Raw genomic sequence first — 141,670 nt, 5'->3', positions numbered from 1 at the left:
GGTACGAAAGCTATGTACTATACAATTTGGAATGATGACTCTGGTGGATTACAAAAATGATCAAGGATTTTCTCAAGAAAATATCTAGCTAACAATTAATGTTATGACTTATGAGTGTAATTCACTCATTAATATCATTTATCTGTAAATAAATTATGGATATGATTTGAATTTTGTTGATATTTTTAGGGATATAGAGTATATATAGAAATAGAAAATAGAGATGTATGAAGATCTACCATCTTTTCGTTTTATTTTGATTAATATGTGTTATTAATATTATAATAAGGAATTCAATTTGTTGATACACAATTTGTAATTGGAAATTTAATAATACAAAAAATCACATACCCGTAAAAATAATTAGAATGAAGAATAAACAGATATACACATATAAGATATGTGAAGTGGCTGGTCCCGCCAGTTGATGATAAAAGCAGAGAGAGTGAGAAATGGTGTGAGCTTGTGAAATGTTGATAATGGAATCGAAGAAGGTGCATGCACTAATTGGCGTGATTGTTAGCATTTGTGTTATTGAGAGTGAGGCCACCATTCTCGATGTTTCTTTTCTCAATCGGAGCACTTTCCCCAATGCCTTCATCTTTGGGACTGCTTCCTCCGCATACCAGGCACTTCAATCTTCTTCTTCTTCTTAATTTTATTGCTCTCTGAATTGTAGTAATAATTAAGCTACGTGATTTTCATTATTTGCAGTATGAAGGTGCAGCTAGGGAAGGTGGTAGAGGACCCTCTATATGGGATACTTTCACCCATAAATACCCAGGTTTCCGCTCTTTCTCTCACCGTCAAATAGGTTTTCCCGAGATATGGATACAGAAACACAAAATTGTGTTTGGTAGATGATTCATGGACAGAAATATTGTGTCGAAAAACATTGAATTAGTATATTTTCTTTTTATTCAGAAAGAATAGAGAGATATTAACATGAGATACAATTTATTTTTTATTTCTTTATTATTCTTGTTAATTTTTCATAATTATATATTTTTATTATTATATTTTTGTTTTTCAAATTTTTTGAATGAAAAAAATGAGAATAAATTAGACTTTTATAATTTGTTTTAGTTTATTACCAAACAAAATACAAGTATACTAATTTTTGTGTCTTGTTCTTAGTATCTTATCTTGTCCTATTCTCGTAATCAAATGCAACCCTACATACCTCTTCAATTGTTGCATGATTACTGAATTTTGTGCCTTCTTGCTAGAATATCAATTTAACTATTAAAATCTTTTGATACTATGATTCTACAAAATTTTAATTAGTTCATACGATTTTACGATTTAAATCTTGTTAAAATATTTAATTTACTTGTCTGATTTCACGGGAAATCTCGATTTTCTCAATATCTGTCTTGGTATATTAATTTTTAAAGATGTATCAAAAAGTGACGGTGATGATGGAGTAGCTATTAAGCTAATTACATGGGGTTTTCGGGCTTATTTATCAATGGAATGGCTTGCAGGAAAAATTAAAGATAGAAGTAATGGAGATGTGGCTGATGATTCCTATCATCGGTATAAGGTGTGAGGTTTGAAACTTTGAACTGTAATGTAATGCCACATATATAGGTAGTTTTTTTAATATAAGTGAAAGAGTATGAGTAGAAATGTGTTGAATACTTGAATCATGATAGAATGGTCTACATGTGTGTTTTAGGAAGATATTGAACTCATGAAGTATATGAATTTGGATGCTTATAGATTCTCCATTTCTTGGTCAAGAATACTCCCAAGTAAGTCTTATTAATTTTCTTCATGTTAACTGCCACCCAGATAACAGTAGTAGTAAATGATAATCAGCCGTTTTCAATTTCTTGTTGTGAACTGTTTGCAGAAGGAAAGCTTAGTGGAGGCGTAAACCACAAAGGAATTGAATACTATAACAACCTCATCAACGAGCTATTGGCTAATGGTCATAGTTCAACATTTTTCTATCCCATTATTATATTCATGAAGCTGTTAATCATAAATAATCCTTAAGAATAATGCAGGTCTGCAACCATTTGTGACTATTTTTCATTGGGACGTTCCTCAGGCCTTGGAAGACGAGTATGGTGGTTTTCTAAGCCCGCACATTGCGTAAGTGACCCTAATTTTCCATCCAGAGCAGTTTATCTATCATTATATTGAGGGAGAGCTTCTAGCAAAATATATGATAATTTGTTCATATGAGGATGCAGAGATGATTTTAAGGACTATGCTGAAGTCTGTTTCAAGGAATTTGGTGACAGAGTGAAACACTGGATCACTTTGAACGAACCCAAGAGTGTGAGCAAGAATGGCTATGCAAATGGTAGGTATGCACCAGGGCGATGTTCTGATTGGCTAAAACTGAATTGCACGGGAGGTGATTCGGGGACTGAGCCATATTTGGCTGCACACCACCAACTTCTTGCTCATGCTGCTGCTGCCAAGCTGTACAAGACTAAGTATCAGGTTCTCTATGTTTTTTTTGAAAAACTTTCTCATTCATAAAATGATTTCTTATGTTATAAACTTTATGAACTAGCCAGATGGTTTAGAGTTCAAAGCTTCTCAGTTTCATTTTGGTGGAGAACCACTCTTTAATCTTTATGTGTACTTTAGAATGATGTTATTATTAAATGTCTAAGGTAGTTGAAAATGTATGTTCAGGCATCTCAAAAGGTTTTAATAGGGATTACCTTAGATTCTGACTGGTTTGTGCCAGTTTCTAAAGCAAAATCAGATCGTGATGCGGCAAGATGAGCCCTGGACTTTATGTTATAAACTTTATGAACTAGCCAGATGGTTTAGAGTTCAAAGATTCTTCTCAGTTTCATTCTGGTGGAGAACCACTTTTTAATCTTTATGTGTACTTTAGAATGCTGTTATTATTAAATGTCTAAGGTAGCTGAAAATGTATGTTCAGGCATCTCAAAAGGGTTTAATAGGGATTACCTTAGATTCTGACTGGTTTGTGCCAGTTTCTAAAGCAAAATCAGATCGTGATGCTGCAAGACGAGCCCTGGACTTTATGTTTGGATGGTAAGGTTATATGTATTTAAACTGTTCAAAGCTTAAAGAGGAAGAAGCATTAACAACTGAGATAAACAAATAACTTATTGAAACTATTTGGTTTAGGTTTATGGAGCCACTCACTAAAGGTGAGTATCCAAAAAGCATGCAATCTATGGTAGGAGATCGGCTGCCAAAGTTCTCTGAAGAAGAATCCCAGCAACTTAGGGGATCGTTCGATTTTCTGGGTCTAAATTATTACTCATCCTTGTATGCCGCCTATGCGCCTCACGTGCGCAGTGCCAAACCAGCTCTACAAACTGATGCTCTTGTTAATACTTCAAGTAAACAAAGCCTTATCACATATTATGACATCTTAATTATCGAATAGCTTATGTGTTTTGCCCCTGCTTGCTTCATTATTAATATAAATGGCCAACAACATTGAAAGAAAACTAAATGCATGTATTCACATTGTTCTTCTTTTTTTTTCTTTTGAAAAAACAAATAATGACAGATCAACACAATGGCAATCCCCTTGGTCCAGTGGTATGTTATGTAATGTAGTTTAGCACTTTAGCATTCCTTTTTGTCTATGCATAATATTACATTATTGATTCCATTAATCTAACAATATATCCGAAACCGACTACAATGATGATTATGTTCAACAACCATTTCTCTTTTAATGATTAATTATATCTATGCAGGCTGCTTCAGACTGGTTATGCATTTATCCAAGAGGATTTCGTGAACTATTGCTCTTCATCAAGAAGCAGTACAGCAACCCTGTGATTTACATTACTGAAAATGGTAAGGCTAAGACATCATTTTTTTCTTTCTTCCCTTTTTCTCTCAGACACCCTGCTATTTGATTTCTAATTTACAGGTTGATTTTGCAAATGAAATTCTAACAAGATCAAATTTTAGGCTATGATGAGTTCAATGATCCAACGCTATCACTTGAAGAAGCACTTATAGATACTTATAGGATTGATTACTTCTATCGTCATCTTTATTATCTTCATACTGCAATCCGGTAAGCAATAATGCATTATCAAAAGAGCTTCTCTATTTGTTTATTTATTTATTTCATATTATATGTATTTTACGAGGTTGGTTTCTTCTTTTCGTTTTCCCCAATCAAGGGATGGTGTGAATGTAAAGGGATATTTTGCATGGTCATTGTTGGATAACATGGAATGGGACTCTGGCTATACTGTGAGATTTGGACTCATCTTTGTGGATTTTAAACATGGCTTGAAAAGATACCCAAAACTCTCGGCTCGTTGGTTCAAGAATTTCCTCAAAAAGCATTAGCTAGACATATATATGTGACACAAGCAAAGATCAATGTATGTGTCTTCTGTTTACAATTTTAATCAACTATGACATGAGGTGCACCCTGTCTTGTTTCTTATCAGACTTTTTTGGAAGTGTGTTATGCTATGGTGTATATATAGTATTTTTCTATGAAGAGAGAAAATTGTCTTTTTTGCAACCATTTTCTGAGTCTATTGTTCATTCCATGTCAAAACATTAGCTTACTTGAAATAAAATTTTGGAGGGCCAGATAGAAGATAATTGTTAAGATACTTTTGATATAGACCCCATTTAAGATAACCTCGTCTAACTTTATCTCTCTGATTTGGGTGATATTGCCAAATTTAAAGCCGTTTTCCAGTGTTTCATTCTAGAGAAAATTTGGGTGATACTCTTTGAACTTTTGAAGGTTGTATCTCACTTTCTTCGTGATTCATTAAAGTAGAAGAACTATCTACAGGTGTTGATATTATAAAAATTATATATTCTACTTCTTGAATATTAGCCTTCCTCTTAAAAATACATCAATTCTTTGATTTTTCATAATTATTTTATATAAAAATTTAAATATATATCCTGTAAAATATGTAAAAAAAAATTAGAAGGATAAATATTAAAATTTATAATATTTATTGAATTTTTTTATCAATTTATACAAATACAATAATATCAATATTTATTGAATATTTTAATATTTTTATCATATAAAAAATTAAATTAAATAAACAGTAAAATATAAAATAATATTAAATTATATAAATAAAAATACCTCATTTTTATATTTGAACTCAAAAGGTAGAGGAAATGTTGCTTATTAAATAGAGAGATATTTGAGCTAACTAAACTATTTTTTATTTTCTAAAAAAATATTACTAATTATTTTAACAAAAATTTGGGGAGCCATGACCCCTTATCTTAACTAAGCTCCGCCACTGCTTGATTACTTCTTTGTGTATTCTCCGGCAGAGATCAGAAGATGAATTCGTCAAATTTATGTCCAGGCCGGTATAGACACTAACTAGAAGTTTTATATATTTTATTTATTTTTAAGACAGCCATATAGAAAGAAACAATAACATGCACTCTAGAAGCAGATAAATACTATTGCATGGATTGTATATGATGACTCCTTCTTTCATATGATGTTATTTAAATTAAATGCTGAATTTGTCTTAGCTTGTTGGAGGAAAATGTGCACCACGTTCTAACAGTATAGATCAATTGCACTGATTCGAATTCAAATTCTTAATAGTTCGAGCGTCAATTCTTGGCCGGCTCAATTTGTTGCACAAATATCAAAATATATATAATGGATTTTAGTAGTTGTATTTGTTGCATTATTTTAAGTTTCCATCATAAAATAACTTTTCCATTTTGAACATGAAAGAAGCTGAAGATTCTTATAAAGTATTCAGACTAATAATATAGGTGAAGCCCACCAAATTTGAAGCATGTAACATTTCACTCTCTTCCTCCTATTACTGGACCAACCTAGTAATAAGCATATTCAATTGTGTTTTAGTCTTATATTAGATTGATTCCTTATACTTAAATTGCTTAATATAATACGCATCAACATTTAAATTATCATATTCAAATGAGTAATCGTGTATGTGTATATTTGTTACTTAAAATGATATGTTGATCTGTTGTTTTTCAATTTCTAAATGCTAGCTGGTTAGCTTGTCCCTTCACAAAAAATACTTCCATATACACGTGTTTCGAAATGGTAAAGTAATGAAAATTTTAATTTAGTTAAACAAGAAAAGGCATGCTACCTAAATTATTTTTTTATTAGATTAATGTTGATGGTAATTATTAATTGAGTTATATTACATGTATATTAAAATTAACCATCAAAATCAGCCATCAGTATAAAATACATGTTAAAATATAAATACACATTAAAATAAATTAAATTACGCATATATTTATACACAAATATATTAGTGGTTTATTTTAATGTACAAATAGCATTATTCTTATTAATTATAGCAGGAATATATAATGAGTACATAAAGTAAATCATCAAATATTTTTTTTAATTTTTTATTTTTATTCATTTAAAAATTTTTAAAAGGAGAAGAACTCATTTTTTTCTCTCTCAACTTTCACTCTTAACACATGTTAAAATATGAACTTGGCTAGAAAGACAAGTTAAATCCTTCCTTTTTTAACCAATTTTTATAAAAAGTCATATCCTCATTTTAATAGTCATTTATTTAGTAATTGCCATTCTAACACTTCTTGAAAGATTCTATCCACAAAGCTGATGGCTGGCAAATATTGCCATATCATCATTTAGCATTTAGTTATTGTGATTCTTTTTTGATAACTGTCACATGTATAGAACCAATTTTGGAATTGATTACAGTATAAAAGAGATCTTAGAAGCACACATTCCTCTACGAATAAATTGGGAGCGTGAACATAAAGGATCTTTATGATACAATCAATAATTCACTTCATTTTCAATTAGGTCTTGTTCTAACATCTTTAGAAGTTATTATCGCAGAATTCATTATGACAGGAGTTTTTGCTCATGTAATTATATTTTTTATTAGACATTACAATTTAGAATAAAACGAGGATAATGTATTGGCAAGAATGTTACACCATAAAAAAGCTATAATATGAAAGGAGTACATAAAGTTAACCATAAAATATTTTTAGTTTTTTGTTTTTATTCATTTAAAAATTTTATCCCTCTCTCAACCCTTCACTCTTGAGATAAATGTCAGAATATGAACTTAGCTAGATCTTTCTGTATTATAAGAAGGCAGGTTAAATCCTTTCTTTTGAACCAATTCTTATAAAAAGTTTTTATATGAGTGTGTCTTACCTTACTTTGCCGATTCTATTCTTTTCAGAAAACCATATACTAATGAGCTGAGAACTTGAAAGCTTTTAGCCAGAGAAGACGGAGCACAAGACCCAGAGACAATAGAAAATTCAGGCTAATTATAGTAGGAGTACATCAGGAGTACATAAGGTTAATTACCAAACATTTTTTTAGTTGTCTGTCTTTATTCATTTAAAAATTTTTAAAATAATAACTTATTTTTCTTTCTCTCAACTTTCACTTTTGAGATAAATGTTGAAATATGAGTCTCGCCAGATATTTTTATATTATAAAAAGGCAGGCTAAATTCTTCTTTTGAATCAATTCTTATAAAAAGTTTTTATATAAGTATGTCATATCCTACTCTACCGATTCCAGTCTCTCCACAGAAGACAACGGAGAGAGAGGGCTAGAGAAGGTGGAGTAAGAGACGAAAAAGGAAGGACTATAGACAATAGACACGATAATGTAGAAGCAACTCAGAGTAATTATAGTTGGAGTACATTGGGAGTACATAAGGTTAATTACCAAATATTTTTTAGTTGTCTGTTTTCATTCATTTAAAGATTTTTAAAATAAGAAAAACTCATTCTTCTCTCTCTCAACTTTCACTATTGAGACAAATGAGTCTCGCCAAATCTTTCTGTACTATAAGAAGACAGGCTAAATTCTTTCTTTTGAACCAATTATTGTAAAAGGTTCTTGTATAAGTGTGTCATATCCTACTCTAACGATTTCATTCTCTCCTCTCCGCAGAAGACCACAGAGAGGGCTAAAGAGGGCGGAGTATTAGAAGAAAAAGGAAAGACCACAGCTAATAGACACGATAATGCGGACTCAACTTAGATTAAGTATAGTGAGAGTACATTAAGAGTACATAAGGTTAATCACCAAACAATTTTTTAGTTTTTCTGTTTTTTCATTTAAAAATGTTCAAAATGAGAAGAACTCATTTTTCTCCCTCGCTCAACTTTGACTCTTGAGACAAATGTCGGAATATGAGTCTTGCCAGATCTTTAAAATAAGAATTTATTTTTCTTTCTCTCAACTTTCACTTTTGAGAAAACTGTTGGAATATGAGTCTTGCCAGATCTTTCTATATTATAAGAATGTTGGATAAATTCTTCTTTTTGAACCAATTCTTGTAAAAGGTTCTTATATGAGTGAGTCAGATTCTATTATTTCCAAAAAATTCTATACTAATGAGCTGAGAATACACCTCCACATAAAATCACGAAGAGAAAAAATGAGAAAAGTAGAGTACGAGACGGCAAAAGAGAGAGTAGAGACAACAGAGACGATAATGCAAGGCCAACTTAGGCTAATTATAATAAGAGTATATTAGTAGTACATAAGGTTAACTATCAAACATTTTTTTAGTTTTCTGTTTTTATTCATTTTAAAAATTTTAAAATGAGAAGAACTCATTTTTTTCCTCTCTCAATTTTCACTCTTGAGGCAAATATTGGAATATAAGTCACGCCAGATCTTTCTGTAATATAAGTGTGTCATATTCTACTCTACCGATTTCATTCTTTCTTGATATATTAACTAATGAGTTGAGAAGTTGAAACCCCCACTCCACAAAAAGACCACGGAGAAAGATTAAGTTAGAGAAGGTGGAGTACGAGATGACAAAGAAGGAACCAGAGACAATAGAAACGGTAATACAAAGACAATTCAAGCTAATTATAGTAGGAATATATCAGAGTATATAAAGTTAATCACCAAACATTTTTTTATTTTTCTGTTTTTACCTATTTAAAAATATTTAAAATGAGAAGAATTTATTTTTCTACATATCTCAACTTTTACTCTCGAAACAAATGTCAGAACGAGTCTAACTAGATTTTTAAGATTCCATATCTTATTCTATCAATTCTATTCTTTTCTGATATATTAATGAGTTGAGAACTTGAAGCCTAAAATCACGGGAAGATAGGAGAGAGAGAGAGCTATAGAATGAATACTTGAACATAGTGCAATAAAATTCATGAATTTTGTAATTTTCTATTCCCGATCTTACTTATACATTACTGTGCATTTTCAAGAAACTAATCTATGATTAATTTTTACTAACTGTAGAAGATATTTTATTTTGACCTAGGATCTAATATACTGCAAATCAATCCTAAATAAATATGCTGTCAAAAAGAATATAGGAAGTCTCCAATATACAACTACTCAAGAAAGTAGAATTACATTTAGCCTTCATTTCTACCATTAAACACCAACGTAGAAAATCCTATACTAATGAGTTGAGAATAAATTTCCATATAAGACCATGGGGAGAAAGAGAGCAGAAAAGTAGAGTACAAGACAACAAAAAAGAGAACAGAGACGTGATGCAAAAGCAACTCACGCTAATTATAACAGGAGTACATCAGGAGTACATAAGGTTAATCACCAAACATTCTTTTAGTTTTTTATTTTTATTCATTTAAAAATTTTTAAAATGAGAAAAACTTATTTTTCTCCCTCTCTCAACTTTCACTCAAGACAAATGTTGAAATATAAACCTTGTCAAATCTTTTGTATTATAAAAAGGCATACTAAATTCTTTTTTTTAAACCAATTCTTGTAAAAAATTCTTATATAAATGTGTCATAACCTACTCTACTGATTTCATTATTATTTCTAGAAAATCCTATACTAATGAGTTGAGAATCTGAAACCTCAACGTAAAATTATAGATAGAGAGCCAGAGATAACAGAGAGAGACGACAATATAAAAACAACTCAGGCTAATTAATTATAGTTGGAGTACATAAAGTTAATCACCAAATATTTCATTTAAAAGTTTTTAAAATAAGAAAAATTCATTTTTTTTCTTGCTCAACTTTTTAAGTTAACTAGTTATATTTTTTAATAAATTTTATTGGTTTGCCGTTTTAAAATAGATGAAAAAATAAACATACGAAAGTGGACTACTATATTATTGGTGGAAAATATTTATCTAATCTAATTTATTTTAAAATAGTTCGTTTCAAAGAGCAATTTGTTAATTTTTTTTACTAAAATTCTGCTACAGTTTTCTTTTTTTTTATTAATGTTTGTAAGCTAAAATGATTAGATTTATACAATTTTAGTTTGCAAAAGAGTATTATTTAAATTATTTTTTTATTAGTTTAATGTTAATAGTAGCTAATTATAGTAAAATTATATAAGAAGTAGATAAGATTAATCACTAAATATTGATTTAATAAAAAAATAATTTAAATAACAAGAGAGAGAGTAGAGTTTAATAAAACACGACAAAGCCTAAATAAATTCAAAATTTAAAACAGCATTTGCAAGTTGCAAGAGATCATGATATTCTCTCTCACATGAGATTACTTTTCCTACCTTAGTATTGTCTTTTTCCTTATCATATTTATTTATTTAGCTTCCACAAACACACACACCACATCGACATTGTATTGTAAAATGAGTATGGGTATGGCAATTTCATTCCATGGCAATAGAGGTTTTGTTCTCCTCCTTGGTGTTTTGGCTCTTCTTGTTAGCAACTCATGCTCCGACGACCTTGCGTCGTTAAACCGGAGTAGTTTTCCGGCAGGTTTCATCTTTGGGACTGCCTCCGCTTCTTACCAGGTACTCAACAATCAACAATCAACATATATACATGCCTTATTATTAAGAAAATAATTAATTAAATGCCTTGTAGTATGAAGGTGCTGCAAATGAAGGTGGCAAGGGACCAAGTACATGGGACACATTAACTCATAAACACCCAGGTAACATTCAAACTTTAGGTCATGGTTTTTATTTGTATTTATTTATTTTTTTGGAGTCACGTTGTGGTAGCAGGTGTGAAAGTAACGTTTTTATTATGAATTATCTTTTAATTTTTTAATTTGGACTAACGTCACTAATATTTGAATCGCTCACCAAACAATAAAAATGATAAAATTATGTTTTTTTTTTTTACTTCTTATTTTATTTTTTTGCTCTTCACAAAATTCTGAAAAGAAAAAATAAAAAGTATAAATATAAATCGAATACACCATGAGTAATTTCAAACTATATCAAGAGTTTTTTTTTTGTGACTAAACTATATCAAGAGTTATGACTAGATAAATTTAATAATATAAAAATTTAAAACACAACCTAATTCAAACAAAATTAAATCAGATATACTAAGTCACCAAAAAAAATCAGATATACTAAAAATATACAGTAGATCTAGTAGAATGGACATGTTACATGTGATTCTGAACCATATGTTATAACTTATACGACCACTTTATTATTTAATATATATTTTGAATTGGACACTCTACCCAAGATTTGTTTTTGCTCTTAATTGATTTGATAATGGATGAATGCTATATTTAGGTGCAGTTTGAATAAATAGTTTAATTAAATTTTTTTAAAAAATAATTTAAATAATTAATTTTTATATTAAAAATATAAATTATTTTGTATTTAATTTTTTTTATTTTAAAAGTGTTTATTTTTAAAAAAAATGTGATAAATTTTTTATTATGAGAGAAGTTATTTTTTTTAACTTATCTATAAGTACACGTAAATAATTTTTTAGAAAGCTATAATTTAGTTTTAAAAATTGTACCCAAACATTAATACTACTACTTTTCATAAGTCAAAAATTTAAAAAAATAACTTTTAAAATTTTTCAAACGACCCTTAATATAAGCAACTACAGAGTCTTAATTTATTCTCTTCATTATTCTTTTAATATTGATACGAGTAAAAAAATTAAATATATATATTATATTTTAAAAAATATTAAAATGATATATAGAAATTTAAAATATTTTTATTTAAAAGTTAAAAAAATAATTAAGAGTAAGACTGTTAATTATTTTTCATTTACCATTGAAAGATGTGATTAACCTATATTTATTACATATAACAGAGATAAGAGAGATTTAGTCGTATCCAATTTTTTTAATAATATATTTTTTATATATGTTAAAATATTTTAAACAATTTTTATTTTAATTAATATACATTCAATGAAAAGAAGAATAAATTAATCAATATATTAGTATGTATTACTCCCCTAATGATTAATAACTGGAATAACAGTGATGTTATTTATATTTATATTTGTATGTATTTCTATTTATATATATGATATATAATTGGTGTAATTGCATACAGAAAAAATACAAGACAGAAGTAATGGAGATGTAGCTGTTGATCAGTATCATCGTTATAAGGTACAAATTCAAATATGTAGATATATATATCTTATGATCCATATATTATAAATCATTTAATATTATTATTAGGAAGATGTTGGGATCATGAAGTATATGAATACGGATGCTTACAGATTCTCCATTTCTTGGTCCAGAATATTACCGAGTAAGTAGATATACTCTATTATATTATATTTATTAATCATATCATAATCTTTAATTAATTATGGGTTTCATCTAATTGAATATCTCATAATCTCTCTTCATCATCAATATATTATTATGCAGAAGGAAAAATTAGTTCAGGTATAAATCAAGAAGGAATCAAATATTACAACAACCTTATCAACGAGCTTCTGACTAATGGTACGATCTTAATTATACTCATTATATTCATATGATCATATAAATTAATTAAATTCCCCTTTTTCATTCATATATTATTATTGTGTTTTTAATTTTTTATATTATTGACAAGCAGGCCTACAACCATTTGTGACCCTATTTCATTGGGATCTTCCCCAAGCCTTACAAGATGAGTACAGTGGCTTCTACAGCCCCAATATAATGTAAGTCATGTCACATACAAATCCAAGAATTTCAACACATAGCTCCTGCTTGAAACAATTATGAATCAAATAATGCATAGTAGCTAGGTAGATAACTAATTAAGGGTAATTAATTGAGAATGGAGAATTATTAAATAATTATTATTTATTAAAATTGTCAAACAGTATGTATTACATAGTCAGTAAATATTATTTTTTTGTTAGTATTTAGTGAATAATAATTTATACTCATATTTATAAAAATTTTACACACAAAAAATATATAATTTAATTTGTATTTATATTTATCAGAATTTATATGCACATATAAATTAATATATTTTGCACTCACATTTTTCAGAGTTTATGTAGTAAAATTTATTTAGATAATTAATTATAATTAAAAATAACAAATCATCAGTTATCACCTTAGTAATAAAAAAGTGGTATTTGGATAATAAATTTTAAAACAGAGTAAAAAAAATCAGTTCTCACTTATTATATTTACTTGAAGATAAATTTAGCTGAAAAGTCATGTTAGAATGTAGTTGAATCACATATATATATTGAGTTTTATGTACATACTTTGCAGAAAGGACTTTCAAGATTATTCAGAGTTATGCTTTAAAGAATTTGGAGACAGAGTGAAACATTGGATTACACTGAACGAACCATGGAGTTATTGTTATGGTTTGGATAAGCCTTATCTCGCCGCACACTACCAACTCCTTGCTCATGCCGCTGCAGTCCAAATTTATAAAGCTAAATATCAGGTTTATTTCATTTATTTCCACTAATAATTCAAAATCATAGCTTTATTTCTTCTTAACATTATTATTGTGAGTGCCTTGTAATCAGGTTTCTCAGAAAGGCTTAATAGGCATCACGTTAAATTCTAATTGGTTCTTGCCATACACAAACAACAATTTGGATATCCTTGCTGCTCAACGAGCTCTTGATTTCATGTTTGGATGGTAATAAACTAACAATGCCTCTTCTATTATTATATGTTGTAAACTATTAATAACTACTTTTATTCCTTTATGCATGAATTTAATTTTATTTTAAAAAATACATAAAAAGATATTAGAAAAAAATTTAAATATCTAAAATTAAAAACAAACAAAAACATCTAAAACTTAAATAAAAAACATCTGAAAGTGAAAAAAGTAAAATAAATTTGAATTTTAAGATTTAAAATTTAGGATGGGTAGAGTGAGGAAGCAAGATGGTGACTGACAAAGGTGGATGACCAACCGATGACAGTTGGCAATGGTGGCAGGTGGCTGGTGGTGAGAGTTGAAGTCGTAGCATTGAGGGAAAAAAAAAGAAAATAAAGTGGAAGGGCAGAAATTATTTTTGTTATAGGAAAGAAGTTGGTGTTTTGGGAAGATATTGGAGGGTGGGGTGATTTACCGGGCGGTGTAGCTTTCGGTCAACACGCAGGGGGCGTGGTGTCTCTGCTCCTCAGCAGCGTGTCAGCACTTCAGCAGCACGCCGGAGGCGTGGTGGCGCGGCGCGCATGCAAGGATTTGGCACCACGCAAGGGCGTGGTGGAGCTGGCGTCGCGGAGTCCTGATGTGCCTGCACCACGGGGGGCGTGTTGCAGCTACTGCCATGCATGGGACAGGTCTTACCTCGGTAAACAGCAAGTGTGGCCTAAGTTGCTCTATATAAAAAGTCTCCCCCAACTGCAATGTATACAAAGTGTGTTAGTGAGAGGGGAGAAAAGCATTAGTGCATTACACCAGAAACAGAGGGGAAGGGGGATTGCGATTCAACTAAGAGGGGAAGGGTGTTGTTGCTCCACAAGGAGAAAGGGTGGAAAAATAGGCAGAAAAAATATTATTTTGTATTTATTTTAAAAAATGGTTCGTAATTATAATGCTCTGGAGAAACATATTATAAATTATTTAGTATCAAACTGTATTAGACCACCAAAAATTACAACCAGATTTCGGTACAGAATTTTGCTCACTCTCATTAACGTACCGTTCTCCATGTTTTGACAGAGACCGTTCTGAAGTTCCATAAACGTCATGGTGCATGGAACCACAAACGAAAACGGATTCTGGCACACAAACCTCACTCCCTCATGAGTATTACGTATTATCTCACCGTCACGATACACTACCAAGTTTGCAGTACCCTCCATTACACCAGAAACACACTCAAAGAACACCCACACACTTCTTCAAAATGAAAATAGACTCGAGCACTCCCTTATATAGAAAGTAGCATTCACCACGCCCCCCACGTTTTGATTGTCTCAGGCCAATCACATATTGCCACGTGTCAAGATGCCACTGCGTGCTGACTCAGCACGCCCCCACGTGATGCCTCCGTGTACCACTCAAACTCTGCCACGTCATCATCACGCCCTCACGTGCTACGTCAGCATACCCCACGTAATGCCCCCGTGTACCACTCAAGCTGCGCCACGTCATCTAGCTCCCCCACTTGTAGCAGTCAACACGCGTCCCCTGCGTGTTGACCATGCACCCCAGACGTCCACCATTGGGTAAAACACAATGTTCTCCCTTTTCTGGCCAAATCACCACTTTCCTTCTGATATTGAAATTCTTGAGCCGTGAAAGGGAGTGAAGGATTAATTTTAAAAAATCTAAGTGAGTAGACTTAGAGTTTGTTTGGACGCTATTAATATAAATTGATAAAAAAAAATTAATAAAAAATTTTTATTTTTTATTTTTTTTAGCATGTTTAGTAAATTTTTGGTAGTGAAAGTAAAAATATTAAAAAAATAAAAAATATTTTGAGAAATTATAATTTATATTTTTTTAGAAAAAAATATGTTTCGTGTAATAAATAAATAAAAAGTATTTTTATATAGTTATATTCAAATAATAAGTAAAAAAAATTACATAAATTATCCAAATATAAAATTATTTTTATTTTTTTTTATAAAATCTTTTAAAAAAATAATAACTTAAAAAATATCTTTTATTAGAAACTCACTAAAATAAACCCTTATTTGACAATGGTCTAATAATTAGTTCTAAATTCTTTATGGACTTACTAATGTCCTTGAAAACATTAACCTCTTGTATTATATATAACTTCTTGTTACTAATCTAAGGTTCAACATATTTATATATACGTACATATTATATGCTATACCATGTTTCACTAGATTAGTGATTAATTTCATAATAACTTCTATTTTTTTTAAAATTGGAAAATAATATTATATATATACAGGTTTATGGAACCAATAACAAGAGGAAAGTATCCAAAATCCATGCAGCAATATGTGGGAAGCCGGTTACCAAGTTTCAGCAAAGAGCAATCTAAGGAACTTATAGGTTCATTTGATTTTATTGGACTCAATTATTACAGTTCTAATTATGCTGCTCATTTACTCCATGAAAACAATGACACTACCAAACCAAACTATTTCACGGATTCACATGTCAATACGACAAGTAAGTACCTTCACTTTAAATAAAATGTTTCATTTTCAAGTAAATAATTTGGTATATTAAAAAATAAATATTATTGAAACCGAAAATAATGTACCTTTTTTTTTATGCAGCTGAGCGAAATGGGATACCCATTGGGCCAAGGGTATGCATATATATGCACGATCAATTCTCCTTTATTATTATTTCTTATTTTTGTTATTATTGTTATATATATATTTTATATATGAATAATTAATAAATCGAAAATGTACACAGGCTGCTTCAACTTGGCTATATGTATATCCAAAGGGAATTCGAGAGATATTGTTGTACACAAAGAAAACATATAACAACCCTTTGATTTACATCACAGAAAATGGTATCGATGAGTTCAATGATCCAACACTACCACTTGAAGAGGCCCTCATGGATACTTTTAGAATTGACTACTATTATCGCCACCTTTATTATGTTTCAACCGCAATCAAGTAAGTTACCTTTAGTTATTTATCAATTTTAAAGTTATATCTTGATTATTTTTTGGTTTAATTATTCTATTAATTTTTAATTATAATTATATTAAATTTTTAATTAAATTTTTATATTTTTTAATTAGATCACTATATTGTTTTTAATTTTATAATTAGATTATTTTTATGTAAAAAATATTAAAATTAACAGAATAGCAAATTAAAGACGTAATTAAAAACTTAATTAAATCTTTGACTGTATAAATTTTGAGAAAAATATTTTATTAATTTTAATAATTTTAATAATAAAATAATTTAATTAAAAGATTAAAAATAATGCTTAATTAAAAAATATATAAAAATTTAATTAAAAATATAAAGACCAACAGAATAATTAAACCTTATTTCTTATTTGATCTAATGTAATTTATTGGCTTTTATTGTTGTAGGGATGGTGCGAATATAAAAGGGTATTTTGCATGGTCACTATTGGACAACTTTGAATGGGGCAATGGTTACACCGTGCGTTTTGGAATTAACTTTGTTGATTATAAAGATAATTTGAAAAGGCACCAAAAGCTTTCTGCTCATTGGTTTAGGAATTTTCTTAAAAAATATTAGACTCTTAATTATTTCTTGATGTAATAATGGTCATTTTATTCCAAATAATGTAAACGTGACCATTTGTATGAATGAATGAACAATTCTAATATTAAGTAATCTTAAATTTGAAATGATATTTTGCATTTATCTTTGTTGAAAACTTTATTTTAAAACATCTATCATATATATAATTAAATCCATAGAAAATTAGAAATAATCCTCTCACTGGTTCAAGAAGACAATAACTTATTTTTATTATTAAATTACCTATTACACTATTTGTACAAGATAAGGCTTCAATAAGTATTGCTGATGAAAGGATATGTTCTTATTATTTTATGCAATCATTTGTTACCTTTTTCATTATGATCTTCCTGAAACCTTAGAAGATGAATGTAAAGGGATATTTTTAAACATGGCTTGAAAAGATACCCAAAATTCTCGGGTCGTTTGGGTAAAAAATTTCCTCAAAAAACATTAGTTAGACATTACATGTGACATAAGCAAAGTTCAATGCATGTGTTTTATGTTTAATTTACAACTTCACTCAACTATGGCATGAGGTGCACATGCACCTTGTGTTGTATAATTTAATTAGTTACTTGACTACTTCTTTATATATATTTATTTATTAATACTGCCATATAGAAAGATATAAATAACATGCACTCTAGTTAAGATCAGATAAATACTATTGCATGGATTGTATGTGCTGACTCGTTCTTTCATATCATGTTATTTAAACTATTAAGAGACTCACTCAGATTAAAATATTTAAAATATTTTTTTTAGATATTTTTTAGTAATTAAAATTTAATACATATAATTAATTAAATTATGTTATTTTTATTAAAATTAAGCTAAATAAATTAATTTAACTAAAAAATAGTGAATCAAATTTTAAATTGGTCTAAATTAATACTTTTTATAAAAAATAACTACAATACCCTTATTATAAAAAATAATTAAAATATTTTTATTATATATATTAATTTTAAAAATTCTAAATTCTATTCTCTTATTTTTCTTCCATTATAGGGTTAGAATTTAGAGTTTTTAAAATTAATATATATATAATAAGAGTATTTTAGTTATTTTTTATAATAGGGATATTGTAGTTATTTTTTATAAAAAAATATTAATTTAGATTAGTTCAAAATTTAATTTATTAGTTTTTTAGTTAAATTGATTTGTCTGGTCTAATTTTAATAAAATAACACAGTTTAATCAATTATATATATTGAATTTAATTATTAAAAAATATCTTAAAAATAAAGACGTTTTTAACATCTTTATCTAAATGGCTCTCTTAAATTAAATGCTATAAATTTGTCTTCTTGTGCACCACGTTTATCATAGATATCAAATTATCAATTGCACCAATTTGAATTCAAATAATATATAATATAACATTTGCCACTTGGAGTGTCAATATATATAATTGATTAAAAAATATAATTAATATATTTGATTAAATTTCTTAAGGCTTCCATATACACGTGTTTTTAATTTAGCTTTTTTGAAATGCTAATTAAAGTAGTGAAAATTATTTGAATAAATTAAACAAGATAAACGAGAGTGTAGGTAGAGTTTAACAAAAACACGACAAGGCTAGCTACCTATAAATTCAAACTTAAAGAAGCAATGAAGCATTAAAGCAATCAACCTCCAATTATTGTAATATGAGTATGGGTATGGCAATTGCATTCCTTGCTGTTTTGGCTTTTCTTGTTAGCAACTCATGGTCCGCACCAACCGAACCCGGTTCGCCAACTCTTTCCAATGACGTTACGTTGCTAAACCGGAGTAGTTTTCCAGCAGGTTTCATCTTTGGGACTGCCTCCTCTGCTTACCAGGTATAATTTCATAAATATATACCTTATTATTATTATTAAGAAAATAATTACATGTGTTTATTTATTTATTGATGGTGTAGTATGAAGGTGCTGCTAATGAAGGTGGCAGGGGACCAAGTATATGGGACACCTTAACTCATCAACACCCAGGTAACATTCAAACAATAATTTAGCTATTTTTCTTTCTTTTATTTATTTATTTATTATTACTTCATTTACATATTATGAAGTATGGATACTTCGCTGAGTTACCGCATCTGTGTGTCGGATATATTTTGGACACGACACGACACTTATCCAACACGCGTGTCTGTTGTGTCTAACTTTATCTTAATAAAAAATAAAAAAAAATTTTTGGACACGTTTGAACACACTTAAATACCATCATATATCAGCATATCCAGTCTTATTCTTAATATATATTTTTGAAATAAATTTAGATATAGTATATATTATTATTCATTAAAATAAAAAAATATTTTAAATACTTGATATAATTAAAATAAAATATTAAAAATAATTTAAAAATTAATTTATATTTTAATATCAATAAAATATCAAAATATTATTACGATTTATTTAAAAAAATTTTATATTTTATATGTAACATATTTCTGTATCTTATAAAATTTTAAAATTTACGTGTTAGCGTGTCTCGTATCGTATCATATCAGTGTCTGTGTATCATAGTTTACATGTAAATTATTGGACTTCTATTGGTCATCTTGTGGTATATATATGTTATGTCTATACTCTATATATATTAAAACGTTTTTTTATTAATATAAATTCGAATAAATGAAGAATTGAATAAATAGTCACAAAAAAAAATGAAGAATAGATTAATAAATATATTAGTATCTATTACTCCACTAGTAATTAATAACTAAGAAGTACATATATAGTTATATTTTTAACATTTATTTATATGTATTCTATTTTTATGGTATGTAATTGTTGTAATGACATACAGAAAAAGTACAAGACAGAAGCAATGGAGATGTAGCTGTTGATCAGTATCATCGTTATAAGGTACAATACCTAAATGTGCATATTAATAAGTATTTTTTTGAAAGGGATACGATCCATATATATATTATGAATCATTTAATATTATTAGGAAGATGTTGCGATCATGAAGTATATGAATACGGATGCCTACAGATTCTCTATTTCTTGGTCCAGAATATTGCCTAGTAAGTAGACACTATTATATTATATTTACTAATCAACATCCTTAATTAATTACGGGTTTCATCTAATAATTGAATATCTCTTATCTTCATCAATATTATATGCAGAAGGAAAAATTAGTTCGGGCATAAATCAAGAAGGAATAAAATATTACAACAACCTTATCAATGAGCTTCTCGCTAATGGTACGGTCTTAATTATTATATGAAGGAAAAATATGGAGAGCTCATATTATTATTGTCAATAATAATTAATTATTATATTTTAAATATATATATATATATATATATATATATATATATATAAAAGACATATTTAAAAAATATATTGATAAAGATATTTTTATTAGACACAGTTATAAAAAATATTTTTATTAGATACATTTATAAAGATATTTCTATTAAATACAATAACAAATAAAAATTAGTAAAAATTGGCAAAAATACAGTTAATAATGTAATGAAATTGTTATTATATTCATGGTTAGAGATAAAAATGAGTTAAACTGAATTAAACCATGTTAAAATCAAGTTCGATTCACGAAAATTAAATTCAACTCATATTTCAGTTCATCAACAATTAAAATTTATTTATAAAGCTCTAGTTTGTGCCAAAAGTTTACCATCATTTTCAATAACAAACTTCTCTAATTAATTAATTTAAAAATTAAATACGATTTTAGTTTCTATACTTCGAAAATCGAATTCGTACTTAAAAATTAAATTCTCTTTTTTCATTCATATATTAATTTATTTTGATATTATTGACAAGCAGGTCTAGAACCATTTGTGACCCTTTTCCATTTTGATCTTCCCCAAGCCCTACAAGATGAGTACAGTGGCTTCTACAGCCCTAATATTATGTAAGTAGTGATGTCACTACAAGAATTTCTGCACATAACTGTAATTTAAGTTACTACACTTGAAAGTTGAAACAATTATATATATTGATTTATGTACATACTTTTTTACAGAAAGGATTTTGAAGATTATTCGGAATTATGCTTTAAAGAATTTGGAGATAGAGTGAAATATTGGATTACACTAAACGAACCATGGACTTATAGTGTTGGTGTAGATAAGCCTTATCTCGCCACACACTATCAACTTCTTGCTCATGCCGCTGCAGTCCAAATTTATAAAGCTAAATATCAGGTTTATTTCATTTATTTCCACTAATAATTCAAAATCATAGCTTTATTTAATTTCTTCTTAACATTATTATTGTGAGTGCCTTGTAATCAGGTTTCTCAGAAAGGCTTGATAGGCATCACGTTAAATTGTGGTTGGTTCTTGCCATACTCAAACAGCACTTTGGATATCCATGCTGCTCAAAGAGCTCTTGATTTCGCGCTTGGATGGTAAAATTTGCCATACTCCTCTTCTTTTAATATCATGAAACTTTTTTTTTTAAGACTTAAAATTTGTTTTTAAAATTTAAACTGATAATAAAAGACACATGAATGAATGGTTATAATCTTAAAATTTAATTATTACGTTAGTTTTTGTAATTTTATTAAATTTTTAATTAAATTTTTATATTTTTTTCTTTTCAATTGAGTTTTTATACTATTTTTAATTTTATAATTAGATTATTTTCGTATAAAAAATATTAAAATTAATATAATATTTCTCTCAAAATACATATCGAAGTAGGTTTTTAATTATAAATATCTTCAATTTACAAAAATATATTTAATTAATTCTAATATTTTTATACTAGGAAAGACCTAATTATAAAATTAAAGTAATATAAGAATCCAATTAAAAAAAATATATGGACCTAATTATAAATTTGATAAAATTATAAGGACTAACAAAATAATTAAACCTAATTTTAATATGTTCTTTTAAGCAAAGGTCTATTTTTGGATTTACTTAAATTTTTGTATATATATACTTTCTCTCTTTATAATTTGTCTTATGTTAAATTTTTTTTCTTTTTGAGTCTAATTAACAATGATCGAACTCTAAACATTTTAATCATAAAAGTTCTAATATCATATCATAAAATAATTTTTCTCAAAAATTTAAACTGATAATAAAAAGAGACACATGAATAGTTATATGTTTAATATTTAATTTTATTCTTAAAAAAATGGGTAAAAAACTTTAGAAAAAGTTGAAGGAATTACCATTAATTTAAAAATAACCAATAATTATAAATAAAAGAATGAATAAATTAAAAAGATAATTTCAAAATAAATAAATAAACATATTTGACAATACAATACAATCAAATGATTAGTTATTGACTAAAATTGACTACTGATATTCATCTAAGGTTCAACATATATATACACTAGATTAGGGTAGTAGTTTCATAATAAGAACAATTTTTCAAATTGAAAAGAAATATTATATATATACACACATACATCAGGTTTATGGAACCAATAACAAGAGGAAAGTATCCAAGATCCATGGAGAAGTATGTGGGGAGCCGGCTACCAAATTTCACCGAAGAGCAATCTAAGGAACTCATAGGTTCATTTGATTTTATTGGACTCAATTATTACACTTCTAATTATGCTGCTCATTTACTCCATCCAAACAATGACACCGATCCTACCTATTGGACGGATCAACATGTCAATTTAACAAGTAAGTACACTTTAACATAAAATGTTTCATTTTTTTTTAATCTCTTGCCATATAAAAAATGTTTAATTATTATGTTAGATCCTATAATTTTATTGAATTTTTAATTAAGTCTAAATACCTTTTTTTTATATCGAGTTTCTATATTATATAAGATTTTATAATTAAGTCTCTACGATGATAAAAATGCTGGAATTAACGGAATATTTTATTAAACAAAATAAATATATCGTCTAACACTTAATTGAATATTCTGTATAGTTTAATAGAATATTTTATTAATTTCAACGTTTTTATTACAGTAGGAACTTACTTACAAAATTTAATTTGGTATAGGGACCTAATATTAAAAAAAATATATATATAGAGATCTAATTGAAAATTCGATAAAATTATAGGAATAACGGAATAATTAAACCTATTAAAAATATTATTGAAACAAAAAATGAACCTTTTTTTTATGCAGCTGAGCGAAATGGGATACCCATTGGGCCAATGGTATGTTTTTACGATTCTCCTTCATTATTATTTGTGTGTTAATTTGTTTACTATATTATTATGTATTTATTTTATGAATAATAATTAATAAATTCAAAATCTACACAGGCTGCTTCATCTTGGCTATATGTCTATCCAAAGGGAATTCAAGAAATATTGTTGTACATAACGAAAACATATAACAACCCTTTAATTTACATCACAGAAAATGGTATTGATGAGTTCAATGATCCAACACTATCACTTGAAGAGGCCCTTATCGATACTTTTAGAATTGATTACCACTATCGCCACCTTTATTATGTTTCAACCGCAATCAAGTAAGTTGCACCTTCTATTTAGTTATTTATTAATTTCATAGTTATATTTTGGTATCTCTTGTTCGATTTATAACCTTTTTAGGTTGATCGAGTAATTAGTTTGTTTATTTTAACTTTTTGAGTTAGAAGATATCGTGAACAAAAAAATTGTTTTATTCTATTTGTTTAATTATTGACTTTTATTATTGTAGGGATGGTGCGAATGTTAAAGGGTATTTTGCATGGTCATTGTTGGACAACTTTGAATGGTTCAATGGCTACACCGTGCGTTTTGGAATTAACTTTGTTGACTATAAAGATAATTTGAAAAGGCACCAAAAACTTTCTGCTGATTGGTTTAAGGATTTTCTTAAAAAAAATTAGACTTATTTCTCGATGTAATAATAATGGTAATCATACTCCAAATAATGTAATAAACATGGCCATTTGTATGAATGACCAATTCCGAGATTAATAATCTTAAATTTGAAATTATATTTTGTATTTATCGCTGTTGAAAACTTTTGAAACACCTAGTACCATATGAATTTGTAGTGTTTCGAAGGTGAGATTATTATGATTATTTTTTGTAAGGAGGTCACTTAGATAAAGACGCTTAAAATATTTTTTTTAAAGATGTTTTTATATTGTGTTTTAATTGGTTTCTGTATAATTTATTCGGTATTCCTCATCACATATTATTAAATTTCTCAAAAGATTTTCTTTCCAAAAACAATAAAAAGCATTTAATTTGGACTATAATAAAAAAGGTAATAGATTAACTATTAGATTTTTTTAAACGATTATTTACATAAAAAAATATATCACATTCATCAATATATATATATAACAAAGATAAAATCACGGTCATATACTACTCTAAAGTCTAATCAATGCATTACCTCATTACTAATCTTAGAAATCAAAGGCACCTCATGAGTTCTTCTTCTTGTTAACCTTCTTCTTAGACTTACTAGAATCTTGGCTTTTACCCGCTTCATGTCCATGGATCATACCATGCAGCTCGAAACCAATGAGGTAGCAAAGATAAGTATCAATGGTGATGAACATTGTCTTCTCATCCGTATACACATTATAATAACAGCACGAACTTTCTTCATCGTACCAGTCTAGCTTCTCTTCCGGCCTCACCACGTCAAAGTGCTTTCCCAGCACTATCTTCGCCAACTTGTCAAGATTGTACCGCCACAGATCCACCTTCTCCCCTACCTCCTTCATCCCTTCCACCGCCATCGCTCTAAGGTCCAACGCCTTCTTCAGCTCAATCCCGTGGTGCTTCTCCAGCTTTGCCTTCACCTTTTCGATCTCCATTCTCACCGCGATAACCCTAGGGTTGGCGAAGAAGTCGCAGAGGGGCCTAGGGTTTTGCTTCGCTTTGTAAGAGTCGGCTTGTTCGAGAAGAGGGTAGAGGAGGCAGTGAGAGCCAATGCAGAGGGAGATGAAGTCATAGCCGTGGTCCTTGACGCCGCGCTTGGTGTACTTGGTAAATTGGTGCTCGGCGGTTATGCCCACGATGACCGGGGTGTTTTTGGGAGTGGACTTGAGAAGGTTGGTGAGCCACTTGGAGAGCGTTTGGGAAGAGGTGATGTTAATGCAGATGATGCGCTGGTCGTCGGCATAAACGGTGTAAGGATAATGGTGGGAAGTGAGGTCGTAAGTCTCGACTTCAGTGATCATGCTGGGTTCAATGCTAATCTCGAGAACCATTGTTGTTAGTGGTTGTAAGATCAGAAACTTGCAACGGTTGTCGGATCGTCTTCTTGGAGTGGCCGGGGTGGTGGAATCTGCAAAGATATTCCGCAAAATGGATCTAAAAGGTATAAAGTATGAAAAATGGGTGAGTACTTAAGGAGCTTCTGGCTCCCCTTTATATAGCTTATGATAGTTATCTTATCTTATCTGACTTATCCGGCTTTGATAAGTAAAGTATTTAAATTCGAATCATCTTAATTTTTTAATAACACTTTATTAGAAAAAACCATCTTTTCAGAATTTTTTAAAAACTAATTAATATTATATATATTTTGTTACATTACATCTTGTTATAAAAAATTATTTATTTCTAATGCTTATATTAAAAATAAAAATAAAATTTAAATTAGTAAATTTTAATCTATAATATAATAATAATATAGTAATTATTTTATATATTATACGAATAAAAATTAATTATTTTTTTATTTATAAAAATTTTAAAAGCTTGTTATATATATATATATATATATATATTTTGATGAATGTGATATATTTTTTTATGTAAATAATCTTTTAAAAAAATCTAATAGTTAATCTATTACTTTTTTATTATAGTCTAAATTAAATGCTTTTTATTGTTTTTAGAAAAAAATTTTTTGAAAAATTTAATAATATATGATGAGGAATACCGAATAAATTATACAAAAATCAATTAAAATACAATATAAAAAATCTTTAAAAAAATATTTTAAACGTTTTTATTTGAGGGCTTCCTTTTGTAATCATAGAATATAAGTCCCCATGATCAAAACACGAAATTGCGGCCAAGTGGAATTGTCAAAATTAAATGTGTCAAGGTTACATTGTCGGGCTAAATCATTACCTATTTTAACTGGATTTAAAAAAGAAAAAAGATAAGCTCATGAAATAAAATGCTCAACAGATTCAATCAGATATTAATTCATAGTTAGACGGTTCGGATTAATCTAATTAATCTATTTTTTATTGGTTAAATTTTGCCTAAAAGAATTAGATGCTGAAAGGATTGAGAGAAGACTCATAGAAACAAAAGGATATGAAATTGAAAAGTGCATTAAGCTCTGTTACAAGAGTATTGCAGTATGCCATTTATAGCAATAACAACACAGTTGCAGTAACAAGATAACAGCATAACCAATTCTTGTTATTCATTCCACAATTTAACTAACTCACTATTATATACTAATATCTCTATACTCTATTAGCCCCCCTCAAACTTAAAGTCACCATCGAGGAGTTACTTTAAGTTTGTTTTTAAATTTGTCAAAGAATTCTAGAGGTAATGGCTTAGTAAAGATATCAGCCACTTGATCAGTGGCACTGATATGAACAACACTAAGCTGCTTGCGGTTCACTCTTTCTCGCACGAAGTGAAGATCTAACTCAAAATGCTTAGTCCTACTGTGGAGAATCGGATTTTCAGCTAACAAAACTGCACTAATATTGTCACAATATAGTATTGGAGTGGCTGAGATGTTGACTCGAAGTTCCTCAAGCAAGTGAAGCACCCAAATGAGCTCAGAATCACATGCTGCAAGACCCCGATATTCTGCCTCTGTACTACTTCTACTTACGGAAGCTTGCTTTTTACTGGACCAGGAGATCACATTTGAGCCAAGATAAATGCAAAAACCGCAAGTGGATCGTCGATCATCCAAGTCTGACCCCCAATCAGAATCTGAGAAAGCAAATAACCTTAAATCAGTACTAGGATGAAATAGAATCCCCTGATTTGCTGTTCCAGCAAGGTAGCGTAGGATCCTCTTTACACACTTCCAATGTGACATAAGAGGAGCTTGCATATATTGGCTAACCTTGTTCACTGAATAAGCAATATCAGGGCGTGTAATAGTAGCGTATTGCAGGGAACCAACAATAGATCGATATAAAGTTGGGTTATGAAAATAATCAGTGCCTTGTTTTGTTAATTTCATTGTAGTTACCATAGGCGTTGGCACTCCTTTAGAGTCTACCATACCAGCCTTCGATAACACATCCTGAATGTATTTTGTTTGTGATAAATGATAAGAACCAGTATGTGATTTATGAGCTTCAATGCCTAAAAAATAACTAAACTCACCAAGGTCCTTTAAAGAAAAAATCTGATTTAAATCTGTGATAGTACTTTGAATAGCCTGAGAGTCATTTCCAGTTATCAATATATCATCAACATAGACTAATATGTAAAGTTTAAGATTACCTGAGTGTTTCATAAACAGACAATGATCAGACCGTGTCTTAGTGAACCCAAATTTAGCCAAAGTGGCAGCAAGCTTGAGAAACCAAGATCTGGGCGCTTGCTTCAAACCATAGAGTGATTTATGTAATTGACAAACATGTAGATTATTAACTTGGTGAAACCCAGGGGGTTGCTTCATGTAAACAAGCTCAGTTAAGTCACCATTAAGAAATGCATTGTTAAAATCGAGTTGTTTAATTTGCCATTTATAAGATAGAGCAAGGGTTAAAATAATTCGAACTGTAGGAGGCTTGATCACTGGTGCAAAAACCTGATCAAAATCGATACCTTCGATTTGATGATTACCTTTCGCCACAAGACGAGCCTTATATTTCAGAATCTCGCCATTAGGATGCCTTTTGATGGTGAATATCCATCTACAACCAATGACCTTAGCATGAGATGGAGCTGGTACAACAGACCATGTTTTAGTGTTATATAGAGCTTGTAATTCATCCAGCATTGCTTGTTTCCAATGGGTAGAATTCAAGGCTTGAGAAACTGTAGTAGGGGGTTGATTAATCAAGTCAGTGGAAGAAGAGGTTGTAGTGATAACAGAAAAAGAGGTAGGCTTTGATACACCAGATTTTGATCTGGTGATCATAGGATGAGAATTAGTGGTAGGAGTAACATTAGAATTAGCACCAAGTTGTATCTCAATCCCAGAAATAGGAATATTGTCTGTATTGACAGTTGAAAAATTGCTTTGGGAGGAAACATTATGAGCAGGCTGCAGAGATATAGTGGTGTCTGAAACAAATGCTGGTGAAGAATTTGAGGGTAAAGCATTATTAGATGAAGGAACATTTTGAATTTGTATACAACCACCATTAGAAGAAGAAGATAATGTTGGATCATGAGAAATAGAATCTGAGGTATAAGAGGGGGAGGATGTTAAAATTGGAAAAGGAAGGACAGTATGAGGAAATTGAGTTTTAATAAGAGGAGGATTGGTGTTAGAAAAGAGATCAGTATAGGGAAATTTATGTTCATCAAAGAGAACATGACGAGTAATTATCACTTTACCACTCTTGGTAAGACACTTGTATCCCTTATGGTTTGGAGCATAACCTAAGAATACTGATAAATCAGATTTAAAATCAAATTTATGAGAGGTATAAGGCTTCAAACAAGGATAACAGGCACATCCAAACACTTTTAAAAAAGAATAATCAGGGCTATGATTGTGTAAAAGTTCATAAGGAGACAAGTTCTTAGTATTAGAGGAAGGTAATCTATTGATTATGTAAGTGGCTGAGAGGAATGCATCATCCCAATGTAACAAGGGAAGTGATGCAGCAGCCAACATGGCTAAACCAATTTCAGTAATATGCCTATGTTTTCTCTCAGCTCTTCCATTCTGTTGGTGGGTATAAGGGCATGAAAAACGATGTATAATGCCTTGAGAAGCTAGATATTGAGTGAAAGATGTAGAAAGGTATTCTCGGCCATGATCAGTTTGTAGTGCTTTGATTTTGAGACCAGTATGTCTTTCTATATTTGCTTGAAATTGTAAAAAGGCTTGAAAAGCTTGAGACTTTGAATTTAGAAGAAAAACAGATGTGTATCTGGTATATGCATCAATGAAAGAAATATAATAATTGAAACCATTAAAGGAAGTAATAGGAGAGGGTCCCCAAATATCAGAATAAATCATATCTAATGGAGCATGAAAATTATAAGAATCAGTAGAGAAAGGTAATAGATGCATCTTAGCTTTGCAACAAGAGGCACACAAACCAGAATTCATTGAATTGATATTAATAGGAACATGACATTTATTCATTACAGCTATAGTAGTTTTAGAAGCACAATGACCAAGCCTTTGATGCCATAGATTATAAGAATCTGATTGAGCAAGAAAAGTACTTGGAGCACTCGTAACAGACGAAGAAGAAGAAGTATCATTAGGCCTAGATTGAACTACTGCAACATTCTCAAATTCATAAATTCCATGATTAGATCTCCCTTTGAGAAGAACGTTCTTGGAGGCCTGAGATTTAACAAAGCATTCATTAGGATGAAATTCAAATAACAAGCATTGTCACAAGCAAATTTGTGAACACTGATGAGATTTCTTGCAATGTCAGGAGAATGAATTAAGTGATCAAGAATGAAACATTGTTTAGTCTCAAGATTAATTAAATAAGAGTGGCCAATAGAGGAAATTGCACTACCTGAGCCATTACCTACGAGAATCTGATCAGAACCTTGATAAGCTGAGGGCTGAAGAAGATTATTCGGATCAGGGGAGATGTGATGGCTCGCACCAGTGTCTGGGAGCCATGTAGAGTCGGATAGAACTGAAGGTGTGGCTAGGTAAGCTTGAGGTTGATGATAAGTCGATGGAGGTGGCAGAGGAGATTGTGGAGCTGAGGATGATTGAGAAGGTGAGGAGGAAGCCTGGTATGCTTGATTGAACCGATGAAAACAATTCAGGGCAGTGTGTCCCATGCGACCACACACCTGGCATTGGAGTCGAAAATTGGAATTGAAGGTGCGACCTCCACGTGCTCCACGAAAACCTCTTCCTCTTCGGCCTCCATTGTTAAAAGTAGCAGGAGATCTTCTTGGTGGATAAGAGGCTTGAGTGTAGTGAGCTTGAAATTGAGAGAGATCAGACTTTCTGAATCTTGTGAGCATGTCTTCATGACCCAGTAAAAGAGCTTCAGCTTCCATGAGTGTTAAAGAGTCCGATTTGGTCATGACACTAGAGAGATACAAGGCATAATCTTCGGTCAAACCATCAGTAATTGCTGAAATATGATCTTCAACAGAGAGAACAAATCCATTTGCAGCTAAAGCATCAACGATTGTGCGAATTTTCTTCAAATACTCGGTAGCCGAAAGACCGTGCTTTTGAACCAGTTTGAGTTGTGCTTTCAACTGTTGAATCTTGATCTTGGAGATCTTGGCAAAATATTCTTGAATATTATTCCAGACTTGATAAGCGTAGGTACAGTCCAACATGCGATTCTTGAAGGAAGAATCAATGGAGGTGAGTAACCATGTAAACAAATAGTGATCTTTGGTGATCCAATCCTTGAATGCTTCAGATTCAGTACCAGCAAGGCGCGCAGCATCATTCGCATATTGAGGAGGAATCTAATCTTGGCTGAGATGAGAGCCCAACCTGTTAGCATGAATAACATGTAAGGCTAATTGATTCCACGTTTTGAATGTATCTTCAGTAAGTTCTTTAAGAACAGGTGCAGAAAAAATGTTGGTGGGAGGATTTGATTGGGTGGGAATGATAGAAGTCATGGATTCACAACCTGGCTCTATGATACCATGAAAGGATTGAGAGAAGACTCATAGAAACAAAAGGATATGAAATTGAAAAGTGCATTAAACTCTGTTACAAGAGTATTGCAGTATGCCATTTATAGCAATAACAACACAGTTGCAGTAACAAGATAACAGCATAACCAATTCTTGTTATTCATTCCACAATTTAACTAACTCACTATTATATACTAATATCTCTATACTCTATTAGATGCATTAAAAATATCCAAAAACACTTGGGCTCACCAAACACAGATCCATATATTCTTTTATACGATTTGCTAACGTACAATTTTAAAAATTATAATTTGATGTTTAATTTATGTCTAACTTTTTTTGAGTAAATTTTAAATATTTAAAAATTATTTATTTTTATATTTTTAAAATTAAATATTAATTTTTAACTTTTTTAATAAATTAGATAATATTTTTAAACACCATAATAATTACCTTTAAACTAATATTATTACTGTAAAGTTTAAAAAAAAAAGTAGTTAGACATTAGCTAGCTTACCAAAGCATGTCTACTATAAATAACTAAATATTAACCATATGTCCGTACCCAAACCATATATGTACCTGAAATAATGAAGTATTTAACAAAAATAGCATACCCCAGCTTTAGGGAGTTACATTACACCTCCATAAACCGTTGTGTGTGGGTTTTCCTCATTTTGTTAGATTTGTCCCATTTTTTTTTTCTAAATTTGTATTTGATCTTATCATCGTGAGTTGTATAAATTCATATTTTGCTTTTGGTTCTCAAATATTTATATAAGTAGTAGTATTAGTGTGCATTTTCATATGTTCATAATTCTTAATTGAGGTAACAAATAGTAGTGAATGGCTATGGCATTTCATAACAATAATCTAAATCTTCTCCTCTTTGGTGTGTTCCCTCTTCTTGTTCGCTTGTCGGTAACAACCACCATAGCCAGTTCGCCGATTCTCGACGTTTCTTCGCTAAATCGAAGCAGTTTTCCGGCAGGTTTCGTCTTTGGAACTGCCACTTCTTCCTATCAGGTTTATCTTTTGTCTAAATTAAATTATACTACATTCATTAAGTAATTCCATTGTTTAATGATTGTCTTTTAATTTTAAACCTTTTTATTACGTCTAGATATATTCATCACAAAATGAAAAAGGACTATATTATTAAAAAAGTTAAGAAAAGACTATATAATATAGTTTTAAAATTTTAATACACATGTATGTTTATCTTATTATCTATATGCGTATGCATTTATCCAATAATAACAAGCAATTATGAAATTCATATACACAAATATGGATTAAATATTAAAATGTTAAAGTATGATTTTTTTTTAATTGGTGCAGGTTGAGGGTGCTTGGAATGAAGATGGTAAAGGAGCAAGTACATGGGACAACTTAACTCATAGTCATCCAGGTAAAATTAAAAGATGTTATTAATTCATTATGCTTTTTGTTTCTTTATAATTGAGAATAATTGATATGAATAATAAAGCAAAACATAATTGATGATGCATCAATGGAATTCAGAACAAATAGAAGATAGAAGCACTGGGGATATAGCTATTGATCACTATCATCGCTATAAGGTATAATCCGATCCATATATACATTTGAAATTAAATTTGTATTAGTAAAAAAAAATATAGTTAATGTTGACTAATTAAAAATTAATTTTACATGTTTATTCTAAAATAATATCCATGTTAAGTACGTATTGAATTAGATAACTATTCTATTGTTCACATTATTTATTATTTTTATTATCTTTTTATATTTTTCATAGAATAATAATGAAAAATTTTCAAGTCATAAGAGACAATTACTCAAGCTAATTTTTTTACTCTCATGCATACAAATAACAAAAGAATGAAGAATTGGGGATATGAAAGAAAGAAAGAAAGAAATATTCTTAATTTAAACCATATTTTTGTATGTTACTAGGAGGATATTAAGATCATGAAGGATATGAACACCGATGCTTATAGATTCTCCATTTCTTGGGCAAGAATATTACCAAGTAAGAAAATATAATATATTATTGGATTTACTAATTGTATCCTTATTGTTTCCTCTAATTAATTGAATTTTTTTAATTTGATTTATATTAACAAAAATGCAGAAGGGAAAGTTAGTGGGGGTATAAATCAAGAAGGCATCGCTCATTACAACAAACTTATCAACGAGCTACTAGCCAATGGTCATATATATACTCATTTATATTAGAAAAAAGGACAAATTGATCCCTTATTTTTTAGTTCGTGGACATTTAAATTCTTGAGAATTTAAAAATACATTTAAGTTTCTGATCTCTTCAAAAGCTGGACATATTGATTTCTGTATCTAATTTATCCAATTTTAAAAATTCTCTTATGTGTGCATCCGTATCAACCAAGTCAGTACAACGAGAGTCACGTTTGATTTTTCTATTGAGTCTGACAAACCGAGTGAACACGAGAAATCGATATATCCAAATTTTAAAAGATCAGGAATTTAAATGTATACGAATCAAGAGGTCAAGGATCTATTTATTCTTTTTTCTTTATAATATAAATGTTTGATTTTGTTGATATTCATTATCAAATTAAATCAAATAATATCGTGATTAATTATATCAGGAATGCAACCATTTGTAACCCTTTTTCATTGGGATCTTCCACAAGCCTTGCAAGATGAGTACAAGGGCTTTAACAGCCCTAATATTACGTAAGTGATAGTTAAAGACATCATTATTTATATATTTTTTATTATTTATTTTTATAACAAGGTATTAGAATTTTATGAGAAAAAAAAATTAAAATTTGATCTTTATTTACTCTAAAAAATTTCATGAAGAATTTGTTAAAAATATAATTATTATATTTTTCGAAACTAGTTTCATGAGAGTGATGAAATATAAGTTTATACTTTTTCAGAAAGGATTTTGAAGAGTATGCAGATATCTGTTTCAAAAATTTTGGAGAGAGAGTGAAGCATTGGATTACTCTGAATGAGCCATGGACTTATAGCATGAGAATGGAACAACCTTACATGTCTTCACACTACCAACTCCTTGCTCATGCTGCTGCAGTTAAACTTTATAAAACAAAATATCAGGTGCACTATAATAACCATAAGAGAAAGTACATGGGGCCTTATTAACTGATTATAAAATTAATAAATTATTTTTAATTTATATAAAACTATTTTATTGATAGATTAAGAATCTAATTACGTTGTGTTATAAAGTTATTAATAGGTGTGGTTTTGATTTTTGTACAATACTATTTTATAGACTCACATTTGATTTTGATTCTAGTTAACCAATTAAAAATTAGTTTTTAGAGTTTTGTCTTTAAAGGTTGGTTTTATAAATTAAAATTCAAATAAATATAGTTATGATTTTTTAAATTATTTTAAAAAATTGGCTATCTAAAATGTAGTAATGAATTTTTAATTAACCGATTAACTACATTTTGAATTTAAAATATAGAGCCCTAATTTTAATTTCTATGAAATATCTTGCATTACAACATTAATTGAATTTAATAATGTGAGCAGGCTAGTCAAAAAGGCTTGATAGGCATCACCTTGAATTCTAATTGGTTCATACCGTTCTCAAACAAAACCATAGATGAAAAAGCTGCCCAACGAGCTCTTGATTTTCAATTTGGATGGTAAAATAATAATGATGACTATTTTAGTTATTGCATTAATTTTATTCTTAATTAAAATTAAAGATAAATAAGATTAATTTAAACCTTATTCCATATGATATATCCGATTAATTTTATTTTAGGTTTATGGATCCACTAACAAAAGGAGATTATCCAAAATCCATGAGAACTTATGTAGGAAACAGGCTACCAAAATTCACTGAAGAGGAAGCAAAGATACTTATTGGTTCATATGATTTCATTGGAATAAATTACTACACTTCTAATTATGCTGCCCATTTAACCAAACCATTTGACAGAACCAAACCTCCTATGTATGCCACTGATCCCCAATGCGATATAACATGTAAGAATATATTTATCATTTTTATGTATTTTTTATAGGTTTAATTAGCCTATTGATTCCTATAGTTCGTGAAATTTTTAATTAGGTCCCTATATAATTTTTTTTTTTTAATTGAGTTCTTACACCAATTTTTTTTTTAATTGATCCCTACACTTTTTTTCCTTTTATTTAGATCCTTATACCAATTCTTTTTTTTTAGTTGGGTCCCTGTAAAATTAAGTCAATTACTGCTAAAAATGACTTAATTGAAAAAAAATAGTGTAGAGACCAATTAAAAAGACAAAAAGTATAAGGACCTAAATAAAAATTTCACGAAACTATAGAGATCAATAGAGTAATTAAACATTTTTTATATAATAATTTTTTTTAAATAAAATTAATACCAAATAAAAAAAATCATATTATAGTGTACAAAAATTTTAAATTTGTACATATATGATTTCTCTATTTCTTATATATGCATTTTTCTCTCCAATAAAATTACTTATTTAAAGAAGAAGAATAGAGGCAACATATATATATAATTTATGATATGAAAATTATTTAATTTTAATTTCTTATGACTCTTGACTTATGATAGCTGAGCGTGATGGTAGACCCATTGGACAAAGGGTAAGGATGACTAAATTCTCCTTTATTGATTTACTCTAATTATATATTAATTTGTATACTATGTCATTATTTATTTATTTATTTGGTGAATGACAAATTAAATCCAATTTCTATATATTATATAGGCTGCTTCACATTGGCTATATGTATATCCAAAGGGAATTGAAAAGCTATTGTTGTACACAATGGAAAAGTATAACAACCCTTTAATTTACATCACAGAAAATGGTACACTACTTATTTTATTTAATTTCTTCCAATATTAAATATTTTATTCTATTAATAAATAATAATAATGTATAGGTATGGATGAGTTTAATGATCCAACACTAACAGTTGAAGAGGCCCTTATGGATACTTACAGAATTGATTATTACTATCGCCATCTTTATCATGTTTTACAAGCAATCAAGTAAGTGGCACTGGCTCATATTAATTAATTTCTTACAATTAAGATTGAATGATGATGAATAATATATTTATTTTATTTTAACATTGTTAATTATTTATTGTTGTAATTAAAAGGGGTGGTGCGAATGTAAAAGGGTATTTTGCATGGACATTTTCGGATAACTTTGAATGGAACAGTGGCTATAATCAGCGTTTTGGACTTGTCTTCATTGACTACAAAGATAATTTGAAAAGACACCAAAAGCTTTCTGCTCGTTGGTTTGGGAACTTCCTCAAAAGAAATTGAGAGTGGACTGCAAACCAAAAAGTATAAATCGAATTTAATTGATTCGATTTACATAAAGAATCAAATAGAATATATATGTAATTAAATTTAGTTTAAGATATTTGTGTAATTTTAATTTTCAATATTTACTTTAAAAGTTAAATATCAAAAACTAATTGAATTTATAAGATATATCCAAAACTAAAATTAACATCAAATATATCTTTCTTTAAACATATAATCTTTTTTTTAATAAAAGAGGTCAACACAATAAAATAGAATCACAAGGTCTCGAATATAGTCTCAAAATAACAGAACAAAAACAAAAAATTAGCCCCTACAAACAATCCCTTATTTTTGATATTGCTATCAATAACAAAAGGGATCCAAGTTACACTAATTTCTATCACTGATAAAAAATCTATAGAATACCGTTTCTACTCCAGAATTCTTGTTATTAAAGATCCGTCCGTTCCTTTCTAGCCACACATTCCAAATAACTGAAAAAATATATGAATCACTTGTTCTGCTCCTCTTTTCTATTAATAATTCCTGTCCAACTCTCAAAATGTTCTTTCAATGAATTCGAAATAGTCCACTGCCTCCCAAGATCAGATAGCAAAACACCCCACACCTGCGAGATAAAATTGCAACCAAGAAACAAGTGATAGAGATATTCAACATCTTTCTTACACAATACACACATGTGATCACCATGGCTAATAATTCCTAACCTAAGCAATCGGTCTTTGATATTTACTCTACCTATCAAAACAAACTAAACAAATAACTCTACTTGTGACAGGAGTCAGGACCAAACCTTTTCATACTGTTTTGGTGAAACTATAGCTAAAGATGTCTTTCAAAAATATTTCTGCCTGTATTACCTGCATAAAAAAATATTTAAAAAAATTCGTTCCTTGTCAAATTTTCTTTTTAAACACCCAATATTAGAAAGACCATTTTAATATGACTATGATATTTTAAAAAATATTATTAAAATTAAGATAATATTACATTTTTAATTATCAAACAACGATTTTTAAAAATTATTATTTAAAAAATATTATCAAACTATAAAAATATATAATTTTAATTTTGACGATATTTAAATAATTATGATATATTCGTACTAGAATCCACCTTATTAAAACCTTAAGAAAAAAACTATAAACCTAGAATATGTCTCCGTTGTAAACGTCCATGTGTAAATAAAACAAACACATAATGTACATAAAAACATATATTTTATATACAGGATTGTTACATATTAAAGTATTTTTTATTTAAGTTTATTTAAGTATATTTAACTCTAACAAAAATTACTCTTATTAAAAGAGCGTTATTACATGTGTTTTTTATTCTTCTTTTTCCTGCGCTTTTTTGCGCAAGCAGATTCTTCTTCTGTTTTTCCTCCTCCTTCTCCTCCTCTTATTCTTCTCTTTGGTTATCGTTATCACTAACAACACTAACATTTTACTAACATTTTTATTGATTTTGATTTTCTTTGGGCCATCATTAAATAATTTTAGTTCATTATTTTTGAATTAATTTTGGTTCATTTGTGTGTTAAATTTTGGTTCACTTGTGAATAAAAAATTTGATTAATACTTATCAGCAGCATAAAGTAAACCGAAATTGACACACAAATGAACCACACTTAACACATAAATGAACCGAAAAAAATTAAAAAATGAACTAAAATTATTTAATAATGACAGCAGAAAAAATTAGAACTAATAAAGACATTTGCAAAATGTTAGTATTATTGGTGATGACGATAAAAAAGAAAAAGAAAAAAGAAGAGGAGAAGAAGAAGGAAAGAAGAAAAATTTGCGTGTGCAAATTTGAAAAAAAAAAAGAAAAAAAACGAAGAGGAGGAGAAGAAGAAAAAAGAGGAGGAGGAAAGAAGAAGGAGAAAGAGCACCTGAATTAAAAAGTTATTATAACAACTTAGATAAGTATTTTACTTGGACGTAGAGTTTTATTATTTTACATATTGAAGCTCAAGCACACTAATAACATTATAAGAATCTAGTTATTACTAATTAATTAAGAGTATTTTAGATGGTATAATTAACAAAATTAGAAAATTCAAATGGAAATACTGCAAGGAACCCCCTTTCCAGTGACTCCTGGCTTTGAAAAAGGCTTCAAAAGTTCATAAGGAACAATACCAGCACCATTTCTGTTCTTCAACTTTGTATTCTCATTCCTCTCATCAATGAGTACTTCAAGTTTCTTCAATCTGGCTTTAAACCTTTCAAATGCATCTCTTATAACAGGGTCTTCACCCCAAGAAGGTTCCATCTTCTCGCCGATGTACTCCTCGTCGGGCGAATGAGTGGAGAGAATATCCAAGACGGCCATGACTCTTGTTGCTTGAAGCTGAGAAGGAAAACACTTGAGAAGTGCTCTTTCAGGCTTCTTAAGGAACTCCTTCCACTCTTCTTCTGAAGGGTCTTCCGAGGGCATTTTGGTCCTTGCAATTGTTGGCCTATTTGGGAAGTAACCACCATATGTGTATTGACCAAAGTTTACAGCTGCATGGTGACCAGAAGTTACCCAAATTATTGTGCTTAGAATTCCAATTAAGTCCTTGGGAGTGTTGAGAATTGGCCACCATGGTTCATCCTTTTTGTCACCATGTCCAACTGTTCTTATCTCTTTCCACCATGCTTGAAGCTCCTCTTCATGCTCCACAACACTTGAATTAGGGTAATAATGGTTCACATAATCCGTCACCCATAGCTTGATAATGTCCCATAAAAGGAGTCCATCATTGGCAAAAGGGTAATCTTTGATTGTTAGTCTTAGCCCATGTGGTTCAAATGGATCTTTTATGGCAATTCCCCTATCATCATCCATACCAAAAATATATTAGCTTTTATTTTTTTTATAATAAATATTTTCTTATATATATAATAAGGATGAAATTATCTATATTGTTATTTAACCATAGAATGATACTATTTATTAAGTTTAATTTTGGGCAAAACACTAACATAAGCTTAGGGGAAGAAATTTTTACGTAAATCCACCAAACCAAAATTTATTTCATGAATCAACCAATGCATGTTTATATGTAGTTCGAATCAATTAGATTCGAACTCAATCTACACATAATTCGAATCATATTGATTCGAATTATACACAAAACTCACACACACTAATTCGAATCAACTTGATTCGAATTACACACATACAATAATTCGAATCAAGTTGATTCGAATTACACCCTGATTTATTAAAAAAATTAATAATTTATTAAAAAATTTATTAAAAAATAATAATTTAAAATTAAAAAAATATATATTTTATTTCATGTATTAAAAAAAATCTAACAAAATATTTAATTACGAGACTTTTTTTAAATATTAATGAGCTATCAATTCAAATTTCATACAATACTCTTTTGTCCATTTTTAATAGCTCATGAATATTTTTTAATAATTTTTTTTAAATTATATCGTGAGATATTACATGATTCGAATTACGCATGGAAAGTTCAATCACTCTGATTCGAATTATATGGTGAGCAATTCGAATTCTATACAATACTCTTCTGTCCATTCTTGATAGCTCATGAATACTTTTTAATAAATTTATTTTAATTATACCACAAAAAATATTTTATTCTATGCAAAATAATTTAAAAATGGCTTAAAAGATGTCAGGAGTACTATAAAAATTTGCAATGACTTAGGACATTAATAATTTAGAAATTAAAGAAAATATATTTTTATCATGTATTTACCTAAATCACTAGAATATTACAAACTTTTATAGTACTCGTAACATTTTTAAGCCATTTTTTTAAATTATTTTGTATAGAATAAAATATATTTTTTAATTATTTTGGATGGAATAAAATATTTTCTTTAATTTTTAAATTATTATTGACTATCTAGAGTATTTTATTTAAAATTTATGTACATGCATGTATTTACCTAAATCATTAGAACATTACAAATTTTTATAGTATTCCTAATATTTTTTAAGTCATTTTTTAAATTATTTTGCATTATTTTTTTGTGGTTTATATAATTAAAATAAATTTATTAAAAAATATTCATGAGCTATCAAGAATGGACAGAAGAGTATTGTATAGAATTCGAATTGCTCACCGTATAATTCGAATCAGAGTGATTGAACTTCCCATGCGTAATTCGAATCATGTAATATCTCACCATATAATTTAAAAAAATTTATTAAAAAATATTCATGAGCTATTAAAAATGGACAAAAGAGTATTTTATGAAATTTGAATTGATAGCTCATTAATATTTAAAAAAAGTCTCGTAATTAAATATTTTGTTAGATTTTTTTTAATGCATGAAATAAAATATATATTTTTTTAATTTTAAATTATTATTTTTTAATAAATTATTAATTTTTTTAATAAATCATGGTGTAATTCGAATCAACTTGATTCGAATTATTGTATGTGTGTAATTCGAATCAAGTTGATTCGAATTAGTGTGTGTGTGAGTTTTGTGTATAATTCGAATTAATATGATTCGAATTATGTGTAGATTGAGTTCGAATCTAATTGATTCGAACTACATATAAACATGCATTGGTTGATTCATGAAATAAATTTTGGTTTGGCGGATTTACGTAAAAATTTCTTCCCCTTGGCTTATTTTAGTATTTTGCCCTTTAATTTTGATAAAATGGTAATAGTATCAAGAGTTTTATATTTTTAATCAATCATTTCCTTTCTTTAAATGATTATTCAAATAATAAATATAAAAAATAATTATTTCAGTAATTTATTCATATATATTATATAGTGTCTCTTTGTAAAATTTCTTATATAAGCAAAATTTTTATAAAAAGAGAAACCGTCGCAAAATTCTTATAAAATCGCCGCAATTTTTGGTATAAAATATTTTTAGGTGGGTTAAAGAAAATTTTATAATTATTTTTATATAAAAATATATTTTTTATAATAAATTATAGAATTTGATTTTAATATGTTATATAAAAGTATTATTTTTATTTAAAATATAATTTTACAAACAAATTATATTTTCAATACAAATATCTATATAAAAATATATTTTTAACATTTTTGTTTAAATAAGTATCATATTTTTATACTAACATGATGATATCAAGATTAAATTCTTTTTCTAGCTACTATTTTAGTTTTTCACTCTTGTCAAATTCACATAAAATATGGAAACAAACAAGTATTCTTCATTTTTCATTATATATATAATTTATCAAGTTAAAAGGTTAATTATTATTATTATTTAATATTACCTTCTGATTAAGTCTGCAGGTAGAGATTCCATGTCAAATCGCCAATGATGATGATAGACAGCAGAGCTAATCTCCATGGCATACTTTCCCGGTGCGAATGAGCTCTCAATTGTGCCATCAGCATTAATAAGTGCTTCTCGTGCCAATGCATTAATCTCTAATGTGTAACGAAAATGAGGGTGTAGCAATTTATATATAGGATGCATTATACTAAGTTGTCTATTTGTTGCAATAACATATGGCTCTGTCACACAGTGAGTTCTTAACCTACAAAAAAGAAGATGTTTCATCAATTACTTTAGAATATTTTGAAAATTTGAATTACTAGCTAGTAATAATGTGAACTTGACTAAATTAAATATGGTATAATTATATTAAGTGTATATTAAAATTAATTACAAAGATAAAAATAAAATATATATTATAATATAAAATATATATTAAAAATAAATAAAACTATATATATATTTATATATAAATATATAATGACTAATTTTAGTGTGTAAATAATATTTTTGAATATCGTACTGTATGTTTGAATCCAAATAATTTAATTCAATTATTCAGATGAATTATCTTGTACATACCAAATTCCTTAAAATTTGATGCAATAATTAACATCCTAATTATTTCTAAATAATAATAGCACTCTATCATAATATATAAGTTCATTATCCCGTGACACTAATTCTCGTTTTTTGTTGGGTACATACAGTGTTGTTTTTCTAACAAATAGTAAGGAAATTAAATAAGTAAAATATTTAGTAAGACTGAATTATTTGTGGTGGATTATATATTATTGTGAGTTTAATTTGAGAATGAAAAATTTTTAGAGAATTAATTATAATATAAGCTAATTAAGTTAATTTTTTTATTTTTTATTTTAAAATTCAAAAAATTAAAACAGTAAAAAGTTATTTTTTTTATAACAGATTTGTTTTCAAATTAGTTCATTAGAGTTGGCTTTATTCTAGTTGTTCTGTAGCTTAACATAACTGTTTTAGAATTTAATTTTGATATACTGTCAGTATAAAATAGTTTTACATATATATCTAATTACATAAAATTACATCAATAAAAATAACTATCTTTCATATTAATCGCGTGAATGATCATTCAAAAAAACTAATATAATTATTTATACTGTCAGCATATTAAAATTAAATTCTTAATTTTAATACACTAATATATAAAAAGATTTACTTAATCGTCAACCACATTCATTTTTTTTTATGATCATTCATTTTATTAATATAAAAAATAACTATTTTTTGTGACTTGACATGTTTGATTGGATGTACATATTACTCGGACTATATATCAAAATTTAATTCATATGATTAATTAATAATAATTGGTACATACCAATGATTAATAAGTTGGTGATAGCCAGAGTCATGTGCAAGAACATGGGCCTTAGCAATTCTCCATAGCCAAACACTTGTTGAGTGCCAAGAAGGAGTGAAGACTTGCTTCCATTGCTTTTTTCCATCCATGGGAGGTCTTGTAAGTTCAATGGCAAGAGGTCTCAGTGTCCCTTCTGGAGTTAGAAAGAACAAAGTTCTTGATCCATACAGTGTTTTCCCCTTCAGTTTCCTTACTTTGCTAACATATGGTAATAATATATCATGGTAGTCCAAAATGAACAACTTCTTTTCTTCAATAGCCTGCCAAAATTTACTTCAATTAAAGCTTCATATCTATCACATATAAACCACTTTATATAATTCAATTTCTCCTTTAATTTCTATATATATATAATAATTAAACAAACCTTTTCTACGGTAAGTATTCCTCCTATCTCTTTATTGATAATTTCAGAAGTAATTGCTGATTCTTGTGGACCGTATTTACCTGGGTCAAGTTCGCTCCTCAAAGGCCATTCCTGATTATCAAGAAAGTAAATTCTCTTAATTATATTACTCCACAATAGTTAGTTAATGTGATTCCTAAAATGCACTAATAATGATGTATATATATATATGGTTAAAAAGAAAATCCTACAAAGTTACTGGTGTTTTAGGAGAAGGTGAAATCTTAGTTTAGGAAAAAGAATAATAAAAATAAATCAATAATTAATCAAAGATAAATTACAGAATAATTAATCAAGATTTATCATCACAATTTGTGTGGTGCACAACCACGCTTGTTAAAAAAATATATCCAACCAATGAGTCTAAAATAAAATAATGGTGAAAGCATATACCTTGACCAAACTTATGCTAAGTGGGTTGAGGCCAGCAACAGTCTGTCTAGCAAATTCTTCATCCCTAAACCAGAAAAATCTATCCCCTGCAAAATAAATATTAATTAAACACATTGAATAAACTTTTTAAAAATATATATATATTAGTTTTAGGTTGACAAATTTATTTATGTTTAATTCAAAGTTTATGAGTCATTGATAGTGAAAATCAGTTATATATTATAGGAGACAGAAACATTTAAAATTGTATTTGTTTATAAATATAGGACACAAAAACATAAAATAATATTTGATAGTGAGATATGAATAAAAATATTGTGTTTTAGAATACTAATTTAGTATATTGTGTGTCTTTTTTAACAAAAAAATAAAAAAATACTAAACAGAAACATAACTTTTTTTTTATTATGAAAAAGTATAGGTAGATAATGAAAATATTAAATAACGTGAACAATGGATATATCATATGTTCAATTTACTAGGTGTGCGGATGATTATTCTAATATTAAGATTTAGGTGAATAATTTGGGGGTGTAGCCTATTTTATTTGAATTGTGCTAATTTTAGAGCTCGTTGTCCATGTTGTTCAAAAAAGTCATTGGTTACTTAACATAACCATTTTATTATCACTATCAAAATTTTTTAATTATATTTTATTATTTTATTTTTTGTTATAAATTTTAGATAAAAAATAAAAATAAATTAAAATTTTTATTATTTATTCTATCTTATATTTAATTTACTTTTAAACAAATACAAAAATACTAATTTTTATGTAATTATCCTTTAATTTATATTTTGATGAAAACTCAGGTACAATTGATTTTACATGAAGTTGATAGTTGTGAATTCTTAAATAAAAATTTAGTTAAATCAATCAAATTATTTAAAGATTCTCAATTATCAACTTCAACTGATTTTCACCTTCAACTGATTTTCACCTAATATTTTGTTCTTTTTAAAAACCAAATGGAGTCTAAAACGAGGGAATTAGGCATTCCAAATTACACTCACTGTTCATTGTCTCAGGGGTCTCGAAGCGAAGAACATTTTGGCGATCACCACCGGAAATGTATTTGACAAGCCTAGGCATCATGGCTCCAAGAAATCCCTCCTCAGCTTCAGAAGGCAAATCAAGTCCAACGCTGAACAGTGAATCAATCTCATGGAAGAACGGGAACTCAAGATCCTTGTCTTTGATTATTTTCCCCAGCGACGGAACCAGTATCAGAAGCACCGCGTGCAGTGCCTTTGTTGAGAACGTTAGCTCCTTCACCTCCGAGAAGCACTCATCCCTTGGAACGTAGAATTTTTTTCCATTATTCCTATTCTCTGACCAACGATCTGTCACATCATACCTTAATTAGTTAACTAATTTCACAATTTAGGATTTAGGGTTTAGGGTTCTACCCTACCTGCTTGGGAGTGTGGACGGCCGGTTCGGCAACGGCGGGGATAAGGTCGTTCTTTGCCGCCTAAGGGAGGCCTCTGAAGATCAAGGCTTTTGTCTGGATCACCAATGTCATTGTAAATGTCGTAATCGTAAATTCTTTCAAAGCTTTTTCGTGTTCCTTCTCCATTCCCTCTCAGGTTACTCAATTCTTCTCCTCTTAATCTTCTTAAACCACTCGGGGTTTCCGATGGTAAGTAACACTACAACAATAATTAACCAACATTATATATATTTCTTTTACAATCTATTACGGTAGAAACTGAAGTACAGTTGACTTCACGTGAAGTTGATAATTGAAAAACATTAGATAAAAATTTAGTCAAATTAGTTAAATTATCTAACAACTCTCAATTATCATCGTAAAATTGACTGAACCTGAATTTTCACCATCTATTACTTGCCTCCATAAAAAATTAGCAACAAAATGTACATAGGTACCTTATTGGTGAAGAATATTCTTTTGGTGGGATTATCGAACTTAGAATGAACCCATGAAGCACAATCAAAATGAACAGGACCCTCCGGGAAGCCATGGAGGGTGATGGTTTCAAGAAACATCTCAGTGTGATGCTCATTCTCAACAAGAACTGCACCAATCTCTCCAAAATCATTTGCTACTTCAAAATCGCTTTCATACTTAACCGACTTCTCATCTCCCCCTGCTTTGTGTGCGTATGCTTTAATCGTCTCCTTCTCCATTCCACCCTCTAAATCCACAATATATGTAACTAATTAATAAGTCAATGAATATAATATTTAACACAAAATAATAACCCTATTTTTAATATAGGAACTAATTTTTAATTAGCTAGTATTTATTATTATTAACCAAGTTAAGTTAAATTGATCTAGTGGTTAGCTCACTAGTCCGCTCACTAGTGTTTACTACGACAGATTAGTTCTTAACCTGTCGAGTTAGGAGATACCGTAGAAAACAAAAAAAACTAGTATTTATTATTATTTTCTTAACCCTATTTTTTGGATAGTTTAAAATTTATTGTTAGAATTTAGATTTTAAATAAAAGTTTAAAATTTAAGTTTTAAAATTCACTGATATTATTAATTAAAAAAATTTTGACATTGTAATAAACTCTTTCGTTAATAATGTATGTGAAACTCTGACAATATATGGTTCGCCGTTAAAAAAAAATTATACTAATTAAAAATGCACTAAAGTAGCTAGATAGATTTCATTTGAAAACAGGAGTAGTGTGCAACTATGCACTCATCACAACATTAGTTAGTTTGTGAATTATTTACTCTAAGCTTTCAACTAAAAAAGTTAGTCAGGTACGTGTATATAAAAAATTAATTATTAATAAATTATTAGGTACAGAAATATATATTTAAGATTTTATAAAAAATATTTATAATATTATTATAAGTAAATTTAATTATTTATTTATTGTAAATTTTATTATTTTATTATGGTAAAATTAATTAATTTATAATTATTTATTTATTTTAAAAAATATAAATTAATAGAAAACTTTTAGTACAAAATAATTTTCAAAATCTAATAATATGTATCAAAATTAATTTTCTTTGTTATATACATTTTCAAGTCTCTCTGTTTAGTTACGTCAATCGCCATAACTGGGAATCACAATCATCAAGTGGTCCCTAACTACACAGTGGGCATAACAAATTAATTCTTGTTGGATTTTTAGATTATCCCAGGCTTAATATAGATTGTCCTTTTCAATCAATTTGTGGTATACACAAAATATCTTCTTCAATTATTACAGCTTTTCACATGTCATTTTTTATTTTCTATTAAGGCCATGCATTGAAACGGTAATCATATGCAAGCCAATTTTTTCCATTTTCAATTAAAATGCTTTGACACGTTATTAGGGTGGTCCATGATATATATACATCCATCTCTGCACATGCATAATTGAGAGAAAAATTAAATCGTATGCCTAGTTACTTAGATAAGGACAAATATAGGATAGTGAAATTACAAGAATTTATTTGTTCAAAAACTCTTCTCTGTTGTTGTGCATATAAGACAATTATTTAATTAATCGTACAAATTGATTTTTTTTGCAATGGAAATTATTTGTGGTCTTCAACAGTAAGGGGGTTGCTCAAAATTGACCAGTGATAATTTATCTGGCTAAATATTGATTATTAATATTGGGTTTTGTTGATTGCCATGTCTCATTAGAATAAGTATATGGTTATTAAAGAATGAGAAAACAAAAGAAAACAAAAAAAAAATGCCTAATATATTAGACTTAAAAATTAATCATTTTTTTAATATGAGATATTTGTTTGATAAAACCTGGCTACTTTATAAGGAAGAAGTTGAATTCACTCTAACTAATTAGTGTTTGTTTAGATTGTGGTTTATTAAATTGGAATTTGAATAAAACTAATTTTATAGAATTAATTTTAGGTAAAAATAAATTTATGTTAATATGATTTATGTTTGATAACTTTATATTAAAATTAATTTTAATAAAATAAATATTATTTAAATAATATTAATTAAAATTATTTTTAAATAAATAATTACTAAAAAGAACATAATATTATATTATAATATTATTTTTTTATACATGTTTAATTTTTTTATATATTTTATATAATATGTTTTAAGTACTCTTAATACTCTTTTTTTTAATACGCTATAATTTTTTAATATATTGTGGGAGTCACATTTTGAAAATCGTACGTCTAAAGAAGAAACAGAATTAATCTCACAAAGGCATGAGGACATACAGGAGACTTATTACAATGTGCAGAGAAAAATGTAAATACATAGTTTTTGGTTAATTAAGTTAATTTATTAATATATTTGCCTTTCATAATAGTTTTCTTTTTCATAATCGTTTTTTTCAAAAAGAACATATATACAAGATATGGTTTTAATGTACCCTTTACATGTACATGTTTTATACATTTATGTTGTCACATATAAACAAATAAGCACTCACGTTATTCTTTTTAAAAAATATATACCTAAAATTTTTTATAGAAATACTACATAATTAATAAATATTATCATTTTAAATCAATATTTGATTAATAATAATTTATATTTATATTTATAAAAATTTATATATAAAAAATATATAATTTATACTTATATTTATCAAAATTTATATACATCTAAGTATATCTGTATTTATTAAAATTTGTACATATAAATTAATAATATTTATTTATTAAAGATAATTTAATATTTATACTGGCTAAAATTACTAAAAATTAGTGACTTCTACAAATTTTTCAATTTTTTGTATGGGTTATTTTAAGTAATTAGAACTCATGTTGGTGAAATAAACTAATAAATTTTAATGCAAAACAAAAAATTTAACTCAACAAATATGGAATATGAAGTATTTTAAAAATTTTAAAAATTTTCTATAATTAAAATGAGGATTAAAGTTTTGGTCACCATTCATATAAATTTATTTTTATGTGAAAATGAAGAATTAAAATTATTAAATAGTTTGATATATTTAATTAAATTATTATTTAATAATTTTTATCTATTATTTTCATAAAGACAACTTATGTGAATAGTTACATAAAATTTTGGTATTTAGTTATATAGTTTTTATTTAATCACATATTCTTTTAGAGTAATGCTAAGAAGACAATAATATAAAATTATCTTATTTAATTTTATCTCTACAATTTTATATATGTAGCATTCGTAAATATATATTTATTATATCTAATATTATGAATTTACTTCGACAATAATTAATAAATGTGAACCAAAAAAAGTTATAACTGCCTATAACTCCCAAACTTTGACCCCAAAATATTTTTCTTCTTTTATTTATCCTAATTAAAGAGCTTTAATTACCAAATAATGCGCACATACATTAAGTGCATGTCTAGTAACTGATTATGTAAATATAATCACTCTTTCTAAAGTTGTTTCAGCACATGGGAACATTCGATTATTTGTTATTTTAATTTGCGGTAATATTAGGAAGACAAAAAATAACAGCCAAAACTTATTTTATTTAATATTTATTAATTGTTATAATAATTAATGGATATTAAATAATTAATAAATATTAAATAAGACAATTTATGACTATTTTTAACTAATTTTTTTTTTGTTATTAAACATTTCTGTTGCTTTGAACTCAATATAACTCAACCCTAAGAAACCCTACCAAAGAGATCACACAAAAATACATCAAACAACTAAATCAATAATCAACAATAAATAAAAACTATAAATATATATATATATATATATATATATATATATATATATATATATATATATATATATATATATATATATACATCCTCTTACCAGAATCATGAAGGTGGGAGCTAACAAGTTCCAACAAGATAGATTTACCAAGCAAATCAGTTAAATCATCAATTCCACGGTCCAAACTAAGACTTGAAAAAAACCCAGCCTTTGTTAACTTCACCTTAACCACCGCTTTAACATTCACAACACCATTGTCCTTATTCTCATTGGTGTCATCAATAACATGATATATGTCTTTTGTGGTAGCTGAAGAACCAGGGCTAGCTTGCGCGAGAGGAGGGGGAAGGACAAGGCGCTTAAGTCTTTCCCTCTTCTTCGCGTGAGCCGGCCATAGTAGTGGAAGAGTTGATAAAGTTCTAATTTTGTTGGCGCCAATGTCGCCGCGGCCGCCATGGAAGTATGGCCTATGAAGAGAGAAGAAGGTATGGTTGGTTTTTTGGTATGATTGATGCAAAAGATGCGGCTTTATCATCTTTCTCCGTTCAGTTTTTATGTTCTATGGCCCAAAATATTTATTGCAATATCCTCTTATATTTGCAATAACGTTGAAGAATTGAAGGTTGGGAACTCTTCTTATCATGTTATCTTTTTTCGTCCTTTTCAGCTGATAACTCAAAGGAACAAAACTTTATATATATAACATGTTTTTGAATTGTGTCCACATAACTATACTTCTGGCTGTGGATTGATGAGTATATTTTTCCGCAATTTTTAGCTTAAAATATAACATTTTTAATTATATTAAGACAAAAATTAATTTTCATAGAGAAATTAAAAATAAATATGCTTTTATACATGCACTGATATAGAATAAATAAATCTCATAAAACAGAATAAACAAAACTAAAACTAAACCAATAATCTCCTTAGAGAAATCTAAAAAATATGGCATGCATAGTTAGACAAATTTCACCTCTCTTTTCTCTTTTGCAACTAAATATTATTTAATCTAGCTCATTCTCTAAGTTGTGAATATATACCACTGATAATCATAATGATTAAGAGTGTTTGAAATTTTTCTAAATATTAATAGCTTTATGCTATATATATATACACTTGTTTTTAAGAAGTATTATTCCATTTATGTTCTTTAAACTTTTTCAATTATATTTCAAAAATGTCTTTTTAAATTGACTTGAGCTACTGCTGCTTTTTTTTCTTTAACAAGGGATTTTAACTTTAAAAATAACATATATTTTAAATATATTTTTTTAATGGCAAACATTGTATGTATTATAACTTTGATAAATAGATATTGTCAAAGAGTCATTCCTCCTAACAATTTAAGAGAGATATATAAATGGATATATTTCTCCAATACATTCCCTTAAATAAGAGTTTTTCTGGATTTGTATAATTTTTTGTACAATTTTTTTTTATTTTATGCTAAAAAATTTTTTGGAGTCAATAATAAGTTAAAGAATTGAATTTTGAGTCAGAAATTATAATATCATATCATATAAAAATGTTTTTCTAAACACTTTAAAAAATAGAAAAACTCATATAATAATTGTTATATCTCTAATACTTATTTATATTAAAAAACAAGATCACATTGGTTTTGAAGTTTAATGTTACATATACAACTGCTAGATGGTGATAACATATGAGATCTTGTTTTTTAAATGTTTAAATGCCCATAGTCGAACAAAGTATAGCTAGTATACACAAACATGTTACTTGCATTACTGTTAACAAAAAGATACATACTTGAACTAACTAGCTACTTTAGAAACATGTTGTTGCATTATTGTTAGCAAAACATTTTTTGATCTCTCTTTAAATAGAGATACTATATGGAACTCCTTTACCAGTAACACCAGGTTCCGAAACTGGTTTGAGAAGCTGATACGGCAACATTCCAGCACCATTTCTGTTCTTTCTCTGTCTATCGGCATTCCTCCTATCAATCTCTCCTTCAAGTTCCAACAACTTCCCTTTGAACTTCTCAAACGCTCCTTTTACAATTGGGTCTTCTTCCCATGATGGCTCTATGCTTTCACCCAAATACTCTTCCTCTGGCGAGTGGCTTGACAATATGTCTAACACTGCCATCACTGTTGTCGCTTGGATCTGTGATGGAAAGCACTTTAACAATGCCATCTCTGGCTTCTCCATGAATTCTTCCCATTCCTCTTCTGTTGGATCCTCTGTTGGCATCTTCTTCCTTGCAATTGTTGGTCTGTTTGGAAAATACCCTGTTCTCATCACATAATACAGAATGTTAGGATGAATACATTTGTTATTATGATATAATATGAGAATTTTTATAATTAAAAAATTAAAATTTTTTTTTTCTTACTCAACAGAAAATTTTAGCATGATGCAAATGAAAAGAAAAAAAAACTATGCAAATTTTACACAAATTTTAAAAAAAGCTATGATAGGAGAGACATGTTGAATATAATTTTATCGGTTTAAATTTTAAGAAAAAGTATTTTAATGACAATTTTCATATCGATTTTGTTATATGTAATCAACATTTTTCTTTAACCAACAATCTATCAACAATAACTATTTTAAAATTAGGTGAAAACTCGTACACGTAAAATTAATAGTTAAGAGTCATTAAACAAAAATTTAGTTATCAAATCAATTAAATCATTTAATAATTTTTTATTATTAAAGTGAAGTTTATTATATCTGAATTTTTATCTTAGAATTATTTCTGACAAATTATATACTGACCCGCATAATCATATTGGCCAAAGTTGACGGCAGCGTGGTGGCCAGAAGCAATCCAAACAATGGTGGTGAGAATCTGAACAAGATCCTCTTTGGTGTTCAAAAGCGGCCACCAGGGCTCGTCTTTCTTGTCGCCATGTCCAACATTCTTGATCTCATGCCACCACGCCTGGAGTTCCTCATCGGAGCGGACAAGATCGGAATCGGAGTAATAGCGGTCAACATAATCAGTGATCCATCCTTTGAGAGCATCCCAAAGGATGAGTCCATCATTGGCATAAGGGTAGTCCTCAATGGTGAGCCTCAAACCATGAGGGGCATTATCGTCTTTAACCGCCATCCCCCTGTGGATGAGGTCATTGGGGAGGGATTGTAAGTTGAATTGCCAGTGTTTGTCGTAAGCAATGGAACTTAGAAGGATTGAGTATTTCTTGGGAGTGAAGCTTGTTTCTATGATCCCATCTGCATTGATTAGGGCTTCACGTGCAAGTGCATTGATCTCCATTGTGTATCTGAAGTGCGGATTCAAAAGCCTATAGATTGGGTGCATTGCACTTAATTGCCTGTTGGTTGCTATTATGTAAGGTTCTGTGCAACAATGAGTTCGTAGCCTGAACATCATTATATATATCAATGTAAGCACGTGATTCATAAATCAATCAAATAAAGGCCACTTGTGTTTGTAACTATATCTTATTTACAGAATTTATAGTCAAAATGGTTAGTTCCTAAAAAATATAATAACAATAATTGAATAAAATACTATTTTTAATTATAAAAAAAATTAAATTCGATAAAATTACCCAAAATTAATAGTTCATTAAATAATTTTATCTTACTAATCCAATCATTGATGAGTATAAGTTAGTTTATATTTTTTCTTATTAGAACGGTTTTGTTAGAAACCAACTAAAAAGGTAGTTAATTAGAATTAACTAGTTGAAAAATAGGAAGTCCATTATAAAAAAATAATTATTTACTATTCTAATTTTTAAAATTTTAAAACTAAAAAGATAAAGAGTTGACTTATATTATAATTGGCTCTCTAAAATTTTCTTTTTTCAAAAACTAAATTGACACATGCTTGATCTTCAAGAGACTATTTCCACTATTAACTTAATTTTCAGGGTTAGAATATTTTGCCACTAATTCTTTAATGTCAAAAATGATACTTTATTCAACTAAGTAGTGGATTAATTTTAATTATATGTTGATAGATGGATACGAACCAGTGACTAACAAGTTGGTGGTAACCAGAGTCATGAGCAAGAAGATGAGCCTTGGCAAGCCTCCAAAGCCAAACGCCGGTAGAGTGCCACGTGGGGGAATAGACTTGCTTCCACTGAGGCTTTCCATTGATGGGAGGGCGAACAAGCTCGATAGCGAGTGGGCGGAGTGTGCCTTCAGGTGTAAGGAAGAAGAGTGCCCTAGATCCATAGAGTGTTGTCCCTTGAAGCTCCCTTACTTGCTCTACCACTGGCAATAGTAAATCGTGGTAGTCCAATACGAACAATTTCTTGGCTTGTATAGCCTCTTCCACCGTACAGAATCCTCTGATTTCCTTTTCAACTAGTTCTTTCGTAATTGCTGATTCCGCAGGCCCATAAACATTTGGGTCCAGTTTGCTCTTCAATGGCCATTCCTATATATATGCATACCAATTAATTCATTGCAAAGAGGAATAATAATGAAGGGGAAGGTAGATAGCTTACCGTCACGAGTTGTATACAACATGGGTTGAGACCCGCAAGAGTTTGTCTTCCAAATTCTTCGTCCCTAAACCAAAAGAACCTGTCCCCTGCGTGTCACGTACATATATATACATATTATTCAAAGTATATTTGGGATAACTTTAAGTTGATTTATTAATTCCATGTTAATCAATTAAGTTGATCGCGTTATTATTATGATTATTATATTGTATTTTTATTCTATAAATAGATTCGTCTGAGTATATTATAATACATTTCAACATATAGATTAGACTAAATATTTCAAAAAATTTTATATTAAATATTTTAGTTTTTAATAAATTTTTATTTTTAAAAATTTTTAAAATTATTTTTATCGAACAAATTAGTCTTTTCATCATTTTAAAAGAAAACTAATTTGACCAATTTATGTTGATTGAATGGTCAACTCATTCATTTATTTAAATAAATACTAAAAGTTCGAATCTCGTATTATATATGTAGTAATTTATCGACGAACTTCTTAAATAGATATAAGAACTTAGATGTCTTATATTTTAAAAAATAAGAGATGTTTTTGTATTTTTAATTAGTAAAAATTTATTTATCTTCGAGTTAAAAAGTGGGGGGTCTATTTATTTTTTTTCTAAAATAAAATTTAATTAAAAACAAAAGAATGACCATATGTAAGAGCAGTTTTCTAAGATTTTTAAAAAATAAAAATTTATTAAAAACTAAAATATTAAATTTAAAATTTCTCAAAGAGTAATTTTAATATATATTTAGTCTATAGTTTATTATGAATTCTAACACTTATATTTTAACATGGTGGGTTGATTATTGAAAATAATAATAAATATATATAGTTAAATGCTACCGATGACTATCATTACTAAATTATTATTATTATTATTATTATTATTATTATTATTATTATTATTATTATTATGGAATTTGGTAATGCTTATAAAATGAAGCTAAAATATTTAGGTAACTTTTTTATTATTTAATAATATTTTGTAATTTTAAAATAAAAAGGTAACAAGTAAAAATATAATAAAATTAAAAATAGATAGAAACTTATTTACAGTTGACTTTACATGAAATTGACTTAAAAGTCATTAAATAATTTAATTGATTTGACTAAATTTTCATGATATCAACTTCAGGGAAAGTCGATTTTCACTTGAATTTTCATCTTAAAAATAAGTTGATTGTCAAAATTTTGGAGTGAAATAAATAATTGAGCGTGTGTAATATATATACTTACTGTCCATGGGTGCGGGAGGCTCAAAACGGAGAAGGTCGTCTTGGGTTTCGTTGATGAACTTGATAAGCCTGGGTAACATGTTCCTCAAAACCCCTTTGTTCTTTGAAGGAGGCAGCCCAATCCCTTCATGGAAAAGATCATCTATGTGGGAGAACAATTCAAACCCTAGATCCCTGTCAACTATCGCCATCTGTACCGCCGGCACCACCGCGTGCAGCACCGAGTACACCGTCTTCGCCGAGAACGTTAACTGCTTCACTTCTGAGAAGCTTTCGTCCCTTGGCACATAGATGCTGCTACTCCTTTCCTCCGATAACGGGTCTGATGAAAATACACATGCATACGTCATCATCACAAATGTACACAAATTTTATAAACATTATCATGTATGCACTGCTTCTGTATATTCACCATATATTGTTTAATCATCATATCATTGATGATTTTCACAATTTTCATTTTATGTTGACGATTTAATTAAATAATTTAGTATGTTTAACTAAATTATTATCTAATTATTCCTAACTATCAACTTAACCTAAAAATAATTATACATAGACATGAGTATTAACCAGTTAATTATTATATTAGTTTGAAATGTATGTTGAGTCTGTCTCATAAGAATTTTTGTTGTATTTGCTATTTCTATGACTATATCCATCCATGCATGTCTCCATAATTATGTTTTCAAGTAAAAAATGATAGTTAAAACTTAAAAATTAATAAATAATTTAACATATTTAACTAAATTATTTCTGCACATAAATAGTCATGATTGAAGTTTGGTGGCATATGAAATAAAGAAAGCAGAAAGGCACGCTTGATTGTAAGAAGGATAAGATTAGTTAGGACCAGGGTACGTAGTGTTATTTGTCCATTTAGCTATTTGTCTTACAAGTCATGATGATGGACCACTTACACAAGGTAAAAATAGAAATGATATATTATCAATAAAAATTTAAGTACAGTCAAACATATCAAATCATTCAACGAATATTTGTTATTAATTTTATAAAGTTAACTGCACCTGAATTTTAACCTATATTATCTGCTTTAGAGCGTGGTCTTCCAGTTCTGCAACGACGTGGATATGGATTGTGTTTGCCACCAAGAACAGGTCTCTTGAGTTGGATATCGTTGTCTGGATCTCCAAGGTCGTTGTACACATCGTAATCGTATATGCGATCGAAGGTCTTGCGTTCGCCATGTCCATTCCCTCTGAGAAGCTCTAGCTCCTCTCCCCTTAGCCTCTTCAATCCTTCTGGTGTCTCTGATGGCAAATATGACTGTGTAGGTATAATGCATAAGTAGTGTATGAGTAAGAAACAACTAGGGATGCACCGCATAGGTCATTTTATAAGTAAATTATATTATATCAGAAAAAAATAACTGCTTCTAAAATTAAAACTATTGATATATATTAAGGTAATAATATAGGATACCTTGTTGGTGAAAAAGAGCCTCTTAACGGGGTTGTCAAACTTGGAATGAACCCAAGAGTCACAAGAGAAGCGAAGGGGACCAGTTTCAAAGCCATCAAGGACAATATCCTTAATGAACATCTCTCTGCGGTGCTCATTCTCCACGAAAATGGCACCAATCTCTCCGAAACCAGGTGGCACCACAAGCTCAGCCTCATACTTCACCTCCTCTGCTGATTGATCCGTCCTGTGGGCGTAACCGCTTATCGTTTCCTTCTCCAGCGCCGTCGCTATTCAGTTAACAAAACGACTCAATTACGTATCCCATCCGTAATTCTAGGGTTTTATTTAGGAAAATTACTAGCTACCAATATATTATCTGCTAATTTATTATCAATAATAATTAATTATTATATTTTAAACACATGTATAAAGAGACACATCCAAAAAAATACATATAAAAGGATTTGGATTCTCTAAAGTTTAAATTTCACTTTAGAACATAAAGGGTAATATTCTATCCTTGAATAATTTATCTTTCATATTTATTTTTGATCCTATCTATAAAATCAATGATGAGAGATCACGCTTTACTCTTTAAAGTAAAATTTAAACTTTAGAGGATCCAAATTCATAAAGACACCCCATTAGACACAACCATAAAAAAAACATTTTTATTAGACACATCCATAAAGATACTTCCATTAAACGCAAAAATACTATTAGTAACGTAATGAAATTGTTTTATTTAATTTTTATTAATTAATTGTAGTAATAATTTATTATATAATAATAATTCATAAATAAGTTAAATTTAGACCATTTTAATTGATTTATTGTGTCCCTTAAATATTATTAATTTATATATATAGATATTTTGATTTTTTTTCTTTTTTTTCTTTTTTAAAAAAACTTAACAAAAAAAGAAAATTATATGTTTTTATAAAATATATTTAATAATAAAAAAATTAATAAAAATTAATTAAAATAAATCTTATTTAATATTTATTAATTATAATAATTAATAAATTTAAATAAGATAAATTTTGACAGTTTCATTTGTCTCCTTAGCTTTATCTTTTTTTTTTTATTACATAACTCTTTTATATTTGATAATACAGGACAACATTTAATGATGACTAATAAGGCGAAACGAAGTCTAGCTATGCAAACATGCATAAGATATTCATTTTTAGCATTTCTTATTATATATTTATATATCGATATATAAATTTAATTTTTGTGCGTAACCAACTTTTGTTTAAATTTATTATTTAAAAAATCACTTAAAATTAAAATATAATTTTAATTAGTTTGTAATTACGTTAAAATTAAACTCTATATAAACTACTACTACTTTGTGAGAATGCAAGGTTGTAAAAAAATCAACTCTTTTTTTACAAAATTCTCCTAAATCTAACTTGCAACGTGTTTTTGGTGGGAGTCATCACAATACATATATATAATGTGAGATTTGCCTGCAATGAGATTTTGGATTTGAGAAAGATTTTCAATGATAGTAATGTCTTGTTGCTTGAAATTTGAATTTACTAGTGAAGTCTGTGACATCACAAAATTGTGGATGTGACCACAACGCTAAATCTAATGTCTTCTTCTTGTTTTCATTTTGTTTTATTTATTTGTTTGGAATAACTTTTTCCAAAATACTGGAGATGTTTTTAGACCAGAGAAAAATAGGACAAAAATGAATGACAATTAGTGCATAAGAAAAAAATATCTATTTGAAAAAACACACACACACACTCATGTGTTATACAGAGAGAAAATAAAAGAAAAAGGTTCAATTCTACTTGATTCCACATTCAGGTTTCTCTAAGTTTAAATAGCAATGTTCTGTATGAGTATTTTCATACATATGTTTAAGGGGGAAAAAAAGCAAACAATATATCAATGAACCTCTTGCCTCTTAGTAATGAAGATAGAGAAATAGTGTAACGCAGCATTTAAATTTGTATCGTTTATGTTTTTGCATTTAAATAAAGGGAAAGTATAGGAACCAATGGTTTAAGCGTTAATGCGTACAATGGAGGTTTATTAAGTATTAGAGATATAATAATCATTAGGTTTAGGAAGTATTAGAGATATAATCATTATTGTTACATTGTCTTATCAAATTGCGATTTTGGGATGAGTGGTTTCATGATATGATATTAGAGTTCTAGATCCAAAAGGTCAAGGGTTCGATCCTTGGTGAACCCCAAAATTAACTTAAGTTTTGGGATGAGTGGTTTTATGACATGAGATGTTTATTTATTCTGTATTCGGATGGTTATTCTGGATAGTATAGATGATGTTCATTCTATTCATTGATCAAAGATTTAGCCCATTGTACACATTGTACACTTAGGTCTAATAGTATATACATAAATGAAGGTCTAATAATTCACCCATGCAATTTGACTCCCATCAATAATTCCTACATTTTTAAATCAGATAATGATATTTAAAAACCTAATTTTAGTTAATCAATATTAATTAATTTTTTAATTTTAAAAATCTCAATTTTTTAAAAAATTTAAGATTTAAAATTTATAATCTAAACTTTAAGATAAATAGAATAAATTTTAAAAAACTAGTTCTCTAACATTATTCAAAAATTTATCAAAAAATAAGTTTTCTCTTTTTCATAAGCTTTTAAAAATTAAAGTAAACAAATTTAATTTTTACATATCTATATTTTTTTTTTGTATTATTTGAATCAACACACACCTTAAACTCATTTCATATGATCACACTTGAATATATAGCAGAAAAATGTAAAAACAAAAAATATTAGCACAAATAGGTTTTTATTAAGATATCCATGAGATGAAACTAAAAAGATGATGTAAATTATATTTGGTTGAAATTGGTTAGAAGAAGCATGACTTACTTTGATGAAGGGTTGAGCTAACAAGCTCCAAGAGTAATGATTTACCAAACAAATCAGTTATATCATCAAGCCCTCGTTCTATGGCCATTTCCGAAAATATCCCTCCAACGGTTGGTTGAACTCTTATGGTGGCTTTAACCTTCATTATTGATTTCTTATTCTCTTCTTCAGTCATAGCCACAGCTTTGATTCTTTTGCTAGTATTACACCTTCTATGGTTTGGGAATGATATTGGCCTACTAGTCCTAACCCTAAAAGAAGGGTAGATACTAATACTACCACCACCACCATGGAGGCTTGTTGTTGTTATTGGCTTGTTAAATATGAGATAGGTTGGGCTTGAAGAATTTGTTACTTGAATTTGTGGTGTAATCATCTTTCTATATATGAATACAATGTGTATGTGTGTGTATTTGTTTTCCTCTCTTTCTTATTCTCTTTATGTTTTGGGGGTTTGGATGAAGAAATGGGTTATATATGGGTGGGATTATATATAGAGAGATATTTAGTGAGAGCTAGGGATTGATAAGATGAAGTTAATTAGGGAAGGAAGAAGTTGTTTTTCATCATGATTTGTTTAATAAAAAATATTTGATAATAAAAGAAAATTAGGTAAAAATAATTTAAATTTGTTTTATTTAATATTTATTAAATTTTAAATTTTTTTTCTCTAATGTTATTATTATTATTATTTAATTTGCTCATGAAAATTAGATTATTTATGTTCATATATATAATATCAAAGAAAAAAATTGAATTTGTTTTATTTAATATTCATTAATTGTTGTTAAAATTAAAAAATATTGAATAAAAATTTTTTAGTTGTTTTTGACTAATTTTTTATTATTACCAAATATTTATGATAATTTTTATGATGAAAGTAAAAGAGTTGTTTTTACTGTCATTTTGAAGTTATCTTAATTAAAAACTTTCTAGTATATAGGGGTGTTTATGGTCCGGCCCAATTCGAATATTGGATTTGGTCCCGAATTTTTTAGGAGTTAATTTGGTGTGATTTTATCGGGTTTAGAGTCGGGTAAGGGTCTCAAAAATAGATCCGGTCATTATTTCGGGTTGGATCCGAATTATGACTCGGGCCACCCGAACTCGGTTCGGTGGCGCCCGGTTATTATACACAATTAATATTTTGTGTTATTAGTCATGGATGATGACTATTCTTAATGATGTGAAATTTAAGTATTGTAAACCTTAATATTTTGTGTTATTAGTCATTATAAGACTATAAGTTAATGTTTTATGTTTAAAATGCATAAGACTTTAGACTAATGCATAATATTGTGTTATTTGTATTGATTTAAATATTTAGTGTTATTAGACAATATTAGTATTGATTGTGGTTGTGCTTTAATTTTAGAGAAGGGTTGGTTCTTGTTATATTTTTCTATGTTTATTTTACCATGTCAAATAATGGTTGGAATCTTGAAAATTTGAATATTTTCACATGCTAGCTTATAAGAAGGTAATGTTAACGGCCCGGTTTTTACCCGATATAATCGTGGCCTGAAAATATGTAGATTTCATCGGGTTTAGAGTCAGATTCGAATCTAACAAATAGATTTTGTATATATTTCGGGTCGAGTCTGGATCACATCAGACCTGGTTTTACCCGACCCATAAATAGTTAAAGAGAAAGTATAGGAAGCCAATGTCCTAAGCGTACAATGTGTACAATGGAGGTTTATGAAGTATTAGAGATATGATAATTAGTGTTACATTGTCCTGTTAGGTTACGTTTTTGAGATGAGTGGGTTCATGACATGGTATTAGAGTTCTAGATCCGAAAGGTCAAGGGTTCGATCCTTGGTGAATTCCAAAATCAACTTAAGTTTTTGGGATGAGTGATTTTATGACATGAGATGTTTATTATTCCTAGTATCCGAATGGTTATTCTGGATAGTATGGGTAATGTTCATTTTGTTCATAGACCAAAAATTTAACCCATTGTACACATTGTACGTTTAGGCCATTGGCTCCCTAACATCATAGTTAAATACCCTAGTAGAATAAATAATAGGTTTAGCGAGGGTTGATGAAAATGGTATATGAAAGATTATTTATGAAATAATTTGGTTTTTAATGAGAGATTATAATGTCTTTAAATTTGTTCATTTTGTTAACTCGCGTTATTAAAGTATTGTGTGGTACTTAATGTTGTTACGTTAACAAAATGTATTAGTAGATAAAGAACTAATTTGACTCGCATAGATATCTTTTAAAAACCAAATAATTAAATTGAAGTGTTAATTTTTTTAGGAACTAAATCAACGGTGCATTGTTTTAAAAGCTAATTCGAATTAAATTATTAACTAATAAATAATAATTTATAATTTTAATTTTAAAAGTTTGTGATTATTTGAAAAAGTTGAGTGTAAAATTAAATAAATTAAAAAAAAAGAGAGAATGAGCGAGATTCATATCTTGAAGATTTTTTTTAGTGGACAGATTTACACCAGGCATAATTATTATGAAATATATATTTGAACAAATTTATTTATTTAGTTTATTTTTGTCAAAATAACATTGCTGAGAAAATTTAAGGGTATGGTACGGTTGAAAACTGGAATCTTGAAAAAGTTGTAGAAGCAAGTCAAGCTACTCTCTTCTATTAAAAAACAGCTGTTTAATTTTCAGCTAATTATTAGCAAAATAAGTTGATAACTTAATATAATTTTTTTTGAAAGACATAATAATGTAATGTTATTTTTTTTTCAAAAATTTAGATATAATTGTGAAGAGAAATCTGTTATTTTAAAAATTTTATAAGTTTATTGTTAAAGTAATCTTAAATATTATTATTTTTGTATGAATAGCTATCATGATACCATTAATCAATAAGAGAAAACAATATGAATATTTTTTATTTTTTATATTTTTTTTCACCAAAATATATAGTCAAATTTTAAATTTATTGGATACAGAGTTTTGATATCATATTATATAATATTCCTTATTCTAAAAACTTAAAACTAATAAAAAAAATAACATAAAAGTTATATCTCTAACAATGAATTTATTGATGATGTATAATTTGTCATAAATAAGCTTGTCTTTGCCTATAAAAACACGACGATATTAAATACCTGCAAAAATATTCTGATATTCAAACAAAAAAATATATAAATAAGTGAAGTATATTCTAAATAATAAATAATTTATACTTTTTTTCTTAGAATTTTATTATATTTTGCAGTGATACCAAAATTAGTTATTAATAAATTTGCTGTCATAACTAATTATATTGTGTTATATCAAATACAATATAAAAACTTATATAATTTAGTCTGTCCCTCTCAACTTCTGTTTTCTAATCTTAATTTTTTAGTCACCGTTTTTCTTTTAAACACAACCTTACTTAATACTAAAATTACTCAATTTTTTCTTTCTAACTTTCTCTCTACTAGTCACTAGGCACATCACTTCTATCTAAAGTTTCATCACATCGTCTGATACGTAACACAATAATTTATCAATTAATTATGCAGCCATGTTCATTCATAACGAGATCTCATACTTTTTGTCTGAAAGACTCCTACCATACAAACTCTTTATGATGCAATTAAATTCTGATTATATGGGATTGAAAACTATTTGGCACAATTTTCACCTTTATCTTTTGTCATACGAGTAATAGGGAAATGGGAGCATATTTTCAACATTATTCAATTTATTGTAATTTTTATAATATTTTTCAATTTAAATTATTAGATACCACTATGAATTGTATATTTGAACTATTATTATTACTGTCCACACTTCACACGTTGTGAAATGTAAGAAGCATGTGCCAATAAACGAATTAACAGGCTAACTGGCTACGGAATTTCAATTCGACAAGATTGTGTTTGTTGGTTTCCACGTGGCACAATATATATGGAGTTATGGACCACCTTATTCTGTCGTTGGTTTTTGATGGCTGCTACTGCTAGTGCTATCACGTTTTTACTATTTTAAGCACGTGACAAAATCTTTTACTCTTTTATTAGAAATATATATAATTATTCTTATATTTTTTATTTATTTAATTAATTTAAAAAAAATAATTTTATATTATTGTATTAAAAATTTATGATTAGAGATTTAGTATTCGGTTTTTATTAATTTTAAAAAAAAATTACTATAAATCCAATAATAAAAAAATCTATAAACAATTTACGCAAATTTCAAAAAAAAATGCAAAAATAATGTATTAGAAATATAATCTTTTATATATTTTTTTATTAACTTAAACTTCTAAAAAAATAATTTTATGACAAATTTTATTTATTAATAATTTATTTTCTTCAATATTAAAATTTTCTTGTATTTTTAACTGTACTTTCAAATATTAATAGAATTTTATAACCATCATACGATAATGATAGACGTCATAAAAACCACTTATCTTATAAGCATTTTATATATACTCAAGACTGGCACTATCAATTGATGTGAAATCAAACATGTCACGTATAATAAACGTGGATTCACCAAAAATCTAAGAATGAAGATGGCTCACTTCACCCAAATAAATAAATAAAATAAAACGAACGGATAGCAAACCTATGGTGGAGTATGGCCTTTCATCGTTGATATATTTTCCCCCAGGTCACATAGTCAACAGAACATGTGTGTATATAATATTTTTTTATGGTATATTTGCTTCTGATAGATATATAATGGAAACATCTATATTAATATTATAGAAATTATGTACCATATTGAAATAAGATAATTGGTTGGAACTAAGATTGAGCTAATTATCTCTCGTAGTTAATTTTTTTAATAGAAATATTATGAGATTATGATTTTTTTATTAATATTAGTCAATAATTTTTTTGAGTTTTTTATGGTATCTTTCAACTTGGAATCCGTCGTAAATCGGAGCTCTATTTAAGGGTTTGTTATTAACCAATGAATTGCTGTATGTATAAGACAGAATTCAAACTCTGAACACTTGCTTAAACGGACGAATGAACAAATCGCTAAACTAACCTAACTTAATTATATTAGTCAATACTTTAAATCAACACTTTGGCATAAATATTTATTATGAGTCCATATTCTTTAGTAGATAATAAATTTTATTGGATTGGGCCACAAACTTTGGCATTTCTCCATATATCTATATCCAGTGTTACGGTGATAAAAGAAATAATTTTTTTTATATGCTAAAGCAACATAAAGAAATTGGTTGGTGGACATGTATCAAGTTATTCTTCAAAAAATGATAATTCTGACTAAAAGCATAAATAATAAACTGTAATAGATAAAATAGATTAATGAGATAAGTATTATGTTATGTTGATTATTATGATTAAATATTTGGACTATTTTTATTTCAAATTCAGTAAGATTTTTTGCAGTTGAGTTATTTATTCTCTTTCTCTGGGCTTAACTCTTGTCTAATAATAATAATAATAATAATAATAATAATAATAATAACTATGAAAAAGAAGTGTTAAAAGAATTAGGATCTCTCTCTTAATTCAGAAAGCAAAGTTAATCTTACTTTAAATTTATAACGAAAGAATTTTGTAAGGTTTAAAGGTTTAATTTATTTTATGTTTATTTTATTGTATTTTATTTCTATTATTTTTTATCATATTCATATTCTTGATATTTAATAAAATTATTAATCGATTTTTAGTATTTAGAAATTGTACATTAATATTATCAAAAATAATTTATAGGAGATAAAAAAATAATTAAATTTAATTATAAAAATAATTTATTATATATATATGTGTGTATTTTTGTGTCATTTAACTTCAATCATAATGAAAATTAAATATAAATTATTCTCCCAATGAAAAATATAGTCACAATTAAAAATATTTCCACCCCACCATTTAAAACAACATCAAGTGCACAATAGTGACTATAAATTTATTTAATTTAATTAATGCAAACTTTATCAATTATATATTAATGAAAGGAGCCATTTAGATAAAGACGTCTAAAACGTTTTTTTTTTAATATTTTGTAGTAATTAAAATTTAATACATATAATCGATTAAATTGTGTTATTTTTGTCAAAATTAGGTTAGATAAATTGATTTGACCGAAAAAATAGTGAATCAAATTTTGAACTGGTATAAATTAATATTATTTTTTATAGAAAATAACTACAATACCCTATTATAAAAAATGATTAAAATACTTCTATTATATATATATATATATATATATATATATATATATATATATATATATATATATTTTGAGAATCCTAAATCCTAATCTTTTATTTTTCTGTTGTCATAGAGTTAGAATTTAGCATTTTTAAAAAATATATATAATAGGAGTATTTTAATAATTTTCTATAATAAGAGTATTGTAGTCATTTTCTATAAAAAAAAATAATATTAATTTAGATTAGTTCAAGATTTGATTCACTTTTTTTTCGCTCAAATCAATTTGTCTACCCTAATCTTGACAAAAATAACACGATTTTATCGATTATATGTGTTAAATTTTAATTATTAAAAAACATCTTTAAAAAAAGACGTTTTAGGCGTCTTTATCTGAGTAGCTCCCATTAATAAAACTAATTAACCTAATAAATTAAATATATTTTTATATTTTTGTTAGATACTTTATCATCATTCTTAGTTGGTTTAATGAACACCTACTTACATTTTAATTGAAACAATTCTTTTTTAAATTAAGGTCATAAATTTTTAATTATTTAAAATTTTAAATCTTGTCAGTTTTTCAATTTCAACCTTAAGTAGTAAACCCCCTCTCTCATCTTCAAACTTCAATTCTAAAGTAAAATTCTAAACTCTCTCAACACTAATTTTTTTGAATCTTGAATCCTAAATCCTAAACATTCAATCATATTCATTAAACTCTTAACTTTAAATCTAAAATCCTCAACTTTTAAATTAAAACTTAAACCCTAACACCATAAATACTAGATCATAATCTAATAAACTCTAAACTCCATAAATATCGTAATTTATAAATTCTAAATCCTAAATTCTAATTTCCAAATCCTAAATCATATACAATCATCCTAATCATAAACTACAAAGTCTAAATTATATAAATTAATCCTAAATAAAAAATCTTAAATAATATCCTTAAACTCTATACCAAAATAATAAAAAAATAAATTGTTTTAAATAAAAAACTAAAGATAATTACATATAAAATTATCTCTATTGAACCTTTCAAATTATCAAAATTATAGTTATTGAATGTGAAACAACATTCTAAATTTTATTTATAATTTTTCTTACTAAATTAACACACATATATATATATATTATACTTCTTTTAATAATTAAGAATCATGTTCACCAAAAACCTTTTTATTTTCTTTAACTAACCAAAATTTTCACTCTCTAAGACTAACAGTGTAATAAACGAACAAAAAGCCCACTTCACAATATAGCAAAAATCTTATACTAGTTATGCACAAAAACATCCAACATCATAATCATCATTATTAGGTATGAAAAAATTCTCACCTAATTAATCTCAATCTCTTTCTGCGATATTAACTGCACATCATCTGCCTCCGAACAGTCAAGTCTCTATATGGGAAACAATGTTACACGCGTCAGCCAGATGGCTCCTCCACATCGCTTCACCAGTTGAAGAAGAATAACTTCTTCATCATCGTAGCATTGGCCTATATCTATTACACTTAGGGCATGTTTGAAAATTTTAAAAATAATTTTTTTTAATTTTTTATTTATAAAAAATAGTAGTATTAATGTCTGGTATGATTTTTAAAATTAAATTGCAGCTTTCTAAGAAATTATTTAGGAGTTTATGAAAAAGTTAAAAAAATAACTTCTTTCATAATACTACTACTTCTTATCATATTTTTATAAAATAAATATTTTTAAAACTAAAAATCTAAATATAAAATAACTTATTTATAAGCTACTTTTAATATAGTCATTTATTGTTTAAACTATTTCCTCAAGCTACGCTTTATTTTTTTCTTGGACAAAATGTATTACACTTGTCACTATTTTTTTTTTTTTATGCGGTATGGACCTGACAAAATCTGAACTAGAATCTTTGATTCTTGAGGTTGTTAGTAGGGTCTTAAGACCCATTAGCTAGCTTTTCTTCTCTTTGGACTTAGGCCTCATTGGTATAAAAAGAAATTACTGATTGGGTGTATGCCATGGAGAAATTAAACAAAACAATGAATGTTTTACCAAAAACAAAATCCATGAATAGTTTGATTCAGATCCCTTAACAAAAAAATTATGTTGGTGCCCCGTCCAAAAAAAAAAAAACTTGGTGTGATACCAACTGTGATACAATTACTTCTCTCTTTCTTAAGGTGTGTATTAAATTATATAAAATCGTGCCGCTAATTAATTAAGGGATGGATCATCTTGGTAAGTGAAAATGAACTGTATTTGGATTTCTCTACTTAACGGAACAATTACCACTGCACTCCAATTTATGTAAACTGTAGATTTTCCCCAAAAAAGAAAAAGGAAAAGAAAATGTTGCCAACACAAGTGCCTGTGCCACACCGACCAAAATCCTAGCCTCGGGTTCATGTCCCAAAAAATAAAAAAGAACATAGACATAAATAAGTAACTGATCCACTCGAGATTATTAGATATTCATGAAACACTAATGCTTAGTGGAAACCATCTGGTGCATAATGCTCTTTTATTAGGTTAGTAAAATAAAAAAATAAATATATAATTATTTTAAATTACATATACCATAAAAGTTCTAAATTTAATCTCTCATTTATCACTTTACCAATTTCTTTATTTGAAATTTTCTTCCATACAATATTTAATAGCATAAAATTAATAATTAAAAAAAATTATTGAATTGGTAGGGCTGACAATGAGCCGAACTGAGCCGAGTTCACAAAAATTGAGATTGGCTCACGACTCGACTCATTAACAATCGAGCTTATTTTTTAAGCTCAAGCTCGACTTACTGAAAGCTCACGAGCTGGCTCAAATAATAGAAATATAAATATATAATCTATAATTCTATATCAATAAATTAGAACTTATATATTTTAAAAAATATTTAAAAAGATCAGTTTTATATATTGTTATTTATCAATAAATTATAAATTTTATATTTATGTCTTACATTAAAATTATATGTAAAAAATAAATATAAAATTTTAAATAATTAAGACCATTAACATATATAATTATATAGTACTATTTTATATGTATATATATAATATTAAAAATATAAATTAAATACATATAAGATATATATATATATATATATATATATATATATATATATATATAATCGAATCAACTCACGAGCTAATGAGCTGAACTTATCCAAACTCAAGCTCAGCTCATTTAATTTATGAGCTCAATTCTAAGCTCAAGTTTGGCTCACTAGCTCACGAGTTTAGCTTATCGAGCTATTAACGAGTCAAACTCGAGCTAGCTCATGAGCTGACTTGACTCACTTCTACCCCTATCAATTGGTGCGAGAAAACACCAAACGTATAGATGTAAATGATTCTAGTAAAGTGATACTCAAATAGTTAGATAGTACTTTATTTGAAACCTTTATCATTTATTAATGTTATAGTGAATTACTATTATATATGTGAAAATTTGGAACCATAATAAGTTTATCTTAATTAAATAAAATTAATTTGGTATTCATAATAAATAAATAAATTATTATTATTATATGAAAATTCAAAATATTAATAAATATACTTATAAATAAAATTAATGTTAAAATACTTTTGTGAATATGTCACATCATAATTATTTTTCTGTGAGTACAAAATTAATTTTATTTATTTATAAAATAAATTTATTAATATTATGAAATTTTAAGATAAGAATAATACTTTGTTCTAATTATTATATGTACATTTAGTTGGGAGTCTTTTTTCTATTTGGCATAAAAAATATAATTATTAAAATAAAAATTAAATTAATACTACTCAAATACGATAAATAAAGAGAAAACAATTTTAAATGCTTAATCAATTAAGAAGCATATAATAATTTGGCATGAGATGATCCAGGTCCATTTTTTTAGGTGCTGGGATAGATTCAGTTTTCACAGTATTTTATTATTAACATGTCGTTCATAAATCATAATTTATAATCATATTCATATATACATACTCTGTTTTTCCCTAACGTCCAAAACCGTACCATACTTATGTTAATGTGACTAAGCACCATAACCTCATAATTAATCACTTTTTTTCTTGACATTGTTCTGTATTATTACTTGGTTTTACACCTCACTGAAGAAGAAGAAGAAGAAGAAGCTTGTGAAGGTTACTTAACAGAGTGGTGTAACGTGTGAGTGTGAACTTCTTAACTAACACACGCGAGCGATACTCCTTCGTTTCGGTTCAAGGTTTGGTCTTGCATTTTTATTTTATTATATTATTTTCAAAGTATATTTGGTTTGGTTTGAGTTGTTGTACAAACAAGAAGCCATGATTTTGTGACTTGACATTAATAGTGGTAGTTAAAGCTGCTGAATGTCATGTTTCTTTTTATTTTTATTTTTCTTTTTTTTTTTTGCTTCCCCTCATTTTCTTTTCTTGTAGTTTTCAACTTAATTTGGTGTGCTTACTTGTGTTGCTGATTTTCTATTTGATCTTTTGTTTCTTGTATTTTTGTAATGTGTTAGCTTAGATCTGTGATCCTTGAGGGTTAACCATTTTTGTAACATTGCCTAAAACTTTAAATTAAGAACCATTATTTTTTTTTTTTGAATTTTTTTTTACCTTGTCTTGTTGGTTTGATTTTTACTGCCTTTTCTGGTTGCTGAGAAATTGGGTCCATTTTGGAAACAAGCATTTATGATTCACCCATCCATGTGAAAAAATTTAACACAAAAGGACATAAAAAATTCAAGTCTTGCTTTGCTTCTTCATTCTGTAATGCCACATGCATGATTTGAATAAAGTTTTATTTTGAGATAATAAGATTCAGTGTGTATATACATTTCAAGGTTTGAATTTTCTGGCTCTTCCAACTCTGAAGGTGATTGATTGTGCATTGTTACAGTTCTACTTGCATGTGGTTATTTCTTTCTCTTTGTGCTTAATCACCTTAAGAAAGATCATAGGATTATAAATTCATAATCAATTTCATGTTTCTTATGGTAGTTACTTCTGAAATCCCCAAATTGATCATGCTTGTTATTTGTTAACTGTAGATAGTATTGTGATAAAGGGAAGAAGAAAATGCAGAAGCCGGGGCAGGCCGTTGATTTCGCCCTGAAGGAGACATATCCGAAGATAGGAGCAGGGGCAGTAACAGGTGACAAGCTATCATGCACCTATGATCTTGTTGAACAGATGCAATATTTGTATGTTAGAGTTGTGAAAGCCAAGGATTTGCCTTCAAAGGATGTAACTGGTGGTGTTGATCCCTATGTTGAAGTGAAGCTTGGAAACTACAAGGGAATTACCAAGCATTTTGAGAAGAAGTCCAATCCTGAATGGAACCAGTGCTTTGCATTCTCCAAGGACAGGATTCAAGCCTCAGTCTTGGAGGTTGTTGTCAAAGACAAGGATGTTGTTGTTGATGATTTTGTTGGGAGGGTTTGGTTTGATCTGAATGAGATCCCCAAACGCGTTCCGCCGGATAGTCCTCTGGCTCCACAGTGGTACAGATTGGAGACTAGAAAGGGCGAAAAGGCGAAAGGAGAGTTGATGCTAGCGGTTTGGATGGGGACTCAAGCGGATGAGGCTTTTCCTGATTCATGGCATTCTGATGCAGCAATGGTTGGAACTGAATCTGTTGCAAACATAAGATCAAAGGTTTATCTCTCACCAAAGCTTTGGTATGTTAGAGTGAATGTGATTGAGGCTCAGGACTTGGTACCTGGTGATAAAACCAGGTACCCTGAAGTTTATGTGAAGGCTAATCTAGGACATCAGATACTAAGGACTAGGGTGTCTCAAATTAAGACAATCAATCCAATGTGGAATGAGGATTTGATGTTTGTTGCTGCTGAGCCATTTGAGGAGCCTTTGGTTTTGACAGTGGAAGACAGAGTTGGACCAAACAAAGATGAAACCTTAGGAAGGTGTTTGATTCCTCTGCACCAAGTGCAAAGGAGGCTAGATCACAAGCCTGTGAACACAAGGTGGTTCAATCTTGAGAAGCATATTGGTGCCGAAGGGGAGAAAAAGGAGACGAAATTTGCAAGCCGGATTCATTTAAGGGTGTGTTTGGATGGAGGGTACCATGTGTTGGATGAATCAACTCATTATAGTAGTGATCTTAGACCAACTGCCAAACAGCTTTGGAAGCCAAGTATTGGAATTCTTGAAGTTGGGATCATAAGTGCACAAGGGCTAATGCCAATGAAGACAAGAGATGGTAGAGGAACTACTGATGCTTATTGTGTGGCGAAATATGGCCAGAAATGGATCCGAACTCGGACAATTGCAGATAGCTTTGCACCAAAGTGGAATGAGCAATACACTTGGGAGGTTTTTGATCTATCTACTGTTATCACTGTAGGTGTCTTTGATAATGGTCATTTACATGGCGGTGGCGACAAATCCGGTGGAACGAAAGATTCTAGGATAGGGAAGGTGAGGATTAGGCTATCAACTCTTGAATCTGATAGAGTTTATACTCACTCTTACCCTCTTCTAGTGCTGCATAATTCTGGTGTGAAGAAAACTGGTGAAGTTCAATTGGCTGTTAGGTTCACAAGCTCATCTTTCATAAACATGATGTATCTTTATTCCCAGCCTTTATTGCCAAAGATGCATTACATCCACCCTCTATCTGTGATTCAGCTGGACAATCTGCGGCACCAGGCAACGCAGATTGTGTCGATGAGGCTGAGCCGGGCCGAGCCGGCTCTAAGGAAAGAGGTTGTGGAATACATGCTTGATGTGGATTCACATATGTGGAGCATGAGGAGAAGCAAGGCTAATTTCTTCAGAATAATGAAAGTTCTTGGTGGTTTAATAGCATTTGGGAGATGGTTTGATCAGATATGCAATTGGAAAAACCCCATCACAACAATACTAATCCATATCCTTTTCATAATCTTGGTTCTTTATCCTGAACTAATCCTCCCTACAATCTTCTTGTATCTTTTCTTGATTGGGATTTGGAACTTTCGATGGCGGCCGCGACACCCTCCCCATATGGACACAAGGCTCTCACATGCTGATGCTGCTCACCCTGATGAACTTGATGAAGAGTTTGATTCATTTCCAACTTCAAGATCATCAGATATTGTTAAAATGAGGTATGATCGGTTAAGGAGCATTGGAGGGAGAGTGCAAACTGTGGTAGGAGACTTGGCCACACAAGGAGAAAGGTTTCAAAGTTTGTTAAGTTGGAGAGATCCAAGGGCTACAACATTGTTTGTGACATTCTGTCTTGTTGCTGCTATAGTTCTTTATGTTACTCCTTTTCAGGTTGTGTGCCTTCTCAGTGGATTCTATGTTCTGAGACATCCAAGGTTTCGCCATAAGCTTCCATCAGTTCCAATCAACTTCTTTAGGAGATTGCCAGCAAGATCAGATAGCATGTTGTAAGCAAAATGGATTAGTGCTATTGACACTGCATTCAAATTACCTTAGACATTGTTAAATGACATTATCATTCTGTAAATTTTGTCCACATAAAGTGGGAATATTATTTCATGGTGTTGCAGTTGTTTCTTTGGAATTTCATATGATAATAATGGCATGTCCTTTTGATATATAACAAACACATAAAAAATCAGTTGTTATATGTTTGTATATATTATTATATATTAACTTATAATTTTTTAATTAAATAATTAATTATTAAAATAATTAAACTTATTTATAATAGTATAATATTTTTTTATAAAATAATTTTTTAGTGTAGACTTAGCATTATTGAAATAAGATACATACACAATAAGTCTTAATCATGTACTACTTCTTTTGCTACAGCAAACAGTATCAATGCAATAATTAAGAGTTACTTGCAGTAGTGTTATTTTCATAAAAAAAAAAAGGCATTGATTTAAATGCACTCTAGTTACTACTTTTGTGGGTATTGATATTAACATATAGTATGATAGTACTACATGGTTTCATGATCACACAACTAAACTAATTGATTGATTTTGGCATTTTGCTAACAAGCTCTAGTCTAGTAGTAGGTGCTATAAAATGCCAATTTTGTTATGATTATTACAAAGAAAGAAAAAAAAAAGAAAAGAAAAGAAAAAGAGACACCTTTTTCTTATTTGAATGTGCAAATCGATTCGGTGGTTCAATAGTATATGATGCAATAAATGAATAAATACAAGTGTTCATACAAATTTTCAAAGTTAAAATTATTATTCAATTGTCAATTCAGATAAAGAATCACTATACTGATTTTACTTGCCTAAGAAGTTTTTTGTTTTTTATTTTTTATTGTTTTCCGGTACTGAGTTAGACTGGATACATATAAAAAAATCGGAAAGAATAATTCCCTTTTTCCAAAGTTTTTTTTTCTGTCTTCCCACTCGTTGGCTCTTAAAAAATGTTTTTTTTTTTATATTTGTTTTAAATGTCGATCCAAATACAGTGAGAAAATTTGAGTATAAACATAATCAAAATACATCAAAACACTTAATTCCGATATTAAAATGCATACTATATATAACAGATAAAATGTACTCCCCATACTACTCTAATTCCTACATATACTTAAGTTATTTTATCCCCCTCATGAGTCATGAGATTTTGCTATACACCTTCATTTCTCAAAAAATATGTATAAAGTTCATAGAGTTTGTTACTTAGATATCTAAAAGGAAATTCAGCAATTTAATTCCTTCAAAATTAAGTCTCTATTGTGATTTTACATTCTTCAATTGCCATTTCATCAAGCATTGCTTAGATGTTTTTGTTCCTAAAATTTTTTTTTTGGTGTTGATGTTTTTGTTCCTAATTTGTCAAGAGGTCCCAAAACTTCCTCAAGTAGAAACTGGACTATGATTTCAACATCTTTAATGACGGCCATCAATTAAGAATCTGGACCAGGGCCTCTTCTTTCTGATTTTTTTATTTAATGCTAATTAGAGTGAGACCCGTGCAATGCACAGAGAAATAGATTATTTATATTATATAATATATTTTAATAAATGTTATATTAAAAATATTTTAGAGAACATATTATAAATAGATTTTGAATTTATTTATTTTAAAAAAACATCGGTTATTTATATTAGAGTTATACAAAATTGCATTTTTTTTATTTTTCGATTTGCATTAATGATTACAGTTTGTCTTTTCTTGCGATTTTTTTTTTGTAAATAATTAAGAAAATAAATGAATGAGAATGAAAAACATATAAAAATGTTATATTAAATTTAAGGAATTTTTGACAATTAGTATGAGAGATTAAGAAAAGAAGAGTAGTAGTAAGAGTATTAATATGTATAAATTGTAAAATTTGAATATTTGTAACTGAAATTTTTTATAATTATTATTATTATGATATTACACTTTGTCTTTTCTTGCGGTTTTTTTGTTTGTAAATAATTAAGAAAATAAATGAATGAGAATGACAAACATATAAAAATGTTATATTAAATTTAAGGAATTTTTGACAATTAGTATAAGAGATTAAGAAACGAAGAGTAGTAAGAATTTTAATATGTATAAGTTGTAGAATTTGAATATTTGTAACTGAAATTTTTTATAATTATTATTATGACACTTTTAATATATGTTTATTGCATTAGTTAGTACTTAATGTTTTAATTGAATAATAATAGATCAGAGTTTTTTGTTTTAATTTTTTTTTAAATATTTTACTAAATAGTGATTGGTTGATTTTCATCTTTTTGCCAAATCATTAGAATTGCTGATGTGACACCATTAGTAAAGAAAAAATGGCTTAAACTCATTGTGAAGAGAGTTGGTATCAGCTTTTATTATAAATAAATAAATAGATAAGGTAGAAAAAAATTTAAAAATTAACTTTTTTTTAAATAAATATCCAGTTAATTAACATTATCTCTTTTTTTCTTTCCTTTTATAATAAAAATTTTAGACAAGTTCGACACATGTATTAAATATTAATCTACCATAATTAAGACATGCCTTCAAGCTTAATGAATAGTTACAAAAATACTTACAAATTTCTGACAAAAGAGTTTTCAATTTTCAAGATGTGAAGAAATCAAAATCAATTTTAGTCTGTCTACAAATTGGAAATAATGAATCAAGTTGATAAAGAAAAATATTATTATTACAAGGTGTATAAGTTACAAAATTTAATAATATTCAAAGGTAAAAGAAAAAAAGTTACTTGTCAAAGATTTTAAATTAACTTACAACCTATGAACTATGCAAATTAATAATATACCACAAGTTGTCATATTTGTAATAAAATTTAGCTACCTAAGAATTAGTATAAATAATAAGTAGTTTGACTAGCCTAATTTAATATGATGAAAGTTATTAAATAATATAACGAGTGTTAGAAAAAAAATTATAAAATTTTTTGTATGTATATAGTGTCTGCATATTTATTTTGTACACGGAGTCATTAATCACTGTTTTAGTTAGAGAGTATTAGTCTTGTACTTTGTAGTATCTTTGTATTTTTATTGACTGTTTACACAATTTAATTTAGTATTTATAGGTATTGTAAATGTAATTGAAATTTCATTTCTTAGATGTAGAGTAACACAAATTACCATTTTATATTTTTATATATATCAAGAGTTTGGTTTGATCAAAGTGGTTATCTTCTCTTTAGAAGGAATTTATTTAAAATAAAATATTTTTTTCCAATTACCACTTCATATCCTATTAGATATTTGATTAGACTAAAGTGGATATTCAATTTTATAATTTTATTATATTGTATTTTTTAATAAAATACTTAGTGTTTTTTATACAAATTTTACACTTTTGTTCACACACTGTATTTTTTAATAGAAGAGAATTCAAATATAAATTCCAAATGCTAAATTTATCTATGAAATTTATTATTTTTATTAATATTTATTAAATACTAAATTTTAAATTTTAATAATATAAAAATAAAATAGTAACTAATATTAATAAAAAATATTAGCCTTTTACTATTTTTCGCTAGATAGAGTATATATTTACTTTGGTCCTCAAAGAATTTCAAACCAGATATTTTAGTCTTCAACTAAAATTAATTACTCGATTGGTCTCTAACAATTAATTCCGTTAGTCACTTAGCTCCTTAGCTCCGTCAACTCTAACGGAAGATAAAATGGTCATTGAAAATTCTAACATGGGACAAAATGATCTCTAACAACTCTATCAAGGGACAAAATGATCCATGACCCCTTTATTCGAAAACGACACTGTTCTTTCCCAATTTTTATCATATCTCGCATAACCTTAACATTCATACTCTCCTTCTTCACCTTCACAATCTTCTTTTCCATCTTTTCCTTCCTTCTCTTTAACTCCAAGATTAAGCCATGGTGTAATTGTCACATGTGTCGCATCGACCTCAATATGTCATGGACTACACACTTCCTAAATCTTTGTGACTAGTACATCCACCTCCTCTGCATTTCACCCACCAAAAGCATATACTTCCACATCTTTGATAATATCACCTCCAACCCCCGACAACATCCACAACATCCACGACATCCTCAAAACCAAGTTCCACAACTATTCCAAAGGCACGTCTTTCTCCGCTCTCCGGCAAGCAATATAGATTGTTGGACATTAGGACATCATGAGAAGATTCTCCTTCGGCATCATATGCAAGTTCTCATTTGAAATAGATACCGAGTGCTTCATTCCTTCTTTCCTGGAGTCCAAGTTGGCAGCCAGCTTTGACCTCGCATCCAAGTTATTACAACGAGCAATGTCGCCGTTACCGCTCATATGGAAACTGAAGCGATTGCTGAACATTGATTCGGAGAAGAAGCTGAAGGAAGCGATCGAAGTGGTGGACAATGTGGCAATGGAGAGATGTTAGGACAGAGGAGGAGAGAGATGGCAACGACGACAGCGAGTCTGATTTTCTAGATTCATGGGATCCATCGAAGACAACAACTAGTTGAGAGACACAGCCATTAGTTTCCTGAGTATGAATTGGTTGAGAACAAGTTGAGAATTCTTTTTCTTGTGAACATTAAATTTATAGAGTGTGCATTGTATAGTTTGAAGTTACAGTGTTAGACTGTTAGTGTTATACAAGATATGATGAAAATTGGAAAAGAACAGTATCGTTTCCAAACAGAGGAGATCAGGGACCATTTTGTCCCCTATTAGAATTGTCAGGAACTATTTTGTCCTCCGTTAGAATTAACGGAGTAAAGGACCTAAGTGACTAATGCAGTTAATTGTTAGGGATCAATCGAGTAATTAATTTTAGTTGGATACTAAAGTGTACAGTCTAAAATTCTTTGAGGACCAAAATGAATATATACTAGATATTAGAATTTGTGCATTCATTGTTTTCACCTACACCATTGTATGTATATAATACGATCACATAAAAATGAAACAAGTTAAATAAATAACCAAAAATTAAATGATAGAAATTCAAGTGCAGTTAACTTTATTTTTGGTGAAATTGATAACTGAAAGTCGTTAGATGACAATTTAGTTAAACCTGTCAAATTATTTAACGACTCTCAATTATCAACTTCATGTCAAGTTAACTGCAGTTGAGTTTCCACCAAATCAAAGACATAGACTTGTTGGAAGTTCCGCTTGTTAACTATTATGCACCTCGAAAAGGCAGCAATTATTCGCGGTGATTCGTATCAAGAAAAAGCATAATCCCACTCTTGCAATTAAATTACTACTTCTGCTCTTTCATTGCAAGCTAATAACCTAATAATAATCTTTTAACTCATTCTAATTAAGCTGCATTTGAGTGTAATTGTGCGTGTGTCCCTTTGTGAAACCCTCAAGATTATGGTCTGCATGCAAAAAATAATGTTACGTATATAAATACAATACTATATACTATAAAATATATATGATACTTCGACGGTTGTTTTTATCTTTTTCTTTTTACAAGGATGCTTAAACGTTACTATTGAAATTGCATGGATGGATATACATGAAAATTATAATACTAAGTCATTGGTATTTCTTCAATTCACATGATGAAGACGGATTCTTAAATGTGTTAATGGGGAATCTATGGAGGAATATTCGTATGTTCCTTTATGTGGAGACAAACGGTGATTGTATTCTTGGAATCATCGTTATTAAAATTGAGATAAAAACGTATATAACATATCAAATTTGTCAAAACTCTAAAAAAGATTGTGTCAAACTTATTTGGACCCTTGTTTTGTTTCATATATTAAAGAGCAATGCAGTGTAACGAGTTCAGTATCTTCTACTCTCTCTGACACTTTTACACTTAATTCCCTCATTAGACATTTAGAAAACTTAAATGTGTTACGTTGCATTGCATGCAAATCACTCAAGGTAGGTCCATATATATATACATCTTTTCATTTAAGCTTTTCATGCATGCACATGTTGTTCAAGATCAAAGAGTTTGTGCTGACAATGACATTGTAATTAATACAGTTAAGTGTTCTCCAAGCTGATCAACAAGTCTTCTAGAAGATTGATAGTAGAACATTGCATACTTCTTAGTTCTTATTACCACTAAGGTATGTCAACTTTATTAAGACTCTGATTTAATTTTGTCTGTGTTGTCAATCTTCTAATAACTTCTAACCATAATGTAGCTAGCTAGTATATACTTGTGATAATGTGAATTAGTTTGAGTTGATCTTCTTTTAAATGATTTTGATATGTGTTAAATACTCATACTACATATTTGTGCCGATTAAGGACTAAATAAGCATTTTTAGTTTTTGATATTGCATCTTTTTGCAATTGTTTGAAGGCAGTTTTAAACTAAGTTGGTTCAAGAAACATGGATCCTAAAGTAGCAATAGAGGACCAATTTTCCAAGTTGCACCCTTCCTTCCCAGAAAGCATAAGAATTGGAATAGTTGGTGGTGGTCCAAGTGGCTTATCAGCAGCTTATGCACTTGCCAGGCTTGGTTACAAGAATGTCACAGTCTTGGAGAAGCATCACACAGTTGGTGGCATGTGTGAATCAGTAGACATTGAAGGTAATATTTATATTATAATATCTCATAATAAAAATACAAACTTTCTGAAAAAAAAAAAAAAACAGATAATTTTTATGTCACTGTTCTGAGACAATATTTGTCTATTTTTCTATTCATAGACACTTACTAAGTAAACATTGCCTTAGTGACAATTTTGACTATATTTAAATATGTACACAGGAAAAGTATATGATCTAGGTGGGCAAGTTCTTGCTGCAAGCAGTGCTCCAATCATTTTTCACTTGGCAAAAGAGACAGGCTCAGCACTAGAAGAATTAGACTCTCACAAGCTTGCTATTATCAACCCTTCCAATGGAGAATATCAAGATATTAAAGTTGCTGATGATTATGTATCTGTTATGTCACTTACATTGGAAATTCAGGTTAGTTTGTTGTCTCTATTCTCTACTGTTAGTTAAAAACTATTGAGTAAAACTATGCTTTTGCTTCTAAAATATTTTCATTTATCACTTTGAAGATTAAGATATATAGATGTCAATCTTCCAAAGATTAAAGTATCTTTCAAAGATTTTAGTGCTAAATGAATATTATTGAAGACTAAAGTCTATACATTTTATCTTTCAATGAATATAGAATATATTTCAGGATCTAAGAATGGATTTGCTTAAAAATAATATGTAGTACTTTAACTTGAAAATTAAAAAGTAAGGCTTTTACTTCTCCTTGTGAAACCAGGAAAAGGTGAAGAATTCTGGTAGAATTGGGGTGCATGGAGTGAGTGACATTGCTCCAGAGTTGGCTCCAGAATATCTTGAATGTCATGGACTCAAATCTGTTCCTAAATCTGTGGCTTATGGTTACACTGCCTCAGGATATGGCTTTGTTCAAGATATGCCTTATGCATACCTTCATGAGTTCACTAGAACCTCCATGGCTGGAAAAATCCGAAGGTTTCGAGACGGATATACAAGTCTTTGGCAGAAGATTGCTCAATCAATTCCTTTGAAACTTTGCTGCAACACTGAAGTATTGACACTTAGAAGGAACTCTGATGGTGTCACAGTTAATGTCAAGAACTTAAATGGAGTTGAAACTTTGGTATTTGATAAGATCATAATCTCTGGTTCATTTCCATTGAAATATGGAAGAACTTATAGATCATTGCCTTCAACTTGCACAGGTTTGTAGAGTTCTCACATTCCATGAGTAACATTGTTTGTTTCTTTATCTGATATGATAACTAATTAAACAAATCTTGTGGCAGATTGTGAACCTGAAGTAATGGATACAAGTGATCTTGAAAAAGATTTGTTCAGCAAAGTAGAAACAAATGACTACTACACTACTGTTTTGAAGATTAATGGACTTGATCATTTGCCTGTTGGATTTTATTATTTCAATGAATACATGGAAGATCCTAGCACAATTGGACATCCGGTTGCAATTCAAAAATTTTATGCAGACACTAACATATTCTTGCTTTGGTCCTATGGTAACTCTACTGATATTAAAGGACCTGCTGTCACAAAGCTTGCAATCAAGACAGTAGAATCCATGGGGGGAGAAGTTCAGAAAGTCGTTCTTCAACGGCGCTTTAAGTATTTTCCTCATGTTAGTAGCCAAGGTATTTTGTTTATTTGATTTCTTAATTCACTTTTCCTTAGCCTAACAAGAATTCTAAATCATGGAGTTTTGAATGCAGCTATGAAAGATGGATTCTATGAAAAGTTGGAATCAGTACTTCAAGGTTCAAGGAATACTTACTATGTAGGTGGCCTTATGGCATTTGAGCTTACAGAGAGGAATTCATCTTATGCCATGGCTTTAATATGCAAGAACTTTGCAAATAGCAGTGATTTGCCAATGTATCCTTATACTAAGGTAAATTACCATTTATGTACATTATGACCAATCAAATTTTTATTTTTATTTCTTTTCCAAATAGAGCTGCACTTACAAGAAGATTGTTTTATGCAGAGTTTGTTTCCATTGAGAACTGAGTGCCAAGAAATGGATCCTAAAGAGTTAGGTGAATTGCCAGGAGTGCATTTTCCTAATTTGCCTACTTTGGATGGCTATTTAAGGCAATGGGGAACTCATCCTATCACTCAAGACAGAACACTTTACACTTGGATCAATGAAGAAGGCGCACCGGTAGGCCAGAGGACTTATGCAGAACAACATCTTAATGCATCTTGCATTGCTCATAAGCTCTTAACAAGCCAAAAGCCTGTTATCAAGCCTGGGGACAAGGTTCTTCTTGTTTATGTGCCTGGTCTAGACTTCATCGACGCCTTCTTTGGATGCCTAAGAGCTAGAGTCATACCAGTTCCAGTTCTTCCTCCGGATCCAATGCAAAGAAGTGGACAAGCACTAACAAAAATTGAAAACATTGCCAAGTCATGCAGCATTGTGGCAATTTTGTCAACAGTTGCTTATCACTTGGCTGTCCGGGCAGGTTCATTGAAAAATTTTATCTCATTAACTGGGAAAAGTGGGAAGTCCTCAGCTCGTTGGCCGAATCTTCCATGGCTGCACACTGATACTTGGGTCAAGAATTCAAAAAGTTTGGCCTTGAATGGTCTACATGATCATTGTGAAGAAGCTCAGCCTGGTGATATTTGTTTCTTGCAATTCACGTCTGGTTCAACCGGTGATGCTAAAGGAGTTATGATCACTCATGGTGGCCTTATTCACAATGTGAAGTTAATGAGAAGTAGATACAGGAGCACATCAAGAACAGTCCTAGTGATTTGGCTCCCTCAGTATCATGACATGGGACTGATTGGGGGACTTTTTACATCTCTTGTCAGTGGTGGATCGGCGATTCTGTTTTCGCCAATGACATTTATCAAGAAACCACTCTTATGGCTTGAAACTATGAGCAAATATCAAGCAACTCACAGTGCTGGCCCAAACTTTGCATTTGAGTTGGTGATTAGAAGGTTGGAGTCTGACAAAGACAAGCTTTGGAATTTAGACCTTTCATCCATGATTTTTCTTATGGTTGCTGCTGAGCCTGTGAGACAAAAGACTTTGAAAAGATTTGTTGAGCTGACTAGTCCTTTTGGATTATCCGAAAAGGTGATGGCTCCTGGATATGGCTTGGCAGAAAACTGTGTCTTTGTTAGTTGCGCATTCGGGGAACGAAAGCCTATCATTGTTGATTGGCAAGGAAGAGTTTGTTGTGGATATACTCAGCAAGAGAATGAAGATATTGACATAAGAATAGTTGATCCGGAGACATGTGAAGAGCTTCAAGAGGATGGAAAGGAGGGAGAGATTTGGTTTAGTAGCCCAAGTGCTGGAATAGGATACTGGGGAAGGGAAGAATTGAGTCAGAATACTTTCAAGAACAAACTTCGCAATCATCCTGGCCGTTACTACACAAAAACAGGAGATTTGGGAAGAATCATAGATGGAAAACTGTTCATCACTGGAAGAATCAAAGATCTCATCATTGTTGCTGGAAGGAACATCTACTCTGCAGATGTTGAGAAGACAGTTGAGACTTCATCAGAATTGCTTCGGCCTGGTTGTTGTGCTGTCATTGGTGTCCCGGAGGAAATCTTATCTGCAAAGGGGATTTCCATGCCAGATGGCTCTGATCAGGTTGGCTTGGTGGTGATTGCAGAGGTCAGAGATGGCAAACCAGTTGGCAAAGATGTTATTGAGAAGATTAGGACTCGTGTGGTTGAAGAACATGGAGTTGGTGTTGCTTCTGTTAAGCTGGTCAAGCCTAGAACAATCAGCAAAACAACATCTGGAAAAATCAAGAGATTTGAATGTATCAAGCAGTTTGCAGATGAATCTCTGAACTTGGTTCCACAAGGTTCACAGACTCTATTGAAGAAAACTTTGCTGAGATCATATACTACCGGAACATGTGGCGAAGGGAATACCCCGAGGCCCCGGCTAGTAAGAAGAACACTTGCAGCCAGCAAAAGGATCAGTAAGAATGACATTGTGGAATTCTTGAAGGGCCTTATTTCTGAGCAAACTGGAATTCCAATCAACAACATATCAGTTACAGATAACCTAACATCCTATGGAATTGATTCGATTGGTGTGGTTAAAGCAACTCAAAAGCTCTCGGATTTCCTTGGAACACCAGTTGCAGCCATTGATGTTTTCACTGCAACAAACATTCTAGAATTGGCAAACTTCTCTGAGGATCTGCTATCCAAGATTCAGCCTCAGCTTTCAAGCAATCCAATCAATGTTCCAGAAGCTGAAACTTTTTCTACTGAACTGGTTGAAGAGGTATCTACATCTAAGCGATTTGGTATCCATTTACTTCAAGTTATAGCACTTGTTTATATTTCCATCATGCTAGCCTCACCAGCTTATATATCCATCAACGCTTTCCTAAGCTTCATCCCAAGTTTCAGTATATCAGTAGATGGAATTCCCTGGTCAAATTATTTGGTTTCCCTTGCTTTAGCACCTATTGCTTGGATTCTTTGCATTGCTGTTACTTGCATTTGCATTTCATTATTTGGAAATTCTTTCTTGAGGCCAAACTATGCTCTTGCCTCCGAAATCTCCTTGTATTCAATGGACTTTGTCAAATGGTGGGCATTATATAAGGTCCAAGAGATTTCTTCTAAAGTTCTAGCAGTTCACCTCAGAGGAACTGTGTTTTTGAAATACTGGTTTGAGATGCTTGGTGCTAGGATTGGATCCTCAGTGTTGCTTGATACAGTTGACATTACCGATCCGAGTCTTGTTTCGATTGGAGATGAAGCTGTCATTGCAGAAGGTGTTTTGGTTCAAAGTCATGAGGTAAAAAGCAGAATTCTAAGTCTCCGTGCTATCAAGATTGGCAAAAGTTCCTCAATTGGACCTTATGCAGTTATTCAAAAAGGAAGTGTTATTGAAGAAGGTGCTGAGGTACAGGCCTTGCAAAAGGTTGAAGGAGGCCAGCCTGTGCTCAAATCTGCTAAGCTTAATAATGTTGATAAGGTATGTTCTAAATAAGACCCTGCTTACAAAAATACCTTATAGTACTCTTCAAGTATGCATTTTCTATAATGTTTTCTCTTATTTTCTTGGGAATACAAAATGATGATCAATTGTCACACACTAATATCAACAATTTTCATATCGAATTTCAGAATGCAGAAGTTCCTAGCTTTTACCACTTTATTGGGATCTATCTTGTTAGCTTTCTCAGTTCACTAGCTGCAGCTATTACCTACTTCATGTACATATGGTTCTCCAAGAAATCTCCATCATTCCTACACTTTTCATTTGTTTGCATATGTGGTGCATTCCACTGGATCCCCTTCACCATTATTGCATATGCTACCATGTTTTCTGATGTACCATCAAATCCGATAACCTTTGCCATTTCATTTGCCGGCGCCTACCTACTTCATGGTCTTGTGCTCATAGCTCTCAGCAGCGCTTTCTCCCATCTACTCATCATGTCCGGTATAAAGCAAAACCAATACAGAACTTGGCTTAAGCAACAAGTCACCATGTCATGCCACCTTAGATTCGCGAAGCTTCTCTCAGGAACAGGAGCCTTCTGTATTTATTTACGACTCTTGGGTGCGAAAATTGGCAAGCATTGTTCCATTAGAGCAATCAATCCCATTTCAAAGCCAGAACTAATGACAATCGGTGATGGTGTCCATCTAGGAGATTTCAGCAAGATAATTACTGGTTTTTACTCTTCCAATGGATATACCTCTGGAAAAGTTGAAGTTCAGCATAATTCAGTTGTTGGCAGTCAAAGCCTAATTCTCCCAGGTTCTATTGTCCAAAAGAATGTCATTCTAGGTGCACTTTCAGTTGCTCCAATGAACTCTATACTCCAAGAGGGTGGTGTTTATATTGGATCACAATCCCAACCAGTTATCAGAAACACAATGAATAATTCTGATAAAAATATAGAAGAGATGGACACTGAATGTAAGGAAAATGCTAACAATTTGGCGACAACATTGCATAAAAAGGACTCAGATAAAGTTACCTTGACCAGAACATGGTATCAAAGTTTCTCAGTACTCTTCATTCAACCCTTGATGCAAACATTTTTGCCTTATTTTGTGGTTGGTTTATCAGTTTTTGCACCTTTGGCCCTTATTGTTCACCAAAAGAATGCCATGAATCTCTCGTTGCATTGGTTTTTCCCTATGGTCTGGGTTCTGTCTGGCACTCTAGCTGCATTGGCATGTGTTATAGCCAAAAGGGTTCTTGTAGGAAAGAACAAATCTGGAGAAAAAGTTCCCATATGGAGCACAAGGATCACCATGGACAGCACTTGGCAAGCCGTAAGAACACTTGTTGGAGACTTTTTCATGGACATGACAAATGGCTCATATTTTCTTGTGTTGTATATGAAGCTGATGGGTGCAGATGTTGAAACGGATCACGAAGTTTATGTGGATAGCAATGGAGCATTGTTGAATCCTGAAATGGTGAAGATTGAAAGAGGTGGCTGTGTGGGAAAAGAAGCATTGCTGTTTGGACACATATATGAAGGTGAAGAAGGAGGAATGGTGAAGTTTGGAGATATCAAAATTGGAGAGGATGGTTTTGTTGGTAGCAGGGCTGTTGCCATGCCTGGTGTGCAGTTGGAGAATGAGGGAAATCTTGGTGCTCTATCTCTTGCCATGAAAGAAGAGATCATAAGGTCAAGGTAAAATATTAGTACTGTCACAGTTGTCCACACCAAACAACTTTCACTTGGTAATTTGTGCAAACAGTTGGTGCTCGTATTTAGAGCTTCCTTAGTCATGAGATTCTACAATAAACAATTTGGGGATTTCTAACTTAGGAACTTGTTTGTATAAGTAATTTACATTATGTACCACTGTTTAATTGAGAGTTGATACATTATAGAGTGATTCCAATCGGGATCACATTGTACTATTAAGTTTGTAAGAATCTCACTTAATAATGCTTCACCCTTCAATATATGCCAGTCCTATTCTACTTGGAAAAATAGTTTATTGTTAGCAATGAATTAAACCTCATTGTAGCTTGTAAGTAGTGTTATTTCGCCAACTAAAATAATGTTATGGATTAAACTAAGAGTTTATCTAATATATAATCTAAAAATACACGTTAATATTATTATTTTTATTTTTACTTTAAATTTTAATATATGTTCTTAAGATGAGAAATTCTAGGGACCAATTATAGTATAAGCCAACTCAGTTAACTCTTTTTTGTTTTTAATTTTGAAATTCCAGACAATAGGAGTAGTGGGAAGTTGTTTTATTTTTTTATGTAATTAGCATATTTTTCAAGAAAAAGTATAGGGAGTTAATGGCCTAAGTGTACAATGTGTACAATTGAGGTTTAAGAAGTATTAAAGATATAATCATTAGTGTTACGTTGTCTTGTTAGGTTACGTTTTTGGGATGAGTGGGTTAATGACATGATATTTTCGATCCTTATATTATGAATAGTATGAGTGATGTTCATTTAAAATCAGTTACTAAAGTCAACTACCAATATAAAATACATGTTAAAATATAAATATATATTAAAAATAAATTAAATCACACATATATTTATACAAAAACATATTGATAATTGATTTTAGTGTACAAATAATATTTTTATTTTTAACTAATTAATTATAATTGACTATACCATAAGTTGGTTCTTTAGCAGAATCTTTTTAAGATACATGTTAATTAAAATTTGAAATTAATATTAACTTTTTAAATTTTTAAGTTTTTTATTTTTATTTTCCATTAAACGTATTATTTTAAAACTAAGAAAATCATTTGTTAGTTTTAATCATTACTACTGTTAGTTAACTGTTATTGTTAAGTATAAAATTCAGAAGAAAAACTAATTCAGTTAAAATAAAATAGCATCATGCAATTTATCGCATGTGACATGTATCCATTGCTAGTTGGAAGCTAGAGCATTGGGTTGAAGAAATTTATCAAAAAAGAGAAACATATACTCCTATATAATAAGAGTTTAATTTTAATATATATTGATAGTATAAAATATTTTATATAGTCATATAATTATAAATATTTTTTTATGATTATTTATATAAGTAATATAAAAAATAATTAGATAATTAAATATATGTGTAAAATGTATCCAAATTAAATTCATATGATAATTAAGAAAAAAAGAAGGCGTTGGCCATTTGAAGGGTTCAACTTGAAAGAGAGCGTGAGAGACACAGAATAGAAGAAAAAGGAGTAGCAGCACGGCAATGGCGTGATGAAACTGGGCCCACCCAAAATGATTGGAGGTGGGCCCTCACTAGAACAAACCAAGCCTTTCTAGCCTTCCTACCAATAGAAAAGATCCACGTGTCCGTTCATTTCACGCCGCCAACAATCCTTCGAGGATGTCCTTCCGACACGTACCTGACTATCAAACGTCCCGTATTACCTAGGAATAGTGTTCAGCCGCGTAGCAACTAAAAATGACACGTGGCCCAAAGTTTTCCAATTTTACCCCTAGAAAAATATCTCTTTCAATTTGTAATTTTGGAACATCAAGAGACCTAAAACCGTAAATTCACCTCCAATCACTGTGGAAAACACTGTAATTTCTACAGAACCCATTTTGCCCCCGTTCCTTACACAGTATCAACATCACATCCCTGAAAAGCATCCCCTTATTTTTTGCCCCAAAGAAAGGGAATAAAAAAAGAGGTTTAAAAAGGAGGAATTTTCAAAAAAGACACAACAAAAAAAAACCTTCATTTGTTCTGTGCTGTCTAGTAGTAACGTTTGCTACTACTACCACCACTTTGAAGAGGTTGTGTCTCTTCTCATAAAAAACAATGTCTACAAATATGGCGATGATCCTCACTTTGGTGATTTCGTTACTCTTTGCTCAACCCTCTACCTCAAGTGAGTTCAACAAACACTACTCACTCTTCACTCTTCACTCCTTTTTTTTTCTTTGCAGGGTTAAAAAATAATTATTGTTTGATATTCAGGTCGTGTATATGGAACAAACTTGGCAGGAGGCAAGACCATATCAACAAGCATAGAGGTAAAAAATTTATATATATGCCATGATGATTTTAAACTTTCAAATTTTTGAACACTTCTTGCCCATAATTTTTTAATTATTATTATTATTATTTAGGTTGGAAGATTTGGGAATAATGGAGGTGATCCTAGTGTTGGAAGAGTAGTAGAAGATTCAACAAGAAAAGTCCCAACGGGACCTGACCCTCTTCATCACAACAACAACCCTTTACGCCCTTAATTAAAGTTAGCTACTGATTTTTTTATTAAGTAAAAGCTTAACTTTATTATATATCTCTCTTTGATGGTGAACACTACTGATTATTATTATTATATTATTATTCTACTTGATGTACATTTTGCTAAATGGCTTCTAAGGCATGTTTTGTGCAATATGCTTAGCTTGCTTGCTATTGTAAATAATCAGAAATAGATATATATTAATTAGTAATTATGAGCAATGAATGGTACAATTAGTATTAATTGTATTTTTTCCTGGAATAGGTATGGACTGAGAATGATTAGTGATGTTGCGTGGCTTGTACAGTGAATAGGAATAGTAGTGGAAATTAAAAGGTCACCTGCAAATTAGTACAGTTCTCAGAATTGTTCTTTTGTTTCTTTCATTTATTCTGAAATATCACCTTCTGGATTTGGTCCAGCTTTTCCACCGCCATCAAATACAAGTGACAAATTACAACATCATTTCCTTCAATTTCCAAAACTTTGTTTTTTTTTTTCAAAAAAATATATTTTACTACCTAAAATTAATTCAAAATCATATTAACTAAAATTTTGATTTAACTCTTATAATTTTTTAATATTATAATTTTAAATTAATTAACTGATTTAAAAAAATATATATACTCTAATAATTTTTTAGTTCATATTTTGTTATAAATTGACACGTGAAGATAATATATGTTACGAATTGTTACATAATTTGATATGTTTGGTTAAATATATTTGACTAATTAATTTAACGGTTCATAATATTTTATATAAAAATATTTTTATAAAAAACATACTTTTTTATAATTTTATATTTTATGTGTTCAATTTATTCTTCTAATAATTTGATGTAAAATTTTAATTTTTCCAACCTTTGTTATATTTTCATATTTTGTGTGTTCAAATATGTACAACGTATCCATGAAGATTTAATTGTTGTCACTCATGAAGTTATGATAACACTATTACTGTATATATGGAATATTTATTTCTGGAGAAAATATAAATGGTACGGACTCTCTTGATTTATGAACAATACGTGAAAAATCTTGGACGAGATCGAAGATGGAGTTTGGATATCTTGAAGAAAGCAACAGCCTCTTACAAAATATATCGTTTTGGTAATCATGTAATGATATTTATTATTATCTGCATATATAACATCAATAATCAAATATCGGCAGAGTTTATTGCTTTCTTTAGTAGTATTATTGTACAAAAGAAAAAGACACATCACTTATGAATGTGATTCATTCATTCGCTAATAATGAATGAGTAATAAATGGACACCGTGTCCCGGATTGTGTTCTCCACTACCTTAATATTGCAATGCTAGCATGTCGACAAAAATAAGAAAATAACACCAAATAAGAAAATATATTTGTACCTGAAAATAATAATAAAAGGTATATATAAATATTGATTTGATATCATTGTGATTTTGTGAAAATGTAAAACAAGTTTCACATACACACACATATTAATATGTGAAGTTTAACTTCTTTTGGTCCTTTCGATGTAAGAGTTTAGAAGTATAAATTTCTTTAGTTATATTGCTTAGTTGATGAATTATATATCTCAATTTTTCTATATATAAGTTTATATTCTTTTGGACTAAGTTCATAACTTAATATATTAAGTTATATTATTATTTTCAATAATTGAAATTAAAAAATTTATAATTTAACAAACAAAATGTGTTATTTACTTTAAAAGATTACGGTTCCAGTCTCCTATCTTTAGTAAAAAAAAAAAAAAAATTAGATACTCAATCATTTAAATTACCATAAAAATGTGTTTATGCATAATTCAATTTTCATGTCATGCTTTATATTAGTTGGTAGTATCAAATAAGGTGCAGTAGTCACCAAAAAAAATAAGGTGCAGTATTGCACATCTAAAGCTTCTTCTGAAATAATCTTGACTAGACTAGGCCATCAAACTGGTGAGTTCGGCTTGTTTAGGTCAAGCTTACATAAACTCGTGGATTAAAAAGTTAATTATTTTAAATCTGTTTTATTCACTGATCATAATATTTTCAGCCCATATTATTTATGGCCATTCTGATAAGTTAAATAGGAGTTAATTCGAGTAAAATAGTTAAATTTGTCTTTAGAATATTACTTATTTTTTAAATTAATTTAAAAAAATATTTAATCAAATTTATTTTTCAAATATTTTAAATTAATCGCATTAGTTCTTCTGTCATTTTCTTTGTTGATGGCTTTAAAATGTGTTAAGTGATACTACAACAGATACATAAGAGTCTTAATTAAATATTAGTATAATAAGTTTATAAAATTAGATCAAATCAAAACCTAAGTGATGAAATAACTTGAGGTATTAGAATCTCTCAAATTGAGGTTGATTTAATTTAATTTGATAAATTTATCATGTTAATCGCCAATTAGAATTACTAAATATGTGTTACGGTGTCATTTAACGTGTAACATCAACAAATTTTAATGTCGTTTGTAATGGAAGTGACGAAATAATTAAAATGACTAATTTAAAATATTTGAAAGACGAATTTGTTTAAAAAAATTCCAAAAACTAATTTAAAAAATGAGTAATCTTTTGATAACTAATTTGACAATTTATTCGAACTAACTCGTTTATACTTTTATTCTTTTTTTTAAAATAATATTTTGATAAACAAAATTACTTTTAAATAAAAATTTTAAACAAATAATATCCTTTTAGTTGATAAATTAAGTTTTCAGGGCCAAATCATAAAAAATATTGACTGAAAGTTTTTTAAAAATTATAAAAAAAATTAAATGAATCACCCGTTTAATTTGTTATTTATTTGAATTAGTTAGATTAAATATATTTAACTTAAAATTTAAATAGACTCCATTTTAAAGACAAAATTTACTTATTTAAATAAATGGACTGAGCTAATAAATTTAGTCTATTTTAACCTCTGTTCTTAAGAATTAAAGCATGTCTTGCTAGAAAGTTCATTCGAATTCAAATCCTAAATACGACTAAAAAATTGATATAAAACCTATAGGAAAAAAAAGGGTGGTGTGTCTTCAACACAGAAAAACAAAACAAAAACAAAAATATCTCCATTTCCACTGTTCATAGGAAAAAGTAGAGGAAAAAAATATCTCTCCATCTCCACCAATTTATTTGTACGATAAAAAATCATTTAACTTGTATTAAATTAATTATTAACGTAAAGATATTTTACATGAATATTTATATTATTATATTAATAAAACGATTATATTTCATATTTATCAGTTGGATCATTATTTAAAAGAAATAACTTTATTAAAATATTTATATTTTACATAATCAATATAAAAAAATTATTATCTTTTATGACATAATATTATATAATTAAATATACATATAAAATTATTTTAACGACACATTAAAATTAAATTATTATATATTATTATATTAATAAAAATATTGTATACACAAAAATCAACATATATATATATATATAAATTATTTATTTTTATATTTTAATATATATTTTTTATACATGTTATTAATTTAAAATTGATTTTTTATGTAAAGTAACATGAATTTTTTATTGAAAAACAGTGTGAAATTTTTTTATAAGATTTTTTTGGTGAGTATAAGATGAGATTATAAAAGAGTGTGAATTAATAATTTAGAATAATTAAGATTTATGAGTCGTAAGATACTTAGAGAAATATCTCAAAGTTGTGTCCAAATATCAATCACTTTTTGGTACACTCAGACACACACCACAACACTCCTATAAAAACCACGCGCCGGAGCTTTTCTCTCCACCGCGTCGCCGCCGCAGACCATGTCGTCAACCACCACCCCTCACGGTGGAGACTTCGACACGCCGACACTGGATATGGAGTCAGCGGAGCTCCTCCAAACCATATCGGAGCACGGCGGCTACGCCTACGTGAGAATGGCATCGCTGGCGGCGACCGGTGACGTCCGGGCCGCGGAGGCGGCGCTGGAGATGGCGTGGGAGCAGCTGCACTCAGGTCCGTGGCAGTCGGTGCTTCCAGTGTGGCGCGACGCGTACTCGATGGCATGCCTCCACGTGGCAAGGCACCACAACGGTAACGGCGAGTTCAAGGAGGCGCTTAGGGTTCTTGACATGGGGATCATCATGGGAGGGACGCTCCTCAGAAAGGATTTGGACTCTGCGATAGAGAAGGTTTCAGAGAGAGCCAAGAGTTCCCGTAGGGTTTCTGAGGGAAGCTTCGAAGAAGGTTCGGTCAACAACTCCGAGCAACGAAGCCTTGTTCATCCGGAATTTCATGTGTCTCAGGTGAGGTCCTTCCTCCAATTTTTATTTATTTATTTATTTATTTTTATCATGTTCTTGCAAATGTGCATTATTAGTCTTTGAGAATCTAAAATGATCAATGTAGCCCTAAAACCATTTTGCAGCTAAAATAACTGTCAAATACAACTTAAGCAATGTAAAAAAACAAATAAAATAAAAAATGGTGCCAGAATAGTGGTAGTTTACACAAGGACACATCGTGCTATTTATTTTTCTAATGTGAAATTGGTCTCTCTGAACCCCTTCAAGGGGAAGTTACTATTATGTTTATAGGATGTTTAGTGCTATACTTTACAAAACGTATAGGTCCCTAGAGTATTATTGCCTAAATTTTAGGAAAAAGTCAATGTATATTTTTAGAGATAGAGAGGAGAATAGGGTTGAATTTCACCAAATCTTAGTGGAATTGAGTGTAATAATTTGCCCTTACGTATATAGTGTGAACAATTTGAATACAAATCTTGGATATTAATCCTTTGAATACAAATTACGAAATTTGGCTTCACATTTGTGATATGGCTTTTCTAATATTTATGTTATAGCATTTTACTCTGTAGGTGCTCCAACTTTTACCTATCAAGTCCCTTTCTTCTAAGATTGTGGAGAAGAGATCTGGTTTGTCGCTGGACAAGTTCTTGAAAGATCATTACCTGGCTGGTACACCGGTTATCATCAGTGATTGTATGGTTCACTGGCCGGCCAAGACAAAATGGAACAACATAGACTATTTGCTGAGAGTTGCTGGTGATCGTACAGTTCCCGTCGAGGTAATTGCTCATCTTCCATTTATAGGTAAAACTAAAATAAATATCTTGTTGATGATCCTTTGTACCAACTAGGAATTTTCATGCAAATAATCTATGTGCATTGCATATGGTCCATTTGTATACTCTGTTTTTCTAGGTCCCAAATTGCCTTGTTCAAAATTTCTAGGACCATTTTCAAAGTTCCCTGTTATGCATCTCATGCTACATGCATCGCAAGCTAGACTGTTGAAGTTATTTAGCTGTCTACAGGAATTCCACAGCCAAACATGTAAACACACAGAGGGTGGGGGTTTGGAGTGGAACTTATGTATGTATACATATTTTTTTCAATATCCATAAATATTGAAAGAAAAAGGGTAAATGCAAAATTCTTTGTAGGTTGGCAAGAACTATTTATGTACAGACTGGAAGCAAGAGCTAATCACATTTTCAGAGTTGCTTCAGCGTATAAAATCCAATGGTGGTTCTCCAGGGGGTCCTACATATCTTGCCCAGCATCCATTATTTGATCAGGTACTTATAGATGAATATAGATCGTTTCCAATTCAGACTTTTGCCATATTGCATACTAATAATGAAAGTAAATGACATTATTGAAATGGCAGATAAATGAGCTCAGAAAAGATATCTTTATTCCTGACTATTGTTTTGCCGGTGGAGGGGAGCTAAGATCTCTCAATGCTTGGTTTGGTCCAGCTGGAACAGTAACGCCATTACACCATGATCCACATCATAACATACTAGCTCAGGTAACTTATTATGTCATTATATACTTGCATTACTAAGGTGATGTTTGTGATCTGTGAGATTTGCTTTTGGTGGTAAAAAGAGGGAAGGGAAGGTCTTGATTCTTCCCTTCCCTTCTGAACTCCAACTAGAATCACACCCTAAATAAAGTTATCTTCTGGTCTTCTGGATCATTGGGATGGACTTGTTGATGTGCCTCTCGCTAGTTAAAGTATGATTTTCAGACTTACTATGGTTCATTTTAAGAGAAACCTTTAATATATTGGATGATATCAGGGTTTATGTAATATCCTTGTTATTTAAATTGTTTGAGGAATGTTCCTTTTTATTAATGGAAAAGAGAAAATTGCCTCATCTATAATTCATACTAATAGACATATTGTTCCAAGGATTACTGTGCACCACTTTGAATGTATTTATTGTCATTCTCTATACTTTCAGGTTGTTGGGAAGAAGTACGTTAGGCTTTACTCAGCATCTTTGTCTGAGGAACTTTATCCCTACTCGGAGACGATGCGTACCAATTCCAGCCAGGTATTTTGTTTGTTGAACTATATGACTGATTGACCTTCCATGCAGTCTGCTTATGACTTTTGCTTGGAAGCATAGCACTATGACTGCATCCCAATCTGAATGGCTGAAAACTCTAGAAGTATTTCATTAATGTAATTCTCTTCTTTCCCTGTTCTCACATTATGTGTCTGAGCTTTTATCCTTGCACAGGCCACAGATTGCCCTGGCAGTCAAGTGATGTACTTATTTTTTAACCGCAGATCTACTATGAAAATGGATAATTGTGAATGAAAATGTTCCTTTTGTAAATCCAATGCTTATTATTCATTAGACTTCTGCTACGAAAAAGTAATATAGAATTTGGATTGGATGGGGTTGTAGTATAAAGGAGGATTTCCATGTTGATTTCCAGTCAATCGTGCTGAGTGTGTATGGAAAATAAATTTAGTCCATGAATCATGTTGCATAATGGATACAAATATATCAGGTGTTGATAATTCTTTTTCTTATAATTTAATTTGTGTTTATTATTGTTGCTATTTCGAAAAATGTGTCCCCATGTTGATTGGAATTATCTCTTTGTTTGAAGGTTGACTTAGATGACATAGATGAAAGGAAGTTTCCTAAAGTGCAAGACTTGGAATTTGTAGACTGTATTTTAGAGGAAGGTGATATGTTATATATCCCACCAAAGTGGTGGCACTATGTGCGGTCCCTAACTACAAGTTTCTCAGTTAGCTTCTGGTGGAGTGAGGGTGAATGTTCAGATGCACCCTAATGTGGCATCACTTTGATGTTCTAGAATTTCATTCTTTCTTAGTGTAAGAACTGAGCTTGTTAGACATTTTTTGGCACTTGTTTCTGGCTCTCATCTTAATGATGAGAAATATTTGAACAATTGACTTTGCATCAAATGCTGGGTTGAGTCACCATTGAAAGATGCAAAGTGAATATGCCTATCATTGCACCAATGATATAGTATTAAAGGACAAACGTGTAATAGAGGTCCCCAATTGGGTGTTATGCACTCTAATGCCCTTAAATTATTGATCATGAAAGTGTGTGAAACGCTGTACCAAACCTAAACTAATCTAATATTTTATTGATTGACGTTAAGCATACTCTCCATCTGTACTTAAAGCAACTAGTGCGTAGTATTAAATTCCTAAACTAATCAAGCTTTTGCTTTTGCTGCAACATCGTTTCTGGCTATATTTTCTGTTAGGAACTTTAGAAAGCTTCTTTTTATCTGATGATGGGAAAAGATAATAATGAAATACGTCGATTTCTGAGTTCCAACTGAATCACAGATGATTTTTCCACTTTATTTTTAAGGGAATGTTTGTTTCATTAATTTTTACCCAACAATTTTTTTTTTTAGTTACTATAACTGAAAATCCAAATTACTGTGTTGAGAAAATTTGAAAGTTTCATCATCACATTCAGTTTCCTAACATGGTTATTGTACATTCTTTATGACAGAAGTGTATACAGTAATATACTAATATGACATACATTTGACTGAATATTAAATCAATTTGAACAAACCATTGATACATTTAGCTACAGTTACTGAAAATGACACAGATTAAATAAAAAAGCAAGGGGAAAAAAAATTCAATGTGAAAACAAAAACTATTTCCAAACTGTTAACTTAGGCTACAGATTTGTACCTGCAAATAACTTTACACCTCAAGACCCTATCCTGAACAAAAAACCCTGGCATCACCATGATCTTAACCCTGCTTGGACCCTGAGATCTTGGACACATATCTTCCATGTAATGAGGATCAAAGTTTCTATTTTCTTCAACCCTTAAAATTCCCAATGGTGGATTGAAAGAAAATGCAAGCAAATGCATCAACCACATGCATTTTGCTGCCACAAAGAAAGATTGAAGGAGTTGTTCAGGCCAAGGTCTAGTCCAATTTAGAGTTGTGTTAATACAACTCATTTTTTGGTCACAGAACTTGCTAAACTCTTCACTGTAGTACTTTGTTCCCTTTCTTAGTACTTCATTCCAGCTCAAGTTCCTAAGGGAAACAAATGATGAGAACTGCACTCGCCGATCCTGCTGCGGATCCAGCAGTTTTGGGCAGCCATTCTTTTGGAACACGCAATTCTCGAAGTCTTGGTAGAGACATTGGTTTATGAAAGCTTCAAAGTGGTATAATACTGCCTTGGAATACTTGGCACTCAAGGAAAGCTTATATGGTTGAAGAAGCAAGTTCAAATGTTGTGTCAAAGATTGATCAGTTTCGTCGATGTTGTTTATAAGAGTCTTACAGAACTGCTTTACTGATAATCTTGACTCTGATACTATCTGCAAGAATCCTTCTACCATTGCTTCCTCGCTCACCGGCATCAAATTTCCTCCCTTTTTATCAAACTTTTTCTCCATTTGAGGATTATTGAGCTGTTGTTCACAAAGATGCTGAGAATCCCTTGCTTGCATTGCTTGCCTTAAAGCTTTCTTAAGCTCCTCACAATAACCCTCCAAGTACTCCAGTTTCTGTTTCAGCTCGCCGAGCGAAGACCTCATCTCAGAAACCTCCATTAAGGCCACATCTCTATTCTCATTTGCTTCCATCAACTCTTTCTTCAATGACTCAATAGACATGATTCCCAAGTCCTTAAGAACCTGAGAAACATCCTCAGATTCTGCGCGACTCGGGGAATTCTCATTCTTATTAGTCTTCTTCTTTAGCCGAGGAAACAACCAAGAAATCATCCCCTTGCTTTTCTGTTGAGATTGAATAGATGAATGAGAATCCGTGACCGGGACAATACTAGTGGAACTCTTGCTGGTCCTTGCAGTCTCAAATTCGCTTGTTATGACAGCCGGCTTACATTGATTGCACGACGATACAGAATTGAAGTCCTCCAAACTGTTTCTTCTACACTGCAAGTATTCATTGGCAGGTGATGATGCTTGAAGAACAGTTATGTGATTTGCACAAGAACTGGTTGCAGATTTGCTATCATCAGCACCTGGGCATATGTGAGATTCTATGTTGGCAAAACCATAAGGAAGTCCCTTTCTTGAACTTGATTTCTCCTTGTAATATGGTACAATCGCTTCCATGGTGTGTTCTAGAACATTCTCATCCCAACTATCTGAAATTGTCAGGCTTTTCAAGTGGTTCTGATTATTGTAAGCTGGTAGTGGATCATCCTCATAGCTCTGTCAATGATTTTTCCAAATTTAGAAACCCATCATCAAAATTGAAAAAAAGGAGAACAAAAGAAAGAGGATATTAATTTTGAAGTTACACTAATTATCTCATAGATATTAAATTAGAAAAAAAAAAAAAAAGCGAAGTAAGGATTATGTATATAACTACCACAACAGTGGGGCATGTTCTTTTAATAAGACCAGAGTGTCAGAATTTATCAACATCACAAGTGACATAGTTCAAGTCTTCAAGAGAAAAGAGAATGATAAGTAGTAATAAATCATAAAACCAAAACAAAAACGAAATCTTGTTTATAATTATTGCTAATTCCATAAATTCTAACACGAAGAACAGAACAAACACATTTCGAAAACACTGTCAAATTACTTTGAACAAAATATCTTTGATAGCATGAATTTGTGCATACCCAATTGGAAAAAAGAAGAGAAGAACAAAAAAAGAAGGCAACTTTACGAATTGGAACATACTGGGGTGAAAACAGGGTAATCATGAGCAGAGAAATGAGAAACAGGGCGTGAAACAGGGGAAGGTGAAGGGAATCTAGCATTGGATGTGGTGTTCCCTCTCATCAAAGTTGCATGAAGTGCTCTTAGCTCCACAGCTTTGGCTATGGCGTTCTGAATTTCCTGCCTTGACAATTCAGGGTTTCCATTCTTGTCGTTGAAAGCAGTTGAAGCCATCAAAACAGAACACAACAGAGTGGAACATGAACAAATTCTCACAAAGATAATAATATTAATATGTTATTTATATGTGCGCACAAGATAATAATAATAATAACAATTTATTGAGGAGCAAAAAGAATAAAAGTGGGGTTAATAAGTGTTAAATAACGGTTGGATTTTACTTTAAAGGCTATATCTTTTTGTTATTGCCAACAGAAAATTCGATTTGAGAAATTATTAGGAAAATTGATACTCTTATTTTTAATAATAGTATTCTACACGATATTTTTTGTATATATGAATTTATTACACTATCTGTGGATTGGTCAAATTGATAAAAAGAAGTGTTTTATCTAAGAGTATTTTTTCAGTGATCAATAATTTTCTTAACTTGATTAGTGACTGTACTATTTTGTGTTAAGTAGTAATTTTTGTTGTGTAAAAATAAAGATTAAATTTTGAGAGCTAGGTCCTAAAGTTAGAACCTTGGAGAGCCAGAAAAAATAGAATTGAGATACCCCAAAAGTCCAACCAATTTTTGTCTTGGTTGGAAATGGAAAGTGAGCATGTGAAGAGTAAAAGAAAAGGAATTTTAACACTACTTATTATGTGGAGTGTAGCAAAGTGTGTGAAGAAGCTACTTTACCAAATTGTCCACATATTCCCAAAAAAAATTAAAAATAGATGAAATTGGTGGTGGTACCACTGTTTCACATGATTGCTTTTTGGTACTAAGCATATGAAATTCCATGCCACTATGTTCCACACCACCACCACCACCATATCCCTTTGCTCAAGTAATTTCAGCTTTTAATTTTATTAGGATATTGTGAACCAGATATCTGTTTTGGTGCTCTTCTTATGTACTTGTGTAATCATCACACTGAATGTCATTTAAGTTTATGCAATAGTTTTGTCTTCTATAACTTTGTTCACTTATTCTTCAATGTAGATTCACTACTTTTTCTTTTTTTTTTTTTTCTATTTCATTAGTGAAATATTTTTCTAGTTAAGTGACAAGATATTAATTTAGAATCTATATTAAGCATGATGTGGGTGGTTTCCACTCAAACCACATTGTTGCTGAAAAAAATAACCGTAATTATGATATAGTAATTAAAAAATATTATGTGTAAACTAAAAGTTAATTACTAAATCAATTATACATATGTTTATTTCATATATTGTAATATATATTTTGTATTTTAACATCTATTTTATATAGATGAAATTTAATAGTTAATTTTTTATGTATATATTTATAATATTAATAATAAATTATATAATTTGTTCATTCTATTTCATTTATGTATTTTCAAGTGTTTTTTGTTCTTGTGTATCAATTACTTCGTCCCTTGAATTTTCCTCTCTATTATTCAAATGATGCCTAATGCACAATGTAAATTTAAGATCTTAAACAATCTATTATTTGAGAAGCTTCAAAGAAGAAAATAACTTATTTTGATTTTCTTTTTTAATTCATGGATTTGAATTGAACTCAAACTAGACAATAATAAAAGCTTTTAGTTCACTCAAATTGCAAAAGTAACTTTCTTCTTTATTTTTTCCCCACTTTTGCGAATCCCAAATTAAATTATGAAGGTTACTTTGGATGTGGTCAACATTGTATAATAAAAAAAGAGAGTAAGAATAACAATGAAGCGTGCAAGGTGCAGTTTTTTTCGGCAAAAAAGAAAAAATAAATGAAACGTTCCAAAATGTTGACACTTATCAATTATCAATATCATACATAGGAGACAGAGTGTAAAAGAAGGGATCAAGTGTTCAAGTGGGCACTCCCTACCAAGGGCAGAGAAAATTAAATTTTTACGTGAAATCGAAAAAGTAAATTAAGTAATAAATAATAAGTATGTAAAATATAAAATTTTAATCAAATTTAAATGGTAAAATTGTCAAATCTAGTAAAATTTTCGTAAAATTGATTAACTCATTAAAAATCATAATATTAAAAAATTTTAAAAGTTAAATCGAGAGTCTAACTACTATACTCTCTATTATGTTTTAAATTTACGTAAAAGCCCGTCACATGCCATATATAAATAACTAACTTCGTTAAGGGTACTTTTGAAATCGGAGAATCTTCAAATTTTTAAAAAAATTAAAAATTAAAAATTCAGTTCTTCACTATGCATTTTTTTAATTAGTCTTCATCACTATGTATTCTAGTATCTTTAAACAATTGTTATACTATTTAAAACAAATTCGAGTATTTTCTGAAAGAATAATTATAGAAAATTAATTTTTGATCAGTCAATATTAATTATTTTTTATAAATTATTTTTTAAACATTTTTAGTTAAACTCTAAATGCTTAATAATTTTTTTTTAACTTATAACATTTAGTTTAAATAATCTCTATGCAACATGATCAGAAATAAAAAAACTGAATCGACAAAAAAAATATTTTATAAAAGGTAATTTAATGATATAATGAGATTAGTCAATTCCAGGTTAAATGCTTGACATGAGATCTTATTTGTTTATTTGATAAAGATTTCTTTACCACTCTTCTTACATGTGAAAGTCATATATAATGTTATGGGAAACTAAGATCCCTCAGCTAAAGCTTAGGTGGAGTTCAGTAAGATTTTTCAAACTACCACATGATAAGTGTCTTTTCTTGCTTGATTTATAGCATTTGTGGACAATGCTTGAATTAAATTTTGTTTTTATTATGTACAGTGATAGTGATATTGATAGGGCTCAAAGAATGTCACAACTTATTGAACAACTCTTATATATAAGTATAGGTAGTTTAAAAGCCAACTCATTAGGACATTGATGTTTTTGGTTCTAACTGTAGAAAAGGATTAATGAAGTGATTGAGATGTTTTAGTCTTCTTCTAACAGATTAAATAATTTTGATCCTCCCACCAAACAGATAATATGATTCTTTCTCTATTGTTTAATTATTTTCTATTTATGTACTCTTCAAAATGTTCATCATTTTATTGTTTTGCCTAAATTATCATAAAATTAGTCAATGCTTTTTGGATTTGGTTACTACTTCTACAGAATAAATTAAAACTTTCCTCAACAATGTATTCCAGACAAGCTTGCATAGGAGAATAAATGACAAATATTAACATATTAAGATAGACCTCTCTTAAAATAATAAATGTCCCTTAAATAAGGAAGAAATTAAAGAAGACTATGCAAGCATGCATAACTACCTATAAGGCTATAAAACCAATAATAAATGATATTCTGATCATAATTTGAAATCAATATAATCTGAAATTCTGAATGGAAATAGTCAAAACTCAAAATATAATTCTGCATTCTCATTTTATAAATTATGTTATTACGTATATATCAAAAATCAACTACTAAATCAACTATTCAATATAAATAAAATACATGTTGAAATATAAAATACACATTGAAAGTATGTGAAACAACACATGTATTTATTTATACACATATATACTATAACTGATTCTTTTGGTACAAATAGTATTTTTATCATTTTATATATATACAAGTGTATTTTTACAGAAACTCTGTATAATGCTGTGTTTCTACTTCATCAAAGGACTGAAAATTCAATGCTTTGTTGTTTTAAGCAGTAGAACATTTATGTCTCTTAAGCAAGCTTTTGAGTTTGAATTCTGAAGATGAAAATTAATAAACATTGGATAATTTTACTCATGATAGAGGAGATGATTTGGTCAGATAGAACTAAGTCAGAGTTTAATAAATTTGTAATTCAAATAAAAAAATGGGAACAAAATAGATTTATCAGAGCACAATAGTGACTAATAAATAATTGGAAGGTCTATATCTTCTTAATGGCAAGTTTAGTTTATTTTCATGTACCCTAAAATAGCTTTGAATAAAAAGAATCTCTACTTTTTGTTAAACCATGATTTGAGATTCTCAAATAGAAAACCAACTATATAATCTATATATGCTTAAATGACAAATATTGAAAATGTATAGTAGTGCTAATCTAAGGTTGAATACACTATAAGTCACCTTATAAAAGAGTTTAATTTAGGGAAACTTTTCCCTTGACATCATGTGTTTCTGTCTTTATCAAAGGGGGACCAACATTTATGTGTTACTTCCTCTATAAAATGGGACCAAAATAAGATACATCATTGTAAATAGGGATCAATTTAGGTGTAAGGTTTTTCTCAAGGAAAGCTATATTTATGTCTGTTCTTCCAATAATTGATTTCATTGGCAAGGAGAGTAGGGGACACCAAACAAACCCTTAAATAATAAGTTGGATGAGGGAAGCCCTATGATCCCACACTAATCAAATTCAAACAAAACAAATCCCTTAACTTCTCTTCATAATTCAACTCATCATGCATACAACTTTACTTAATTTTGCTATCATAGCCCTTGCATGGTTATGAATTATATCAAAGTTAGCCCCTCTTTGGAGAAACAAGGACAAATAAATATGGAACCAAATTGTCCTCAGCTCTTAAACAAAATGTGGCATTGTACTAGAAATAACTATTTGATGTTATAACACAAATTAGAAAAATCTTTCTTAAACGCTTATTAAATTAGGTGATATTTGAGAATCGTTAAGTGATTTAATAAGTTTGACTAAATTATCATCTAATGATTTTTAACTATCAACTTTATATAAAAACAACAGCATTAAATAGTCAAACTGTTATTTTTCATTTTAAATTATACCATGTTCAATTAGTATAATGTTACACATCCAAGTATTTTTGTTAACTAAGTCTAACCAAGTTAGTCTAACATCAAGAAAAATTAATTATAGATAATATTATTCCAAGTCTTATTGTTTAATTTAGTTGGACTTGGATTCATAAAATGACTTGGATGTGTAACATTACTAAGTTTGCTTTTAGATGTTCGTATAGTATTACTTTAGAAAAATACTTTGCATAAAAATCTAGCAAATTCATTTTTGTTGTTTTGCACACTCTTTTTGGAACAGAACATGGGGTGTACCTTGGTTGTAACATTGTGTATTCTCTATCGTTTTCTCTCGAAATCACAGCTTAGCTTGAAAGAAACAAGTGAAAAGAATTCGGTGTCTCTTTCTGGGTACCCTCAAGGAACAAAACCAAGTACAAGGAACATCACAGCAATAAGTGTGGTTCACTTCGTCTAGCATAAAATGACAAGACCAACATATCATCTTCGATGCATGGGATATAATATAATATACTGTACATTTCTTGGTTGTCTTTATCAATAATTTTGACTGTTATTTTTCAGGCTCTCTTTCTTATAGATCGATTCTGTATTTCTGTCATTCGGGAGAAGTAATTAATTTTGTTTTTGGTGAATGATCTGATTTAATAAAATGGGATTAAGAAAAGGAAAATAAGCTTGGTTTGATTGATGCAAAGTTTACACTATTCCTTTTATGATTTTCCTCTTAATATTCATCAGGATTGGTTTTCTTTTTAGTGTCAAATTTAGTAGATAAAATGAAATGGTGGAAACAAGAAAGAAGAAAATTATGGCGAGGGAGGGATGACCAGATAAGAATCTTAAGCCAATAAAAATAAATTTAAGATTTGTTTGATATTACAAATATTGTTTATTTTAATTAATTTTTATATAATTTTAAAATAAAATCCTTGTATTTCATGAGTAAAAGTCTTATGAATTTAAGTTTAAAAAGAAAAAACAAAATATATGAAGGATGAATAAAAATGAAATAAAAATCAAAGTCATACAATGGAAATCTGTCAATAATCAAATAAGAAATACTTTATTATATCTTAAACTAACAATCGTGATTCAATTTGTACAACCAACTTCCAACAATAAATCAAGTTTGGACTAATCTTCTTCACTGTTTGACCTTCGTCTTTGTGAAATCACGAGCAAAGATGTCTTCTGAAATCAAATATCAATCAATGATATCAGTAATAATGATCTTGTAAGTCTGTGATTCTAAAAACAAAAAGACAGAATTTTACCCACAAACCTTTGTTCCTACTACGATGGCATTATATAAAGGATGTGCAGCACATGAAATAACTCCTTCAGATAAAGGAATAAATCTGTTTTGATGATTTTGACTCCTATTCATCTTGGAAACATTATCAGTATCCTCTCTACAATGAAAATTACTAAAACTGTTAAGAAAAAGTATTGATAGGCAAACTTAACCAGATGAATATTTTGTTATATACATATGTTGTAAATCTAAGCACTAATATAAGGTTATCTCTACTTGTTAGCATTTAAATCAAACTTATTGAAGTCATCACCGGCTCTAAGCATTCGAGTTGATCAAGCCTCGGGCTCCTCATCCAAGTTGTCGCCAATGATCAAAAGTTGCTACTGGGAATTATCTTGAAGATTAAGATCCTCGACTAGTCATAGATATATCTTAGTTATTAAGACAAACCTACAAACTACTACTTGCTTCTCACGCCGCACATAAGTTTTCTTAGACATTAAGAAAATAGTTGTTTGTTAGTAATATCATCCTTAGTTATTAAGATACCTGGAAAAGCTTTGCCTGTGAAAGGTACGAACTCATGTACGCTTGATATGTGTGTGCAATGAAAGAAAAAGTTCCTCTGTTCTTTTTATTGTCTCCAAGAGAGTATAAAAGAAAAATTATGTTGGATCATGTTGAGTTGTTTACGTGAGTAAGTGATCTTCCAGTATTTTTGGGTTTAAACTTACACCACTTATATGTGTACTCTTAACTAAGTGGTTTAGTGAAATAAAAACCAGGGAACTTTGGTGTCCATATGCATCAATGTTAGTGCCTTACTTGAAATGCACATGGCTCGGCGAGCTGGTACTAGGGTAGAAATCTAAGAGATGAATGCCACTATCAGATGATGAACCAACCAAATAGATCTGCACCAAGAGAAAAATGTTATTCCAAAGATAGAATTCCATTTATTACTTACACAATAGGGAAAACAAAATCTTACCGAACATGTAGATAACCATGAAGGTTTTCTTATATATGATAGATCATAGGAATCATTTCTAACAAATAACAGGAAAAAAATTGGTTAGATGTAGTTGTAAAGTTCATGCCAAAAAAAAATGTAGTTATAAAGTGATATTGTAAGTAATCAACAAAGAAACTATAAGTTAAATGAACTTACAACCAAGCTGGGGGAGGGCAATGAATGTGTGTAACTTGTAAAGTATTAATATCTAAAACACCCGACCTACATAACATAATATTAGCTAGTCATGTGTTAAGTAACAATTACAGAGAGAGAATTTCAAAGGAGAAGTCATGGAAATGATGAAGTGGAAGAAGGCCAGTACACTTGGCAACCTACCAGCCATCATCAAGATGGAATGCTAGCTGATATGGGCAACATGGATTCAATTGAATAGAATGAATCTCTTTGCAAACAATATTAGCTTGTGCCTACATAGCAACAAGAATGAAGGAGCATAAACCACAAACTTATAAAATTTAATTGTCACGTGTTGCAATCTCATAATATGGCCTTTCACAAATATTCAATAAATCAATAATCTTACATGAACAAGAATGAGTGTTAAAACCATCCATAACTAAGATAGATTTCGCAATTATTGTTGAATCATTAATGATACATTACAGATGCAATGATTTGAAGGTTAATAGGTCATAGTAGAAATAGAAATAGAAATATAAACCAAAACGCTAGTACGATATCCTCGGTGGCAGATTGTATAATTCATGTCAAAATAGAAATTAAAATTTTATTAAGTTTCGTCAAAATAATTTAAGGAAAAGTCCATCTTAAACAAATTCTAAAATGTAATGACAGATTTTACTAAACCTATTTAAGTGAAGTCAACCTTTTTTTCAACAAATAACAATCATTTATATGCAGATCTTGACATTTAGTAGAAAGTATAGCCCTTGCATAAAAGAGGAAGTTTTACTCAATTGTATTTTGTACAACAAACCGATTGGAGGAGAAAAGATAACCACACCTTCAAAGATCCAATCTTCTCTAGTAATGTTGCCAACTTCAACGATGTTATAGGAGGATGACACATCTAGAAAGCAAAATATCTTGCTTTATTGAACAGGCCATGAAGTCATAGTTTATTAAACAAAAGTAGCTGCAACTGCGAGTTCTGTCAGTCCAGTTAGTGGAAGGCAGTAATGACAGTTGGGAGAAACAGTGACCAACACCAACAAAATAAACAGATTCATTGAAGAGAATCTGTCCATGAATGGAACCTTGATCCTTTTGTATTTTTAGATGTATTTTTCACAACATAATAGCAAGAAGAATTACCAATTCCATATAATTATGAATTTACGAGAATCTAGAGAGACATTACCTCTTTGTGACTCTGAAAAGTAGTAGACGCTCTTCCGCCACGAATGTCCCACACATACACAAAGCCACTCTTCCCAGCACCAAAAATAATCTGGAATGGATAGAAAACAAATTGTCTGTTACTCCTCAAAATATTGACTGAACACAATAACCATGAGCTCCAGAACTCATTGAAACCAAAACTAATGCAAATACATTGTTAATTCGCTGCTGTTTTATCGAGTTGCATGAACCATGAAAAAAAGTGCCAAGTAACCTATTAAGTCAAATAGCATCATAACCCACGAACAAGATTTAAACATTTGGTAAACAGAAATGGGTAATTCGAAAGCAATATATCATTAGTCACCTAAATTAAAATGGCTAAAAGTCAATGGTGCACATTGACAGAGCACATGCAAAACTTCTAACCTGATTTTCAACATTTATTTGGATGCTGTTTAGGGTACTAGATGAACCAGACGTAAGCTCAAGAGAAGGTAGAGCTTTCACTCTTCTATCCCAAACATTGATCCCACCATGTGTATCAGAAGCAAGTATCCTGTTATAATTTACTGGAAAATTAAGAAGTGGAAGATGATGGGAAATACATTCACAAAATGAGCATAGTTAATAAGTATAGGATGTTATTTAGGATTAGGTGTGTAATGCAACTATACTTAATGAAACTTAGACAACAGTATATGAACCGCATTTTATCATCCTCAACTGGGCAAAAAAGTGTATAGTCAGAATAGTACACTATTTTGCTGTGCCAAAAGTACAAGTTAGTAACTATTGGAATAACATATCATTACTTACTGCTATGTTTTACTTCTCTAAATTTTTCAATATATTTATCATGTCATGTTAGTTTCCTTTTCCCAGAAAAGAAGTATCTGTTCAGAACCATTATTGTAGAAAAGTCCAGTTTACATTCAATATGTAGGAATATATGTACATTAGGCATTCGCTAACTTGTTACTCAATATTAGGCAATCAACAAATTCCTGTTGCTTGAATTTTGAATCAAAATTTTATAAGCCACATTTCATAGGCTTAGACAAGCACTGGCCCTTAGTAGAAAATGAGTACCATTTGTTAGGACTCATCACTCTCATCAGGGGAGGGAGGGGAGAAAAATAAAGGGGGGAGAGGGGAGCTTTATTGTTCAAGGCTCATCTACCAACCATGAGTCATTTGACGTAAAGGCAACATCAGAGAGACCTTTGTGTCCGTTGTACCCATGAACTGTTGCTGTATTTCGTGTCCTCAACACCTGCATTACATAAATCAAGGGGCAAAAGATTAGGATATACAAAATAACATCAGTACAAGGCTATATAACATAACATCATTGAAGAAATACAATGATAAATTATGAATATAGCAATATAGGATGATATAAGCAGATAAGAATGGAGAGTTACTTCAATTGGCTCTGATGATACATATCCAACATCAAATATAAGTACTTCACTACTTTTTACAGATGCACAGACAACCTGAAATAAATAAAGAAACAAATAAATCACGGGGAAGACAGAATATTGAATCTTGTTCAAACTGCAACAGCAAAGCAATTATTAATAAATTTTACAAAGCACTGGTTTTACATCAAATGCACAGCACTTGTATAGGGAAAAAGCACCCAAAAAATTTTAACACTGTCCTTGACATGTAACAACAGTTGCACTAGATAAAACTAGAAAGGAAAAACCAAACCATTTTACACAATACACATGGTAGACTACATCAAACTCTAAATTTGAAACTACAATGGTGAATAGGAACACAATTATAGTCAGTGAAAACCTCATCCTGGTTAATAGGATTCCATCTAACAGTATCAAGTTGTCGTTTTAGTGAGAGATGCAGTAAATGCTTGCTTTCGTCTTCTTTCAAGCCTGGCATAAAATTAACAAAAACTAAGGTTAAACTCGGTATCACTTCTTTTGAAATGCCCTCAAACCAAAGGAGATCATAAATAAGAATGCTTCCGAATAAAGTAACCAATAAATCAATAAGTGAATGAAGCCCAAACTAGAGCCTTATTAAACATGTTCAACAGCATAAAATCAGAAACCATTGTCACCTCGGTGTACCAAAATTTGTTAAGCATGCTAGTACAAAATCCATGCTTACAAGTTTGTTTATGTGTCTGACAATAAAGAGCTTCAAAGTCATGAACTGTTAAGCATCCCAACTTTGTCACAGATGCCAAGTATATTCCCTAGAATATAATTCAAAATGGAGTTTAATGAAAAGAAATACAAAACAATTAATGAAATTATTTGAGTTTTCACATAAACGAAAAGATAATTGCATAAAATCATTCCAAGATAACACAAGAAGAGTAACTAATTATACAAATTAGAAAGCACAAATGACCAAACAGAGGGCAATAAAGTCCTTGAACATGCAAAATTTGTCTCACTAGTCACAACTATTAAGCCGTCACACAGAAGTTTCACCTGAAAGTATATCTATGTGTACACGCCAAATATTTACTTTAAAGGCACTTATAGTGGCATTAACTCAGAAAACTTCTCATTTGAAACATACAATCTATCACCATAAATATCTGTATACCTTGTTGTCAAAGTCCACTGCAGAGATGCCTTGCCTGTTAGCAAAGAAACACAAGCTTTTGTATAATAAAAATACTAATGAAATGAAATCAGATGTAAACCAAATGAAACATTTCACATCCGACCGCACATGCCATTGCTTCTTTTTATAAATCAATCGCAATATGGTTTGAACCAAAAGTTTTATGCAAACTACATAACCCTATCATCATTAGCCAACTTCTACTGGCAATATGGTTTGAACCAAAATAATAATTGCATGATTTGCATATTTAATATCAGTTCATTTGATCAAACACAGAAGTAAGTTGAAAGACTAACTTGGATGGAAGATTTCCATCACCATTTGCTCTGGTAATAGCTCGTTGGATCTGTACAGCAAGCAAGCACAAGTAACTAAAATCACAGACTTAGGAAACTCCAAACCCCAATTTTCACACACATGATTATACCTACATGCGATTCGCAAGGCGTCTCATCTGCATGATACAGATGCGGAAAAGCACCCACCTATGACAAGATATAAAGCACATCATCAGAAGATGTAGATATCAGATGAACCATCATTGAAATAAGTTTAATCTTTTCTGCACTTCTAAACACACCTCAGAGTAGGAACGACTTAGCAAATCCAGCATCTCATGGCAATAGTTAGGTTCAAATCTTCCATTCAGTTCAACATTGCTCCTTTTCCAACGGCACCTTGCAATTCTTACCAAAACTGATTTCAACACCCATAGTAAAAATATATAAATCCATTTTTTCAAAAAATAAATAATAAATTTACCTAGGAAGAGGATGAACCTTTTCCGCTGAGGGTTTCAACGGGACCAAGTATTTATCCATTTCACGCACTTCCCCTTCTCAGAATTTAAGCTGCTGAATTTCTAATTCTAATGTCTCTAACAACAAAAGTTAGATAGATGCAGAAGTGCAGAACACTGAGAACACGCCTTTCGCGCAACATTCACTCTTTTCTTTTCCCGCCAAAATGATAATGGGCCGCAAGAAAGGCAGATCGTATTTTGGGCCAAATGAAAAGCCCAGACCAGCCCAGCCCAATCCAGAAGGACAACCATCTATTCATTCTCTCTCGCTCGCTCTCCTTGCGATGAATGTGGATCCGGAAAGAAATTGAGCAAATTACTTTACTTTAGATAGTTAATTAATTTAGTTTTAGTTTTAATTTTATAATTTATTTCATTCTTTTATCTCCCTAAAATATATTGACTGGTATCGCTGCTTGTTTAGAGGAGCTTCAAATTCTTCAGATGTTCTTCAGGTTGCGTTTTGCATCTTGCAATTTTTTTTTCCCAATTTATATGAATTCAAGTTTGATGTTGGATTTTAGTGGCTGAATGATGATTATGAACATGCTAAGTTAGCAACTTGGGATGCTCCACTCTGAAATCTTTATAGTGGAAAACGCTATCTGTTGGTTTTGCTTAGAACTTGAATTTCTTTTGTACTTTTTTTTTCTCTTCTAGTTTTTATGCTTTACCTTGGAATTTCTATTTGTGGTTTTGCTACAGCCTTGAATTCTCTTCTGCTATACATATTTTTCAGTCTAGATTATAGCTTTGCTTTATATATCTTTTGTTGATATTACTGATATACTTGTATACAATAGTGGATTAATGGAGTGTTGTGATTTAGCTGAAATTTTAGCCCATAAAAAGTTTACATTTCAGGTCCAGAGAGTAAAGAAGAGTTAATATATGGAACTCATATTGTAAAGTTGAAAAGATCATTAATATATGATTACAGAAGTAAAATATTATATGTGCATGTCTCTTAAGAACCCAAGTGTCTGAGTGAAGCATATTCTTATTGTTCGTTGTGCAGGCTGTTGAAGAACGCTGGTGCTTGAGCAATCTGTAATTAGTTTCAAACACATATTAGTCTGGGTTGTAAAGTTTTCTAGATTTAAAATAAGTTATTTGTTAACTATGGGGTGTTTGTTGTAATCTCATTTTTGTGGCGTTAGTCTGAATGCCAGATACTTGTTAGTTATTACTCCATAAAAGATTAAAGGAAAAAAGAATACCAGAATAATAGTTGAAAGTGGAATCGAATGCAATTCTGTCACAAAACACTTGGAGCAATATATAGATTTGATTACAGTACAAGAAAACCCTAGGAAGCAGGCTTATCTATAACCTTCTACATACATCTTAGGAAAATAACCCCAAGCCGCCTCTGTCCTGATCCTTTGAGGTACTTGAATACCCTTTGTTGCCATCCATCACTGGTACTCATGAAACGAGGATATCCAGATTCTCCTTCATCCTCGTTTGGTCCACCACAATCTAAAAGACCGCATATTCAAGGTGACTTTTGATGCTATTTTTCACCACCTCATTTGTTCCTTTACTTCAAGTTCACTGTTTTGAAGGGTGATATTTATTGGTTTTTGATCTGCGTAGCTTGGTTTAGATGCTCTAGGCTTTTGTTTGGTTGTTTATGAATAGACCTTGTGGAAAAGTTATAATGTGGAGGAATGGTTACAGAAAAGGAATAAGTTTTGAGCTTATTGGAGTCCGAATTTAATTAACAAATAGAGTGTGGTTGAAGGTTCACCATAATTTTTGTGATGCCATGTTTTAGTTGGGAAATATAGGTAAAAAAGTTGGTGTTGATGGTGTAATGATACTAATCTAAGTTAATGGCATGTGTGTTTTCTTTCCTTTTATAGTGGAAACTTTAAGGGATTGTATAAAGATCATGTCTATTTTTCTAGCAGAAAGCTTGGTTCTTGTGCTCATGTTATTTTCATTTTTGCTATGTTTAGGTGATGCACAATTTCTGGAGGATGAAAGCACAAAGATTTTTGCTAGGAAAGTAGCTGATCATTACAGTGCAAGATCCAACCAGACTCTAGAGGAACGGGAGGCTAGTCCTATAATACATTTGAAGAAACTTAACAACTGGGTATATGGTGTATTTTGCAATAAATATTTTATTAATGTAAGAATATTATATGACTTTTTATTAATAGTTTGGTCAATTATTTTATGGAACAGATTAAGAGTGTCTTAATTCAGCTTTACACCCGTCGGGGAGATGCAGTCCTTGACCTCGCCTGTGGCAAGGTGTTAGTGTTTTTTTGTGGTTTTTATAGAACTCATTTGTAGCTTTTGAGCTGAGCATTCTTTTATTTATTTCATATATGTTCATCAGGGTGGGGATCTTATCAAATGGGACAAGGCCAAAATTGGATATTATGTTGGTATTGACATTGCTGAAGGCTCAGTAAGTGTTTAAAATTTTCTGAAATTTGCTGCTTTGGTTATGCATATGCCTCTTAATGATAGTCTTCTTTTTTGCTTTTTAACAATATCCCAATATAGTTTCAATTTCTATTCAATTGCATTTGGAGAATTTTGATTTTGGGACGTTAGGCGCAAACCTTTTGTAACAATTAGTCACTTCTTTGTTCTAGGTAGAATTCAATCTTCACTATTTAAATTTTATACTAGAAACTGATAGCATTTTCATGCCATTGCGAGTAGTAATGAACTTGTCATTGCACTCTTATACTTCCTTATTATGAGCTTATATTTGATAAGTTCAAGTCCTTGCTGTTCATTGAAACGTTATTTACCTTATCGTGTCAAACTATCTGCAACTGCATTGTATTTGTAGCCATTAGTGTCAGCTCACTGAATTCAACAATCTATATAGATCAAAGACTGTCGCACACGATATAATGGAGATGCTGACCATCATCAGCGACGTAAAAAGTTTTCATTTCCTGCTCGCCTGTTATGTGGAGATTGCTATGAGGTGATTAATATTTATGTCTAGTAATGTTTTGAAGTACACTTCACATTTCAACTATTGTCATTCTTGCAGACATCAAGAATTTGCTCCTTTTAAATTATGTTTATAAAACAGCATGTTATTCTTGGCATCACTTGATTATAGTAGAGGAATGTCACAAAAATTGTGATCGTCTAAATTAAATGTTTAGAAGTTAATTATCTTTCATAGAAAGTAATCTGAACTTTATGAAATTCTCTGTGTTTTCTTTATTTTTTTGGGTAAACAATATTGATTTAGGTTTCATTCTTCTTGTCATTAACATTTTCAGATTCGCTTGGACAAAGTTCTTGCAGATGATGCTCCATTTGATATTTGTAGCTGCCAGGTAAATATGCACCGTGAGTTAATAATAACCCTCCAAGTATATATAGAAAAAAGTATCTTTTTGTCCGTAACGTTTGGGGTAAGTTTCAAAATTGTCCTTAACGTTTAAATCGTGCTATTTAAGTTCCTAACGTTTCAAAATCGTCTCAATGTTGTCCTGCCGTTAGTAACCTGTTAACAGAATTAACGGTAGGACAAAATTGAGATGATTTTAAAACGTTAGGGACTTCAATATGATAGAAAAGTTGGGGACAAAAATAATACATTACTCTTAGAAGAATTACCAAATCAAATAAAATGACAGCGAATTTTAATGGAATGAATTGCATTACGAATTCAAGATTTTTACTCATACTTATAGAATGGTTAGTATATTCACTTTTAGGGAAAAAAAGAGCATGATGCATATATAATAAATTATAAATGATCCCTTTTACTCTTTAATATACCGAACGTCTTAAATGTTTAATTTAATTAAACTTTATTTTTAACTTTTATATGAATTTTAATTTTTTTCTTTAATAATTTTAATTTTTTTACTATAGATAATTATTCAATTTATTTTTTAATTTTTCTCTTAATCAAAAGTATAATTTATACTTTATTATATATGTACTTTGCTCTTTTTCTCTTTTTTGCAAGTTTATGCACTTACTCATTCTATAAAAATTTTATGATGAGTAAAAATCTTTAAGAGTAAAATTAAAAAAAGATAACTTTACTTAGAATGAAAATAATGTGATTAAGAGTAATTTACTTAGCTGTGATTAAAAAATAATTGAATAACTATGTACCATAAAAAAATTGATATTATTGAATGATAAAATTAAATTTTATTTCAAAAAGGTATAATTTATACTTTATTATATATATCATATTCATTTTTTTTCGGAAGTTAACTACTAGTCATTCTACAAGTATTTTATGATGAGTAAAAATCTTGAATTTGTAATGTATTGTTTTTATCCCCAACGTTTTTGTCCTATTTAAGTCCTAACATTTTAAAATCGTCTCAATTTTGTTCCACCGTCAATTTTGTCAACAGATCACTCACGGCAGGACAACATTAAGATGATTTTAAAATGTTAGGGACTTAAATAGGATGATTTAAACGTTAGGGATAACTTTAGGACTTACCCAAATCGTTGGGAACAAAAATGATACTTTATTCTATATTTTAAGTGGCCTGTCATTGTAATTAGCATTGGTTCTTTTTGTGCATCATATTTTAGTCCAATCTTGTTCAAATTTGTTCGCTCTTTTGTTACACTTAATATATATATATATATGCTTAACACTCCATTATGCCACTTTATAAATATATATGGATTTATTTCCATATTAAAAGTGTATACGGTGCCTAATCTAGACTTTTTAAATACTTCAGTTTGCATTGCATTACTCCTGGTCTACAGAGGCTCGTGCCAGGCGAGCATTGGCTAATGTTTCAGCTTTACTTCGCCCAGGAGGCATTTTCATTGGAACTATGCCAGATGCCAATGTGATTATCAAAAAGCTTAGACAAGGTTTTTGGTGTCCTACAAATCTTTCTGCTATTACTGTTCTAAGTAAATTTAGTTGTTTATAGAGTCCTATGTATCAATTTATCCATGAAGCCAACCTCTGATTGAAATAACACATTGTGGCAGATTTTGTTTTAAAATGAATGAATCTGATGGAAATAATTATTACTTTGGTTAAGATTTCTGGTTCATAAATGTGCCTTTGGTTGGGTACGGCAGATCATTTTCTTTTCTAATTCTTGATTGGAGATGTGATTTTCACTGTGAATATGCAGCTGAAGGGCTGGCATTTGGTAATAGTGTCTACTGGATCCGTTTTGATGAAGAATTTTCTGACAAGGTAATTCATTTTATAGATTCTGCAACTGCTTTAATTTTATTTTACTTTTTTAAAAAGATTTTTGTGATGTTTTACTTCTAACTTTGCTCTTCCTATTTGATTCAGAAATTCAAATCTTCCAGCCCCTTTGGAATAAAGTATACATTCCATTTAGAGGTATCATGCTTTACATGTCAAGTTAATGTTAGATGTATGACTTTGTGTATGCACATCTACAGAACCTTTGCATAATCGGTGTTATCAGTATATGGCATGTCTTATTTTTAAAGTCCTTCAACTCTCGGACACCGAGAGTACGAATTGTTTTCTTTAAGATGTGGCCTATTGTTGCAGGACGCTGTTGATTGTCCTGAATGGATTGTCCCCTTTCAAGTATTCCAAAAATTAGCCGAAGAGGTATCACTGCCAGATGTTACATAGATCCTTGCATTTTTATTGCAGCCCCCACTTGTTACATTAAGATGAATCTTTGTTATTTTACAGTAAGCATTGGAATAGAAAGCCTTGCACTACAAACTTTACTGATTTATATTTTCCATTTACATCAGTATGATTTTGAGCTCGTCTTTGCAAAGAACTCACACGAATTCGTGCACGAGTACATGAAAAAACCGGAATTTGTGGAGCTCATGCGAAGGCTTGGTGCATTGGGTGATGGCAACCAAGATCAGAGTAAGACGTTGTGCCCATGCTATTTCCCATAGAGACTCATGAAAACGCAATTGTTCATATCTTTATGTTTCCCTATCAGGTACACTATCAGCTGATGAATGGGAAGCAGCTTATTTATACATGTCATTTGTATTGAGAAAGGTCAGTAACTGTTATTTTTTAGTGCTCATACTGATAAGGGTCCCATTGTTGGTTTGTAGAAAATTGGTTGCAAGTCGCAACATAGTTTAAGTGTTTAATGGAGGTTTTTTTATTTGGCAAACTTACAGCGAGGTCAACCGGACAAAACCCAAACAAGTGATCGAAAAGAGCGAGGATCAATGCACATCGAAGAGCAAGACATAATGTATATTGGCAGTGATTAGTGCGAGTGACACGAGCAATGGCCAGATTATTAAGAATGCAATGTGGACATGGAGGTGAAGCTGCCTGTGGTTGCCATGTTCTCTAATGACAAACTTGAGTTTTGGCAAATTTTCAATTTGTAATACATTTGGGAGTTTTATAACTTAAATTTCAAATTCTCTTACATATTCAATATTTTAATGAGTGAAATCTCACCCCAGTCATTAACAATTTCACAAAATTCCTTTCTGCTCCTTAATAAAAGCATAATTCCATTCCAATCCCTAACAATTAATTTCGTGAGACTTTTTGTCTCCTCTTCTCCTTTCCTCGGCTAAGCAAACCAGAACATCACCAGACCAACTATTCTCTCCTCCTCGATGTCATTTTCAGCCACTTTCTTCACCAACATCCACTATTATTGTCTGTTCTCACTGCATCAACCTACTACCACCTTTCAATTGAGTAAATTATTTAAATACTTGAATTTGGTTTGGAATATGGTCTTACAAGTTGTCTTTTTCAAGATTTTGATTATTCAGTATAGATATTTACTTAAAGTATAATTTTTATGTAAAAGGGTGATTTGGTAATTATGGAGTGCATCGGTGTGTTAAGGGATTGTGCGAATAAGAAAAAAATGGAGAAAATAGCCATGGAAACACTAGGATGGCCGATGGTAGCAGAGATATGGCTTTGTGGTTTAGGTTCCAACAAAAAGAAGAATGATGGCAGTGGAGTGGTGCAACAAAAACAAAGAATGGTGGTGATGATGGTGGCCCAAAAATAGTGGAGAGAAGAAAAAGAGAATAGTAGTAGATATTGGTGATGATTAGGGTATTTTGCTCTCGTTAAGTGGTAAAAAAGGATTTCATAAAATTGTTAAAAGCCATGGTGAGATTTCACTCATATTTTAACATATTACTCAAATTTTTCATTTAATTTAGCAAAATAAAATAGCTTCGTTGACACCAAGAAAAGAAAATGGTCATTCATTCATTTTAAGTTGAAGTTATGAGCAAATTCCATTCTTGTAGAAAACAACATGGATCTTCATAAGAGAAAACGTAGATTCAATTACAAAAGATGAGGAACTCTAAGAATTAGGCATATATAAACCCTAAGCCCTCTCACCCCTGATCCTGCGAGCAAGCTGAATATCCTTAGGCATAATAGTGACTCTCTTGGCATGAATGGCACAGAGATTGGTGTCTTCAAAGAGCCCAACGAGGTAGGCCTCAGCAGCTTCTTGGAGGGCAGAAACGGCACTGCTCTGGAACCGGAGATCAGTCTTGAAGTCTTGTGCGATTTCCCTAACCAGCCTCTGGAACGGAAGCTTCCTTATCAGAAGCTCAGTGCTCTTCTGATACTTCCTAATTTCTCTGAGCGCCACCGTCCCTGGCCTGAACCTGTGCGGCTTCTTCACTCCACCGGTCGCCGGAGCAGATTTCCTTGCAGCTTTTGTCGCCAGCTGCTTCCTTGGCGCCTTTCCTCCCGTGGACTTTCTTGCAGTCTGCTTTGTGCGAGCCATTTGGGAGTATCGAAAAAACAAAGTGGAGATTTGTTTTCCTTTTTTTCTAGTGAAAATGGAGGTTCTGAAAATAACTTGGAGATGTAGGTGGTTTGGGAGGTGTATTTATGGGGTGTGCGGGCGGGAACTTCTTAAATGTTTTATGCGTTTGTGAAATTTTTGTGGCGCCATGGGGTTTTGACCGTTGATTTGTTTAGTGATCAACGGCTGATGTGTTTTCTCAGCTAAAGCCACGGATTGTGATCCCCGTCACTATGAGAGAACCAATAGCATCATTCTAAGGCGCAATTCAACAAGCAAATGCTAATCTATCCCGAAGTTTTTAATTCGTTGAGACGGGAGATAGATATCATAAAAAATAATAATAATAATTTGGAGTTAACCACTAAAAATGTCTCTAAATTATTCAAACGTAGATAAAAATACACTCGAAATAAAAATGCTTTTAAATAATTTAAAAACACAATAATACCTAACAGTAAATATATTTTTAAAAAATATCTTAAAAATTGAATTTTAATGCAATTTTTTGTAAAAAAGAATTATAAAAATAATATATTATTATACATAAAAATAGGTAATTTTTTGTTAAGCATATAATTTTTTATAATTGTTTTTGTTAACAATCAATAATACTTTTAAAAAATTATAAAATAATATATACTTAACAAAGAATTACTAACTTTTAAGAATAATAACATCTCATTTTTCTAATTATGCTTGAAAAAAATTGCATTAAAATTTAATCTTTAATGTATTTTTTGAGAAATACATATTTAATATTAGTTTTTTTGTAAGATTATCTAACATTAAATATGTATTTCTCAAAAAATATACTAAAAATTAAATTTTGATACAATTTTTTGCAAGAATGATTTAAAAAATGAGATATTAGTATCCTTAAAAAATGAGATATTAGTATCCTTATAATTTTTCGTTGAGTATATATTTTTTATAATTTTTTGTTAACAACTAATAATACTTTTAAAAAATCACAAAAAAATATATATTTAGAAAAAAATTATCAAATTCTAAGAATAATAATATATCATTTTTTTAATTATCTTTGTAAAAAATTACATCAAAATTAAATTTTTAAGACATTTTTTAAAAATATATATTTACTGTTGTGTATTATTATGTTTTTAAATTATTTAAAAATATTTTTGTGAATAGTAAAATTTGAATGCATTTCTATCAACTTTTGAATAATTCGATGACATTTTAGGTGGTTAACCCAATAATTTGAGTTTCAACTTTTAAATATGAATAATTTATATTGAAAATGACTAAATGAGTGTTGAAACGCGACTAATTTTATCCTAAAATCTAATTATAATTTGCCATACTGTTTAAAATAATTAAAATAATATAAAATTTTAATTCAATCAATTAATTAAGTCCAAATATTAAACTTACAAAATTTAGTTTCAAATCACTGTTTATAATATACATTGACATGTCATTTTATAAAATTTAAGTAAAACAGAGTATTGAAAATACACTCATTTACAAATTGCTACCATTAAAATTAAAAAAAAAAAAAAAAAAAAAAAAAAAAAAAAAAAGCCGCCCTGAAATACAAAGTAGAAAATCATACCCAATTGCTAGAGATAGAAAAGTCTTGGAATCTAAAAGAGAGATCCCCAACGCTGTCTCTCTGGAGCTTCAATGGCTGATGAGAACCATCATCATCAGTTTCAATTGGCTTATTCTGATTTGAATGAACTACCTTGGGAGACATCTTTGCAGCACCAATGGAAGAGGCCAATGCACGGTCCCAAAGGAAGACATGAAGGAGAATTGGAACTTTGGTGTGTCTATGCAATGAAAGTTTGTGGCTCAATGAAACAGTGTCATAACACCTTATTGCTCCTGTTGAAGACACCATCCATGGAAGCACTCTCTGATTCGAAACCCGAGAAACCACCAACAACCTGCATGTATCTCTTGCTGCTCTGTATACATGGTTTAGCCCCGACCGTGTTGCTGGTGCGTTTTCTTCACTGTTATCAATCACTGACGAGATGAAAATGAAACCCTGTAGAAACCATACACCAAATTGTAAGTTCAAATTGTGACAAAATAAATCATAATCACACCGGTTGTGTTAGTTTTAACAATAGAATAAGACAAGACATTAAAAATAAGATATAAATAATAAAAACATAAAAATTATTATAAAAGTATAATTTCTTCTATTTTTTTATTCAAAAATTTAAAAATATATATAATTATAAAAAATTAACAAAAATAATAAATTATGAATTATATTTTTTATATTTCACCTGTGGAACACAAATGTTTTTATATTTTTGCCGGTAAACAAATACAGTCATAATTTGTAGGGAAATTGAGGAAGGCATTACCTCTTCGGTGCGACTAATGGCAAAGCCAAGTTTTGTGTCATCATCTTTGAGTTTGATCTCTATTGAGAGCTCTCCCCCAATTGGAGCGTACCATAGCCTAACTGCTCTAACAACACCTATGTCTACTCCATGATAGTCCTCAAATCCATAAAGGCTTTCATTTGCAACGTTTGAAAAATCAGCTAATGACCCTGAATTCACCGTTGAAGATGCTGTCTCTCCAGATATCTGTCACACAAAAGGTAAATATTAAGAACCATTCATCGCAAATTGAGATAAATAATAATTAACAACATTGTTTAACCTTAGTGAGTAGTGACTCAGTTTGGATGTTCATAAAGACAAGAGGAACCCCTGAAGCTTGAGCTGCATTAAGCCATGCATTTGCCCTCGCTAGAGTGTCCTCCACGTCGTGGTAGCGAGACGCCACTCGATCGGAAGCTTTGGGAAGAAATAACATGGAGATGAAGTTGCCAGAATTGGGAACTGAAAGCATCTCCTGCATCTTCTTCTCCCATGGATATGATACATATCCATCTTGTGCCTTACTTCTTGTTAGTGCACTTACCATCCTACTCGCCCTTGAACCTGCAAATTGAACAAAATGCACTCATTATTGTCTATTTTTTATGTAAAATTGATAATTGAAATTCGATAAATAATTTTACAGAAAAACAACTGCATACGAATTTTCATTTAATTAAGCAATTATAATCATAGCACTTTTCCTTAAATTAGTTGAACCAAATGTCTTCGTCAGTTAGAAAAGGAAGTCATGTGTATCACGCATCAACTTTGTGCTTCAATGTGGCAAAAAGGTTTGCCGCTTTCGTATGACAATTTAATCAAACCCTTGGCTAGTTGGCTCAAATAATGTCAAAAAACATTTTAGGTAGGAAAATGTGAGAAGCTGAACAAATAAATAAGATACTTTTTATTTTCTATATGATTGGGTGACTTGCGGACAAATAATAGTGTTTGGGTAGATGCAATTCTTCATAGGTGAAGACCATTACCCTTGTTTGTAAACGTATTCCTAATTCCTAATAATATAAAGAATTTTAATAAATTAAATGAATTCTCAAAAATATAATTTTAAAAACTAAATTCATCACTTCCTGGATTTTTCTGTAATTACAAATGGCCCACGCAAATTCTTTTAGGCCCCCGATTGCAGAAAATCACCTAAATAGTTAAAATTTCCTACCATATCTAAATGTTTTTTTAGCAAGAAGAAGATGATATTAATAAAGGAACTAGTGGTACCTTATCTAGCAGTTATTACATGGTAACCTCAAATGATCATAATATAATATAGTAAGTAAACCTGAATTTTAACACGATCGTGTATTCATTCGTTTTATGTATAACAGGATTTAAACTAACCAAACAAAGTTACCGCTCAAATAACATAATCTTTCCATATTCACTTAGAGATTTGCGAATTCCAATCTTGTTCCTAACTTGACATAGTCTCCCTATATTCACTTAGAGATTGTGAATTGGAGTCTTCCTAACTTTGGAACAAAGAAGTAACTATAAAATAAAATTGAGCAGAAGATAAGAGAGAGTAAAAGACCTTGTAAGCGGTAGCATTCACTTTCGGTTGTGTCCAAGAAGCCAACGACGTAATTGGCATCGGCGATGGACCTCAAGAAGTAGTTCTTCTTGCCGGAGGAGGAGTCTCCGGGGACGACGCAGGCCTGCAGCTCAACGAACTCATGAGGTCCACGTCGGACTCTTACAAGGACGGACGTCTCCTTCTTCTTGTATGCATCATGAAGGATCTTGTTGAGTCCGGTCCGACCGTTCTTGAAGGGTTGCCTGAACCGGACCAAGGAACCGGCCGATGAGCCAATCCGGAGCTCCTCTACTATATCGCCGCTTTGAAGCACGTCGGCGGCGCTCCATTCATCGGATTTTGAAGTTGCTCGTAAACACTCTATGGAGATAACTTTCAATTCCCTTGTTGGTGACTCTGAACTACTGCTCTCTGAGCCTCGATCCATGGTCATGTTTTTCTTCTCTTTCTCTCTCTCTCTCATATCATTTTCATATAAGGGTATAATGACTGAATTTTTTATCACAGTGTTTCTTCTTACACTGTTCAACATCTGAAGTGAAAACTATCTGCAATTGTCTCTATAATTGATAATTAAATAACCTTAAAAGAGAAGTTAATTAAATTTATCACGGGTGAGTCTTTTCATTATAATATATCATATTAACTTTGTCCTTATATTATATGGTATTTACAACAAGTTGATTTGAGAGAAATTAAAGTTGGTTGGCTTTTGGCTTTTGCATTGAAGAAGCTGTTTTGTTTTGTGTACGTGTTTTATACGGAAAAGTTTAGGAATTAACTCCAATAAGAACTAACTCAATTAATATTTTTTATTTTTTATTTTAAAATTTAAAAAATTAACATAGTGAGTCTTTTTTATAATAGATCTATTTTTTAACTAATTAACTCTAATTAACCAGCCAATGAATTATAACTCAAATAGCATAATCTGTTTATATTTATCTAAAAAATTGTGAATTTGAGTCTCTTTATTTTTAATAAAAAAAAAACTCCAATTAGCTATATTTTTAGTTAATTCCTTAACAGAATCGGCTTTGTATAGGCTGCTGCAAACGTGATAAGTACGTATAAGAAAAAATGAAAAATAAATCGCTAAGATTTGGAAAATTCTGTTTCGAATTATTATCTGCGGTAATGTGCGAAAGGTGTATTGTGGTGAATGGATCTGTCTGTGGAAGAATAAATTAAATAATGGTAAATAATATTCTACTATTTGTGTATTTTGACAAGCTAAAGAAAAGGAAGTCAAATGAATAACCACGTAATGTGAACCCAACTTTCCGTGATTTTATACTTTATTTTTTGTTTTCATTTGATGTTGAATAAGTATATGTGTATGTATATAAACTGATGAATTAAAATAATTTAATTTGTTATTATCTATTGAGCTGAAACCATTCTACTATTGCTATGAATGGAATAATATTATATAAATAATATTATAAAAACAAAATAAGGCATGAAACACTAGATGCTATTATTTCGTTTACAGTGTAAACGAGATATGTACACTCTTATTTTGCTTATATTTATAAACAAGATACATAAAAAATTATGACGTTTACAATATAAACAATATACATTATGAAAAATTTTCATCAGCTATAAAATAATGTATAATCCTTTATATTTTTCACAAATATATCACTTTTTCTTCTCTTTCGGTTTTCTTTCGAAAAATAAACCAAAGTATCTAGTGGTAATAGGTATGTGGTTGTAAGTAGAAAAAGGTGAGGTATAGGTTACTAACACCGATGAAAAATGAAATTTTTCAGTTTTATCTATTTTGACTCCATGGTGACGAGCATGTGCGACTCATGTTTGATATCTATGGGAGAATCATGTCGGAATAAGTTAAGGAACTTTCTACGGAGGTCGGAGATGTTGATGGCAGTAGATCTGGCCACTCGGAATTCATGCAGGACGACCCACTTTTCGCACCACGACCGATACATGTTGCAAATTCAGTGTAAGACATGGACGTGGATGGTGAAGAATCCGATGAGGAGTATGTTGCGGATAGCAACAAGAGTGATTCTTTTGAAGATGATGATGAGGATGAGTTCGCATCCGAGACACCGGTTGAGGCATTACTTCGGTATCTTCTTCCTGCCTGTAACTGATTCTGGCCTTATCAACTGTACCCAGCCACTATCAGATGTTGGGTCTGGACACGATGCACGAAAATATTCTGTTTTTCAACACAGGTGAAGAGGATTACAACTTAGACGGTTGTGTGGAGTTTCGGGTTAGCCACAGATTCAAGAATAGAGATGCAGTGACATAGGGTGTGAAGAATTACAGCATCCGCAGAAGTGTTAAGTACCGAGTAGTGGAGTCAGATCGATTAAAGTACCATGTTCATTGTTAGCAATATGTAGCTAGATGCTCGTGGAGTTTCCGTGTTGTCCTCCGACAAAATCTCAGATATTAGTGAGGCCTCGTTTAACTGTGGTGTAATTAATATCATTTATCATTGTTATATTTTGTGTAAATAACAATCATGTATGTGTTATTTCGTTAGGAAGGTGCGTAGGGTTAGAGGAGCGCACACGCATTTAGTACCAACCATGTCTCAAGACCGTCGACAATTAGACAACAGCCTTATCTGCTGTGTCATCCTACCATTGATATAGTCCAACCCATCCGTCAACATCCCTGTAATACAAGGTGCAGTTAGGCCTTTGGGTGTCCGACCAAACTTCCTTAGCCTGCTGTCAACGGTCAGGGACATCCCAGAGAAGGTGTAGGACGTCCGTCTGCTGGCTGGCAATGGGTTGCACGTCTCCTGGTGAGTCCAAAAGCTTAGAGTCGTCAAGCACATTCTGCCCACAACAAGTGTCTAACACGGTAAACCTACTGAAACCAATCCCAATACTCCTACGTCAGCCAATAGTCTGTGTACGGGTATCCCTCCTCAAACCGAGCCCTCCACTGACTCATGAAACTTGGTAGGCCACCATACATCCTCGCCACATCCTATAGTAGTGAGGAACCTGTCAACGTTGACCGGGTCCCCTGGCATTGGCTGCTCACCATTAAACTGGTGTTTTACCCGATTGACATAGAAAAATTCAACTATGTTGAAGCAAACGAAAGGAACAATAGAAATCCATGTTTCCCACTCTGCCTCTTCCTTTAGCCATAGCAGGCAAATGTCCTATAATGCAGGGTCATCGTAGGACATCCACAGAAACTATAATGTACGTTGTGAAATAAACATCAACGACAGGTGCTAAAAAGGTATGAGTAATTTATGCAACTATGACCAAATAAAAGGGTAACTCGCTTACCTCATCCAATTTTAACTGATCAAACGCTCGATGCCATTGCAGGACTCTCTGCTCGTGCTGGTTCCTGCTCTGCTATGTCATACATATCTACCTGTGAAAATTTGCAACAGTAACCACGATTCAATTAATTGCAAATCATATTGAATTACGTAAACAAAGAATAATAAAACCGTAATGAACAGTTACCTCGCAGCCATGGAGTACATATAAACCTGTCGCTCAGGTGGACACCACTAGAGAAATTTTTAGCATATCCAAGATATTAGTAGAGGAGTGCATCATGCGATGTCTGTGGTGGAACGGTATGCTACAGAGCATAGGAAATGGTACGTCCATGCTAGTACCACAGATTCCCAAGACACATAACGGCACCTATGAAAGTCATCTAGTAGTGAGAGCCATTGGAGATGGACCTGATTATTTGACTTATCAGTCATTCGGTAACCCTCAATCATCAACAGTATGTAGCACTGTGCGTCCCGTCAAAGGGTGGCTGGATCATTAGTATCGGGCATCTGTCGGAGTCGCTTCTGAAGCCATGTCAGCTTGAGGGAGAAAAACTCCTTCCTCTGCTAATCCTGCTGCTAGACTGCAAGAGGCCTTACATTGAGTAACCACTCCACCAACTCCAAAGTCTCGGTCCCCTACCATGTATGAAAATCACGGAAGCACCCACCGACAGGCACACCATGTGGGCATAGCTCGAGGTGGTACTCGACGTCCTACATGATGGTGGTGCACTCATCCCACGGCAGGTGGAAAATGTGGATCTCAAGACGCCAACACGCCACAAATACCGATATCAAGGAGTTGTCAGACACGAAATCATTGAATAGCACCGCGTCGCCGAAGCTAACATTCCTCAAGTAGGGGACAATGGCGTCCGATGATGTGAATCTGTGACTCACTCTCCTAAGAAGAAGTAGGCGAGGCCTTTAGTAAACAACGAAAAATACGTATAAAGAATGTGTAAACATACAAAGCTATAAAACCCTCACAGCAAAAAATTCTATTATATAAACATTTACATAGCAAATTAATTTATATTATAAATAAACTATTTTAACAAAATAACTACAAATATTTACCGTATAAATTGAATTTAAATAAAAATATTTAATTAAATAATTAATAATAACCTTTATTTTCTATTTTTTTCATAACTTACATTAAGTAAAAATATTTACTTAAATAACTAACAACAAGTAAACCATCAATTAATAACTTAATTTAATCAATACCAAAATTAAAAAAAATTCATTTACTTAGATATTTAATAACTAGAAACATAAATATCTTGTTACTTAATTAAGTTAACTAAAAAATTAGTTAAATAATTAATAACTAAATTAATTAAAGAAAAATAAACCTAAATAAATATTTAACTGACAAATCCTTGTCAAAGTATGCCTAAAATCATATCCTGTTAGTTAAACAATTATTAATAATATATTCATTCGCCTAATATATACTGCATACTACTATAACAGTACTCTAAGTTTGGATACACATGTATGCTTTAACATAAATATAAAACAAAAAATAATACCAGCTATAAAGTCGGCTTCATTGATGTTCCATGTCGGCGTCGGTTGATATCCGCATCATGTGCATTGGCGCGCATCATAATTTCGTAGTAATTCAAAAATTTGATTAGAAAATAGTAGAAATGGGAGGAAATTTGAAGAAATTGATGAGATAAGAACTAAAATGGACCATATGGACGAAATACATATATATAATATAAGCTTCTACCATTCTTAACGAAATAAGAGTGCATGTATCTCGTTTACATGAATGTAAATGAGATAAAGTCGTTACATACTACGTGTACAAACGTGATATGGCTACGTCGACTCGTGTCTTATCTCATTTACAATGTAAATAAAATACGTGTATTTTTATTTCGTTTACATTATAAACGATATAAGAGATAAAATACATTTTAATAAAAATATAAATTACACATTTTAATAAATAAAATATTTATTTTATTTATTTAAAATAATTCCTAATTTTTCTCTCTCTCCGGCAGATTGTATACTTGGATTTGAAATTTCCACTCCTTTTTTTGTTTGTTTGTGTGATATGAAATAATTTCCACTCTCTTTTTGTTTGTTTCATGTGATATGAATTTCTATATGCAAATTTGATTATATTATTATAGTAGTAAAATATTAGAAAAGATATATGTGGTTTAATTTGACATAACTAATAAGTAATAATAAGAAGAAACTTCTATCGTAAGTGTGCATGATATACAAAGGATAAACTATTATTTTAGTCTTTAATATTTGAATTAAATTTTAATTTAATTTTTAATATTTTAATATTTTATTTTTGTTTTAAAAAATTTTAAATAGATTAATATTGTCCTACGATCAAATTTGATATTAATAATTTGTGGAATAAGTGATATAAATATTAATAATATTACTAATTAAATTTTTTTATGTTAAAAAAATATAGCTAAAATTTTTTTATAACACTTTGTTTTCTTAATTTTTTTTGGTATAAAATTTTATATTCTAATAACTAATTATCAACGTTTTAAAATTAAATGAATTTTTTTCATTAATAATTATTAATAAATTAATTTTACTCATTTATATACTAAAATTAAATATTATTGACTATTTAATATATTAATTATTTTTGTTAAATTTAATAAACTACTATCTAAGGAGGAGATAGTGTCAAAGCTAAGATGAGATTTGAACAACATTTTGCATAGCAAAACGACTACTTAAAATATGCACTTTAACTACCAAAGAAATGTTTATAATATGAGATGAGGTAATAAAGCTCTGCATAATACCTACTGAAAATTTTGGGTTAAAAACAAGTTGGATCCTAAAAATAACTAAAATTAGAATTTCAAACAATAATTTTCAACGTTTGTGTGAATGTATGAAGGGGTCCAATAATATCGTGTCACATTAATTTCTCTCACATGCATTACTTAAATTTCTCAAATTATGCTATTACTATACTCTATATATATATAGAGTAAGAGAGACGTCACAATATGCTTTAGTCACGCTAATGCGGTTGGCATTATGTTATTTATTAGGGTAGTGCTCCTCATCCAAAAAAATTAAACTTAATATGGAGTTCACTAAAGATCGAACCCTTGACCTTTCGAATTTAGAACTCTAATACCATGTCATGAACCTACTCATCCTAAAAACGTAATTTAACAGGACAATATAACACTAATGCTCATATATGTAATACTTTTTAAACCTCCATTGTACATATTGTACACTTAGGCCATTGGTTCTCTATACTTCCTCTATTTATTATCTTCAAACTCGCACCAACTAAATGTTTCGTTGTCGGCTTAATTAGATTTCAATAAATATTTTGTGTATGTATAATAAATTCAATGATAATCAAGTAAACCAAGAATGTTATGGAATTTGAGTTGAATGTTTTCACTTGAAATATGAATATTACTCCAAGTTTCAGTCGTCTAAAGTCGTAGCACACCGATTTCACAACATATCAATAAGTCAATACCATCATCACATATTCCACTGACAAAACTGGAATATAATGTTTCATGTCCGAAAAGTTTGCCAAGCGATTATTTGTCTTGTATTGACTAGGAGCATACATTGTCCGACCCAAATCGAGAATTTCATCTGGACTTTAAACATTTTGAAATATAATTTGATATGATTTTATTGAATTTAGAATCAGATAAATATTTTATAAATAAATTTGATTATTATTTAAAGTCGAATACAAGACAATGCAAACTCGATTTTATTCGACTCATATACACCTTAATGACTATGAAAATAACTAATTAAAACACTAGTTACAGAATTGATTTGTCACAAAAAAAAAAACTCAAAAAAATACCTTCCTAACTCGTGGCTAACAAGTAACAATTTAATTGTGAAAAAGTTACATCGTAGATATTGGCAATAAGTGTTTTGTTCAAATCCAACTAAATGAGATTAATTAAACATAATCTTTTTTAAATTATAATGTGTTATGGCCTGGCTCACAAGTAGATTGGGTTCGGATATTTTCTGTAAACTGACTCGACGGTTTTCTAACCCGTCAGCTCACCTCACTCTCCTATCTCATTAAAATTTTTGGACAACTGAAAAGAAAGCTTTTAGAAAAGGGGATCTGCATGTGAGATTCACCTTTGTATAGACTATAAAAGGGGAGAATTCTACCCCTTCTCCTAGTCAATTTGAAAGAATCTCGCTCACTTGCCTTCCGAAACTCTCCGAGATCAAGCATCCAGTAACCCAATATCGATATATATATTTTGAATCTCCCTTGTCTTTTTTTTTTTTTTTGGTCATTAATCTCCCTTTCAACAAGACTTAACTAATAAGAATGCCTGAAACTCTCCGAGATCAAGCATCCAGTAACCCAATATCGATATATATATTTTGAATCTCCCTTGTCTTTTTTTTTTTTTTTTTTTTTTTTTTTTGTCATTAATCTCCCTTGTCCTTTCAACAAGACTTAACTAATAAGAATGCCTGAATGAAGATGATGTATATTTTTTTTTGTCAACGATCAGAGATAGATGATGAATTTTTTTTTTTTTTTTTGATCGGTGGATTGGACAACCCCCAATCCTAGGTACCCCAATGGATTGGACAACCCCCAATTCCTAGGTACATGACACACCCACACACTTCTCATACATTTATCACATTTTTTCCTCAATTGCATCCTCTAGGGTTTGAACCCTAGACCTTGAGGTGGGGAGAGGGGAGAAATGCCACTAGAGCCAAGGCTCATTGGCAGATGATGAATATTGAATAGACGATAGATAATGAGAAACAGAAGGGAACGAATAAAGGAAGAAGTCTCAGAGTTGCAGGTTTTGTTTTTGGACATAGTTGCTATATTTTTGGTGTAGAGGGTTTTGCTAATCAAGGCTAACATTTTGATTGGGTCGTAGGCCCAATCAATAATGGGTAACCCATCTCAACATATTGCAGAAAATTTGAGTTAAATCGCAAAGCCCAACAATACCAAAAGTCCATGAAATGAAAGGTCACTGAAAAGTACCAAAAACAAGTATCTTCACTCGTAATAAATTACTTATTGGCATCTCGAGTTGGAAGATAGTCATCGGCAAAAACAAACAAAAAACTAAATTGATTCTTAACAAACTTTTTATTGAATATTTTAATTCTAAAAATTTTTTATTATTCTAGATGTTTACGAAAATATCTCTCGTTATATAGATTGGTTTATCTATTACTTTCAATAAATTTTTAATTTTCGTATTGAACAAAAAAATTTAATAAATTATATTATAATACAATTATATCCTAAAAAATTAAATAAAAATGAATTAACCTCCTTAATAAAAGGATCAATTCGTTTCAGAAATTTTTAAAATAATAAAAAATTTCTAAAAAAAACAAATCATCTAATTTAAAATTTATTTGGAATTAGTTTAAAGAAAATTCTATGGTACTGATAGTGAAAGTAAATATAGCATGCTGAACATGCCTGTTGAAAGCAGAGAGTAACACATGGAAATTTTAGTTTCTTTTTATAAATGCTGTTTCATTCCATTTATTTTATTACAAAACTAATTATTAATAATTAATGTTTTTTTTGTCGATATAATTAATGTTTTGAGCAACTCTTTGACAAGGACTGTTTTTGGTATTGGGTTAAAATTTTTTTTTTGAATGACTAATAGGGGGCTAGATAACAATAGTTGATAATACAAAAAAAAAGATATATAGTTAATAATTTATTGACCCTTTTTTTAAGTCTGGTTAAAAACGCCTTTTTGTTTTTTCCCTCCAAACACCAAAAACTCTTGCTCACTGTGACTAGTAATAGACAATTATACCTGTTGAAAAAAAAAACTATACTTACGATTGCCAAAAACAAAAAATATAGCTATAATTGTTAGTAATACTTAATTAAGTTTTGGATTATATTATGATATCTTATATTAATGTTTTGGATTTTCTAAAATGAATAAATTAAATATTTTATTTATCGAATATATAATTTAAAAATATTTATCAATCTATGTAATATTATATATTTTATTTATAGTGAAAAAAATTATACATGCATGTATCTCAAAATCATTTTTTTTACCCTAAACAAGATACATGTTATTATTATTATTATTGATTTGCCATATACCTATTCTGTTCCATTGTAAAGGAGATCAAACTAAAAAACAACAAAAAAGGGTGTTTGTAGTATACTTTTAGTCTATTTAAAAGGTAATTAATAAATTTTGTTGAAAATAATAAATATTTAATGATTTTTAATTATAAAACTATTAAAACCTAAAATTTGGATGAGTTATATAAATCGTAATAAATTATTAATTTAAATTTAAATAAATGTGTAATATAATATAAAAAAATATTGGTTTAATTCTTTTTTTGAATTTAAATTAATTTTTTTCAGTTAATAAAATTTTAAATTTGAATTAAATTCATCCAATCAATAACTATTCATAGAAATTAATAAAATTTTAAAACAAAATAAATTATGAACTGAAAAGTAAATTCTTTCAAAATAAGTGGAGACATTCGCATGCAGACATTATTATTTTCTGAAAACTTAAAATAAATAAAAATTTCTATACTTATTCACCACAATTAAAATAAATAAAAACTATTAGAATCAGTAAACATTCTTAGTTTTTAGTGACAGTGAGTGAGAGTTTGGTGTTTGGAGAAAAAAAAAAGAACATTTTCAACTAAATTTAAAAAAAAGGGGTCAATAAATCATCAATTATTGTTATCCGGTCCTTACTAGTCATTCAAAAAAATTCTCAGCCCAATACTAAAAATGACCAAAAAAAAGAAAAAGAGTCAAGAGTTACTCAAAACATTAATTAATAATTAGCTTTGTAATAAAGAGAATGGAATAAAATGGCGTTTGTAGCAATGCTTTTATTAAAAAAAAAAAACTAAAACCCCTACGTGTAACTCTTCTCTTAAAACACACATATTCAACATGCTATGTTTACTTTAGTAGTTAGTATCATAAAATTTTGGGAGTGGATTCTTTCTAATAAAAAAAAAAAAAAATTGAATGGTATCTAATATTTAATTTTATCTTTGATTATTTTTTTCTCTTATTTATATTTGATCTCACTTATAGAATTAAAAGTGAGAAGTCACACTTTATTCTTTCAACTATTTAAAATAATAGAGGGAATCCATTTCCTAAAATTTTTCTCTAATTTAAATGTTATAATGCCCATCTATCGTTGTTCATCATGTATGTATATAGCTTGAGTGTGACCCACTACAAAAAAAAAAAACGAAAATGTAAACAAAAAAAAAAGAGAGATTATGAATTTTATCATGTTTTGGCCAATTACTTAAATTAAATGTAGTTTAATTTGTGGAAATGATGTTTATGATGGGTACTTTTTTATTACTGAGGGTTTAACATGACCCTTGGATATCGCTAAGGGTTATACAGGGATATATATGTCCATGTATATTATATTTATAAAGCCTGGGACTCAGGTTTATGGGAGGAATCTTAGCAACTTTCCATCTCCATTATTTAGCTCCTATGGAGCTTTTCATATCCAATTGCTTTTAGGCTTTTCTACTCTAAATTGCTTTTAGTTATTGCGCAACACATATGATTAGTACCTTCTAATCAACTTATTTGATTTAGAAAATCTGTCCTGTATTTAGATTTATTAATAAACTTTGTATTATTAGACCCAATATCCTTGGAACTTTATTTTCTTTTATTTTCTTTTAATCCCCATCAATATTATAGGCATAGCATGTAGCCGCCGCCATAAATATTACTTTGATAGTACATCTTATAATATTAATGTAGACGCCTTTTTGCTTGGGTACTTTGGGTTGAAATAATTGTTAATTCTCACTGTTGATTTACATTTAGTTCCTGTAGAGACCGAAAAAGTAGACTAAATGCATAACCTTATTAATTGATTTTGATACTCGAACAACCTTATTGATAACTCTAAGGATTTATTTATATATATAATTTAAACTATAGTACTATTTCAAGAGATTATAAATACAAACATTAAATTAGATAATAATGTAACATTTATCTAAACAATTAATGCAAAACACACGGGTATGAGAGAAATAATTTTATTATTATTATTATTATTATTGTTATTATTATTATTATTAATGCAAAACACATGGGTACGCGAGAAATAATTTATTATTATTATTATTATTATTATTATTATTATTATTATTATTATTTGTTCAAGGGAACAGAAAATCTCTGCATCAGAATCCTGAGCATAGAAAAAGACAGAATAGTAACATAGGTTATAGCTATTTAGGAAGGTCCCCACTGAATGAACTCCGTGAGGTTCACTAACTTTCATTGTTTTGTTGTAATTTCTTTACTTTACTAATTATTTTACGATGAAGTGTTTGTGTAAAAAAAAAAAAAAAAAAGAAGAATAGTATGTATAATTTATTTTAAAAAATTAATAAAAATAAAATGACATACTTCTTTTTTAAGTTATCTAACTATTTATAAAAATGATATTTATCTCTTTACTATTTTTTCTTTTTTCTATAGTATGCACCTTCTATTAATGATGTAGTAATTTTGGTATAATAGCATCATAGGTATGTGAATGCATGTGATAGTGGCTGGTGTGAATTGAAGTGTCAATCATATTTTATGGGATGAATTTTATGATATCTATGAGTTAATATTTAATTTATTTTTTATAATAAATTTTAATTTTTTTAAAATGATATATTTTTATATTTTTTAAATTAAATATTAATTTTTAATTCTTCTTAGTCATTTAGACATTATTTTTTAGGCATTCTAGCCATCACCATTTTATTGATGCAATAGTGAGTAGTGACATTATTTTTCCAACTAAGGCCATGCCTTTAATTTGTACCTTCACAACGTAATCCATAGTGAGTTACTTAGCGTTTAGGGAAAACTTTGTCCCTTTTTGTTTATTTTTTATGTGTTGGGTTGATAAGATAGCAAGGACTTTGCTATTGTGACATCATATGTGACATGGCCTTCACTTAAATGGATTTGGACCCACCATATTTGGCCCATTAGCCATTAGGAATAGTCACTCATTCATTACCCTCCAACTCTATTATCCATAATTCCATACCACCTTTCCTATGTTCAAAAGTAGATTAACTTCGCAGCTCAGGGTTTCTTTAGATCAGTATTTTTTGTGTGACTATTTTAGATCAGTATTTAATTAGTAGTAATTTCACTAATTTGTATTTATATTTAAAAATATTTGTATACAAAAAATATATAATTTATATTTATATTTATTAAAATTTATACATATAAATTAATATAATTTGTACTAGGACTACACATGGATCGGATAATATCTGCATATCCACGGTAATTATCTGCATCCGATCCGAATTTTACGGATATTATCCGATCCGCATTATAGTAGACTAGGATCGGATTGCAGATTTGGCAGTGATATCCGCAAATCCGCATATCCATATATCTCATATAGATAGCATAGTTTAAGAAAGTAAACCTTAATGTGATATGAATTTTTGTGTGTTGTTTTATAAATTTTATGATATCTTGGTTTTAATTTTTTATGTTGTACTTTAACTTAGAATAATTAAACTTAGATCTTGTGTTATTTTTTTTTTTGTTATTTAAGAGAACTTTTATTGATAATATTTTAGGAGTAAATAGGCTTAAATAGGTGCAAAAATATATTTTTTAGAGCAAAATAGAGCTTTAAAATATATTTTTTTTAATTATGCGGATATATCTGATATCCGATCCGATCCACAAGTATGTGAATCGAATCCAACTTGAAAAAATGCAGATATCGTATCCAATACGATCGGATAGAATTATAGGCTATATCCGATCCGATCTGTGTACAACCCTTATTTGTACTAATATTTTTTAAAATTTACACATATAAATTAATAAAATTTATTTGTTGAAGACAATTTTATACTATTCAAATAATCACAAAAATTATTAAAAATTGTTAATCTCTTAAATTTTTAAACTGAAAAATATATTGTATTTGGGTTCAAATCTCACCAAAATCCGTGAATGAATCCTTAAACAGAGAATGTGTGTGAGGGTGAATATGTGTGTAAATTGTATGCAAAATAGATTAACTTCCAAAAGTCGAAAAAACTCATTCACTTTTATATCTAATTTTCGTGGAATAATATTTTTTAAAAAAAAATTGAATTTTAAACGATTGAAGACAAGTACCTCTCATTCACTACTTATATTAAAGAGGTGTATGTACACCTAGATTGTATTTAAGGATACGGTAATACTATACATGTAAATGTTTTTATAGGCTAAGTTTAACTAAATTGGCATAAATTTAACAAAATAAATATGTGTCTATGCGTTATCATTGTTTTCCTTGTGTTTTTTTAGCACAAAAATTTTTATTAGATAGTACAGAAATATATTGATAGAGTATAAAAAATTTTATATATATTACATAAATTTTTGCTGCAAATATATTTTGTTAGTTAGATAAATTAATTGTAGTCGTTTAAAAATTTGTTGTGCTGCACATCACATTTTTTATGTTGTGTATCAGAATTTATGTTGTGCATATTTTGTTAGTTGAGTATTAATGTTGTAAGTATGTAGTTCTTTAAAAATTCGTGTTGTGTATCAAAATTTTTATACTCTAATTTTTTGAACATATATAAAAGATGAAAAGGATGAAGAAGATATCGATGATGATAAATTGATGATGATAATAGTAAAAGAGGATGAGAAAGAAAAAAAAAAGGAGAAAACAAAAATCAAACAAGAGAAGATGTTGAAGAAGCAACAATAACTTGAAGTTGTTGAAAACAATACCATTATTAAAGAAGAAGAAGACAACAACGATAGCCACGTTTAAAAAAAAAAACACGCGTATCTGACTTAGTTAGGACTTGGTTATTGAAATTACTTAGTTGTATAGCTATATTGTGAAAAATATATAAAATATATATTTATATTTTAAGATGTATTATTTTATATTATCCAGCTCAGATTTTTTTTATCGACCTTTAAATTGATCATATTTTAACTCTTTAAAATTTCTCCTAAGATAAAAATGTCTGAGTTAGTATGATGCCTTCAACACAACTAGAATTTATTTATTTATTTATTTATTTATCTATCTATTTTCTTCCTTTCTCATAAAATTGCATGCATGCATGATCTTATTTATTTATTTTTTAACTCTCTAAAAGTGCATGCATAATCTTATTATATCATGGCAACGGTAGAAAACTCAATTTCTAGATAGATTAATTTTTGACTTCTTAGATTAGAAGATTCAATAAAAAGACCAAACATAATGAAAAGAAAAAAAATGCTTTGATATTGGCTTACAGGTGACCAACTTCTTACCAATCCATTGAATTGGAAAAGACAAGATATAATTAAGCTTTAATCCTCACGTAATTTAAATTTGAATTTAATAACCTTTTTAATTTCTTCACCTCTACTACAACACTTGATGTATTTTACACTCTCCTAGGGTTAACATCTTGGAACATACATAACATAACATAAATCTATCAAACATGTCGAAACAGACTAAACCATATTTATTACATTAAACTAAGTTATAATAATCTAAAATATGTCAACCTAAATATTCAAACATATTAATATGTTGACGATAGAAAAGGGAGGGCCATCTATATAATTTTTTCTCCTTAGAAAAGAAAAACAAATAAGAAAATAAAAAACCCCTCTCATTACAAGTAAGTGTATGATGGAAACCATGTCATGTGATGCGAAGTTGGTCCCCCCATGCATGCATGCATGCCTGCCATGCCCATGCCAATGAACACCCGATCTTGACGTTCCTGCATTCATTGGTCCCACGATAATGAAGATGCATCATCATGCATGTAATCTCAATCCCCCAAAACACAAATTTCCCTTTGGATTTTGCTTATGTGGCATTATCATCATCATCATAAAATTTGGAGCCTCAAATGTGAACTCTTAGTTGTAATAAGAGAGAAAGGTGCTCTCTTATCATGATTTTGTTTAGGCCAAATTATTACAAATCTGTACAGAGATTGTGTCTCACATATCTCACTATTCCTTCCCTCTTCTCTTCTCTTCTCTCTTCTCGTTATTGCTGCTTCTTGTGTGCACAGGTACACTTGGCTTGACTTTCCGAAAGAGTCTATATACACACACATGAAAACAATTAGTGTAAGATGACAATTATTAACTATAAAATGTGCAATGTTTCTCTATTAATCACACAATTTCACTAGTAATACAAGAGATTTAAGTTAATGAGTTCATAATTATAGTCCATAAACATAAACATAGTGTAACGTAAAGGGATAATTGATTTGTTTATGTGGGAGTTAGTACCTCAACTTGGTTTTGAAGTTCTTTGATGTAATCAACAGCCAAGTCCAACATGTCTGCCGTGTTTGTTTGCTGAAACGAGAAAACAGAACAGAACATTCATCAGTTATGGCCTCCACAATGCACGTGCGTGCAATAAGTCAAATATCTTACCTTGTCCATGTTAGGGACCAGATCCTGTAGTTTCCTCATTCTCTCACTAATTTTAGTTCTTCTAACCTGAGAATGGTAAAGAAATTGAACAAAATTGAAGTATCTATGCATAGAACTATCCAATTTGGCATCTAGAACTTTTAAAAAATGAGTTCAAATAGTGGGATGTGAGTTCTACCCTCTCTGCAATGCTTCTTGGATGAGTAGCACAGCCCCGCTTGGCACGAATCTTGCACACCACAGAATCCGAGCACTGGAGAAACTTCTCAATGGCTGCTATTTCCGATGATGTGTTTGGCATACTCAACTGGTGAGCCAATGGAGTACCAGGAGCCTGGCCTGCTTCGGTCTGATCGATACAACGAAAGAATTTTTCAACAAATCATCATGTGTCCTTGAATTTGCATTGCCACAATGTAAAACTATTTTACAAGTCATCAAGTGAAAATTACATATTAAAATTGTTTCATTATGTAAGCTAACTTGAGAGCCAAGTTTGTCACTTATATACCAACATTAACATAGCTATAAAAGCACTGTACCTTAACCTGAGTGTCGGCCGCATTCACCCCGGCAAATGGTTTCACATCTTCGTCTCTGAACCTTTTCCGACCAGCAATGTTGTCGGACATCATCGAAGAAGAAGAATCGTCCCAAGAACCAACGGGTAAACCCGACATAAAATCGCTGCTCTGGCTTTCTGCAAAGGCTTCAGCACTCTCTGGATTGTTTAGTGTATTGGATGTGCTCCTGATTTCAGCTATTGGAGTCATTAGTCCTGAGGATGAAAAGGTTGGTGGATTCTTCAACCTCGCCACCGGAGAAAAATTTGCATCCTCACTAGTGTTGCTAGCAGCAGCTCCCATAGTTCCCATGCCTCTTAAAGCAGCATAGCCTGAAAAAAAATAAAATAAAAACAAATTAGGATTGATCAGTGTCATTATCATTGGATATTTTTAAGTGACAAAGTAAAAGATTATGCAAAAAAGATCAAGTCTAAAACTAGCACAAAACAAAGATACACAAAAGTCTAAGAAGACAATAATTATGTTTTTCACTTGCTCTAACAACAAAAATGTGTCTATAACAGAATTTCACTTTTGGGTAGTTTTACTTTGACACGTATTAATCCAATCTGATTTGATTTAGACTAATTCTCTCCAATTAGGATTATTTAGAAAGACAATTCAACTTCACAAGATTTTTTTTTTTAACTATTAGAGATAATTCTATCCGAGTAATTTCACAATCTTTTTTCCCTTTATGGGAAATTACAAAGGATAAACAAACAGAGAAGAAAATTTTGGTCTCCAAAAAAGATGGGAGGGGAAAAAAATTAGAGATAGCAACACCCCACATACTATACCCAAAAAGGAAAGTTTTATTTTTTATTAATGAAAAATAAGAAAAAAGCTAAAATTGTTGCAGAACATACCTTCAAGGTTCAGGTTTGAAAAGAGTCCAGCAGGTGAACTACCATGCCTAATAAGATTCGAAGCATTTCCACGACCAGTTTTCATCTGATTCGGCAGAGGTGGTCTTCCTGAACTTTGATAAAAACTCTGAGTTGGAGGATTATTAGCACTCAAAGATCCATAATTATTGTTACTCATACTATTCATCTGCTGTTGTGGTTGCTGCACCAATGATTCATTATTCATTGAAGAAGGCAAAGGCTGAGGCTGAAGGGTATTATTGGTATTAATGGTATTAATACTAATCTCTTCTTCCTTCACTTGAGAGATTTGCTGAACTACTTGTTGTGGCGGTTGTGGTGACGGTGACAGATTTTTATTATTAGTAGTAGTAGTAGAAGTAGCAGCTGCTACTCCAAGTAATGAATCATCTTCAGGTTCATCATTTGCAAGGCTATTCATGAAGCGTGCGAGGATTTTCTCTGTTTCTGGGCTTGAAGGTTTGTTGAAGATGCTTTCGTAGAATTCCTTGTCAATGATGCTGGAAAAATACGAACTTGGTGCCGATCGGAACCTTGTTAGGCCCGAAGAATTGTTGTTATTGTTGGTGGTGGTGGTGTTCATCTGCTGGTGATGGTGGTGGTGGTGGTGGTGGTGGTGGTGATCCAGGAACATGGGAGGGTGCCGGTGAAGATCTGACTCCATTTTTCAGCTTCAAAGCTTGAATCTTTTGATGATTTTCTTCACACCCAACTCCTCAGATCACACAAAACTTCTCACAATTCTCGCTTTCAGCCCAATTCCTGTTCATCAGAGCAACAAATAAATAAAACAAGGCCAAAATAAAATAAATAAAATAAAACATTTCTTTCTCTTATAAGAAGAAAGAGAATTCTAGAGATCCAAGGGGTAATAAAGGAAACTAAAAATATCTTATATAGATAGATACTAACTTGAGAGTTACTTAGAAGTTAGAACTATGAACTGTGAAGTATGGTGCCTCAAAATCAGCAAGAGATCAAGAAAGGGAACATGGAGAAACCAAAAAACAAAAAAAGGAACAGTAAAATTTAATATAAAAATTAAAAAAAAAAAAACAAAAGAGGGGTGTGAAGGAATGGAAGTAATGAAAAGATAAGTTGTGTGGTTTGAATCACATAAGCATCAAAAAGTCATGGAATCTAACGGCAACCGGTTCCTATGTTCCTGTTCCTGAAAGTGAATCAATCCACTTAGTTTCACCGAGACAAGACCAATTGCAAAGTTGCAACAAAAGCAACATCTGAACATAAACTAATGAACATAGAAACAGTAAATGCTTTTTTTTTTTTTTGACCCAAGTATATAAGTATATAACAATAGAAAAACCTACCTCAATAGCTTCACTTTTTTCTAATTATAAATAATAAAAAGAGAGGAATTTGATGTTATTGGGTTTATCCTTGGAAGTGGGTTTGGTGGTGAATGGTGATGGTGGGGATAGAGAGATAGAGAGATGAGATGGGTGTTGGGAAGAAGGTTCAAGAGAAAGGGGTGCAAAAGGATTATATAATAAAATGGCATTCCATTTTGCTGCTCCCAATCAGAAGTGAACACAGCCATAAATCCCAGCTATCAGATTTGGTAATGTGTTTTTTCTTATTTTATTTCGCTCATGTGGTTTTACCATAACACCCCTCCAATTTTGGGAAAGAACAAACAAGGATAAAGAAATAAAAAAAACAGAGCTAATCCTAAATTTAGAAGCAAAGGTGAATAGACCCAAATGGGAATGAATACGAGGTGAAATGACTTTATTGCCTGCCCCTAATACCACTCTAATAATACTGCGCCATCACCACCAACTGCACCATGACACTTTGAATTCACACACAAATTGCAATGCCGGATTTGGATGACATTATTACACTCACCTGCAGCAGTTTTGGCCTCATACACTCTTCCAAGAGTTACTTAAATGTCACTGCATTCATTCATTCACCAATGCTTTAAGCCTTTAAGGTTACCCTATATGTGCCATTAATTAACTAGTATGTCCCTCACCTCTTATAATTTATATTACAGGAAATTTTGTTGGTGTTTTAAGAATATTCGTATTCAAGTAATTTTATTTATTGC

At 30.1% G+C, this 141,670-nt stretch overlaps 17 protein-coding genes across 27 annotated transcripts; 9 read left to right on the top strand and 8 right to left on the bottom strand.

Moving 5' to 3' along the window:
* The first annotated feature begins 258 nt into the window (after positions 1-258).
* On the top strand, positions 259-4,563 carry LOC130968921 (cyanogenic beta-glucosidase-like). 3 transcript variants are annotated; one of them, XM_057894426.1, is made up of 13 exons: positions 259-629; positions 715-784; positions 1,488-1,553; positions 1,682-1,757; positions 1,859-1,936; positions 2,016-2,103; positions 2,205-2,460; positions 2,915-3,030; positions 3,127-3,344; positions 3,518-3,549; positions 3,711-3,813; positions 3,931-4,039; positions 4,149-4,563. In XM_057894426.1, exons 1-13 carry the CDS (start codon positions 559-561, stop codon positions 4,318-4,320), a joined length of 1,455 nt encoding a protein of 484 aa, XP_057750409.1. In that variant the 5' UTR covers positions 259-558; the 3' UTR covers positions 4,321-4,563. The 3 variants fall into 3 exon arrangements, with proteins under 3 accessions (XP_057750409.1, XP_057750407.1, XP_057750410.1); XM_057894424.1 differs by having other exon boundaries at positions 260-629; positions 1,488-1,546; XM_057894427.1 differs by lacking the exons at positions 259-629; positions 715-784; positions 1,488-1,553 and adding an exon at positions 1,573-1,593.
* Positions 4,564-10,513: 5,950 nt separating this feature from the next.
* LOC130968723 (beta-glucosidase 13-like) lies at positions 10,514-17,457 on the top strand. Its single transcript, XM_057894135.1, has 12 exons — positions 10,514-10,759; positions 10,833-10,902; positions 12,293-12,351; positions 12,424-12,499; positions 12,622-12,699; positions 12,815-12,902; positions 13,474-13,654; positions 13,740-13,855; positions 16,101-16,324; positions 16,435-16,466; positions 16,580-16,791; positions 17,223-17,457. The coding sequence occupies exons 1-12, from the start codon at positions 10,592-10,594 to the stop codon at positions 17,392-17,394; spliced, it is 1,476 nt and encodes a 491-aa protein (XP_057750118.1). The 5' UTR covers positions 10,514-10,591; the 3' UTR covers positions 17,395-17,457.
* A 1,511-nt stretch (positions 17,458-18,968) lies between these two features.
* On the top strand, positions 18,969-24,397 carry LOC130969577 (beta-glucosidase 12-like). The gene is made up of 12 exons (XM_057895363.1): positions 18,969-19,232; positions 19,313-19,382; positions 20,206-20,264; positions 20,353-20,428; positions 20,534-20,611; positions 21,201-21,288; positions 21,400-21,580; positions 21,671-21,786; positions 22,809-23,029; positions 23,493-23,524; positions 23,633-23,844; positions 24,036-24,397. Exons 1-12 carry the CDS (start codon positions 19,059-19,061, stop codon positions 24,205-24,207), a joined length of 1,479 nt encoding a protein of 492 aa, XP_057751346.1. The 5' UTR covers positions 18,969-19,058; the 3' UTR covers positions 24,208-24,397.
* A 359-nt stretch (positions 24,398-24,756) lies between these two features.
* Positions 24,757-25,551, bottom strand: LOC130970014 (uncharacterized). Its single transcript, XM_057895951.1, has one exon. It carries the CDS (start codon positions 25,549-25,551, stop codon positions 24,757-24,759), a length of 795 nt encoding a protein of 264 aa, XP_057751934.1.
* Positions 25,552-31,948: 6,397 nt separating this feature from the next.
* Positions 31,949-36,407, top strand: LOC130969994 (beta-glucosidase 12-like). Its single transcript, XM_057895923.1, has 13 exons — positions 31,949-32,128; positions 32,444-32,513; positions 32,627-32,685; positions 33,041-33,116; positions 33,219-33,296; positions 33,715-33,802; positions 34,012-34,192; positions 34,637-34,752; positions 34,875-35,098; positions 35,679-35,710; positions 35,836-35,938; positions 36,014-36,122; positions 36,236-36,407. Exons 1-13 carry the CDS (start codon positions 31,949-31,951, stop codon positions 36,405-36,407), a joined length of 1,488 nt encoding a protein of 495 aa, XP_057751906.1.
* Positions 36,408-38,314: 1,907 nt separating this feature from the next.
* On the bottom strand, positions 38,315-50,180 carry LOC130968977 (linoleate 13S-lipoxygenase 2-1, chloroplastic-like). Its single transcript, XM_057894515.1, has 9 exons — positions 49,608-50,180; positions 45,755-46,023; positions 45,279-45,516; positions 44,878-45,207; positions 43,864-43,949; positions 43,432-43,542; positions 43,023-43,324; positions 41,658-41,924; positions 38,315-39,240 (listed from the first exon to the last, which is right to left on the bottom strand). Exons 1-9 carry the CDS (start codon positions 50,041-50,043, stop codon positions 38,481-38,483), a joined length of 2,799 nt encoding a protein of 932 aa, XP_057750498.1. The 5' UTR covers positions 50,044-50,180; the 3' UTR covers positions 38,315-38,480.
* An 881-nt stretch (positions 50,181-51,061) lies between these two features.
* On the bottom strand, positions 51,062-59,984 carry LOC130968978 (linoleate 13S-lipoxygenase 2-1, chloroplastic-like). The gene is made up of 8 exons (XM_057894516.1): positions 59,532-59,984; positions 56,660-56,928; positions 56,257-56,503; positions 55,218-55,538; positions 53,969-54,054; positions 53,486-53,898; positions 52,260-52,867; positions 51,062-51,769 (listed from the first exon to the last, which is right to left on the bottom strand). The coding sequence occupies exons 1-8, from the start codon at positions 59,905-59,907 to the stop codon at positions 51,351-51,353; spliced, it is 2,739 nt and encodes a 912-aa protein (XP_057750499.1). The 5' UTR covers positions 59,908-59,984; the 3' UTR covers positions 51,062-51,350.
* Positions 59,985-69,743: 9,759 nt separating this feature from the next.
* On the top strand, positions 69,744-73,214 carry LOC130969523 (multiple C2 domain and transmembrane region protein 5). Of its 3 annotated transcripts, none has more exons than XM_057895279.1 (2): positions 69,744-69,884; positions 70,695-73,214. In XM_057895279.1, the coding sequence occupies exon 2, from the start codon at positions 70,723-70,725 to the stop codon at positions 73,045-73,047; it is 2,325 nt and encodes a 774-aa protein (XP_057751262.1). In that variant the 5' UTR covers positions 69,744-69,884; positions 70,695-70,722; the 3' UTR covers positions 73,048-73,214. The 3 variants fall into 3 exon arrangements, with proteins under 3 accessions (XP_057751262.1, XP_057751264.1, XP_057751261.1); XM_057895281.1 differs by lacking the exon at positions 69,744-69,884 and adding an exon at positions 69,914-69,994; XM_057895278.1 differs by lacking the exon at positions 69,744-69,884 and adding an exon at positions 70,244-70,519.
* Positions 73,215-78,843: 5,629 nt separating this feature from the next.
* LOC130967675 (uncharacterized) lies at positions 78,844-86,477 on the top strand. 2 transcript variants are annotated; one of them, XM_057892644.1, is made up of 9 exons: positions 78,844-78,930; positions 79,036-79,121; positions 79,365-79,592; positions 79,773-79,975; positions 80,289-80,733; positions 80,818-81,177; positions 81,256-81,434; positions 81,531-84,518; positions 84,671-86,477. In XM_057892644.1, exons 3-9 carry the CDS (start codon positions 79,391-79,393, stop codon positions 86,204-86,206), a joined length of 5,913 nt encoding a protein of 1,970 aa, XP_057748627.1. In that variant the 5' UTR covers positions 78,844-78,930; positions 79,036-79,121; positions 79,365-79,390; the 3' UTR covers positions 86,207-86,477. The 2 variants fall into 2 exon arrangements, with proteins under 2 accessions (XP_057748627.1, XP_057748625.1); XM_057892642.1 differs by having other exon boundaries at positions 79,361-79,592.
* A 1,702-nt stretch (positions 86,478-88,179) lies between these two features.
* On the top strand, positions 88,180-89,018 carry LOC130966487 (protein CLAVATA 3-like). Its single transcript, XM_057891298.1, has 3 exons — positions 88,180-88,399; positions 88,489-88,544; positions 88,641-89,018. Exons 1-3 carry the CDS (start codon positions 88,330-88,332, stop codon positions 88,761-88,763), a joined length of 249 nt encoding a protein of 82 aa, XP_057747281.1. The 5' UTR covers positions 88,180-88,329; the 3' UTR covers positions 88,764-89,018.
* Positions 89,019-92,416: 3,398 nt separating this feature from the next.
* Positions 92,417-96,193, top strand: LOC130966485 (lysine-specific demethylase JMJ30). Of its 4 annotated transcripts, XM_057891297.1 has the most exons (7): positions 92,417-93,032; positions 93,608-93,817; positions 94,196-94,330; positions 94,423-94,566; positions 95,006-95,098; positions 95,174-95,229; positions 95,667-96,193. In XM_057891297.1, the coding sequence occupies exons 1-6, from the start codon at positions 92,550-92,552 to the stop codon at positions 95,195-95,197; spliced, it is 1,089 nt and encodes a 362-aa protein (XP_057747280.1). In that variant the 5' UTR covers positions 92,417-92,549; the 3' UTR covers positions 95,198-95,229; positions 95,667-96,193. The 4 variants fall into 4 exon arrangements, 2 of the variants coding, with proteins under 2 accessions (XP_057747280.1, XP_057747279.1); XR_009081270.1 differs by having other exon boundaries at positions 95,006-95,229; positions 95,667-95,851; XR_009081271.1 differs by lacking the exon at positions 95,667-96,193 and adding an exon at positions 95,459-95,635 and having other exon boundaries at positions 95,006-95,229.
* Positions 96,194-96,584: 391 nt separating this feature from the next.
* Positions 96,585-99,001, bottom strand: LOC130965200 (IRK-interacting protein-like). Its single transcript, XM_057889927.1, has 2 exons — positions 98,742-99,001; positions 96,585-98,261 (listed from the first exon to the last, which is right to left on the bottom strand). Exons 1-2 carry the CDS (start codon positions 98,952-98,954, stop codon positions 96,732-96,734), a joined length of 1,743 nt encoding a protein of 580 aa, XP_057745910.1. The 5' UTR covers positions 98,955-99,001; the 3' UTR covers positions 96,585-96,731.
* Positions 99,002-104,605: 5,604 nt separating this feature from the next.
* LOC130970372 (uncharacterized) lies at positions 104,606-110,697 on the bottom strand. The gene is made up of 18 exons (XM_057896443.1): positions 110,587-110,697; positions 110,405-110,501; positions 110,256-110,309; positions 110,121-110,170; positions 109,801-109,834; positions 109,354-109,441; positions 109,024-109,115; positions 108,639-108,713; positions 108,399-108,487; positions 107,641-107,770; positions 107,231-107,320; positions 106,874-106,939; positions 106,225-106,316; positions 106,042-106,107; positions 105,862-105,919; positions 105,696-105,784; positions 104,895-105,024; positions 104,606-104,803 (listed from the first exon to the last, which is right to left on the bottom strand). Exons 1-18 carry the CDS (start codon positions 110,643-110,645, stop codon positions 104,747-104,749), a joined length of 1,416 nt encoding a protein of 471 aa, XP_057752426.1. The 5' UTR covers positions 110,646-110,697; the 3' UTR covers positions 104,606-104,746.
* A 214-nt stretch (positions 110,698-110,911) lies between these two features.
* On the top strand, positions 110,912-117,780 carry LOC130968862 (mRNA cap guanine-N7 methyltransferase 1-like). The gene is made up of 14 exons (XM_057894336.1): positions 110,912-111,081; positions 111,645-112,129; positions 112,591-112,730; positions 112,823-112,891; positions 112,980-113,051; positions 113,484-113,585; positions 113,893-113,949; positions 115,336-115,474; positions 115,747-115,811; positions 115,917-115,967; positions 116,145-116,207; positions 116,360-116,483; positions 116,563-116,624; positions 116,753-117,780. Exons 2-14 carry the CDS (start codon positions 112,057-112,059, stop codon positions 116,846-116,848), a joined length of 1,113 nt encoding a protein of 370 aa, XP_057750319.1. The 5' UTR covers positions 110,912-111,081; positions 111,645-112,056; the 3' UTR covers positions 116,849-117,780.
* A 25-nt stretch (positions 117,781-117,805) lies between these two features.
* LOC130968863 (histone H3.2) lies at positions 117,806-118,441 on the bottom strand. The gene has a single exon (XM_057894337.1). It carries the CDS (start codon positions 118,357-118,359, stop codon positions 117,949-117,951), a length of 411 nt encoding a protein of 136 aa, XP_057750320.1. The 5' UTR covers positions 118,360-118,441; the 3' UTR covers positions 117,806-117,948.
* A 1,492-nt stretch (positions 118,442-119,933) lies between these two features.
* On the bottom strand, positions 119,934-122,863 carry LOC130969316 (uncharacterized). Its single transcript, XM_057894985.1, has 4 exons — positions 122,308-122,863; positions 121,033-121,316; positions 120,729-120,956; positions 119,934-120,400 (listed from the first exon to the last, which is right to left on the bottom strand). The coding sequence occupies exons 1-4, from the start codon at positions 122,840-122,842 to the stop codon at positions 119,954-119,956; spliced, it is 1,494 nt and encodes a 497-aa protein (XP_057750968.1). The 5' UTR covers positions 122,843-122,863; the 3' UTR covers positions 119,934-119,953.
* Positions 122,864-137,135: 14,272 nt separating this feature from the next.
* On the bottom strand, positions 137,136-141,158 carry LOC130969447 (transcription factor bHLH122-like). Of its 3 annotated transcripts, XM_057895177.1 has the most exons (8): positions 140,925-141,152; positions 140,506-140,764; positions 139,573-140,355; positions 138,680-139,032; positions 138,316-138,486; positions 138,138-138,203; positions 137,988-138,056; positions 137,136-137,790 (listed from the first exon to the last, which is right to left on the bottom strand). In XM_057895177.1, the coding sequence occupies exons 3-8, from the start codon at positions 140,255-140,257 to the stop codon at positions 137,737-137,739; spliced, it is 1,398 nt and encodes a 465-aa protein (XP_057751160.1). In that variant the 5' UTR covers positions 140,258-140,355; positions 140,506-140,764; positions 140,925-141,152; the 3' UTR covers positions 137,136-137,736. The 3 variants fall into 3 exon arrangements, with proteins under 3 accessions (XP_057751160.1, XP_057751159.1, XP_057751158.1); XM_057895176.1 differs by lacking the exon at positions 140,506-140,764 and having other exon boundaries at positions 140,925-141,158; XM_057895175.1 differs by lacking the exon at positions 140,925-141,152 and having other exon boundaries at positions 140,506-140,878.
* Between the last annotated feature and the right edge of the window lie 512 nt (positions 141,159-141,670).

Source organism: Arachis stenosperma, chromosome 3, assembly GCF_014773155.1.
Source record: "Arachis stenosperma cultivar V10309 chromosome 3, arast.V10309.gnm1.PFL2, whole genome shotgun sequence".
Taxonomy (NCBI): Eukaryota; Viridiplantae; Streptophyta; class Magnoliopsida; order Fabales; family Fabaceae; genus Arachis; species Arachis stenosperma.
Note: the sequence above shows the minus strand (reverse complement) of the source record. Positions and strands in the feature narration are given on the sequence as shown.

Excerpts from the sequence above, each read along its gene's own strand:
- LOC130968862 (XM_057894336.1), top strand. The coding sequence starts at position 112,057 with ATGAAACGAGGATATCCAGATTCTCCTTCATCCTCGTTTGGTCCACCA. Across the intron at positions 116,484-116,562 it reads TGATGGCAACCAAGATCAGA|GTACACTATCAGCTGATGAA; the intron begins GTAAGACGTTGT and ends TTTCCCTATCAG. Across the intron at positions 116,625-116,752 it reads TGTCATTTGTATTGAGAAAG|CGAGGTCAACCGGACAAAAC; the intron begins GTCAGTAACTGT and ends GCAAACTTACAG.
- LOC130969316 (XM_057894985.1), bottom strand. The coding sequence starts at position 122,842 with ATGTTGAACAGTGTAAGAAGAAACACTGTGATAAAAAATTCAGTCATT. Across the intron at positions 120,957-121,032 it reads CTGAGTCACTACTCACTAAG|ATATCTGGAGAGACAGCATC; the intron begins GTTAAACAATGT and ends TTTGTGTGACAG. Across the intron at positions 120,401-120,728 it reads CCATTAGTCGCACCGAAGAG|GGTTTCATTTTCATCTCGTC; the intron begins GTAATGCCTTCC and ends TGGTTTCTACAG.
- LOC130968921 (XM_057894424.1), top strand. The coding sequence starts at position 471 with ATGTTGATAATGGAATCGAAGAAGGTGCATGCACTAATTGGCGTGATT. Across the intron at positions 630-714 it reads CTGCTTCCTCCGCATACCAG|TATGAAGGTGCAGCTAGGGA; the intron begins GCACTTCAATCT and ends CATTATTTGCAG. Across the intron at positions 2,104-2,204 it reads TTTCTAAGCCCGCACATTGC|AGATGATTTTAAGGACTATG; the intron begins GTAAGTGACCCT and ends ATGAGGATGCAG.
- LOC130968978 (XM_057894516.1), bottom strand. The coding sequence starts at position 59,907 with ATGATTACACCACAAATTCAAGTAACAAATTCTTCAAGCCCAACCTAT. Across the intron at positions 54,055-55,217 it reads GCCTCCCGCACCCATGGACA|GGGACAGGTTCTTTTGGTTT; the intron begins GTAAGTATATAT and ends CGTGACACGCAG. Across the intron at positions 53,899-53,968 it reads GTTGTATACAACTCGTGACG|GAATGGCCATTGAAGAGCAA; the intron begins GTAAGCTATCTA and ends GCATATATATAG.
- LOC130970372 (XM_057896443.1), bottom strand. The coding sequence starts at position 110,645 with ATGGATAAATACTTGGTCCCGTTGAAACCCTCAGCGGAAAAGGTTCAT. Across the intron at positions 106,940-107,230 it reads CTTTTCAGAGTCACAAAGAG|ATGTGTCATCCTCCTATAAC; the intron begins GTAATGTCTCTC and ends TTTGCTTTCTAG. Across the intron at positions 105,785-105,861 it reads CATGGTTATCTACATGTTCG|ATCTATTTGGTTGGTTCATC; the intron begins GTAAGATTTTGT and ends CTCTTGGTGCAG.
- LOC130969447 (XM_057895176.1), bottom strand. The coding sequence starts at position 140,257 with ATGGAGTCAGATCTTCACCGGCACCCTCCCATGTTCCTGGATCACCAC. Across the intron at positions 139,033-139,572 it reads TTCAAACCTGAACCTTGAAG|GCTATGCTGCTTTAAGAGGC; the intron begins GTATGTTCTGCA and ends ATTTTTTTTCAG. Across the intron at positions 138,204-138,315 it reads CAAGAAGCATTGCAGAGAGG|GTTAGAAGAACTAAAATTAG; the intron begins GTAGAACTCACA and ends TACCATTCTCAG.
- LOC130968977 (XM_057894515.1), bottom strand. The coding sequence starts at position 50,043 with ATGATAAAGCCGCATCTTTTGCATCAATCATACCAAAAAACCAACCAT. Across the intron at positions 45,517-45,754 it reads GAATATTCTTCACCAATAAG|TGTTACTTACCATCGGAAAC; the intron begins GTACCTATGTAC and ends TTATTGTTGTAG. Across the intron at positions 43,325-43,431 it reads GAATACTTACCGTAGAAAAG|GCTATTGAAGAAAAGAAGTT; the intron begins GTTTGTTTAATT and ends AAATTTTGGCAG.
- LOC130969523 (XM_057895279.1), top strand. The coding sequence starts at position 70,723 with ATGCAGAAGCCGGGGCAGGCCGTTGATTTCGCCCTGAAGGAGACATAT.
- LOC130965200 (XM_057889927.1), bottom strand. The coding sequence starts at position 98,954 with ATGGCTTCAACTGCTTTCAACGACAAGAATGGAAACCCTGAATTGTCA. Across the intron at positions 98,262-98,741 it reads ATTACCCTGTTTTCACCCCA|AGCTATGAGGATGATCCACT; the intron begins GTATGTTCCAAT and ends AATCATTGACAG.
- LOC130969577 (XM_057895363.1), top strand. The coding sequence starts at position 19,059 with ATGAGTATGGGTATGGCAATTGCATTCCTTGCTGTTTTGGCTTTTCTT. Across the intron at positions 20,612-21,200 it reads CAATGAGCTTCTCGCTAATG|GTCTAGAACCATTTGTGACC; the intron begins GTACGGTCTTAA and ends ATTGACAAGCAG. Across the intron at positions 21,289-21,399 it reads TTCTACAGCCCTAATATTAT|AAAGGATTTTGAAGATTATT; the intron begins GTAAGTAGTGAT and ends ACTTTTTTACAG.
- LOC130968723 (XM_057894135.1), top strand. The coding sequence starts at position 10,592 with ATGAGTATGGGTATGGCAATTTCATTCCATGGCAATAGAGGTTTTGTT. Across the intron at positions 10,760-10,832 it reads CTGCCTCCGCTTCTTACCAG|TATGAAGGTGCTGCAAATGA; the intron begins GTACTCAACAAT and ends AATGCCTTGTAG. Across the intron at positions 16,792-17,222 it reads TATGTTTCAACCGCAATCAA|GGATGGTGCGAATATAAAAG; the intron begins GTAAGTTACCTT and ends TTATTGTTGTAG.
- LOC130966487 (XM_057891298.1), top strand. The coding sequence starts at position 88,330 with ATGTCTACAAATATGGCGATGATCCTCACTTTGGTGATTTCGTTACTC. Across the intron at positions 88,400-88,488 it reads TGCTCAACCCTCTACCTCAA|GTCGTGTATATGGAACAAAC; the intron begins GTGAGTTCAACA and ends TTTGATATTCAG. Across the intron at positions 88,545-88,640 it reads CCATATCAACAAGCATAGAG|GTTGGAAGATTTGGGAATAA; the intron begins GTAAAAAATTTA and ends ATTATTATTTAG.
- LOC130967675 (XM_057892644.1), top strand. The coding sequence starts at position 79,391 with ATGGATCCTAAAGTAGCAATAGAGGACCAATTTTCCAAGTTGCACCCT. Across the intron at positions 80,734-80,817 it reads ATTGCCTTCAACTTGCACAG|ATTGTGAACCTGAAGTAATG; the intron begins GTTTGTAGAGTT and ends ATCTTGTGGCAG. Across the intron at positions 81,435-81,530 it reads CAATGTATCCTTATACTAAG|AGTTTGTTTCCATTGAGAAC; the intron begins GTAAATTACCAT and ends TGTTTTATGCAG.
- LOC130966485 (XM_057891296.1), top strand. The coding sequence starts at position 92,550 with ATGTCGTCAACCACCACCCCTCACGGTGGAGACTTCGACACGCCGACA. Across the intron at positions 93,818-94,195 it reads ATCGTACAGTTCCCGTCGAG|GTTGGCAAGAACTATTTATG; the intron begins GTAATTGCTCAT and ends AATTCTTTGTAG. Across the intron at positions 94,567-95,005 it reads ATCATAACATACTAGCTCAG|GTTGTTGGGAAGAAGTACGT; the intron begins GTAACTTATTAT and ends CTATACTTTCAG.
- LOC130969994 (XM_057895923.1), top strand. The coding sequence starts at position 31,949 with ATGGCTATGGCATTTCATAACAATAATCTAAATCTTCTCCTCTTTGGT. Across the intron at positions 32,129-32,443 it reads CTGCCACTTCTTCCTATCAG|GTTGAGGGTGCTTGGAATGA; the intron begins GTTTATCTTTTG and ends TAATTGGTGCAG. Across the intron at positions 33,297-33,714 it reads CAACGAGCTACTAGCCAATG|GAATGCAACCATTTGTAACC; the intron begins GTCATATATATA and ends TAATTATATCAG.
- LOC130968863 (XM_057894337.1), bottom strand. The coding sequence starts at position 118,359 with ATGGCTCGCACAAAGCAGACTGCAAGAAAGTCCACGGGAGGAAAGGCG.
- LOC130970014 (XM_057895951.1), bottom strand. The coding sequence starts at position 25,551 with ATGGTTCTCGAGATTAGCATTGAACCCAGCATGATCACTGAAGTCGAG.